The sequence below is a fragment of the Loxodonta africana genome, chromosome 12 (assembly GCF_030014295.1).
Source record: "Loxodonta africana isolate mLoxAfr1 chromosome 12, mLoxAfr1.hap2, whole genome shotgun sequence".
In the NCBI taxonomy this organism is placed as follows: Eukaryota; Metazoa; Chordata; class Mammalia; order Proboscidea; family Elephantidae; genus Loxodonta; species Loxodonta africana.
This window is the reverse complement of record NC_087353.1, coordinates 91,278,381-91,400,276: the sequence shown is the minus strand read 5'-3', so window position 1 is coordinate 91,400,276 and position 121,896 is coordinate 91,278,381. Positions and strand designations below refer to the sequence as shown.

The 121,896-nt window shown below is 50.4% G+C and overlaps 3 protein-coding genes across 14 annotated transcripts; 1 reads left to right on the top strand and 2 right to left on the bottom strand.

Annotated features, from left to right (window-relative positions):
- Positions 1–2,277: 2,277 nt before the first annotated feature.
- ADAP1 (ArfGAP with dual PH domains 1) lies at positions 2,278–49,028 on the top strand. Its single transcript, XM_003416628.4, has 11 exons — positions 2,278–2,400; positions 20,752–20,882; positions 24,959–25,050; positions 30,572–30,654; positions 44,029–44,141; positions 44,597–44,743; positions 45,950–46,033; positions 46,510–46,572; positions 47,009–47,080; positions 47,251–47,479; positions 47,792–49,028. Exons 1-11 carry the CDS (start codon positions 2,319–2,321, stop codon positions 47,818–47,820), a joined length of 1,125 nt encoding a protein of 374 aa, XP_003416676.1. The 5' UTR covers positions 2,278–2,318; the 3' UTR covers positions 47,821–49,028.
- Positions 49,029–50,468: 1,440 nt separating this feature from the next.
- Positions 50,469–68,971, bottom strand: GET4 (guided entry of tail-anchored proteins factor 4). 7 transcript variants are annotated; one of them, XR_002787363.2, is made up of 10 exons: positions 64,572–68,648; positions 64,078–64,156; positions 63,603–63,684; positions 62,772–62,921; positions 58,611–58,749; positions 54,621–54,761; positions 54,446–54,521; positions 54,165–54,237; positions 53,739–53,951; positions 50,469–51,493 (listed from the first exon to the last, which is right to left on the bottom strand). XR_002787363.2 is itself a non-coding variant. In XM_064295941.1 (9 exons), exons 1-9 carry the CDS (start codon positions 68,954–68,956, stop codon positions 51,405–51,407), a joined length of 978 nt encoding a protein of 325 aa, XP_064152011.1. In that variant the 5' UTR covers positions 68,957–68,971; the 3' UTR covers positions 50,469–51,404. The 7 variants fall into 7 exon arrangements, 6 of the variants coding, with proteins under 6 accessions (XP_064152011.1, XP_023411663.1, XP_023411662.1 ...); XM_064295941.1 differs by lacking the exons at positions 53,739–53,951; positions 64,572–68,648 and adding an exon at positions 68,808–68,971; XM_023555895.2 differs by lacking the exon at positions 53,739–53,951 and having other exon boundaries at positions 63,603–63,681; positions 64,572–68,647.
- A 3,039-nt stretch (positions 68,972–72,010) lies between these two features.
- SUN1 (Sad1 and UNC84 domain containing 1) lies at positions 72,011–118,803 on the bottom strand. Of its 6 annotated transcripts, none has more exons than XM_023555893.2 (23): positions 118,785–118,803; positions 104,872–104,968; positions 99,864–100,052; positions 97,412–97,596; positions 96,279–96,305; positions 95,989–96,171; positions 92,565–92,762; positions 91,916–91,999; positions 91,510–91,623; positions 90,205–90,303; positions 89,592–89,685; positions 88,676–88,734; positions 88,412–88,557; positions 87,600–87,905; positions 86,226–86,312; positions 85,536–85,579; positions 84,350–84,485; positions 82,599–82,853; positions 81,803–81,887; positions 79,823–79,938; positions 76,112–76,279; positions 74,170–74,262; positions 72,011–73,752 (listed from the first exon to the last, which is right to left on the bottom strand). In XM_023555893.2, the coding sequence occupies exons 2-23, from the start codon at positions 104,946–104,948 to the stop codon at positions 73,639–73,641; spliced, it is 2,859 nt and encodes a 952-aa protein (XP_023411661.1). In that variant the 5' UTR covers positions 104,949–104,968; positions 118,785–118,803; the 3' UTR covers positions 72,011–73,638. The 6 variants fall into 6 exon arrangements, with proteins under 6 accessions (XP_023411661.1, XP_064152007.1, XP_064152005.1 ...); XM_064295937.1 differs by lacking the exon at positions 118,785–118,803 and adding an exon at positions 118,158–118,239; XM_064295935.1 differs by lacking the exons at positions 104,872–104,968; positions 118,785–118,803 and adding an exon at positions 118,158–118,242.
- Between the last annotated feature and the right edge of the window lie 3,093 nt (positions 118,804–121,896).

The following is a 121,896-nucleotide window of genomic DNA, read 5'->3' as shown; positions in this document are numbered from 1 at the left end:
TTCCCTGCTCTGGGGGCATCCTCCCCAGCCGCTCTCCACCTCCACCAGCAGCCTTGGGCTCCCCTCTCCCTTCCCCTCCACCTTCACCCCAGGGCCTGGCCATCTCTCACCAACACAGAACGCTCTGGGACCCCCCCCCAGAAACCCCGAGATCAGCTGTCCATCAGGGACTGACAACGAGGCTCCACATCCAGGCCCAGAGAGCGCTGCCATCCTCCCTGCCCCCACACCTCCAGTCAAGCCCTGCAGAGTAGATGCTGTGACGCTGTCTTCCCGGAGGAGGGGTTGCAGACAGAACTGTTTCCCTCCCTACCTTTTGACAGCCTGGTTAGACACTGGAAACTGAGTCTGTTGAAGAGAAGCCACGTAGCTATCGCGCTAGGGAGCTGTACCCATCCAAAGAGAGCGTCGAGGCAGCCCTTCCTGGACCAGAAACGTCCCTGAGAGGTCACTCCATTTTTTGTATGCTTCGCAGCTCTAGTCTGTGAAGTGCCAGCTTGTCCATAAACGAAGGGAAACTGGGATGAACCCCCAAATTATTGCCTTGAGATAATCTTTAAACCTGAAACCAAAAATATCCCCTGAAGTCTTCTTTAAACCAAACAATAGTTGAGCTGAACGAGTGAGTAAAAGATGTCTGCCTTGAGCATTGTGCTCGTTTAAAGAACTGTCTGTATGGAATGAAATTAACAATAGCAAGACAGGTTAGACAGGGAGCTTGGGGAGCAACGGGTTTATGTTAATGAGGAGAAACAACTCAGAAAAGGACGATGAGAATGGTCGCACGACTCAGGATGGAATCAACGTCACTGAATTGCACGTGTAGAAACGAATTGGTGTCTGTTCTGCTGCGTATATTCTCAACGACAGCAAAAGTTAGATTATTTTAAGAAAGAAAGAGAGAAAGAAAACTGATGAGAGAGCTGTCTTTTGTGTTCTTCTCAGGATGTGTTGGGAATGGGTGCTCTGGGCTCTGCGGGGTGGGATGGGGGGGACAGAATACCTGGAGATAAGTGCTTCTAGACATGGCGGGAGAGTTCCCGAGCACTGCGGGCTGAAGCCCCAGCAAGGGATTGGAAGGCCCCAGGAGGTCTTCACGGAAGAGGTGGGAAAGGGAGCCCTTGAGAGCCTTAGTCCTGGGGGGCCACCACTCTGCCTTCGTGGAGATGCTGCCCTGCTAGGCTGGGGGTGGGTGGCATCTGGAAGAGGCCAACCACCCGCTGTGTGTAGACCCCAGTGCTGAGGGGCCGCTCAAGGGGAAAAGACCCCCATGCTCAAGCAGCTCACATCCCAGAGTCTGGTCAGTGTGGTCTGGGTGGGCCAGGCTTGTCTTCACCCTGGCCTGGTTCTGGAGATGCTTGAGTCATTGGAACTGGGGGACTTCCTGCACCAGCTTTCAGGCCAGGTCGGGCTGGGTGGGGACAGGGGCTCAGGGACCAGCAGGACTTGCTGGCATGGTGGGCTGTGAGTAGATGGCCAAGTAGAGGCCCCCACCCATGCCCACTCTGGCCTGAGTCTGGGCCATCTTGCTGTGAGTCCCTCTCCCCACACCCCAGCCCTGTGGGAACCAGCAGGGACCTCCTGAATTGCTGCACTCTTAAGAAGAAAGTGAAAGAGTTTGCTGAAGGTGTTGCGGCCCCCAAAGGAGGGAACACTCAACTCTGGAGAGAGGTGACATCAGGTGGAAAACCCCTTGTCGCCCCCCGTGTGTATTGGCTCCTCCTCCCCCCACCTGCTGCATCCCGCACTCTGGAGGGGTTTATCCAGCACTGTGGCCAACGTGGTGGGACCACCCAGCACCCAGTCCCGTCCTGAAGGTGGGTGGAAGTGGGGTACAGGCTGAGGGTAGAGGGCTCAGCAGCCCCCCTGGACACCAGGGTTTGTCACCAGCCATCTGCCTCCTCCCAGGGCCAGAAGCCTGTCGCCCAGTCCCTGTTCCTGGCAGAGGGGCGAGGACCACCCCTGCGCCAGTTGTTTCGCCCCTCAGCCCCCTACGCGGTCAGGTGGCGTCGGGCGGGGCAGGTGGGATGCTGCGCGCACAGGGCGGGGCGGGCGAACGAAGGGCCAGGTCCGCGCGGGAGGAGGCGCCCGTCCGCGCGCGCCGCTGGGGGCCGCCCGCGCCGCGCCCGTGCGCCCGGGCCCCGCGCCCGCACACGCTGGCGGCGGCGACACTAGCGGCGGCGGGGCCGTCCGGCACGGCAGGAATGCGGAACCGGCGCCGGGGCTGACTGCGAGGATGGCGGCGGCGCGGCGGCGGCCGGCGGCCTGCGCGGGGCCCTAGTCCCGGCGCGACCCCGCGGCCCCTCCCCGCGGCGGCCATGGCCAAGGAGCGGCGGCGGCCGGTGCTGGAGCTGCTGCAGCGGCCCGGGAACGAGCGCTGTGCCGACTGCGGCGCGCCGGGTAGGCGCGGGCCGTGGGCGCGGGTGGATGGGCGAGGGTCCTGGATGCGCGCGGGTCTCGGGTGGGCGCGGGCCCGGGTGGGTGCAGGTGGGCGCGGGCTCGTGGTGCAGTGTGGGCGCGGGATGGGTGGGTGGATGCCGCCCAGACGGATGCGGGCGCGAATAGGTGCCACCCTGGGTGGGTGAAGGGCCCTGCTCAGTCCTTGTTCGGACGTGCACCTGCGGGGACCGGCCCAAACCCGGCCTGGTGGCAGGCGCCTCCCCGTAGCACCCGGCCCATGTCTCCTCCCGCCCCTCCCCCGGCCCCGTGTCCCGCTGTCCCCGCGGGCGGCTGCCGCGTTGCGAAAGCTCAGGCTCCGCACAGAAAGAGGAAATCGCGGAGCCCGGCTGCAGGGAGAAAAGGAGCAAGCCGCCGAGGGTTGCTGCCGTGGGGGTGGGGGCTCCACCTGGCTCCTTGGCCACCTGGAGGTGACGTCATGCGGCCCTGCCAGGAACCACCCTCTTGCAGTAAAGCCGAGCAGGAGCCGCGGGTGGAAACCCCTGCCGTTTGGGCGTGGACCCCGAGGGAAAGGGCTCCCACTTCCCACTCTCCTGGGTTCTCTGAGTAGAGCTGCTCAAGGGCAGGTGGCCAGGACAGGTGGGGCTGCCAGTGACAGGCAGTCCACGGCCTTGTTCTCCCAGCTGGGCATCTTCTGGACACTGTCCCTGGTCCAGCCAGGGTGCTCTCCTCTTCCTCTGGCTGCCTGCCTTGCAGTGGGGAGTTGGAGAAAAGGTTGGGCCCTGGGACTGGTACCCACCTTGTTCTTGGCAGCTCTGACTGCCGGCCTTGGTTTGGGGGGCAGGAACAAAGCCCCCCTGCTCATACCACCCCGAGTAAAACACCTTGTCCCTGGCATACCAGGAGTTGGGGGGCTCCTAGCCTAAGCCCCTCCTAGCAAACCCAATACCCTATGGGGTGGCCAAGATCCCCTGGGGAGGGCAGGCGGACCCAGCCTTTGCCCCCTGAGACACAGGCTTGAGACACAGAGATCCTGAAGATAGGCCCCAGGCCCAGGCCCCAGCCTTCCCTCCTCCCTACCCTCAAGCATCCACTGGGCTAAGTGGGGCCTCAGACCTGGGGTGCTGGGAGTCTGCTGGCAGTACAGCCAGGAGAGGCCACACCAGCAGCTGGAGTGCCCAGAAAAGCAGCGGGCAAGGTGAGGTGGCCCCTCCAGAAAGGCAGGGAGGGCCCATCCAGGTGTAGTGGGGTAGGTGTTATTCTGGGTTCCCCATCCTGGGCTCCCCACCTACCGCTCCCAGACCTGTATTTCTACTTGTTCAGGACCCTGGCAATACATACCCAGGAGAGGTCCTGCAAGATGGAGCTGTCGGCACTGGGGCTGGGAAGAGCAGTGGCCCTGTTCCCTCCCAGGGTGGCTTCTCCTTGCCTAGGCCCCCTGCTGGGTGGTATCTCTGCTTCTCTGGGTGCAGAGGGGCCTCTGTCCTTGCCCTGGCAAGAGGAAAGAGGAAGGGGGCTTCCTGGGCATGTTAGCAGTCACTTGATTCAGCTCCATGCTGGCCCTCTGCCAAAGGGCAGCTGCCCAGAGCAGCCATACCCAGGGCGCTGTGACTTTCCTGATGCCTAGGACTCCCTGGTCTTGGGCCAAGCCTTGAGTTTTTCAAAACTGGTCCATGACGTCAGCATCTTGCTTCATCTGCTCAGCAGCCCTGCAGAACAGGCAAGCTCCAGGGGATGGCTCCCATTTTATGGCCAGGGAAACGGAGGCCTTGAAAAATTGAGCTGCCTCAGGGGACACAGTGCCTCAGAGTAGATCCCCCATCTGGTGCCACCCACCCCACCCTCTCCTCCTTGAGCTGCCTTGCCTCTACATCGCTCCCAGGTGGTGGCCTGGTGGGTTCTCCCTCTAACAGAACTGAGGCAGGTCTCTACCAAGGGGTGTGGCTGGTAGCCAGGTGAGCCAGGCCAAAGAGCAGGGGTGAGAGGGGCAGAGAGGACCTGCCACCGCCTCCCCCACTGGGACCCCTGTGGCGTGCCCATGGTTCCATCCACTCTCCCAGTGCAGGCAGTGGGCCGCATTTGGAGCATCCAGCCCCTGCAGTACCCAGGCCAGGAGGACCTGCTGTACCTGCCCATACTTTGGTCAGGTGTGGAGGGCAGTGCTGCCTAGTTGGAGCTCAGGGCTGGGAGGAGCTGAAGGCCTTTCGCTCCACCACTCCCTTAGTATCCCTCAGCCCTGACCACCCCCTTCCATCCTGAAGGAGGCTTCATGGCAGATGGGCACCCCGTCTGCTGTTTTGGGGGGATACCTCCCTCCGCTGAGTGGACCCCCGAGGCAGCTGGCCAGCCTGGGTGCAGGCTGGCTTGACCCTGCACACAGGGTACTGTGACCTGGGCGTAGACTCTGGACTCAGCTTGGGCAGGGTACCATTGCCCCAGTTGCCACACCCAGCCTCCAGAGGCTGCTGCTAGTGATAGACTCAGCTCTTGCTCTGCACCAAGCACCACTGGTCCATTTATCCCCTCAGCCTGGGAGGTGGCTGCACTCTCCCCATTTCAAATGAAATGAAAGAACCAAAATGGGGGTCAAAGAAGTGGGCAGGGGAGGGTCTGGTACAGCTGGTGCTGCATAGGCCCTAAGGCCTCCTCGTCCCCCTACCCTGGCTCCACCTTGACCAGGCCCAGGGAGGTGGCTGGGGGAGACACAATTAGTCCAGGCCCTCAGGGACAGTTTGGAGGCCCAGAGGTGGACAGTATTGAGCTGAAAATCAGACTCCAGAGTTGGAGGCAGGCCTGGGCTTCTAACCCTGACCTGTGGGTATCCCTGCTACTCTGCGGAGGTGGTGTGCCAGGAGGTGTTTGCAAAGGTGCCTGGTGGGAGGCAGAGGCCTGTGAACTCCGGCACAGGTCCTGGGATAGGATGTGCCACCCTCCAGTCTCATGCGTGTGTGCTGCATTCCTTATCGTGTGTAGTCACTGGGGTTCAGGGGAGGACTGGCCAGACAAGGTATTTGCTCATGGAGTTTGCATCTGGTGAAGAGAGACAGATGATGAACAAGTGACTGCACACAGAGTCAAGACTATGACAAAGTGATTGTGTGTAGTGTGAATAAGCAGTGCTAGGACCATGGGTGTTGATGGCTGCGATGTTGGTCAGAGAAGATGATATTTGAGCTGAGACCTGGAGGAAGAACATTTCAGGCTGTTGGAATAGCTAGCTAGTCCAAGGGTCCTGGATCTGAGCCTGGCCAGTGTGAGAAACAGGAAGAAGGTGAATTGAATGCAGTGGGAGGTTCCTGAATGACAGGAGAGGAGTGTGGGATCGTATCGTGGGGAGTCTTCTAGGTGTAATGATGAGTCTTTAGAGACTTTGGAGGGGAATGGCCTGGTTTATGGTTTTGAGAAAGCTTTCAGGCTCCAGGGGTGCAGAATGGAACAGGGACAGGTGGGTGAGGGGAGGTGTGGGCACTGAGCCTGAGCCATTCTTGACTGTGAGAAATGGAACCAGCAAAGGAGACAGAAGGAACAGCCAGTGAGGTCAGAGGAGACCCCAAAGAGAGTAGAGTCTTGGACACCAAATGAAGAAAGTATTTTAGGGAAAAAGGGGTGGATTCCTGGATGCTGAGAGGTGGGTGAGAGAGGAAAGCAGACTGTTCATTGACTCCGGCAGCATAGAGGTCACTGGTGGAGTGGAGGCAATGACAGCCAGCCTGAACAGGGTGAAGAGGGACGGTGGGAAGCAGAGCCAGCTCCTGGACACACCTCTTGGAAGTCTTGGCATCAAAAGGAGCAGAGAAATGGGTAGAACTGGAGGGACTGAACTCACCAAGGAGGTTTATGTCTGATTGTAGCCGAGAGAACCCTATGGACACAATGGTCCTATCCAGAACCGATCATGGGATGGTGCAGAACGGGGCAGTGTTTGATTCCGTTGTGCGTTGGGTTGCCATGACTTGGGAGCTGACTCAACAGCACAAAGAACCATGACATAGTATGTTGGAAGGCAGTGATGCTGAAAAAGAGAGGAAAGCGCAGCAGGGAAAGAGAGCCTGGATTTTTGGGGGGAATCCATGTGCCCCGCATGGTTACACCTGTACCCCACCTCATGTGATGGCCTTATTGTGAAGTGTGGTGGGCTCTGGCCCAAGGTTCCTGCCTCCATTGCACTGAGCTGGACTCTTCCCTGCCCCTGTGGGTATAGCTCTTCCGTTGGGATCAGGAGGTGTAGAAACCCTGGTGGTGTAGTGGTTAAGTGCTATGGGTGTTAACCAAGAGGTCGGCAGTTCAAATCCTCCAGGCGTTCCTTGGAAACTCTATGGGGCAGTTCTGCTCTCTCCTATAGGGTCGCTATGAGTTGGAGCCAGGGAGCCTGTCTTGGCTCCACCATTGCCTCCAGGATCTCAGCCTTGTCGTCCCTGCTGCATCAGCAGGTGGGGGCGAAGGTTTCTGCCAGCAGCAGATGTCTTCCTCAGGCAGGATCCATGGTGCCCTCCCCCACCTGTCCCTTGCTGTGGGGGACACGCCTCTAACCTGGCTCAGCCCCAGGCTGTGGTTTACCTGCTAAGGGGCCTCTCCCAGAAATGGTGGGGCTGAGTCACCTGGGGGCAGACAAGGCAGAGGGGTGGGGAGCCTTGGGCAAGGCCTTCCCTCAGTGCTGGCAGCCCTTTACCATGAGGCCTGGGTCAAGAGTCCCTTCTCTCCCCACCCCCTCCCACCCTACCTCCTACCACCAACACCCAGCAGCCCTGGCCCTGGGGCTCAGACTGGCTTTGGGGTCTACCTGGGAGGCTGCTCCAGGCCCTTTGGACCAGGGTCTTGGGTGTCTGGGTGTCCAGAGAGGAGACGGCACATCTGAAGGACAAGTCTGTGTGGTCCTGTGGCTCTCCGCCCCGTGGAGAGGGGCTGTGGCCTTAAGAAGTCCCAAGGCAGCCTCAGGGTGCTGGGATAGTTGGCCACACCTAGAGGTGGGGGCCAGCTCACCCGACCTGTTCCACCCTTCAGGCAGCCCTCTGTATACACACGGTGACTGCCCTGGGGCCCCCTCTTCTTTCTGATAGGTGGGGGTGGGTGGGCTGTGGGCATACCTGACCCTTGAGGCCCCTGCAGCCCGAGAGGACAGGGCCCAGTGCTCTGGCTGTCCAGGTGGCCAGCCTCGGCCACCTGGACAGCCAGAGCACTGGGCCCTGTCCCTGCACCGTTGGAGATGTCTCCATGATGCTCCCGGCCCTGCCGGCCTTCCTTCTTAGTGAAAGTGGGGGCTCCATCCCCTCACAGCCCCCCCCCACACCTGAGGAGCTCCTGAGGTCCTTGGCTGCACCTGTCAGCATTGCTACCAGGTGCCCCGGTGGCCTGGAAGGGGGGGCTGGAGCTGAGCAGTGAGGGGGAACCAAGTGAACCACTGACCAGGGTAGAGCGGGGGAAGAGGAGTAACACAGGAGCAGAAACTTAGGCTCCAGAAGCAGGCAGTCCATGCAAAGTGCTGTCCCCTGCTGTGACCAGGTGTGCTCACACCCCTCCTGCACCCTCAGTTCTGGCCTCTCACTGTCTGTTTTGGGGCCTCCATGGGAGGTTATGGAGGGATTCTGAAAAGGTAGCTCAGAGCCACACACCAGATTGCTCTCCACTTCCAGGCCTGAATCTTTTCTTATAATGGGACTCTCCATTGAAAAGCCTCCAAGCCCCAAGGGCTCAGGCCTAATGGTGGTGTTCCAGGCAGTGTTATCTCTGTACAGGGCCTCTAGGAGGGATGGGTGGTGGGGCCTGAGAGCAGGGGAACGGTCCTTCTCCTTCAGCCTTTAGGGGGTTTGCAGCCCCCTCCAGCTGCTCCAACGTGCCTTGCTCCCCAACCAGAGGGCCTTTGCCCTTGCCAGCCCACTGCCTAGCCAACACTCTCTCCCATCTCTTCCTTTGGGGCAGCTTCCTTGCTTCCTGCTGGGTCACTGCAGGCACCCAGGCCCACCCACCTCTCGTAGTGGCCTTGACTTTGGTGTGATGAAAAACTCTTTTGTGTGATTGGGGGTGAAGCCTGCCTCTTGCCCGGGCTGGGGCTCCCCCAGCAAGGCCTGTTTATTCATTATTGTGTCCTGGTGCCTGGCACCAAGGGAGCTGAGTCCATGTTTGAACAAGGGGAGGGTGCAGTGTAGGGGTTGGGCTTTTGGTCAGAAAACACCTCCCCTTTTAAAAGTCTTTCTGCCTCTTCCCCACCCAGCCCCAGGGATTGGTCTGGGGCTCTGGCCCAAGGCTCCTGCCTCCACTGTGGTGGGCTGGACTCTTCCTTGCCCCTGTGGGTGTAACTCTTCTGTTGGGATCAGGTGGGATGGTAGACATACATGCGTCTTCTTTAAAATCACCTTTATGGAGGTGTGGTTAAGTGCTATGGCTGTTAACCAAGAGGTCAGCAGTTCAAATCCACCAGGCGCTCCTTGGAAACTCTATGGGGGCAGTTCTACTCTGTCTTATAGGTTCACTGTGAGTTGGAATCAACTCGACAGCAGTGGGTTTGGTTTGGGTTTGGTTTATGGAGGTGTAACTTGTTGTTAGGTGCCCTCAAGTCAGTTCCAACTCTTAGTGACCCTATTACAACAGAACAAAGCAGTGCCCTGTCTTGTGCCATCCTCACAATCTTTGCTGTGCTTGAGCCCATTGTTGCAGCCACTGGGTCAATCCATCTCATTGAGGGTCTTCCTCTTTTTTTTCTGGTCCTCTACTAAGCATGATGTCCTTCTCCAGGGACTGGTTCCTCCTTACACCATGTTCAAAGTATGTGAGCCTAAGTCTCACCATCCTTGCTTCTAAGGAGCATTCTGGTTATACTTCTTTCAAGACAGATGTGTTCATTCTTCTGGCAGTCCATGGTGTATTCAGTATTTTTCACCAAGTGTGATTTACATCCCATAAAATGCACCCATTTGTAGTGTACGGTTGGAAGAAGTGACCATGATCTCAGTTAAATGTAGAACATTGCATCCCGAAGTCCTCGTTCCCTACAGTCCCCGTGTCCCTTTATAGCTGGTACTCCATCTTTTCCCTGATGACTAATGATGTTGAACATCTTTTCTGGGTTTATTGGTTGTCCGTATAGCCTCTTGGTGAGGTGTCTGTTCAAATCATTTGTCTGTTTTTTTATTGGGTTGTTTGTTTTCCTATTACTGAGTTATAAGTGTTCTTAGTGTACTGTAGATACAAGTCATTTATCAGATATATGATCTGCAAATATTTTCATTTAAAAAACCTGGTGCTGTCAAGTCAAAGCCAACTCATAGTGACCTTATAGGGCAGCAGAGAACTGCCCCACTGGCTCTCCAAGGCTGTAACCTTTACAGAAGCAGACTGCCACATCTTTCTTCCCAGGAGCGTCTGGTTGGTTCAAACCACAGACCGTTTGCTTAGCAGCTGAGTGCTTAACCACTGTGCCACCAGGGTCGCTTTGATTCAGAAGGGACTTGACAGCAATGGGTTTAAGTGTCTTTTGAAGAAGAGACTCAAAAAATTTGTATGGAGCCTAATTTATTAATTTTTTAAAATGGATTCTGCCCCTGGTATTGTATGTAAAAAATCTTTGCCTAATCCAAGGTCATAAAGATTTTTGTCCTATGTTTTCTTTTGGAAGTTTTATGGTTTTAGGTTTTACAATACAGTTTGAGTGAATTTTTGTACATGGCCAGGGGTGTGGATCAAAGTTTATGGTTTGCAGACGGATCTCCAGTTGTTCCAGCACCATTTGTTGAAAAGACTCTTCCTTCTTCACTTTGCACCTTTGTCTATACTCAGTGTTCACATATGTATTGGTCCATTTCTGGACTCTATACTCTGTTCCATTGACCTGTTTCTCTATTTTATGCCTATACCACATTGTCTTGAACACTGTAACTTTTCAGTAAGTTCTGAAAGTAGATACTGTTAGTTCTCCACCTTTGTTCTTATTTTTCAAAGTTGTTTTGGCTACTCTAGGACCTTTGCATTTCCATGTGAATTTTGGAATCAATTTGTTCATTTCTACAAAAAAATCCTGCTGGAATTCAGATTGGGATTGCATTGACTTTACAGATTAATTTGAAGAGAATTGGCATCGTAACAATATTGAGTCTCCTGACCCATGGAAAGGGTGTATCTGTTCATATGTGTAGATATCCTTTATCTCAGCAGTATTTTATAGTTTTCAGTGTACTGTCTTGCATATCTGCCGTCAGATCTATCCCAAAATATTTCATATTTTTTATGGTATTGTAAATGGTATTTTTAAATTTCAATTGTTTTTTGTGACTACATAGAAATACATTTGATTTTTGTATATTTATCTTGTATCTTACCACCTTACTAAACTCACATATTAGTTTTGGTAGCTTTTTGGTAAAGTTCATCAGATTTTCTACATAGATCATCATGTTGTCTGCAAATAAAAACAGTTTTACCTTTCCTTTCCAATCTGGATGCTTTTTATTTCTTTTTCTTTCCCTGTCTAGAACCTCCAGTTCAATCTTGAACAGAAGTGGGTAGAGCGGACATCCTTGTCTTGCTCCTTATCTTAGAGAGAAAACTCTATTCAGTCTTTCTCCAGTAAGTGTGATGTCAGCTGCAGGTATTTTATAGATGCCCTTTCTTGAGTTGAGGCGGTTTCCTTCTAGTTCTAGTTTTCTGAGAGTTTTTATCAGGATGTTGCATTTTGTAAATGCTTCTTCTCCATCTATTGAGATAATCATGTGTGTGTGTGTGTGTGTGTATAGTAAGGAGCCCTGGTAATAAAGTGGTTAAGAGCTCAACTGCTAACCAAAAGGTTGGCAGTTCAAATCCACCAGCCACTCCTTGGAAACCCTATGGGGTAGTTCCACTCTGTAAGGAAATACTGGTGCTGTAGTGGTTAAGAGCCATTGCTGCTGATCAAGAGGTTGGCCATTTGAATCCACCAGGCACTCCTTGGAAACCGTATGTGGCAGTTCTACCCTGTCCTATAGGGTGGCTATGGGTTGGAATCAATTTGACGGCAATGGGTTTTGGTTTTTGGTTATACGTGTGTGTGTGTGTGTAAATATGGTAAATTACATTGATTGATCTTCAAATGTCAAACCAACCTTGCATTCCTGATATAAACCCCTCTTGGTTATGTTTTTTTTTTTTTTTTATGTATTATTAGGTATATAAATATATTCAAGGACATATATTTTCATTTCTCTTGGGCAAACATCTACAGGTAGAATTGCTAGGTCATAGGGGTGATAATATGTTTAACTGTATAAGAAACTGGAGCCCTGGTGGATCAACGGTAAACAACTCGGCTGGTAACCAAAAGGTTGGCAGTACAAATCCACCAGCCACTCCTTAGAAACCCTATGGGGGCAGTTTTACTCTCTCCTATAACGTTGCTATGAGTTGGAATTGGCTCGATGCCAATGGGTTTGTTTTTTTGGTTTTATATAAGAAACTATCTTCCAAAGTGGGTTGAGCCAATTTATACTCCTACTGTCAATAAATGAGAGTTCCAGTTGCTACACATCCTTGTCAACACTTGGTATTATCAGTCTTTTTATTTTACCCATTCCAGTCAATGTGTAATAATGTCTCAGCGCACAAGCTTTTTGGAAAAGGTGCAAACTTCCTGTTCTTCAAATGACAAATTTGTGTTGGCCCTGCACCCAACATACTTGATTTAATTGGCTCTTGTTTTCTTATTCTTATTTGAAAGGTCTTGGTTCCTCCATTTCTTAAGTGTGAACTGCCTTGAGACGTTTTAGAAGTAGGCTGTTCAAATCGTATGTGTTTTTAAGTATGTACACATGTATGTATATACTTACACAGACAACAGGTAGGCGTGGCAGGCTTGGGTTGGACAGCCCAAAACTTAACCAGTGAGTCTTGTGTCAGCTGCAAAACATCAGGCAAGTTTGTAGCCTCTCCTTGACCTTCAGTATCTTGTTTGTCAAAGAAAGATAATATTAGTAATGGCCACTCGCCACCAGCTCTTAGAGCATACCTTTCTTGGTCTCGCCTTTCTATGTCACGCTTATTTTTTCTCTAAAGCAGGAGTTGTCAAACTTTTTCTTAAAGGGCGAGATAGTAAATATTTTAGCATTTGTGGGCCTAGGGTCTCTTTTGCAACTGCTCATCTCTGCTGTTGTACCTCAAAAGCAGCCATAGACCTTACATAAATGAGTGGGCGTGGCTGTGTTTTGATAAAACTTTATTTACAAAAACAGGTAGCCGGCCCACAGCTATAGATTGCCAATCCCTGCTAACCTCCTCCCTCAAAAAAAAAAAAAACAAAAAAAAACACACCTATAGCCGTGGAGTTGATTCTGACTCATGATGACCCCTTGTGTTACAAGATTTCCTTGACTGTAATCTCTATGGAAGCAGATTGTCAGGCCCTTCTCTGTGGAGCCTCTGGGTGGGTTTGAACTGCCAACCGTTTGGTTAGTGACCAGGTGCAAACCGTTTGTGCCACCCAGGGACACATTAAGCACCCTGTAAACATCTCTTCTGGGCCTCATCCCAGGGCCTCTGTGTGAGCGGTGCAGAGTGGTAGGTGCAGCCCCGTCGCTAGGCAGGAACTTTCTGTACCCGCTGTTTAGCAATCATCAGAGTTCCCAATGTGCAGACTCAGGCTGTGAGAAGTGAAGTGTGGGTCAGCAGGCCATGCTGTCTGAGCAGAACCCACAGGTCACTGCCCTGGGGGCTGCCCTGCCCGCTAGTGGTTTTCACAGGTGGGCTTGCTTAATCCACACGTCCACCTGGCAGGTGAAGTGTCATTGTCCCATGCTACAGATGAGAAAGCTGAGGTCTAGGCAGGGGTTGCCAGTTACCCAAGACCACGTGCCTGCTGGGTGCTCAGTGTGCAACTGTGGGTGGAGCGTCTGTGGGCGTCTCGTGCAGAGGTTCTGGGGAAGATGGAGCCTCGTGGATGAAGCAGGTCTCCTTCCTAACACACTGAGTTACCATTCTCACTATCTCTGCCCATGTTGTTTCACCACTGTTAGCTTGGGCTCTCTGCCCTTTAAAGCTCTTGTCTGTAGTTTAGAGTTACTGTTGCCATTTCAATCACATATGGGTAGTTCTTCAATAGGATGCAGTGCTCAAGACAGGCTGTCTTTATTTGTTGAGCTAAATTGTTGTTTAGTTTGAAGATGACTTCATGGAGTAGTTTTGGCTCAAGGTTCAAAAGTTGTTTTGGGGCAGTAGATTCAGGGGTCTCTCCAGTCTCAATTTGTCCAGGAAGTGTGCTTTCCAATAAGATTTTGAAGTTCTGTTCCTCAATTTTTCTCCTTTTGATCAAGATCCATCTATTGGGTCCCTGATCAAATGTTCAGTAAGGGCAGCCGGGCACCATCCATTTCTTCTGATGAGAGTGTTTAATTATATAAACTGTTTGCCATTCCCTGGAATTCCATTCTCCCCTGAGAAAGCCACTCTGGACTGTATCCCCAAACCTACCATAGGAGTCCCTCGGCACATACTTTTCAAAGTTATTGAATGAGAGAACGACTTTGGCCTCTCCAGGGAAATAGGAACTCTGGACATGCATGGCTGGTGATTCATTCATTCAAAAACTCTGCTGAGGAACCATTCCTGTAGCCAACTCTTCAGACATGGGTTGGACTGGACAATGGGTTGGAGAGGGATGCTGGTGAGGAGTGAGCTTCTTGGATCAGGTGGACACTTGAGACTACGTTGGCATCTTCTGCCTGGAGGGGAGATGAGAGGGTGGAGGGGGTTAGAAGCTGGCGAAAAGGACACGAAAAGAGAGAGTGGAGGAAGAGAGCAGGCTGTCTTATTAGGGGGAGAGTAATTGGGAGTGTGTAGCAAGGTGTATATGGGTTTTTGTGTGAGAGACTGACTTGATTTGTAAACTTTCACTTAAAGCACAATCAAAATTATTAAACAAAACAAAACTCTGCTGAGCACCTGCTTCATGCTGGGCCCTAATGGTGCTGGAAACACAGACTTGATGAGTCAGGATGAGCTGACCGCCTTAACAAGCAGCCCCCACGTCTCAGAGGCCAAGCAGGTGATTCCTTAATGACAGCACAGTCCTGTGAGGTGGTGGTGGTGGTGGCACCTGGCCAGAGCTCTCCTGGGCATCTCTCCTCCAGGGAGTGTCTCAGGGGCCCGTGAACCCCACAGTGGACCCTCCCATCCAGCCAGGTGAGGGGAGGATGTCCTGGGCCAGGCCTGGAGGGACGGACAGATGTCCTGTCTGCCCACATCATGTTGGTCAGAATTCAGTCACGTGTCCACACGTAACTGCAGGGAAGGGTGGCAACGTCTCTGAGCTGTGACCTGGGGAGAAGAGGACACAGGTACCCATGACCCCAGCAGTCTCTGCCTCCAGACCTGTGGTCAGGTGACTGTGGACATTAGAGTGTCTAAACTTTTGAAAGTGAAAGGGGCGGGGGGAGCTGTTAATTATTATCCCAGGACAGGCAGTGTGAACAGGGACTGCCTCAGGCAAACTGAGACATGTGGTTGCGGCAAGATCTAGCGAGCGCTTTCTGTGTGCTGGGAGCTGTTTATGCACCTGGACCCAGTGTCCTCAGTGCAATGTACCCATTTTACAGGTGAGAAAACTGAGGCACATGGGGATTCACCTCAGAACATGCAACTGGGAGGGATGAGAAAGGCTGGATGGAGCCCAGCCCATCTGGCTCCCAGGTGGAAGCCCGGGGAGGCATCCTCACGCAGGTGAGCTGGACAGGGACGAGGCATCTGGGCTGAAGGCATGGTAGGCACAGGCTGCTGCTTCTTCTTTTTTTTTTGCAGTTTTAATCTTTTTTATTTATTTATTTTATTTTGTTGTTGTTGAGAATATACACAGCAGAACGTGCACTAGTTCAACACTTTTGCATATACAATTCAGTGACATTAATTGCATTCTTTGAGTTGTGCCACTATTCTCACCCTCCTTCACTGAATTGTTCCTCTCCCATTAACATAAACTTACTGCCCCCTAAGCTTTCCATTTAACCTTATGAGTTGCTGTTGTCGATTTAATCCCATATAGATCTTAAAAAAGCGCAATACTCAAGGCAGACATTCTTTACTAGCTAAGCTAAACTCGTGTGATTTAAAGAAGACTTCAGGGAATGCTTTTGGTTTAAGGTTTAAAGATTATCTCAGGGCAATAATTTCAGGAGTTCATCCAGCCTCCATGGCTCCAGAAAGTCTGGATTCTGTAGAATTTGAAAGTCTGTTCTGCATTTCCCCCCTTTTGATCTGGACTCTTCTATAGAACCTTTAAAGCTCCAGGTTCCTCTTTTCTTCTGAACGTGAGCAAGGTGAGAGGGCACAGCTTCTCATTTCTGGCTTTCGGAGGAAAGAAAAAACCTTCCCCCATGTGATTTTGTGATTTTCCATTTGAAAACCTGTTGCCCATGGCCCACTCTGTCTGCACTGAGTGCTGGGTGGTCCACCCCAGGCCTCTGCCCCACTGGGAAGGGCTCCTCCGCTCACTGTCCCTGCTCTGCAGCCCCATTGCTGCAAATGCTGACTGGCTGTTCACTGCGTCAGGGTGCCAGCCCTGGGGATGGGAGCGAGTGGCAGCCTGATGCAGTGAGCAGACTGCCATTGGGTGAGCCTGTCTCTGCATGTCTTGGGTGTCTGGGGCCCCCCTTGCTCACCATGGGTGAGCACCCCACACTGTCCCCAGCTGTTGGCTGGTTGGCTGCGTTTGTGACCGGGTGGCTGCCCTCTCTTTTCCTTTGGGGCAACATTTTCCCAAGTGGGGAGTGGACAGGTGAGGCTCCAGGGTCTGGCATGAGCCTGGGCACCCTTGGAGTCCTGTAGCCTGCGAGTGGGGTTGTGGGACAGTAGCTGGTGTGGGATGGAAGCCAACATAAGGGGTGTGTCCTAGAGGGACATGGGGCAGGAGGACCTAGTGAGGCGGGATCATTGGGGTCAGGGCTTCTGTGGGACTCTGGAGGGTCCACTTTCAGTTTGAGGAATGACATACTCTGAGGATATAGGGCAGATGCCTCTGCACATCCAGCTTACCTGGTGAGGGAGGCCCCCAAGAGTCTGGCAGTGTCCCCACACACTGGAGAAAACCTCCTCACACAGGGCCTTCTGGGCCACTGTGTGAGGGCTGGCCTGCTGCTGTCCGACCTCGGTATTTCCATCTGTAAAATGGGAGAGTCACTTCCCAGCCCTCTGTCCTCCCTGGCTATGGAGCAGAGAGCCACATCACCCTCTCCCCCGGAGACTCAGAGCTGAGAGACAGCTCCAGCTAAGCCGTTCACAGCCTCCCAATCCCACGTGCCTAGGCCCCACCCCTGCAAATCCCTTGCCTCCAAAAAGCCTCCCCAGATCAGCGCTCCAGAGTGGGGGTGGCTTGGTCCTTTGAATTCTGTGATCCGTCAAAAAAGAGAGTTCAGGGCAGCGGCAGGTGAGGAAGCAGCTTGGCTGCCTGGGTCTGACCCCAAGAGGATAAACGTCTGCCTCTGCCTGGCTTTGGGCTGTGGGGATGGGGTCACAGCCGACTTGGCCCCTGACCCCTCAGGGTTACACCTAGGGGTCAAGATAGACAGTACATAGGCAGACAGGCACACCCATAAAAACGTCAAGGTGTGGAGCTGGGGATGAGATGGGTGGAGTCCCTCTAGGTAGATGGTCAGGGCGGACCTCCAAGAGGTGACACTTGAGTCGAAGACCCAGGAGTGGGGAGGAAGGGGCCCCAGGGCAAAGGGCTGGGAGGCAGGTGCTGACGCTGGGGGAGAGGAGACACGGTCAGTGGGGTCTGGGGGAGCAGCCAGGAAGGCCTCTCCAGGGCCTGGGACCATGAGAAGGGGGTGAGTGGTTCCTGAGATGTGGTGGGCAGCCCCTGGGATCCAAACAAGGTTGATGCGATTTGTGTCTTACACAATCACCCAGAGGTGGAGACAGCCCAGTATCCATCACAGTGATGGACAAACACAACGTGGCCCATCCACACAGTGGACTATTACACAGCCATAGAGAATGACGTCCTGCTCCATGCCACGACACGATGAACCGTGACAAGATGCTGAGTAAAATAAGTCACAGGTGAAATACTGTATGATCTCACATCTGTGAGATGTCTCCAACAGGCAAATGCATACAGACCAAAGTAGATTAGAGGTTACCAGGGGCTGGCGGAGGGGAGCTGTTGGTGAAGAGGTGCAGAGTTTCTGTTTGCGGTGATGAAAAAGTGCTGGGAATGGATAGTGGTGGTGGTTGCACCCCATGGTGAATGTAATTGGTGTCACCGAGCTGTACACTTGGGGATGTCGGAATGGCAGGCTTTTTCTTATTCATATTTTACTACAATAAAATTAAAAGATAAGAAGAAGAACAGTACTGCTCTGGTTTTGGGGGGCTGGTGAGTGGATTGGTAGCCAGAGCAGAAAGGCCAGAAGGCAGGAGTCCAACCACCTGTGGCTGAGAGATAAGAGGGGACATTGGACGGGGTCTCGGCTGTGCTGGGAGTGGCAGTTGACCCACCTCCCTCTGTTTACGGCTCTTCTGAGCTGAGGGCGCCACCAGAGCTGTGGCACCCAAAAACGGGGGTTTTTGGCTGCTCCTCACCTCGCTGCCCTGGCTGGGTAGTGCTGATGCCAGCTGCTTCCTCTGGGTTTCGGGAGGAGCCCAAAGGCTGGGTGTGAAGCCTCAAACAGTGACACGGAGTTGTGGTGGCCTCACTGCCAATCCCGAGCTCCTGGGGCCGGGGGCTGCTCCGAGCTGGGATCCCCAAGAGTGTGCCAGGCTGCTCCTCTCTCCCCTGCTCCAGTCCCCCCCCCTTTCCTGGCTCCCCCACCCCAGGAGGCCAGGCTGTTCCCATCCTGCACTGCCACCAGTAAATAGGCCACAAAGACACCCCCACCCTTGCCCATCTGGCAAGTTCAAATTGCAGCGCAAGCCAGCCATTAACTGTGCAGGAGGGACTGGATGCCCGGGCTCAGCCAGCAGCCGACGGCCCCGCTAAGCTTCATCATGTATTGCCGACAGGCGGCGATGTTTCTGCAGCGAGGCACCTGGCTGGGCAGGGCCCGGGGGCCTGAGTGAACATCTCTCTTTAGCCAGCAGTGCCCTGAGAAGTGTGCTTTTGGGTGAGTGGCCTCAGCTTCTCCCTCAGTGGAATGGGTAGCGGTGCCTTCCTCTGGCGTTGCACCCACGCCTGCCCACATCTCTGCTGTCACAGGTTTCTCTGGCATCGAGCACCTTGTTTCCACCCAGCAGCGCGGAGGTGAATAGGGCAACTGGGGCCTGGCGAGTTGGAGCCTGGACATGGGGCTCCTCCTGGGAGGACACTTAGGTCAGGGCCAGGTACAGTTCCCTCTCCTGAGCCCCGTGAAGTCTGACCACCAGGCCCTGTGCTTGGCAGGTTCTTAGCCTGCACTTGTCATCAGGGGAGCCTACCACCCCCCTACCCCCCCACCACATACCGTGTAGAACTGTGCATTATGAGGGTTTGCGGCCCAGCCTCCCAGCCTGGGGGGCTCCCACATGGGGGTCCGGCTTGAGGATCCCAGCCTGCCTGGCCCCAGGGTGGGCTCTCTAGAGGCTCCTGAAGGGACGTGCAAAGCCACGTCCTGGGTAGGGGGTGACCTGAGCTGGCACACGGCCATCGCCAGAGGAAAGTGTCCCTAGACGGGGCAGGAGACCCCAAATGGGGCAGGCACCCCAAGCTTTTGGACTCCTTGCTGGCACTCTCTCCCCTCCCCCCAGACCCCCCTCCTCCAAATGGCCAATGACCACAGGGTGGGTCAGCACTGTGCTCTCAGGCCAGATGGAGGGGTGTCTTTGCTGGCTTGTGCTCTGGGGTGGGAGTGGTGCCTGAGGGAGGTGGTCCTCAGGGGGCCTTCATCCACCAGAGCCACTGAGCATCTTGATTTAAGCCCACCTGACCCAGGAGGAAATCCCTGCTGGCACAATCAGTTTGCACTCGGCTACTAGCTGCAAGATTGGCTGTTCAAACCCACCCAGTGGCACCACGGCAGAAAGGCCTGGCGATCTGCTCCCGTAATGATTACTGTCAAGAAAACCCCATGGAGCACAGTTCTACTCTTTAACACATGGCATTGCCATGAATGTGTTGGAATTGACTCGTTTTGGTTTTGGTTGGATCCAGGAGCTATATTTCAGCACTGGCTCCTGCCTTTCCAGAAAGTACCATCTGCAGGACCCCTTCCCTCAGTCCTGGCTTCTCCTTGGTTATGACGATGGGAGACTCAAAACGGGAAGAAGAGCCATCAGAACTGCATAAGGAGCACCCACACGCCCGCCCCCAACTCAACAAGCTTCCCAGTCTGTGGTGTTTTTACTCTGCCTCATTTCACAGGAGAACTTTCACGCACAGAGAGGCAGACTCAGTCGCCCACCGTTCCGATTCAGCCGTTGCTGACATCTTGCAGTTTTGCTCTGTCTGTATGTGAACGTGTGTCTGTTGAGGAGTCCTTAGTGGTACAAATGGTGAATGTGCCCGGCTGCCAACCAAAGGTTGGAGGTTCGAGTCCAGCCAGAGGCCTCAGAAAAAGGCTTGGCGATCTGTTGTTGTTGTTAGGTGCCGTCGAGTCAGTTCCGACTCGTAGCGACCCTATGCACAACAGAACGAAACACAGCCCGGTCCTGAGCCATCCTTACAGTCGTTGTTACGCTTGAGCTCATTGTTGTAGCCACTGTGTCAATCCACCTCATTGAGGGTCTTCCTCTTTTTCTGCTGACCCTGTACTCTGCCAAGCATGATGTCCTTCTCCAGGGACTGACCCCTCCTGGCAACATGTCCAAAGTATGTAAGACGCAGTCTTGCCATCCTTGCTTCTAAGGCAATCTACTTCCAAAAAATCAGCCATTGAAAACCCTATAGAGCGCAGCTTGCTCTGACACACACGGGGTTGCTATGCGTTGGCATCAACTGGATGGCAATGGTTTTTGTTTTTTACGATTAGAATTGAAATACGCATCTGGGATCTCAGAAAGGTGTTTTTTACAAAGAAAAGCAATTTCTTGTCTGTCTCTCATTTCAAGTGGAGAATAATTGTTTGGTGGCCTTCCTGGGTGTGAACTGGCCCACGGGTCAGCTCTGGCGGGAAGGTTCCCAGAGGGCAGGGCTCTGGGGTGTGCCCCCCTCCAGGTCTCAGCTTCCTGTGTGGACTCACACCAGCTGTGGCATCATCTTACACAAGTGCCCTCAGCGTCCTGGGGACCTAGGATGATGAGGGTGGGACCCTGGCTTATTTCCCAGGGATCTTCTCCCCCAGCCTCCCCTTGCACGGACAGGGACATGGAGTCCGAGAGAGGTGCCTGTAGAATAGGGTCTTCCGGCCGGGGTCCCAGGTCCCCTACCCGCTGCTCCGTCCACCCCTCAGGGTCTCTCGGTTGCCTACCTGACCCCCAGCCTTTGCCTTCCAGACCCTGACTGGGCCTCTCATACCCTCGGAGTGTTCATCTGCCTGAGCTGCTCCGGAATCCACCGGAACATCCCCCAGGTCAGCAAGGTGAAGTCGGTCCGCCTGGATGCCTGGGATGAGGCTCAAGTGGAGGTAGGAGCCTGGCAAGGGGGAACCTGCAGGGGCTCGGGGCAGGGACAGGGGGACGGGGCAGGGGCCAGGGGGACGGGCAACTCGCAGGTGCATCAGGGTGGGAGTGGAGGGGTGGGGAGATGCACAGAGGCAGGGTGACGGGCAGAACCACTGAGGAAACCGCACGCTGTGGGGCCTTGGCCCCGTCCCCGTCTCTCTAGGGACATGGACATCGTCCCAGAGCCTCTCAGCCCTGGGAGCCCAGAGAGCCTGGGTGTGACTTCGGAGGGGCCTGTGCTGCTGGAAGGGCCTACTGGTGTAGCCTAAAGGTCAAAGAGGATGTGACTTTGTGATTTTTGAGAGATGTTACCAAACTTTCTGCCGTAACTACTTACGTGCACCCCAGCGTCATTAGGAGAGGGCTTCCCACATCCCTGCCCACACTCGTAGGAGCCAGCATTTTCCCTTTGCTGTGGGATAGGGGAAAATTGTGTCCCCCAGACAGTCTTAATTGAGAATTTTCCTATCTTGAGCAGCATCGAGCATCTTGTGATATGTTTCAGATTCGTTGTGGCTTTTTTTTTTTTTTCTGTGAACTGTCTGTCCGTACCCTTCCCCAGCTTTCTACTGCATTGTTAGTTCTTTTGATCTACTACAGGTTCTTTGTATCTTAGGGAAGTTAACCCTTTGAGATATTAGTAGAAAACTTTTTTTTTCCCCTAGGCGATTTGTCTCTTAACTTGGCTCATAGTATGGTTTTTGCCATGGAAATTGTTTTCCTTTTATCTAGTCAAATTTATCACTCTTTTCTTGTGTGGTTTTTGGGGTTTATGGCTATCCTAAGATTAGTAGTATCTTTTTTTAAATAATGGCTTTATTGAGCTACAATTCACATACCACGTAATCCATCCTTTTAAAGTGTACAGTTCAGTGGGTTTTACTATGTTTGAAGAATGATGCAACCCCCACCACTATCAAATTTCAGAACCTTTTCATCACCCCCCAAAAGAAACTCTATTTTAATATCTGCTAGAAAGAGTCTTCCTCCTCAATTTTCAGAATTCTCTAGGATATTTTTTGCTTGTTAATTTTTCAAATGAACTTCAGAATCATAGTCTAAAAAATTCTGTTGTTATTTTGGGGGATTGCGTTAAACTTACAGAGCAACAGAGGGAGACGGCAGTTTTTACATCGTCCTATCCAAGATCGTGTTCGGTGTTTCTTTTGTGTGCCTCAGGGGAGTGTAAAAATTTTTCTTTGTAGAGATTTTGAACACTTTTTATTCAATTTTCTTTTCTGTGTTTTCTCATTGCAATTGGTCTCGTGAATAGGGTCTTTCCTTCTATCGTACCTTCTAACTGATTGATGGTTGACACGGGGAAGCCGTTGTTTTTTTTTTTTAATTCTGGTAAATAAGTATGTAAGGAAACATTTGCCATTCCAACCATCTTCCCGTGTACAGTTCAGCGACATGAGTAGTATTCATCATATTGTGAACCCATTACCACCCCCCGTTTCCAAGGAAAAGCCAATTGCTTTGTGAATTTTGTGCCAGCCTCTTGCTGAATTGTCATTGTTTGTCATTTTTCCCAACTGATCCTCTTGCGTCCTCTATGTTTATGACCCTCTGGTCCTCAAAGCTCCATGGCTTTAGGGGGAAGGGAGACCAGGAGGCAGCTCCATGGGAAGGGACATCTGGGGAGAAGGCCTCATGTCAGCTCCCTGCTGCAAACTGAGCAGTGGCTGCCCCGTGCTTGTTACTGTTGTTGTCGTTAGCTGCCTGTGAGTGGACTCCGACTCACAGAGACCTTATGTACAACAGAACAAAACACTGCCCAGTCCTGTGTCATCCTCACAGTCACCAGCATGTTCGAGTCCCTCGTTGTGGCTGTCATGCCAATCCATCTCACCAACGGTCTCCCTCGCCCTCGATGGCCCTCTGGTTTATCAAATGTGATGTCCTCCTCCGGTGATTGAGCCTTCCTGTTTGTCCAAAGCAAGTGGGTTGGACAGTATTCTGTTGTGATTCCTAGAGTTTTCACTGATTTTCGGAAATCGATTGCCAGGTCTTGACTGTGGTGGCTTGTGTGTTCCTGTGATGCTAGAAGCTATGCCACCAGTATTTCAAATACCAGCAGGGTCACCCACGTTGGACGGGTTTCAGCGGAGCTTCCAAACCAAGATGGGCTGGGAAGAAGGCCTGGCCTGTGTGTTTAGTAAATCCAGCCTCCTTCCCTAGCCCTGAGGCATGTGACCTGGCCCCCCTGGCCTCTCCGGCCTCCCTCTTCCCTAGCTACCAATGCTGGCCACCGGCGCCTTCTCCTGCAGGCCAAGCACTCACCAGCCCTGGGGCCTTTGCACATGCTGTTTCCCAGGCCATGAACCCCCCTTTGCGAGACTGTCTCTTGGCCTCTCTCAGACTTCACATGAGTGCTGCCTCCCCTGAGATACTCTCCTGGTCACTTTTATAAACTGGCCTCATGCCTCTGCTGGACCCCCTCACAGCCCCTGTGTCATCAGTATTTAGTGTTTGTTACGGTTTGGAACTCTGCTCTTTATCTTTGTAGTCTGTGTGCTGTCAATAAAAAGCAAATTCAGACTTAGTAAAACCAACCACCAAACCTGTTGCCGTTGGGTCGATTCTGACACATAGTGACCCTGCAGGATGAGAACTGTCCCATAGGGTTTCCAAGAAGCATCTGGTGGATTTCAACTGCTGACCTCTTGGTTAGCAGCCATAGCTCTTAACTACTGTGCCACCAGACTAAGGAACCGTTTATTCAAAAGGGTTAGTGGAAGGTGGGGGCTATTGCAATGGGGGAGGGGTTATTGCAGTGGGAGAGGGGGCTAGTGCAATGGGGGAGGGATCTATTGCAATAGAGGGAGGGGCTACTGCAGTAGGGAGGTCGCTATTACAATAGGGAGAACTCTGACCGTAAGCTCAGCAAGTGTCTCGAGAGTTAGACAAAAAGGGTTTTTTTTTAGACAGGAGAGTGAACGAGCTAGAAAGGACTGAGTGTGGGAAGGGAAGTGGGCTGAGCTGTCTGTGAGACAGGATAGTAAGTCAGAAATTCTGCCCTGAGGGCAGCCTGTTCAGGGGAGCCCTTAAGGAGGGGCTGGGTGCTAGCTCAGGCTGGGGGGCCCTGTTCAGGGGCCTGGGGGAAGGAGAAACCCTGACTCAAGTGGTTAACCAGTATCCTGTTCTGATCGGCCAGTGGGACAAGCAGCTCAGCTGGTCATGTATGAGTCCCGGGTTGGGGATTGGACCGTCTGGTCTGCCTCATCCCAGGTAAACCAGGGGCATCAAGAATCTTGTCTGAGTCATGTGCGGACGGGGCATCTCTGCAGCATGCTGTTTCCTGGGACAACCAGGGGGGTGGCAGTTCTTAGCCTTGGCTGTTTTCAGGGCTCACAGGGCTCGGGTAAAACTCAACACCGTAGCTGCCTCACAGCAGTATCAGCTCCGTCTGGGGCCAGCAGGTTCTGCCTCTCTCCCTCCCTGCATCTGTCTATAGGGCCCTAATAGCGTCTGTACACAGTAGCTGCTTGCTAGTATCTGTTGATAGTGAATCAGCAAGGCCTTGAATGAGGTGGGAGTCCCTGGGTGGTGCAAACAGTTAACACCCTTGGCTGTTAGCCAGAATGTTGGTGGTCCAAGTCCACCCAAAGGTGCCGCAGAAGAATGCCGCAGTGATCTATTTCCAAAAAATCAGCTGTTGAAAATTCTATGGAGCACGGTTCTACTCTGATGCACAGCGGATCACCAAGAGCTGGGGTCAACTGGACGGCAACTTTTTGTTGTTGTTAATGAAGTAGAGCTGGGGTGTCGGGCTGAAGGCACAGGCCCTATAGCTAAAACCTTGGGTGATTCGTGGGACCAAAACTGACTGGACATGGAGGCCCTACCCCACCCTACTCTCCCTGCGCCTGAGGGATGCGGGGCAAAGGGTGGGCCCCGTCCCTCCCCGCGCACTCTGGGACAGAAGGGGGTTGGATTTCAAATATAGCAGTGGCCAACTCCTTGGCTGTGGCCCAGGGGGTCAACCTGTACCCCCACAGCCGGAGCAGGAGTCGGGCTGACCTCCTCTCTCTTGCAGTTCATGGCCTCCCATGGGAACGATGCTGCCAGAGCCACCTACGAGGCCAGGGTGCCCTCCTTCTACTACCGGCCCTCCTTCTCCGACTGCCAGTGAGTGACACTCCTACCCCTACTATCACTGCAAGGGGGAGGGTCTTGGGGAGAGACTGTGGGGGTTGGGGCGGGGGTTCAGGAGGAGGGGATCCCAGGGAAGGGCTGTGCCAGCTGGGCCCCAGGGAGCTATTGGGAAGGGCAGCCTCACTGCGCCCCAGGCCCCTGGAGACTAAAGTGGGCATGGGAGGGGGAAAGTGGAGTCTCCTGCTTTCCTCTCACTGGGTTTGGCCCTTGGGGCGGGGCATGGTGGGCCAGAGAGAGGGCCAGGGAAAATGTTTGCTATTGAGGCTCTTGTGGGTGTCAGGGCCCCGTGGGTGTCGGAGGCCCCGTGGGTGTTAGGGGGTCCTTGTGGCTACTCCCCTTGCAGTCTGGGGGGAGGGCACATCTGGCTCAGCAGCAAGGGAGTGGGTGTGGAGGTCTGGGGACCCCTCTCTGTGTACCATCCCTCTACCCACCGGGTGTTACAGAGAGCAAGACAGAGTAGGAAAGAGAGAGAGAATGAAGGCTGACCTGGGTCCCGCTAAGTGTAACACCAGTGACCTTGGTGACCTCCCTGAGCCTCAGTTGCTCCATCTGCCTGGTGGAAAGAATGAGGTAATGGTAACAGCTCACGGGCCTGGCACACCTGTGCTTACCTGACAGTGCTGCTGGGGCTGGCCTGGGACCGGACTCCCAGCTCTGTTTGAGCATCCCCTTCCTCATACCCATGCTGAGTCGTCCATCCCCACACACGCCCCTTCCACCTCCACCCAGCACAGATGCAGTGCCCAGGAGATTCTGTGAGGACTCCCCTCCTCCTGGGGCTGTGAGGGCCGAGCCCCTTCCTCCTGGGACCCTCTTTGCTGACCTCCCTGGGGGTTGGGGGCATCTCAAGGGTGGGGCGGGGTGGACCTTCCACATGTCTCTCCTCCCAGCCCAGCACAGGGCAGACCCCCTCAGAGGCTGTGGGAGAAAGGGGTGGTGGGGGAGGGGAGCACGTGACCACCAGACTCTGGGGCATCGGGCCCTACTGCCAGAGTCAGAGTCAGATGGTGTGGGTGCTGTTCTTGTGGTCAACTATTGTCCAGCCCACCCTCGAGGCCTCTCCCCAATCTTCCCAATCTTCGAGGCCTGTGGTCAGGCCAGCCCCCACCCCAAAACCTGCCCTTCTCCCCACCTGGGTACCACGCAGCCTCTGGTTTGCTGGGCATTTCCCCTCTATTGTCTCCTGTTTCAAACTTAATTGCCCGTGAGACTTAGGTATGAAGGGCTCGGGAGTCTTGTGTTTTGTAATTGGAGTTAAATGGACAGACATGAAAATGGCTTTCCTTGTTCATCCTCCAGGCAGCTCCCCGGACTCCCTGAGGCTGGGCAGTCCCACTCCCCCAGCGAGGCTGCTGTGGGGGCTGCCGGGACTTAGGGGCTCAGGAGCTGCCTGGCTTTGCACTGGATCTGGCCTCAGGAATAGTGGGTGGGGACTCCGGTCCCCGGAAGTGTTTGCAGGGCTTTCTGACACCCAGGGCTCCTGTTTGGGGCCCGAGCCCCCAAGGCTATGAGCTCCACAAGGCGGGAAGGGAGTCTACATGTTCTCACTAGCTCTAAAAGGGCCTGGCTCTCAGAGGGTGTTTCATGGTGGGAGGGAGTGGGGAGGAAAGAACAAAGGAAGAGTGGATGGATGAATGGATGGAAAGAAAGATGGGTGGGTAGGTGGGTAGGTGGGTGGGTGGATGGAAAGATGGATAGATGGGTAGGTGGATGGATGAATGGGTGGGTGGAAGGAAGGATGGATGGATGAATGGATAGAAGGATAGATGGTTGGGTGGATGAATGGAAGGATGGATGGGTGGATGGATAGGGGATGGATGGAAAGAAGGGAGGGAAAAAGAAAAGGAAGGGGGGAGAGAGGATGTCTTGGCTAAGATCCAGCAAGCTACTCTTGGGCCTTTGGGGTTGGTGCAGGGAGAGGGGCTGGGAGGTATGTCCAGATAATAAGTGATCCACCTCCTCGTTGCTTGTTCAATAGCGCTGATAACACCCCCCCCACCCCCCTACCGGGTGCTGAGTGCTTTACAGGAAAACTGATTAGAGCCTGGGTGACCTCACAGATGGGGAGACTGAGGCCTGGTGGGTGAGCTCACTGGCCATCCCTGCCTGTCACTGTGGGTCAGGGTCTGGACCAGCCACTGAGCTGTCTGCACTCACCCCACCCCTCCTTAGCAGGGATGCGTGGGAGGGGGCGCCTCTGGTGGAAGGGCAGGTTTCACATCCTGAGATGGGAGGTGCAGCCAGAGCCACCCCTTCTCCCTGGGCTGCTGGGGCCCCAGGCCGTCTCGGGATGAGTCAGCAGCGGTGGCGTGCGTGGCACTATTTTTGAGACATGATTTTATCACCCTGACGAAAGGCTGCCTGCGCCTGCACTTCCCGCCTGGCTGAGCTCGGCTGTGCATCCTCCATCCCCGTCCACCTTGCAGGGGCAACTCTGAGGGGAGCTGGATGCCAGGCACTGACCCCACCCTCCTGAACCCTTGTCTGTAGGTGTGGGGGCCACATGGCCCAAAACCTGTGGCCCCCACCCCATCGCAGGGGCTCGGCTCTGCATCGGGCAGTGGCTGTGGGGACGCGGGAGGGTGCGGCGTCCAGGGGCAGAATAGGGTCCTGGGAGAAGCCACCAGTCTTGCTGGGCCACTGGGGAGACCCTCTGTAGGCAATTCACTGGGCAGCCGTGAGACCCAGGGGAGCGGCAGGGTGTGAACACATGGTGTGCACTGCAGAGGGCTGGGAATGGTGGGAGGAATTCTGTGATTCTCTGTGCAAACTGTAGAGTGCTGTGCAGTGATGGCAGGTGAGGTGTGAATCCCTGTGTAAATTGTAGAGAGCTGTGACATGACCGGAGAAGATATGTGAATTTCTGTGTAAACTGTAGTGTGCTGTATACAATTGTAGGAGGTGGCATGTAAACTGTAGAGGGCTGTGGAATGATAGGGGTGGGGTGTTAAACTGTAGGGTACTGTAGAATGGTAGGAGGCAGGGTGGGAATGCACTTTGTAAACTGTAAAGTACAGTGGGCTGCGGAGGTGGGGGTGGGGGTGTACTGTATAAACTGTGGGGTGCTGTGAGCTGTGGCCACCCACCCCCGGATGCCCCTGAAGCCTGTGGCCTCTAGCCAGCCTGGGCGGGCAGACCCAGACTTGCGAGTCCGGTTAGAATGCACGCAGAGCTGAGCCCTGTGCCATGTTCTGGGGGCAGCTTTGGACCACTGAGAGATGGGCTGATCCTGGGGACCTCCAAATTCAAATATCACTGCCCCTCCTGGCTGTGCGGCCCAAGGTGGCTACTTCTGCTTTTTATTCAACAGGCATCTGTGGGCCAGCTGCCCATCAGGGTGAGCGCTGCAGGCACCTCCGCAGATAAGCACCCAGCCTCAGTTTCCCCTGGGGCACTCATGTCTCCCTGCCCCTGAACCCATGCCTGGTAGGCAGTCACCCCAAGCACCTCCCAGACCCATAAGTTCAGTGCTGGGTGTGTGAGGGCCATTGTGATCCTAGGGGTCTGGCACCAGAGGCTCTGGGGGGCGCTGGGGATCGCTGGGGCCTGGCTCTCCCAAGCTCCCGTGGGGAGTGGGTGGGCACAGGATCTGGTAGGGTTACACCCTGGCTCCTTCCTAGGGCTCTGAGAACATTTCCTCACCTTCAGTGGGGGTCCTCGTGCTGCCACCCACCCGCACATACACAAGGCAACAGGAGGGCCAAGGGGCTGGCCTGTGCCAGTGCCCCCAGTGACCTCTGGGGGCCTAATCAGCTCTCCATGGCCATTCCAGCTGGGACCCTGCAATGGCCAACAGGATTGATCCCAGGAAGTACCACCCAGGGGGTGGGTACGCAGCTGCTCACCCACCCCCCCTGCAGCCACTCCCAGAGCTTCCTTCTCCTGCCGCTTCTGGAAACCTCTGTGCTAGGCTCCAGGAGGCCTTGTGTGTGGGGCCCTAAGTGGGGGGCTTAGACGAGGCCACATGAGGGCCGTCTGCTGACGCAGTTCCCTGGCCCCCCTTTCATGTCCACCATCTCACTGACTGCCAGGGACCCTGCCTGCCACACTCACATGGGCCCCCATGGCTCCAAGAGCAGGCGTACTGTACCCTTGTGGCACAGATAAGAAACTGGGCAGGAGGGGATGACTCCCCACAATCATGCCTTCAAGCCGCTGAGCTGGGCCTTCAGGGTCCCCCGAGGCTGAGGCCACGGTAGGAGGGGCAGGCTGAAAACCCCCCGGGCGTGAGCCCCAGCTCTGCAGGTGATCCGCGGGCCGCAAAGCCAGAGTCTTCCTGTTTGTTCTCTTCCGTGTAATTGGCGGGAAGCGGAAAAACCCCAAAGCCTGGGGGACTGGGGTGAGGGGCGCTCTTGGAAAGGCCCAGCCCTGGCTTGTGCTTTGGCCAGCTGGGCAGTGTAGTGCGCAATCTTGGTGGATGGTATCAGCCTGCGTTTATGTGGCTAAAACCAAAGAAGGAGCCACAAGGGCCTGTGCGGGGAGAGGGAGGTCCTGGGCCCTGGAGCTCAGGATGCTTCAGACTGCCCCCAGGCCTCTGGCTCCTTGCGGGGAGGAGATTCTCCTTCTGGGGGCACCTTCAGGGGGGCTTCTCCTGGGGCATGGTCATTTCTGAGTCTCCTAGGGCTGCCGTAAGGAAATACCACAGAGTGGTCAGCTTATAAAAACAGAAATTTACTGTCTCAGAGCCTGGAAACTGGAAGTCCAAATCAAGATGTTGGCAGGGCCACGCCCCCTCCAGAGGCTCATGGGGAGGCCCCTTCCTTGTCTCTCCCAGCTTCTGTAGCCCTGGGAGTTCCTTGGGTTGTAATGCGATAATGGGTTTAATAACCCAAGAAGTATGTATTAAAAGGAAGTATCCAGTGGACTATTGCCCAGCTGTAAAGAGAACTAGGGTTCTGATCCATGCATGGGTGAGCCTTGGGAACATTATCCTGGGTGAAGGACACCAGACACAAAAGGACAGATATTGTATGGGTTCACCTGTATGAAATGCCTACAGTAGAAAAATGCATAGAGACAGAAAGTAGATCAGTGGTTGCGAGGGGCTGACCGTGGGCTTGAGGTTTCTTTTTGGGGTGATGAAAACGTTCTGAAATTAGATTATGGTGATAGGTTCACAAATTCGTGAATATACTAAAACGGTCACTGGATTATATACTTTAAAAGGGTAGATTTTATGGTATGTGAATTATGTCTCAATAAAAAACAAACAAAAAATGAGGAATTAAAAGGTAGAGCTATCTGATGAGCAAAACATTTTAAAAACTCAAAGGCGACTCGATTCCAGGATCTCAGCATTAAATGCCAAGCCTCAGTCTCGGCAGTTCTTTCGGGGTCTCCTGCCCAGAGGGGTCATACCCCAAGCCAGCTGAGGGCGCCAGGAGCCCTGCCCTGCAGATTCCTGTTCTGGAATCTTCCACCAGGTGATAGATTTCTGGGTGGGTTAGTGGCACTGCCCTTGCAGCCGCAGACTCAGTCTCCCCTCTCTCTGCAGACTCCTTCGAGAGCAGTGGATCCGAGCCAAGTACGAAAGGAAGGAGTTTGTCCACCCTGAGAAGCAGGAGCCCTACTCAGCAGGTAGGGTGGGCCTGGGCTGGGGCACTGCCTGGGGGTGCCAGACCGTGGGCTGCAGGACTCAGACCACTAGGGCTGGGTCCTTCTCTCTCCTCTTCCTCTTTCTGTCTCTCTCTGTCTTTGTCCTTCTCTTCTGTCTCTCTCTGTATTTCGGCCTGTCTCCCTGTCTCTCCTCTGCCTCTCTCTGTCTCTGTCCCTTTATCTTTGTCTGTCTCTTTCTCTGTCTCTCTTGTGAGAGCTGGCCCCCTCCCAGTTGCCCTCAGACATATCTCCCTAGACCTTGGCCAGCTCAGTCTTGCTGTCACCCTGTGGGAAGGTGGGCCTAGCCCAGCCCAGGCCAGGCCTCCCCAGCAGGGCAGCCCCTCTCTTTGTATCCTGCGGCTCACTTGAAATTCCCTCTGCATCTGGTTGCTTCCAGATGTTTCTTGCAGTACCCCAGGAGGGCTGCTGGACTCCTTCCTGTACGGGTGGGCGTGCTGGCAAGGTGATGTTGGGGCCTGGCAGTCTGGGTGGGTTGGATGAGATTCTGAGGAAGGTGGGTCCCCAGGGGGCCAGGGGTGTCCTCCAATGCACAGCAGCCGCCCCCACTGGTCTCCACAGGGACATGTGTCTCTGAGCTCCTGCAGTTCCTCACCAACCCCCTCCACCCAAGAGGCTGGGTGTGTGCAGTGGGGAGGCCAGGCCTCTACTGTGTCGTCAAGCTCAAGCTTCACAGATGTGCTTTGCTCAATCACTTTGTCCTTGTTCAACAGATGGGGAAACTGAGGCAGGTGGCATGACTGGGCTCTGAGTGCTGTTGGCACAGTTAGCACAGGGCCGGGCCAGTGCGACTGGCAGAGAAGCAGGGGGCTGCCTATTGGAGGAGGAAGGCAAGCCCAACCTCCCTGGTGGGCCTTTGGGCACATGGGCCGCCGAGCTGGACCTTTAGCCAGTCTTGTGACCTCTGACCCTGAGCCTTCGTATACACCCTTCTGTAAAAGAAAGGCAACCCTCAAAACGTTGAACATAGAATTGCCCTGTGACCCAGCAATCCCACACCTGGATATGTACCCAAAAGACTTGAAAACAGGAATGCAAACAGATACATGTACACCAGTGTTCATTGCAGCACCATTCACGGTAGCCAGCCAATCCCACACCTGGATATGTACCCAAAAGACTTGAAAACAGGAATGCAAACAGATACATGTACACCAGTGTTCATTGCAGCACCCACACGGTAGCCAGTGTGGGCCATCTACACAATGGAATATTACTCAGCCATGAAGAGACGTGAAGTTGTGATCCATGCTATACAACACGGATGAACCCTGAAAATACGATGCTGGGTGAAATAAGCCAGACACAACAGGACAGACATTGTAGGATCTCACTTACCTGAAACACCTAGAATAGGCAAATCCTGAGAGACAGAAAAATGGATTAAGTGGTTACTGGGGCGGCCGGCGGGGTGGGGATGACTGGTTGATGGGTATGGGGTTTCCTTTTGGGGTAGTGAGAATGCCATGGAACTAGACGGAGGCGGTGGTAGCACAACATTGTGAATGTATGTTATGTGAATTTCACCTCAATTTTAAAAAGAGGGGAGGGAGGAGGAGGAGACAGATGGCTCCAGCACTGGCTGGAGAAGGAGGTGGGCAGTGCCACCTCTAATGCCAGCCTCCAGCTGAGGCCCCCCAGAGGCAGCGGCTCGGGCTCCTTGCCCTGAGATCACTCAAGCCCCTTCTTGGGGCTCCTCTGTTGGAGCTCATCCTCCGCATCCCTCCCCGGGGCTCCTCCCTGGGGAGCTTCGTCGACACCGTCGACACCAGGAAGGGCTGATGCCGGTTCTGAGCACAGAGAAGATTAGCTGGTGCAGTCCGACGCCGGCAGCTTCATCGATCTGAGTAATCCCTTTATCCCCGCTTGGGGCGGGCTTAGCAGGAAGTAATTGGTTCCCACGTGCGTGGGCTGGAGGCCTAACTGTGTGCCGTCCAGCAGTTAGGCTGGGGAGGGGGCTCTGGTGCAGCTGGGAGTTGTTCAGGCCCTGCCCATAGCCAGGGCAAGCCGAGGCTCCTGGCTCTCCTCTGCTCCCGAGGCCTGCCCTCCATTCCAAATGTGACCTGTAGGCAGCCTTTGATTCAATTTCCACCCACCCAGCCAGTCATTTCTTCCTCTCCTAGGGATCTCCAATGAGAGAAAGAGAATGGGAGGGTGTGTGTGTGAACACAATGATAGATAGATAGATAGATAAGATAGATAGTTGATAGGTGCTGATAGGGATAGATGATAGATGCTGGTCGATAGAGATGGGTGGGTGGGTGGGTGGGTGGATGGATGGATGGGTGGGTGGGAGGATGGATGGAGGGATGGAGGGATGGAGGGATGGAGAGATGCTAATAGATATAGATGAATAGCCAGATGGCTAGAACAAGAAAAGGTGAGTACACGAGCATCCGTCTGTACCCTTCCGTGCTCCATTCCTACTGAACCCTGGCCTGCTTGCTGTAGAGCCCCTGGAAGACTCACCCTAGAGCTCCTTTGTCTCTCCAGACTTAAACATCTCAGGGATAGATAATAAGATCACGTGTGAACTGATTTTGTAGGCAGGTGGAGGTTAGGCCAGAACAGGCACATCACCAAATCTTGTGTCTATTCTCGTATCAGGACTCTCTGGCTGTAAGTGACAGGAAATCCAGCCCAGTCAGGCTTAAGCAAAACAGGGAATCGACCGGCTCACATAATTGGATGAACTTCAGGCCCAGGTTGATCTAGGGTGCGAGCAGGGCGTCAGGACTTGGATTCAGTGACTACAGCTTTTGATTCTGGTTCTCTGGGTTAGCACTCACTCTCCTGGTGACAGTTTCACTCCCACAGGTCCAGATTTTATACCGCCCTCGTTCACGTTCTTTGAGAAGCGGGCAGGTGTGCCTCTCACACAAGCCTCAGGTCTCTCTGGCTCTGGTTAGTTTGGGTTGGCACCTAAGCATATGACCAGGGGAATGCATCACCCTGGGTCACAGGTCTGTCTCTAGAATGGGGAGGGGTCTGGGTTCCAGAAGTGGGGGGTGCATATGGGTGGCAGAGTCAGCAGATCTTGGCCATTATGGGTGTTTGGAGAATGAACAGAGGAGTGTCTGCAGGTGTGTTTGGGTGTCATCTCCAGGTACTGAGGTCAGCTGAGGGGCCAGGTGTCTCCCTTAGCATCATGCCAACAAGAGCTCAGGTAGCAGCCATGGTGGGCCAGGACACCTCACTGCCTGTGTCTCCCCGTTCACACCTATGGTTCCCCTGTCAGAGCTCCACCCTGTGAGCATGCATGATTCCCTGCTGTCCTCTCAGGAAGTGAAGTTGAGATGGAGCTGAAGACACTTGCTGTCCCTGGACTGTCTGGTCGCAGACAGAGGGCAGGCCCCAGGCTGAGGAAATTTTCCGGCACAGCATCCTAGGGCAGAGCCCTGGGCCTTTGCAGACTGATCATTGAAATCCACACCCAGGTGGACGATCAGACTCAGCCAGACCTGTGGAAGAGCAAAGATTTTGTGTTCAGACCAGCTGGCACACTGTCCCCCTGTGTACAGCAAGTCCCTTCTCTGCCTGCACCCCCATTTTCTCATCTGTACAAGGCGGGCGTGCAGTCAGAATGGGCAGGGAGTGTGCCAGGTGCCGGCCTCTGACCCAATGTTATCTGATCTGGCAGCACTCCTGCCCCACTAAACCAAAACAAACAAACAAAAAAACAAACCAGTTGCCATCTGTCAACTCCCAGGGTTCGAAGTCACCAGCGAAAGACCACACAGTGCTCTATCAGGGCATGGGAAACACTACTTACACAGAGAAGAGACAGAGCGAGGTCAGCCTCACCATTGGGCACTGGCCTTCCACGGCCAGCAGGCTTGTCTCGCATATGCCAGGTGCAGGGAGGATGTCCTACGTTCGACTGTCTTGTGCCGTAGTATAGGAGACCCCATTCCTTCCGCGCCAGGCACAGATGGAGAAGTGGGGCTGGCCAGGTGCTGCATGGTCCTTGTACATGTGCAAGAGTCAGAGAAAGTTACTGTGTGTTCAGAATAAGGGGAAGGCTTCTCTGATAAGGAGAAGACACTGGGAGGGAGGGAGAAACCCAATTCCCAGCCTCCTTATCAGAGAATGTTCTGGACCCAAGGCCTTTACTTAGGCGGCCCGGATGGGAGGCATAGAGGCAGACCATTCCCCCCAAACCATCAAGTCACCTTTGACTCATGGCGGCCCCATCTGTGCGAAAGTAGAACTGTACTCCACAGGGTTTTCAATGGCAGATTTTTTGGAAGTAGATTGCCAAGCCCATCTTCCGAGGGACCTCTGGGTGGCCTCGAACCTCCAACCTTTCAGCTAGCAGCCGAGCACAAACCATTTGTGCCGCCAGGGACCTCCTGCCCTGCTAACTGTCTGCCAAATTAGCTTCCCTTGCTCAGAGTCAGCGGCCACCGAGTTGCCGGGTGATTAGGGTCAGTTAAGGGCATCACCAGGAGGCAGAGGTGCCTGCCACATAGGCCTTACCATTATCATAAACACTAGAGACTGCTTACCTGAGGTGGGGGCCTCCGCTGAGTGCCATCGAGATTAGAAGGGAAAACACTCAGCATTAGATGTGGTGAGGTAGGGCCGGAAGGCAGTGGGTTAGTGGACCTGGGCGCGTCCACATTGTGCGGCCATATAGGTAGGCCTGCGCCCCAGTGCTCCCCTGGGGCCTGGCATGATACTTGGGGCCCCCAGACCCCAGAGCTGGTTAGAGGACAAGGCAGGGAGAAGGCATCCTGCCCTCATGGCTGCCTGCATGTCCTCCAGCAGGTCCCTGCCTCTCTAAGCTGGGTCCCCCCCACTAGGAGGTCTTTGGCATTGAAAATGGGATTCACTTAGGGCTTCTTCCCAAAAGTGAAGTAACTCTCAGGTTGGTTCAGGGAGCCTTCTGGCCCTTTCCGCCCATTTCACCCACCTCTACCTCCCAGGGTGGCACAAATGACCCTAGCGACCCCGGTTCTTCTCCCCAGCAGACCCCTCCAGCGCATCCTAGCTCTGAAATGCTTGTGGCCTTGGGGCCCTGGGTTCCCCTCCAGGAGGGATCCTGGTCTTGTCCCTGCCACTGCTGAGAAGCCCTGAGGGAATTAAGTGCAGGCCCTGCCCGAGACCCCATAAAACATTTATATCCCGTCCCCATTTCTCTAATGTGGTCACATGCGGGTCACATCAGGGTTAAAATGCCACTTCCTCCTTGGGCCTGAATATTCATGATGATGGCCCTTCAAGCTGCCCCGAGTTACCCCCTTCTCTGCAAGCTCTGATACTTGGGGCAACAGAGCCCTGGGGGTACCCGGGACCCCTGGGGGTCATAGGCCTACCCTCTGCCTCCAACTGCCCACCCCAAGGGGGGATGTGCCTGCCCTATGGTCACCTGGTTTTATAATCACCAGTCAGCATGGGGCCCACCAGCCTGAGAACCTCGACAACCGGAAGGGCCCTGCTGGGAGGACCCTCAGGGTCCAGCGAGCTGTGTCCCCCACCCGCCTCACCTACTGAGGTGGAAACCTCACCCCCGCATCCCCAGCACTGGGGAAGGCCTGGATTCCAACCTCATGGGGCAGGCAGGGCCCCCTTGACTTCAGATGTAGAGGGGTTGGCGGGTGGGCCTGGGGGTCCCGCCAGGGTGATAGGGCTCAGTCATGCCTTCTGCTCCTTGTAGAGCAGGTGGGATATAGGACCCACAGGACCCGCTTGTCAGCACCCCAGGAGTGGGGGCAAAGCTGCAGAGTACAGAGGCATGTGGATGGGGGGGTCCAACTCTGTGAGGGGGAGCAGCCTCGCGGACCCCCGGCCCCCACTTCCTCCCAGTGTCGGGGCAGTGGACATGATGTTCTGGCTGGGCTGGGGGCCCTATCTGCCCTGCAGTGGGTTGGCTCCCCAGCCCCTTTGAAGAGGCACAAGGGATCCCCTGCACTTCCTGCCTCCTCCTGGGCTTGCCACAAGAGCACTTTCTCACGGCAAGGATAGCCTGATAATACCTCCCACCCCACCCCGTGGCAAAATGCAGAAGTCCGCCACTGAGCAAGGACCCAGGGAAAGGGGAAATGTAGGATTGGGAAAGGCTCCCTAAAACCGAGGGGTGGTTTGGGCGAGGCAGAGCCTACTGCACATACGAGCTGCCCCGCAATGTCTCAGAACTGGGGGCTGCTCAGAGGGGCTGCTGGGCCCAAGGGGACATGGTGCTGGCGGCTCCAATGAGGTCCGTACAGTGCCCTCAGGGCTGTTGAAAATAGGTGGGTCACAGCACTGGAGAAGCTCTAGGGTTTTTATGGGGTGGGGGGTGGGGGTTGGGATGCCCTACCCTTATCGCCTGCTGGGGCTTCAGACCCTGGAGTTGAACACAGGCTCCTGGGCACTGGATTGCAGAAACCGATGCCCAATGACCTGCCCGGGTGACCTGGTGAGCCAGGGGCAGGGCCTGGCCAAGAGCCCTTCCCAGAAGGAAGAGCTTTGACCAAAGAACAGGGTTTGTCTGAAGCAGGTCCTGATGGCCAGAGCCTCTGGTACAGCGAGCGACAAGGTAACTGATGTTGTGACTGGATTTTAACTTCTTGTTGTTGTGTGCCGTCAAGTCAATTCTGACTCACAGCGACCCCCTGTGATAGAGTGGAACTGCCCCCTAGGGTTTTCTAGGCTATGATCTTCACGGAAGCAGATCGCCAGGTCTTCCTCCCTGGGAGCTGCTGGTGGGTTCAAACTGCAACCTTTCAGTTTGCCAAGGATAACGTAAACATCCATGCATCTATACCTATTAAATAAAGCATTGGATAAACAGGTATGTGTGGAGGGGGGGCACAGCTTTTCCTTACAGAAACATTCCAATCATAAATGCAGAAGGAATGAGCGGTAGAAATCACCCCGTAATAACTGTTGCAGGCAACGTCAGTCAGCAGTGTTGAGGTTAGTGGGCAACAGTTTGAGGAGAAAGAGGATGTGCGCGGTCTCAAGTTACTGTCCTCAAGAGACTTGTTAACTACAAAGGAAAGAGAGCAACTTTCCAGGGGGAAAGCCAACAGACCCTGCCATCCAGGTCAGCCTCACTCATGTGAGCCATCAGAGATGCTGAGATAGGACCCATTGAGAAGAGACATCTCTTGTGTGGTTTTCCTGCGCCAAACACATGGCCCGCTTCCATCATGAGAAAGCATCGGACAAACCAAGTGGAGGGGCATGAAACAAAACAGCTCGTTGGCACGCTTCTAAAGTGCCAAGATAGTGCAACACAAGGAAAAGATGGAGAAACTGAAAGACAGCGGGAGACTAAGAAGTAACAGCTGAGCAAAGTATGGGCCCTGGGTCAGCCCTGGAGCTGAGAAAAGACTCTAGGAGGAACACTGATGACTAAGTTACTGTGGTTTATACCACCCAAGTTATCTCCTGGCTTGATGATTATCCTGTGGTAACCAAGATGATAACGTCAGGGGAAGCTGGGTGAGGGGTATACGGGAACTCTGTACTAGTTTTATAGATCTTAAAAAACAAAAATGAAAACCCAGTTGCCTTTGAGTTGACTCCAACTCATGTTGACACCATGTATGTCAGATAGAGCTATGCTCCATGAGGTTTTCAGTGATTGATTTTTCAGAAGCACATTGCCAGGTCTTTCTTCCGAGGCACTTCTGGGTGGACTCCAACCTCTAACCTTTTGATTAGCAGCCAATCGCGTTCACCATTTGTGCCATATAAGGGCTCTTTATACATCTTTGTGGTGGTGGTGGTTGTTCGGTGCCGTCAAGCTGGTTCTGACTCATAGCGGCCCTGTGTACAACAGAACAAAACACTGCCAGGTCCTGCACCATGCTCACAATCGTTGTTATGTTTGAGCCCATTGTTGCAGCCACTGTGTCGATCCATCTTGTGGAGGGCCTTCCTCTTTTTCGCTGATAATGTATCTTTATTGAGATATGATTCACACACTATACAATTCCCTCAAAGAGCACAAATGATAGATTTTAGTATATTCAGAGTGGTGAACTATCAACCAATTTTAGAACATTCCCTTTGCCCCACACAGAAACCCTGTGGCCATGAGCAGTACACCTCCCTCCCCCATCCTCTGTCTCTATGCATCCGCCTATTCTAGATCTTTCCTGTAAGTGCGATCATATGATATGTGTCCTTTGTGTCTGACTTCTTTCACTCAACATCATACCTTCAAGGTTCACCCCTTCGGTGGCGTATATCAGAACTTCATTGCTCTTAATGGCTGAATAATCCTCTTTGCTATTTCTGCAACTTTTCTTTAAGTCTAAGTTTTCAAATAAAAGGTACAAATAAACAACAGCTGGGCTTGGAAAGAGGGTAGGGAGGTGTGGGCCGTGGGGTCTCTGGTCACCTGGTCCCAGTGGCAGGTGCGTCCCTGTTCCCTGTTCAACCCTTTGTGTTCCTGTCTGATCCCTCCCATTGGCTGGAGCCTCCAGGCTGGACCCTGCACAGTGCCAGAGCCAGAGGGGGCATCTGGGTCCCTGGCTGCCCAACCAACCCAAGTCTGGTGGGGCTCCAAAGGAAGGAGGACGTGGTACGGGACAGATGGGGACATGCCCAGGCATGGGCCCCTGAGCTGGGTTGGGGAGGGATCTTTGGGGGGGCAACTGCTGGGCACTCCGGAGCCCCACACTTCCCTGGGGAATGGAGTCTGGTGGCCGTGCCTGCCTGCCTCACAGAGCGGCCCCAAGGGGGCCAGATCCCTGCCCCCGGCCGCTGGAGGGCCCCCTTCCCTGTTGGGCAGAGGGGGAGACTGTCTGCCATGCCCCCGCTCTCTGCTCTGGGCCAGGGGCCTGTCTCTGGAGCTCTGTGCCTGTTGGGGAGGAGGGCAGAAGACCAGTGGGCCTCTGGCCTGGGCAGTGGCACCAGTGACACTGTGGTCGGGGCCATGACGGGTTCCCAGCTGAGTTGGGAAGGCCCGGTAGGTGCCAGCCTAAGGCTCTGAAGCTCTGGCCCCAGGTGGGTCCCGAGGCCCAGCCTCCCCGAGGATCGTGCTTGCTATGCTCACCCTTCCTGCGACTGCCGGCCTGTGGTGGGCCGTCTTCGTGCCTGCCTGGCCAGGCCTCAGCCCACCTGCCTACCTGCCCACAGGCTCCCCATGACCCCTCACTGGGGCTTGGCTCCCTCCCAGACCGCCCCCTACACCTCCCCCCTCGCCTGAGCCTCAAGGCGGCCTTTCACAGGCCGGACAATGCCCCCTGTTGTCCAGGGCCCGAAGGCCACCGCGCGTCACCGACAGACACTGCAGGCTTGGACCCCTGCCTTCTCCCACGGGGGGCTCACCCCATCGCCTGTTCCTCTCGGGGTTGGAAACAGGCCCTCCCCCCCTTGGATGCCCCATTGTGCAGGGCAGGGCCTGTCCCAGAGCTGCACCCCTTTGTTTTAATGCTGCAGCCCCAGCGGGGCCCCAAGAGGGCAGGTGGGGTCAGGGCTGGTGTGGAGGGCAGAGGGAGCGTGGAGCCCTGTGCCTCGGGCTCCTCATCCCTCCTGGGTGAGTTCTTGGGAGCCGGGCTGCCGGGCCGTCCTATACATGTTTAGGCGCAGCTCTGTGAGAAGTGGCCACTGATTTCAGAGTGCCGACCCTTCGCACCCCAGTCCCGGTGTGTGGGGGTCAGTAGGCTCTGGATCCTTCCGGCACTTGGGATGTCAGTTCTTGTTGTATGTTGTATGATGGGTGTGCAGTGGCATCTCACAGTGACTGATGATGCTGAGAATTTTTTCCTACGCTTGTCCAGGTTGGAGGTTTAAAATGGGGGCTTCTGGGAAGAGGCAGCTGAGTAGGACTTGAGATGTAGACTAGCTCTTCAGGTGGAGGTACAGGCCCGGGCATGAGGTAGGGTCTGACACACAACAGGACCTGGCACACAGTAGGTCTGGCACACAGAAGGTGCAAGCACAAAGTAGAGCCAGGCACACAGTAGGGTCTGACACACAGTAGAACCTGGCATGAAGTAGGGTTCAATACGCAGTAGGACCTGGCACAAAGTAGGGTCTCACACACAGGGGGGCCCAGCTCACAGTAGGAATCGGCGCATAGTAGGTGTTGAATAGATGCTGAGTGAGCCATTCAGCCTCTGCCCCTGAACTCACTGGCCCTACAGAGAAAATGGCCCTTCTGGCCAAAGCAGCTTCTAGGCTGGTGCCTCTGGGCCCCCCACAGTCCTGGAACCACTGACAGCCGGAGCCAGGACGGAGGCTGCACCATGGGTGACCCTGTCCAGCCCCATCCAAGAATGCTGCTACTGTGCCAGGCGTCCGGCGGCGGCTTGCTGTCGGGAAGAGCCCTGGCTCGGAGCCGGGTGGCCTGGGGCAGGCGTCCTCCCCTTGCCCGAAGCCTCAGAGACTCTCTGTGCTCAGGAGATAAAGCCAGGCTTGTGCTCGCCAGAGGTCAGCAAGAAGCATTCTTGTAGTAACTGACCACTGTGAAGTTTCGTGCTTTTTACACCCCAGTGGCAGCTTCATCCCTCTGGGGGCCCGGATGTTCCCAGTCGTGGGGCTACTAAGCCTGTGCCCAGAGAGCCCCCACCCCTACAGCCTGGGTATCCCCGTCTTCTGCAAGGGCGCTTCACCCCTCACTGAGGTGCTGCTGCCATCTGCTGGGCAGTAAGGGCATGCCTGGCAGGGGCGGCGAGGGTGCCAGGTGAGACGTGCACACCTCTTGGCTCCAGGGTGGGGTCGCTTGGCCAGGCTGGCCTGTGAGGAGCCACACAGACGGGGTTCAGCGTGCCCCAGCCCTTGTGAACAGATGACCTTGGATGACCTCTCTGAGCCTCGGTTGGGAGATTTTCTGGTGTTAAGTGAGACTGTGTGTGAAGTGCTTGGCCTGGCCTCCAGGGGACAGCTGAGACACAAAGAGCAAGTTTCGACTCCCAGCTTTGCCCTGGGCCGGAGGCTCGGTCAGTCAGTCAACAGGCTCCTGGGCTGGCCCTGTTTGGTCAAGGGACAGCGTGGTGACCTGCGCCGTGCAGCAGAGGCCAAGGGGCAGCCAGTTCTTCCAAGGCTCTGAGAGATGAAGAAGCCAGAGTTGTAGGGGAGGGGCAGGCGCTGTCCCTGCCTCATCCCGGCGCCAGCCTGCTGCATTTTTATGGCCATGTGTCTCTGGAGAGTGGAGAAAATAGCCCCTTGTCCCTGTGGGCTCAGTGGCCAGGGTGGAGCGGCATGCCCAGCAGAGCCGCCAGGGCTGCCGAGTTAGGGCATGCTGCTGACACCACCACATAGCCAGCGCTTTCCCACCTTGCAGTGTAGATTGCAGGACTCCCTTAGCTGACCTCTCACTCATGGGCCCCCAGACCAGGGCCCACCCTCAGCTGACCCCTAACTCACAGGTCCCCAGCCTAGGTGGTCACTGAGCGCCACCCCCCTCCCCTCTCCGTGCCGTCCATAATCCATACACACACAGAAAGCTGGCTCTGGGCTCTGTGAGGGAGGCAGTGGGTGGTTTCACCAAAGCTCTACAGACACTTCCTGTCGGGCCAGCATTCCATTCCCGGGTGTGGACCGAGGGCAGGAGGTCACGGTCAAGGTGAAGACATCCCACAGCAGAATCATCCCGGATGTCCCCCACAGGAAGCAGCCAGATAGGGAATGGATAAACCGTGGTACATCCAGGCAAAGGAACACCACTCAGCGAAAAGGAGCCTACCACCAACCACCACCACGCGTCTATCAGTGTGTCACTCTGTGGTGGCTTGGGTGCTGCTGTGATGCTGGAAGCTATGCTGCTGATATTTCAAACACTAGCAGGGTCACTCATGGTGGACAGGCTTCCGTTGAGCTTCCAGACTAAGACTAAGAAGACAACAGGCCTGGCAATCTACTTCTGAAAATTAGCCACTGAGAACCCTATGGTTCACAACAGAACACTGTCTGAGATAGCACTGGAAGATGAGCCCCCTGTGTTGGATGGCACTCAAAATACACAGTGGCCACAACAATGGACTCACGTATACCAATGATCATGAAGATGGTGCAGGACCGGGCAATGTTTAGTTCTGTTGTACGTGGGGTTGCCGTGAGTCGGAGCCGGCTTGACGGCCACTAAGAGCAACTACTGTCACACGCAGCAACATGGATGAACCTCAAATATTGAGTTGAGCTGGGCAGCTGGATCCACAAGAGTCCATACTGTATGAGCCTGCCTTTCTGTCCTTCTAGAACAGGCAGAGTGAGTGTGTAGTGATGGAAGTCAGGACAGCGCCGACGGGGAGGCAAGAGGGAACTCTGGCACGGCCAAGTGTTCATCAGAGCGGTGGTGTTAGCTGTCTTTTGTGGCTGCCATAACAGCTCACCAAACTCAGTGGCTTCAAACAACACACATTTATTCTCCCACAACTCTGGAGGCCAGTCATCCAAAATGAGTCTCGAGGGGCTAAAATCAAGGTGTGGGCAGGACTGATTTCCTCAGAGGCTTCAGTGGGGAATCCACTTGTTACCTCTTAGGCTTCTAAAGGCTGCCGGCGTTCCTTGGCCCATGGCTGCATCACTCCAGTCTCTGCCTCCGTGGTCATAGGACTTCCCTTTGTCTGTGGTCACATCTCCCTTATCAGGACCCTGTGGTTGCATTTAGGGCCCACCGGACAATCTAGGACAGTCTCCCATCCCAAGACCCTTAACCACATCTGCAGAGTCCTTTTGGCCTTATAAGATAGCGCTTAGAGTATAGGCACTAGGGTGTGGATATCTCGGGGGTTGTTAGTCTGCTGGCCACGGGTGGTTACATAGGTGCATAAACAAAAAACCAAACCCCTTGCCGTGGAGTCGATTTTGACTCATGGCGACCCCATGCAACAGAGAACTGTGCTCCGTAGGGTTTTCTTGGCAGTAATCTTTAGGGAAGCGGATAACCAGACCTTTTTCCACAATATCCCTGGGTGGGTTTGAACTGCCAACCCTTGTGTTAGCAGTTGAGCATGTATCCTTTGCTCCACCCAGGGACCTATGTAAGTGTTCACGTGTAGTCATTCACTGGCTGTATGTGAAGGTGAGTGTGATTTGTTATACCTCAAAAACACAAAACCAAACACCAAAAAAAAAAAAAACCCCAAGCAAAACCAGAAGCAGTAGATAGAAACAGCAGCCGCAGACGGCCTGGATGGGGGTGGGAGGGACCTGGGACCTAGGCTTCATGGGACCCTGTTGTACCCGTTGCTGCTGGCCTGAGCTCCTGCACACCGCACCCCTGCCTGGCCAAGGCGAGCAGGACTGGAAGCCAGCTTGGCTGCCTCCTGGCCATTCCTGACCTGCCCACCCCTGTGGGTCTGTGGGGCCCAGACAAGGACAGGCTGGCTGGAGACCCCCTGCGCTTTGTGGCCCCTCTCTGACATGACCATCAACCCCGTCTGCTTCCCTCCCCAGGGTACCGAGAAGGGTTCCTCTGGAAGCGAGGCCGAGACAATGGGCAGTTCTTAAGCCGGAAGTTTGTGCTGACGGAACGCGAAGGGGCTCTGAAGTACTTCAACAAGAATGATGTGAGTGGGGGTGACGGAGGGGGCATCCAGGCTGCCCACCTAGGGCCAGGGAGACTGAACACAGGCTCTGGACAACCGGCATCTTGTCCTCAGCTTCCCTCATGTGATCCCAGGAGCCATGCTGCCCCCATGAATGAGAATATCCCATCCCTTAAAGGGACAGGGGAGCAGGGGAAGGAGTGCAGAGGAAAGAGGCGGGGCCCAGACTTAGGTTGTGTCTGCTTGAAGGGTCTGAGAAGGGGGGTCTCCCCAGTGCTGAGCACCCACGTGATGTCACTTTGGTCTTCATTATGCCTGAGGGGGAGATCTTGTGAGGCCCAGAGAGGCCAAGCAGCTTGCCCAGAGTCACACAGCTCAGCAGGGGAGCTGTCAGCACCCATGCTTGGGTGGCTACCCCAGGGCAATCCTGTTGCTCTGAGCTTGGGGACCAGCTCTCGCCCTGGCCTTATCCCCAGGCCAAGGAGCCCAAAGCCATCATGAAGATTGAGCACCTCAATGCCACCTTCCAGCCGGTCAAGATTGGCCACCCCCACGGCCTGCAGGTCACCTACCTGAAGGACAACAGCACTCGAAACATCTTTGTCTACCACGAGGATGGGAAGGTGGGACAAGGCTGGGCAGGGCCGCCAGGAGGCGGGGAGGGGCTAGACTGCTTCCCAGGCTTTCTCCCCAGAGGGACAGATATGCTTCCAAGAGGTCCTGGGGCCACCGGAACAAAGAACCACACAGGAGTGTGTTCTTGATCATACTCTTCTGGCTTTCTTCGAGGCCAGAAGTCCAAAATCAAGATGTCCACAGGGCCACGTTCCCTCCAAAGGCTCTAGGGGAGGACCCTTCTTTGCCTCTTCCCACTTCTGGTGGTTCCTGGCATTCTTTGGCTTCATGATGCATCAACCCCATCTCTGTCTCTGTTGTCACATGGCTGTCTTCCTTCTGTGTCTCCTCTTTCATAAAACACCACCCTACTCCAGTCTGAGCTCATGTTAACCTGATAATATCTTCAAAGACTCTGTTTCATAACAATGTCACGTTCACAGGTACCAAGGTTAGAACTTAACATGTCTTTTTGGGGGGCACAATTCAGCCCATAGCAGCTCAATACAGAATTCTAGGTTGGAACTCATTTTCCCTCATAAAACTGGAGGCATTGCACGGCTACCTGCGTGCTCCCAGCGCTGTTACTGAGAAGCCCAAAGCTTCTCTGACTTTGCTTTTCTATGCAACTTGCCATTATTTAGTTGATTTCCTCCATCTGGAAGTTTGTTCCCGGGGTTTCAGCATCTTCTGATGATGTCCCTTTCTGGGCACACGGTAGGGGTGGGGCCTTCTGGTTTGTCTTAGTCCTCTAGTGCTGCTATAACAGGAATGCCACAAATGGATGGTTTTAACAAACAGAGATTTATTCTCTCACAATCTGGGAGGCTAGAAGTCTGAATTAAGGGTACCAGCTCCAGGGGAAGGCTTTCTCTCTCTGTGGGCTCTGGGAGAAGGTCCTTATCATCAATCTTCCCCTGGTCTAGGTCCCCTCGGTCCCCCCTCCCAGTCTTCACCCAGGCTGCCCTCCCTGCCCAGTGGAAGCCTTCCTGGCCTTCAAGGCCGGCCCATGGGTGCCTCCTCCAGGAAGCCCGCTGTCCTGCCCAGTGGCCATCTCTGCCCGAGCCTCCAGGGCCTGGCCCTGCGCAACTAAGACGCGCTGGTGAGGGATTGCTGGGAACTGCGTCAGCCGGGGCTGGGGTTCCCACCGGGGCTGGGGAAGGGTGAGGGAGAGGTTTCCGAGGTCCTGTGTGCAGACCCCCTTCGTCCCTCAGGAGATCGTGGACTGGTTCAACGCACTGAGGGCTGCCCGCTTCCACTACCTGCAGGTGGCCTTCCCAGGGGCCAGCGATGCTGACGTGAGTGCCTGGGGAGGGACATCGCCACCCAGGACCTGAGTGCGGGCTTGGGGGTGGGGAGGTAGTGGGGTAGGGAGTAATTGACAAAGACTTGAGTGCCTGGGGGGGGAGTGTCAAAGATGTGAGTGACTGGGGGGGGGGGACAGTGACGCCAACAAGAGCACCTGGGGGGAGATAGTGACCCCCTACATGAATGCCTGGGCTGGGGGTTGGGAATAGGGCTTGGGAAGGACTGGAGGAGCTTCCCCAGGGTGGCTCTAAAGTAAGCCTGGCTCTCCTACTCAGTTCTGGTAAGTTTTAGCTAAGGGCCCTGGAAAGAAGGGACAGACAGACTGATGCTGTGCCATGCCTGGGCAGAGGGTGTGTGGGGGTGGGGGTGCAGTCTGGGGATGGGCCCTCCACCAGGGGCAGGGGTGAGCCAGGACCCAGGGACTCCTGACTGCCCTGACCTTGTACCCCCTCCCCTGCTGCCCCAGCTGGTGCCCAAGCTGTCCCGAAACTACTTGAAGGAGGGCTACATGGAGAAGACAGGGCCCAAGGTGGGTGCCTGACAGCCCTGGGCCCCCCAAGCCCTTGCTCTGAGGTTGATCCGCTCCCTGTCTTGTCCTTGTCACCTCGGGCTGGGCTGTGAAGGGTGGGGGCAGATGCCGGGGGCATCTGGGACAAACACTCCAGGGGAGATGCGGTGGGGACCTGCGTCAGAGGCCCGGTGGCAGGGAGGGCTTCCCTGGGGAGGTGAGGGCTGGGGTCGGGATGAGCTGGGAGCAGGCGAGTGTCCCAGGCTAAGGAATGCTTGTGTAAGGGAGAGAGTGCAGGGGGAGCAGACTCCAGCAGGACCCCCAGGAGGTGGGAATGAGTGAATGAGCAGGCGACCAAATGAGTGAATGAATGGTCGGGTGGCCCGCCCTCCTGGTGGGCACTGTGGAGGACAGACAGCCCCGGCCAGCCAGCCAGTCACCAACCTCTGTCCTGCAGCAAACGGAAGGGTTCCGGAAGCGCTGGTTTACCATGGATGACCGCAGACTCATGTACTTCAAGGACCCCCTGGTGAGTCAGGGTGCCAGGTAGGACCCTCGTGGAGTGCCCTCCCCAGCTCAGGAACAAGCTGGACACAACCACTTGGTGGCCAGTCTGGGGTGGAGCAGGACTCCCAGGCTCTGCGGGTGGGGGCTGCCCCAGGGCTACGGCCAGCCCCCCTCAGCCCTGTCCCACCCCAGGATGCCTTTGCCCGCGGTGAGGTCTTCATCGGCAGCAAGGAGGGCGGCTACTCGGTGCTGGAGGGGCTCCCGCCATCCACCCAGGGCCACCACTGGGCCCATGGTGTCACCATTGTCACCCCCGATCGAAAGTTCTTGTTCGCCTGTGAGACAGAGGCCGACCGCCGGGAGTGGGTGGCTGCCTTCAGGAGTGTTGTGGACCGGCCCATGCTGCCCCAGGAGTATGCAGGTGAGGGCAGCAGATGGGCTCAGGTCCAGGACATCTAGGGAACTGGGGCTCCCACCTTCGTGGAGCCCCCTTGGGGTCTGAATGGAGCCTTCTGGAGTCTGGATGGAGTCCTCTGGGGTCTGGATGGAGCCTTCAGGATATGAATGGAAGTCTTCGGTGTCTGAATGGGGTCCCTTGGTGTCTGAATGGGGTCCCTCGGTGTCTGGATGGAGTCCCCCAGAGTCTGGATGGGGTCCCAGGACAGGCCGTGGGGGCTGGGGCCAAGCGTGTGCCCCTGCTGGCCTGACAAGCCCCTCACCTGCCCTGTTTCAGTGGAGGCCCACTTCAAGCATAAACCTTAGAGGACAGCAGGAGCAAGGACACTGGAGTCGCTGTGCCATGGACTTGGACACGGCTGGACCGGGCAGTCTGCACTGGGGGATTCCCAGGGGCCCGGTGGTCTGGCCTGGCCCTGCTGTAGGGGGAGCAGCTCCAGAGTGGCCAGGTGGGCCTGGGACCCCTGCCTCTTGGCCTGAACCTTGGCCCTAGAACTCATTCTCTGAGGCCTCAATGTGGGCCCCTTGGCTCTGGTCTCACCCTGCCCAGCCATGCTGCTACGGCCGGACCCTCCCCGCCCCACCCCGTCCAGATGTGCCCCCAGCCTGCTGTCCTTCTCCTGAGGCCCGCCTGCTCCCCGCCCCCCAGCCCCTCACTCACTCCCTACCCACCCGGCAGTCCTGTAGAGGGAGTGTGCAGAGTTTCCTGGCTCCTGGGCAGGGCACTGCCAGGCCTGTGAGGCCGCTTGCTGGGGACAGTGGGCAGGCCTGGCCGCACGTGGGAACTCAAGCTGCTCACGCGCCTGCACTCCTCACCTGGTCCACCCCATGCCACCGCCAGCTGTCCCCCAGTCCCTCTGGCCCTTCTGTAACAAGTATTTATTGGGCAACCGTGTGGTCAGTCACTGTGGGGAGAGGGGGACAAATCAGACAGTCCTTGTCCCCAGGAGTTGGCACAGCTGGGGCAGTGTTGCAGGGCAGTTGGGGAAGCCCCACTGACAAGCCCCTGCAATGGCCCTGGAGACCTGACTGGGTTGGGGGGCATGCAGAGGGACTCGAGTGTCTGCCCAGGCCTGGTTGCCGGAGGCCTGCACGGCCGCCCCCATGGTGCTCCCGCTGACCGCTGACCCTGGCTCGGGCTGTGACCCTGCTGATCTGAACCCTGGGGGATGCGGCCTCTGCCCTGGGCCCCCAGCTTGCTGCTGGCCGGCCAGTAGCTGCAGCACCCCTGTATTTATTTCTCACCCTGACCCTTCCTGTGAGTGTCCAGGCGTCCAGGTGGGGCCCCAGAGCCCACCCTGTCTGGACCACATGCAGAGTGGATTGGTCTCCTCAGCGGGGGCATGTGGCCCACTGGTGACCTCGTGGGCCCCTGTGCCCCTCCCAGCCCTGCCTGGCCAAGACGTAGCCCTGGCCCACTGCCCACGGTGCCTGGCAGCCGAGGGGACGGGTTGGGGCTCCCGGCTGGGGTTTGTGGTCACCGTGTCACACCGGAATAAAGTTGTGGCTCCGGAGTAGTCTTGTGTGTGTGTGTGTGTGTTTGCAGGGGGGTCCTGGGACTGGGAGGGGCCCGGCTAAGCTGCCGGCTGGGCACGGGACCAAGGACAGTGGGTCAGCTGTATTGGGGTGTGGTTGGTCAGGAAGAGGGTCTTGCTGCAGTGCTCACCCCCACCCCACTTGGGCCTGGCGAGGTCTACCTCTTGTGGATGTGTAGCTGAGGCCACCCAGAGGCCTTGAGGGTCCTAGACCCCCCTCCCACCACCTGAAGCTCAACTTGGTGCCCAAGACTTGGGAGGTAGTGAGGAGGGTGGGGTGCCTGGGCAGCAGGGCCTGTGTCCTCCCAGACCCTGGAGTTCTGGGCTGGGAGCCACGTGCTGAGCTCCTCAAAAGAGGAAAACGAGACCCGGGGGCCTCCTTACCGCCTCACAGCTCTCTGCCTGGGGTCCCCAAGATGGCCAGGGTGGGGGTGACACTGCAGGATTCGCTCATCAGCAGTGGGGTCACCGCGGCCATCCCCCGAGTCCCAGGACCACTAGTGGGCACCTCAGGGCTGGAGCATTTCACCTAGCCCCCACCACCCCAACCCGCTCATTTCAGGGAGCAGAGGCCCTACCCCTCACCCAAGGAGGCTGCTGGTTCACCCTTGCCTGGTTGAGGGCACAGAGCCCAGGTCTGCACCAAGCCCAGCAAGCAGCCTCACCCCCCTCAAGCCCTACTGTCACTTTTCATACAGGAAACTGAGCCCCCAAGGCGAGAAGCCTTGTCCTGGGTCAGAAACGAGAGCCCGGGGGTCCTCGAGGGGGCCCTCCCACCACGTTTATCCTCCTCAGCCGTCCTCCTGCAGCCTGCGGTGCTGCACACTGCACGTGAGCATACATGCACGCTAGGGCCTGCATGTGTGTGTGTGCATGGGTGTGTGTACAGCACTATTTAAAAAGAAACCGGGGCAGCCAATCACAGGGAAGAATTTCTTCAATAAGGTCAGGTCACAGACACAGGGCCAGGAGCTCCAGTTCTTTAATGCACTTGGCTCCTGGCCGCAGGCAGGAGCTGGTCCGGCCACGAGGGGGCGCTATTACTGAGCCCAGGCTCATCCCCCACCACTGACCAACCAGCTCCAGCTGCCCTACCCAATGGATTTGATTCTTCCAAATCTAAATAAAATCACACACATAGATACACATTTATTTTAACATCACAGCTGGGCGTTAGCCCCTTGCTGCCATGTCTCCACACAGGTCAAGCCCAGGGAAGGGCCCAGTGCCACAGCACAAGCTCTGCGCATGGGGGACTTTGCTCAGACCACCCATGAAGCCCAGGAGGCTTGGGAGTTTCCCCCCGGGTGGGCATGAATCGGAGCTGGAGAACCCCACCCCCCAGAAGAGAGGTCACGGTGTTGCCCCAAGATGCAGCCACCCCACCAACCCCATGAGCGAATTCAGAAAGCAGCAGAGCCCAGTATAAAGTATTTATTTAAACTCAACAATTAACACAAAACCTTCTTTTAAATTCCATTTTTACAGTAAATAAGATTGTATATCTCCCCCTTCCCATGCATGATCACTGCGTATTAATCTACAACTTTTTTAACTGTGAAAAAATAAAGTGTCTCCCCTTTTGTGATTATACTGGTGACGTCTGGTACAGCTCAGTGACAAGGGCGGATTTGCTAACTCCTGGACTGGTTATTTGGTTAAAACCTAAGATGTCAGGTCAAAGGAATCAATCACCCAATAAAAATAAATATTGCATCACGAGAGATGTAGAGTTCTGCAGGATCCCTTTGAAGAAATGGCCTTTTCTGAGCAGTGACTCCATCAGTACAGTGACTGCAGGAGGACAGGGACACAGTGCCTGGCAGTGGCGTGGTGGCCATGGGGGATGAGGGCCCACGGCTCACGGTCGTGACAGGACATGCTACACCATGATCGTATGACGGCCCGACTGCTTCAAAACAACACAAGGTAAGAAAACGGCTCTCCTGGCAAGATGGGGGGCCGCCTCCTTGTGTGCCGTGCCACACTCGGCCCAGGGGTGGGGGAACCAGGTGAGCCATGCAGCCCCGAGTCACCATAAGGACAGGTCCCATGCCATCCCGCGCCCCCCCGCAGGAAGCTGAAACAAAGGACGGGGCAGTGCTGTTGCAGGAAGGCCGGTGCTTTATTATGGAGCAATCTGAGGGGCGGAGACACCACAGGCCACATGACTCGCCCCAAGTCCCATCAGCACAGCGATGGGTAGCCAGGCCGCCTGGCCATCTCACAAACAGGAGACCAAATCCTGGACACAGCCAGCCAGCCTCAGGATGAGGAGCCCTCGCGTAATCCGTGTTGCAGGACTCGCATTCTGAAGCTGCCCAGGCATCACCGTCTCCGTCGAATCTGGGCACGTCAGTCGAGCTCGATGGGACTGCTGTCCTCCTGACTCTCCTCGCCCTCCTCCTGCTCTGAGGAGCCCATGAGGCTGCTCAGAAGGTTCCCTGGAAGGAAACACAGGGGCAGCTGGAGACGGGTGGCTCTTCATGTTCAGCCCCCACCCATTCCTGAGAAACCACCTCTCTGCAGATAAGCACGGCAGGCAGCACACGCTCTGGGAGGCGCCATGGCAAGACGGTGCCCAAACTGTAACAACGCACTTACCCTGTGACCCACGAATCCCATGGCTAAGGTGTTTCTTAAAGGAAGGAGAAACAAAAAATAGGGAGGAAAAAAAAGAACCTGGGCACTGTCCAATAGATGACCAAATGCAGTGAACCTACAGAGCATAAAATAATGCTGTGAAAACTTCACTTCCAAGCACAAGAAACACTACAGTCATGCTACACTTTTGATGACTGTACGTAAATAAATGAACAAAAGATGCTCCCAAGGCTCCGTGAACCCATGAGCCGCTGTCATCACGGAACATGGGTGTTGCCACTGCCTGTTTCCTTTTCACTTTCCTAGTTTTTAGCCAGTGAGAATCTATTGTGTAAATACAAAATCATGGTTTAGGAGGGTCCCCAAACCAGACCATAAGGGAAACAAAAGAACAAATGGAAAGACTTTTCTTGGATACAAAGACATGGTCATAAAAAGGTAAATTCTCCCTCTGTTGGTCTTAACTTCAACTCAGTTCTGACAAACATACTGACAGCATTTCTGGGGCAACTGAAGAGCCGAGCCTAAAGTTCTGGTGGATAAGTGAATTGAAATGTCAGTGTAATTTTACAACGGCACAAGGAGACAGGATCATAAGTCCTGGGAGGGGCCACATGTACGAGGCATTCAGTGTAGGATCAGGTGGTACCTTCACACAGTGGGGAAGGTGGACACCTGCATAGGTGGTGGTGGTGTGACTGGAGAGAGATCGGGGGAAAGGTAAGTCGGTCCCTACCTCACATCTTCCACTGAAAATAAATTCCAGATAGGTAAAATTAACAGGTAAAAAAATACAACTTATATGAGAAAACAACTTAATTGCTAGTGAACTATCTCACAGACACTCCTGTACGGATGGAATGGGACACAAATATGGTTATGCAGTGCAGCACTGACTGCATTCAAGGAATGGTACGTGAATAAGGCTACTGCTGTAGCAATGACTGCACTCAGAATGATGCATGAATAAGGTTATGCAGTGCAGCACTGGCTGCACTCAGAAAATAGTACACAAATAAGGCTATCATTGCAGCACTGGCCACACACAGGGAACAGTACACGAGTAAGGGTATCACTGCGGCACCAACTGCACTCAGAGAACAGTACATGAATAAGGCTATCACTGCAGCGCTGACTGCACCCAGAGAACAGTACACGAGTAAGGGTATCACTGCCACATTGACTACACATAGGGAACAGTACACGAGTAAGGCTATCACTGCAGTGCTGACTGCACCCAGAGAACAGTACACGAGTAAGGGTATCACTGCAGAGCTGACTGCACTCAGAGAACGGTACATGAATAAGCCTGTCACTGCCACACTGACTACACATAGGGAACAGTACACGAGTAAGGCTATCACTGCAGCACTGACTAAACTCAGAGAACAGTACATGAATAAGCCTGTCACTGCCACACTGACTACACAGAGGGAACAGTACACGAATAAGGCTGTCATTGCAGCACTGACTGCACTCAGGGAATGGTGCATGAATAAGGCTATCACTGCAGCGCTGACTGCACTCAGGGAATGGTGCATGAATAAGGCTATCATTGCAGCGCTGACTGCACTCAGGGAATGGTGCATGAATAAGGCTATCACTGCAGCGCTGACTGCGCTCTAGGAACAGTACGCACATTAGGTTACGTGTTGCAGCACTGGCTGCACTCAGCCTCAACGGGCAGCAACAAAGTAAGCCGTGGTGTGTCCTCACAATGGCTACTGTGAGGCTGAGCCCGCAGGCAAGCCACATTCTGAGTCATGGGAAATGGCCCGAAAATCTGTTAAGTTAAAAAATACAAGGTGCATAACACTGTGTACAAGAGGTATTGTTTGTACAGAACAAAGAGAAACAGTGTATCTGCTGGTATATGCAAATCTCTCTGGAAGGAAGCAGAAGAAACATCAACACTGTTTGCCCCAAGAGGAGCACTGTGGAGCAGGGAGACAGGGTCAGAAGGTGAATTTTTTCCAAATTTTGAATTCTGTAAATAATTTACCTACTGAAAAAATAAAATTAAAATAATTAAGAAAATAAAAATTAAAAAAAAGTTTTTAAATAAAGGACTATACTAGTTCCTACCCTCATGGAAGGGGGAAAGTTCATCATCAGGAAGTGGCTCACGTGGCAGAGCCCTGCTCCTGGGAAGGCTCTCCCGAGGGCCGCCCGTTGTGGCAGTCCTGGGTGGGCAGGGAGGCAGGACGGACGCTGGGAGGTGGCTTGGCCTTGAATGGTAGGTTCAGAATCTGACCTTGATTCTGTGGCCTCTAACTGGGGCTATGACAAGAGAAGGACCTAGAGGCAGACCAGACAGGAGACCATGAGGAGACCGCTGCCAGTCAGTGAGGCCATGGTAGTACCATGGGACGGAGCCAGTGGACCGACACCATGGAGCCCCCCAAGCCAGGTCTGGAACACAAGCCACTGCCTGGTTCCCTTCCTCCCCTGTACAGCCCCGGGCAAGTGAACCAAAGTTTAGGCACCCGGGCACTCTTTTCCTGGGCTTACCTAGCAAGCCTCCGTAGGAAGATGTCTGCTTGGGCGGCACGCCAAAGAAGAGCTGTCCTATTCTGTCGAGGTACTGAAAGAGCATAGGCGTTGAGTCACTGGGAAGCAGATCGGTGCTGGGCCAGCTGAGCACAGACCCTGCAGTGTGGCCTGCCTGTGGCCCTCCTTCCCACTTCCCCTACGTCTCGAGGGTCCCACAGATTGGAAGGTTTCCTTCCATCTCTCTCTGACCTCTTGCCCCACAGTCTAAAGATTGGATCCAACCCCACCAAGCCACTCACCTCATTGTACATTGGGTCTCTCCTGAGGGACGGCTGATACTGCTCACACAATACTGTAAATACAGTCAGTTTGCCTCTAAAACAAAAGAAAATGGTGAAGCAAAAATTTGTTTCTAAATAAAAACAAAAGAAAACAAGACAAGAAAAGCACACACCTCGCATGAATGAAGCTTACCCGTCTACAGCCAGGAGCAGAAACCAGATGAAGTTAAGCAGGGGCTGCACAAACGGAGGCCCGTTCTCAATTGACGGATGTTTCTGTGTGTATGTTGTGAACACCACTGATGCACTGCTTTTATTTTTTAAACACAGAAATCTGGAAATAAGAGTTGCCTAGTAAGTTTAGTGGAAACTCTGAAGAGATGGGCTGTCCACCCACATCCACGTGGGCATTGCACACACCCAGCCATACGGGGCAGATAGCCTTAGCTCTCTGCAGCCACCACTGTGTAGGGAAAGGGCCACCAGCCACTCCCAGGTTTCCTGCCTTGGGCTGGGGATTTGTGTGCCAGGCAGCCCCACAATAGAACCGCAGGTCCAACCCATGGAGTGCTCACCAGACACCAGGTCCCTCACTGAACAAAAGCTCTGTGAATTACATTCACGAAGGTCACACAGTGGGTTCAAGGTCAACAATGCTACAAATTGGTGGGGCGAAAACTTGAGCCCATTTCCCCTGATTCACGGAGCTCCACTTCTACTCTCTCCAAACACCTGTTTACCTATTTACTCTGTTAGGCATCTGCCACCTGAGAAGAGAAAGCCCAGAGGCTGAGGGCCAAAGGAAGGTAGCTTAGAGGCTCCAGTGCTATGCTGGGCTGGGGCAGGCTCTGGTTCCTGCTCCACTGAGCACCTTTCCCAGCTGGACTTTACCAAGATGCTACCCACCCCCAGGCAATGCTTTTTTTTTTTCTTCAATTTTTATTGTGCTTTAAGTAAATGTTTACAAACCAAGTCAGTCTCTCATACAAAAACTTATATACACTTTGCTATATACTCCTAGCTGCTCTTCCTCTAACGAGACAGCACACTCCTTCCCTCCACTCTCTATTTTCGTGACCATTCGGCCAGCTCTGATCCCCTGTCCTCTCCTCTCCTCTCCTCTCTAGACAGGGGCTGCCCACATAGTCTCACGTGTCTACTTGATCCAAGAAGCTCACTCTTCACCGGTATCATCTTCTATCCCACAGCCCAGTCCAATCCCTGTCTGAAGAGTTGGCTTTGGGAATGGTTCCTGTCTTGGCCTAACAGAAGGTCTGAGGACCATGACCTCTGGGGTCCTTCCAGTCTCGGTCAGACCATTAATTCTGGTCTTTTTACAAGAATTTGAGGTCTGCATCCCACTGCTCTCCTGTTCCCTCAGGGGCTCTCTGTTGTGTTCCCTGTCAGGGCAGTCATCAGTTGTAGCCGGGCACCATCTAGTTCTTCTGGTCTCAGGCTGACGTAGTCTCTGGTTTATGTGGCCTTTTCCATCTCCTGGGCTCATAATTACCTTGTGTCTTTGGTGTTCTTCATTCTCCTTTGCTCCAGGTGGGTTGAGACCCATTGATGCATCTCAGATGGCCACTTGCTAGCATTTAAGACCCCAGACACCACTCTCCCAAATGGGATGCAGAATGTTTTCTTAACATATTTTATTATGCCAATTGACTTAGATGTCACCTGAAACCATGGTCCCCAAACCCCCGCCCCTGCTATGCTGGCCTTCGAAGCACTCAGTTTATTCAGGAAACTTCTTTGCTCTTGGTTTAGTCCAGTTGTGCTGACCTCTCCTGTACTGTGCATTGTCTCTCCCTTCACCTAAAATAGTTCTTATCTACTATCTAATTAGTGAAAAACCCCTCTCCCTTCCTCCCTCCCTGCTCTCGTAACCATGAAAGAATATTTTCTTGTCCGCTTAAACTATTTTTTGAGTTCCTATAATAGTGGCCTCATATAATATTTGTCCTTTTGCAACTGAAAAATTTCACTCAGCATAGTGCCTTCCAGATTCCTCCATGTTACGAATGTTTTATGGATTCACTATTGTTCTTTATTGATGTGTAGTATTCCATTGTGTGAATATACCATAATTTATTTATCCATTCATCCGTTAATGGGCACCTTGGTTGCTTCCATCTTTTTGCTATTGTAAACAATGCCGCAATGAACATGGGTGTGCATGTATCTGTTCGTGTAAAGGCTATTATTTCTCTAGGATATATTCCAAAGAGTGGGATTGCTAGATGATATGGTACTTCTATTTCTAGCTTTTTAAGGAAACACCAAATCAACTTCCAAAGTGGTTGTACCATTTTACATTCCCACCAACAGTGTATAATTGTTCCAGTCTCTCCAACATTTATTATTTTGTGTTTTTTGGATTAATGCCAGCCTTGTTGGAGTGAGATGGCATCTCACTGTCATTTTGATTTGTATTTCTCTAATGGCTAATGATCATGAGCATTTCCTCATATCTGTTATCGGCACTACCTGAATGTCTTTTTTAGTGAAGTCGGGCAATGTTTTAGGGTATAAGGAGGAACAAGGAAGAAAGGAATTGAGCGATTTTATAAACACTTGAACCACATACCATGAAAGCAGGGCCCGTGAGTGTGGGATATTAAACAATAGTTTTTCCTTTTTAGAGTCACAGAAGTCAGTAATAACCCGTCACGTGGTAGTGCGGCAGCACGGGATGGGGGCAGCAGAATACAGCAAGCACCCTGGCCGAGTCCTGCCCCAGATTCCACGAAAATGTATGATTCCAACACCAGCCAACCAAATCAAGGCTTTCATGGGAAGAAGTAAACTGGACCACATGTGAGCATTTCCATTAGAAAAGGCGCAAAGGCTAAAGTTTGGAAAACCAGAGCTCAGGAGGCCTTCAGGCAGGCTGCCCCTCCCCCATCAGAGGGGCTCCTGCCCTGGGACCCAATGCCCCAGCTCATTCAACAGCCCCACACAGTGAAGTGCTAACAGGAGTTGGGGTGATGTCTACAGATGTCCACTGTGATGGTTAGGATTGTGTGTCAACTTGGCTGAGCCTTGATTCTCTGTGGTTTGGCAGTTATGATGTAGTTTTGCAGCTGTATGATGCTATGATCACTTCCATGATGAGATTTGATAAAATGTGATCACCTCCATGATGGAATCTGCTGTTAGCCAATCAGTTGAAAAGGAGTTCCTTGGGTGTGTGGCCTGCATCAAACACAAGTGGATATTTTGGCAGGGATCATGGGCTTTTGCTCGCTCTAGATCCTGTAGCTGGCTCCTGTTTGTCTGACCTCCGGTTCCTAGGACTTGAGCTAGCAGCTCACCTGCAGTCTTGCCAGCTGATCTTGGATCTGTCAATCTTTGCAGCCTGTGAGCAAGAGCCCTGCTCTCTGACCTGTTGATCTTGGGTTCACCAGTCCCTGTGGCTATGTAAATCAGGAGAAGCCTCTATCCTGACCTATGGACTTAGGACGTTTCAGTCTCTACAACTGCGTGAGTCATTTCCTCGATATAAATCTCTCTGCATATACACTTACACGCTTTACTGATTTTGCCTCTCTAGAGAACCCAGCCTAAGACATTCACGAAAAACTCCTTCAACTTTGGTCTAGGTTTCAAGATTCTTAAGACATAAAGTGTTAGAAAAAAAAGAGGAGGAGGAGTCCTGACTTGACAGTGCGGAGGCTGTGGGCCTGGGGACAGGAAGAGGCTGGTGTAGGTGACACGCAGAGCACAGCCTGTTCATGTGTTAAGATGCTACGAGCACAAAACCACCTGGAGAGACAGGTACACCGGCTGCCCTCAACGGCAAACTCACTCTAGTCCAAGATGCCACTTAGGATTTAATAAGCCCTCGCTTCCTACAAACACACACTGCCCTGACATTAAAACCAAACAAACTGAAAGTGCTAATGGGGGAAAGTAGGCTAGAAATTGGTGGTAAGAAAAGAAAGCAAGCTGACCTAAGATACAGAAATTTGAGCGCACACTCCCCTGCTCAGCGCAGTGTCATAATGCCCTGCGCTCATGGCAATAGTCATACAGAGTGCTGCTGCAACCCCAGGGCCAGTGACCACCCAGGTAAGCTTGGAAATCCCTCCCAGAGCATCTTAACTGGGCGGTTAGAGGTGCCAGAGAAGCCAAGGAGCCAACTCTCAGAGATTTAGCAGAGCAAATGCAGAATACCTACTGGAGCACGGCCTGGGCCACAAACATGTCCACCTCGCTGCGGAAGCCCCGCGACGTTGAGTACTCCACTAGCATGTTGGCACATCCCTCTCCGTCGGCAGAATGCAGGAAGTGGTACCGAGATTCACAATAGTTTTGTTCTGTGGAGAGAAAGAAAAACTCATGCATATGTACACACGAAGACAACGGTCCACAGAACACTGTAAACGAAGACCCGTCTCTCCCAATTGCCCTCTCGCATCGACTCTTCGCACCATCCCTCCATCCTCCTCGTGGCCAACAGTGGGACATGTGGAGACTGTGCTTCCCCTCGAACACACACAGAGGTCCACACGTCTCATCAATCTGCAAGGTTCAAAGCAGCTCAAAAGAGGGAAGGTCACTGTCTTAGTCATCTGGGACTGCTGTAACAGAAATGTGACAAGCCGGTGGTTTTAATAAACAGAAATTTACTTTCTCACAGTTTAGGAGGCTAGATGTCTGAATTCAGGGCTCTGGCTCTAGGGGGAAGGCTTTCTCTGTCAGCTCTGGGGTAAGGTCCTTGTCTCTTCAGCTTGTTTCTTGGTTCCTTGGAGATCTTCAAGTGGCTTGGCATCAACTTTCCCCCATCTCTGCTTCTCTTGTTTAATTCCTTTCTATATCTCAAAAGAGGCTGATTTAAGACCCCTATTTAACACAACAAAGACACAGCTCATTCCCAAACAGGATTAAAACCACAGGCATAGAAGTTGGGATTTACAACACATACTTTGGGGGGACATGGGTTGTTTTTTTTTTTTTTTAATTCAATCCATCACAGTTACTCAGCTACTAAATGCCTTGTTTGTCCCAGCTGTGGGAGGCCACTAGGTCTTCCCAGATTAACATGCAGGCTGAGCCTTAAGAGCCTGCTCGTCTCTGACTCTGCTGACTTACAGGAACAGCCAATTTAAATGGATCAGTCAAGCACAAACCCTGACACCTGAGCATCGCACACAGTTTAAAGCCAGGACCAGCATGCCTTCCTCCTACAGGGGTCTGCCCCGCCACACCCCACACTGTACTCTGTGTCCCTGCCCCCACTGCTGTTCTTTCTTCCTCACATCTGCCATCAGCTCCTCTCCATGATGAGGAAGGTCCCCCGGCTCTCTTGCTGAGGTCCTGAAGCCTGGGATGGTGCCCAGCACACAGCTGGCGCTTGGTGGAGAGACACTCATGAGGGAATGAGACACACTTCCAGAAGCTAGGTCAGTTCCTAGGAGAGGACTGACAGCGTACCCTGAAGTCACCAACAAGCACTGCCTGAGGTGTGGGCCCTCGGCATGTCTGGCGGTGATGGTGACACCTGTTGGCAGCACAATGGACTTCTACCTCGGCTGAGTCTCTTGGCCTCAGAGTCTCATTGGCACCACCTGGAGGCTCGCTAGGGCTGGAGAATCCGCTGTGCAGACCCATTGAAACCAACTCTGCATCCTAACTAGGCCTCCCGGAGGGAAGCCATTTACAAAGAACATTTTACTTGTATTTTGTGCCTGAACCAGAACATTAAAAAGCCTCTCATAAACTGTAGTATCAAGCATGCCAGCTTTATGCTCTCTTAACAACAGACAGGGCTCTAAGTACACGCACTCTGCCTCCCCTGACAAGGGCCAGGCTAGGCTCACACTCACCTTCACTGCCTGGAGCCCTCTGCGGGCCTCACGCAGGCTGGGCAGAAGAGTGCCACCTACTGGCCCAACAGGCTTGTGCAAGCGTCCCCACCTATGGCTGAGAGGTGCCCTGCACTTATTGCCCCATCTTCAGGATGAATGGGTCAGGGGTCAGGGCACAACAGGGGCGGGGGTCACAAGCCCTGAGCTTCTCCAGGAGGGGGGCTTTGAAACAGAGGAAATCAGCCAGATCACTCTAAAGAGAGTTTCCCTAACTTTGTAGCCTTTTAATTCTACTTAGAATTACTCACTTTCATGCACGTCCACCTGGCCTGAGGCAGAGAGAAGTGTGCCAGGACTCCAGTGAGTCCCACATGGTCAGACCATCATGGCAGTGGCACCCCAGATCAAGGACAGAACACAACACACAGTAAACGAAAGACAGCCCTCCTGAGGCCTATCCATCCCACTTCCTGGCTACTGGGCTCACCCCCTAGGGTGCGGGCTAGCCCCTCATCCCGATGAAGTCTGGTTGGCTGCTGCCCCTGGGGTCCCCGTTGCAGCGGCTCTGTTGCTGGGGTCCTGGGGCACCTGGGCTCCCCATCACAGTGGCTCTCTTGCCGGCTGCAGCTGCTGCGCGTCTCTCTCATGAATGGGGAGTCCTGGGCAGCCAGGAGCCTGGTGCGTGAGATGGATGGCAAAGAGAAGGGCAGGAGAGTGGACTCGGGGATGATGACTGGCAGAGGACGCAGCTGCTCCTAGAAGGAGCTCGCCTTCAGGTCCTGTGTGCAACGTTACAGTGCTCTCATTCCCAGGGGAACTTCTGAACGCTCGAAGCTTCACACTGATGAGGCTCAGCCCCTGCTGCACCCCACTGGACACCTCCTGGACCCCTTCACTTGATCCCCACCGCTGAGGGTCCCCACCAGGTTTCCTGGGTGACTGAGAAGAGACGCTCATGTCAGTGCTTCAGGCATCGTCCACATACGTTCCCCAGAACATTCTTGGGGAGGCAGCTTTTCAAAAGCTCATTGGACACTAACAATCCTTCCACGCACCCAATATTTACTGAGTGACCCTTCCTGGAGCTAAAAAGCAGGAGCCAAGGATGCCAATCACACTGAGCAGAATGCCCCGAGCACGCTCTCGAGGACGAAGTAATCACCACAAATCTTTGATTGGAGAGCAAGGTGAGCACTAAGAAGGGACAGGGCATGGGGCCATCGAAGTGCTGGTGTGGGCGGGGACGGGGAACCAGGAAGGAGGAGCTGCACGTGCAAAGGCCTGTGCTGTGAGGGAGCATGACACCTCTGTGAGGCTGTGACGACTTCATGGAGTGAGAAGGCACCAAGGCAGGGGTAGATGAGAGACGGAGCCAGCACGGGGACACCCGTCTTCACATCCACTGTGGGGCTTCTCCTTGAGGCAATGGTGACTGAATTAAGAGGCAGTGTGAGACTCAGATCAGCCAGACAGAGCCTGGCTACACCGTGTCACAGGGACTCCCTGCTCATGTGTGTAGGGGACTGCTTCACTGATCAGAAGAGACATGCTCCCACTTTGAATTGTGGCGCCTGGGGTCCTAAACGCCAACAAGCGGCCATCTAAGATACATCAATTGGTCTCAACCCACCTGGAGCAAAGGCAAAGGAAGAACACCAAGGCCACACGACAACTAAGAACCCAAGAGACAAAAAGGGCCACATGAACCAGAGACCTACATTATCCTGAGACCAGAAGAACTAGTTGGTGCCCGGCCACAATCGATGTCTGCCCTGCTAGGGAGCACAACAGACAACTCCTGAGGGAGCAGGAGGCCAATGGGATACAGACCCCAAATTCTCATAAAAAGACCATACCTAATGATATGAATGCGACTAGAGGAATCCCAGAGACAATGCTCCCCAGAACTTCTGATGGCACAGGACAGGAACCATCCCCGAAGACAACTCATCAGGCATGAAAAGGACTGGTCAGCGAAGGGGAGAGAGATACTGATGAAGAGTGAGCCAATTAAATTAGGTGGACACTGGAGAGAGTGTTGGCAACTCTTGACTGGAGGGGGGATGGGAAGATAGAGAGGGAAGATGGCAAAATTGGCACGAAACGAGAGACTGAAAGGGCTGACTCAATAGGGGGAGAGCAAGTGGGAGAAGGGAGTAAGATGTATGTAAACCTACATGTGACAGACTGATTGGAATGGTAAATGTTCACTTGAAGCTTAATAAAAATTAATTAAAAAAAAAAAAGGCTAATATAAAATGTAAAATAATAAAATAAAAAAAAAAGAAGAGACAATGCGATCGAGAGCCACAGGGTACACACGGCAGCCCAGGGCACATACAGGATGTGACTCACTGGATTGCCCCACCCAGCCACCAAGAACAGCGCTCCATGGTCTGTGTGTCCCCTACAGCCCTCTGTGGAGGAGCCCGGAGCACCAGCTCTGCCCTTGGGACCCCGGCTCCCTGGCCGGGAGATGTCAGCCTACCCCACGGCTTGCCCACACCCTGGCACCCAGGCGGCATGCCTACCTTTCCACAGGGTGAGGGCCAGCAGCTGGTGCAGCCTGGGGTGGCCTAGCTTCCCGGACCCGCCTCCAGACCACTTCAGGGCTCGGGACACAAATGCCACTCGCTCCGGGGAGTTGGGATCCATCAAACTGAACAGCTTGGCCAGGTTTCCTGAAACAACAGACAGAGCCTCACCTGAGGAACACACTCTGTATGTGCATCTAAAGAGCATGAGTTAAAACAGCAAGGCCCGCAGAAAGCTGAGAAGCACTGAGGTGTTGCTGGCGTGCACTCCTTATGTACCCCTCAGTGCTGGTACTGCAAGGGGCGACCTCCCCACAGCAGCCCTAGCAGCTGCATGCTCCCTGACCAACCCCGTTCCCACCTCACTGCCCAGCTGCACCAGGAGCTGGGCAGAAGGGTGGAGTGGTGGTGGGAGCCGGCACCCTGAAGGAACACAGCCCAGAGTGGGGTCAGGAAGTGACGCATCTGGCTGAACCCAAGAGCACAGCCTTCCCCACCTCCTGCTCAGCCTGCCTATGAGCCTTTAAGGAGCGGGGACTCCTCCTGTGTCCTCCTAGCTGTGTGCTCCCTGGTCAGGCTGGCCGACAAGCCATGTCCCTGTGACAGCACACCACACCTCTCGACTTTGGGAGCGTCCATCAGAGCAGCAGGGAGGCCACTCCTATGCTGCCCCTGTGACCACACTATGTTCCACCTAAGACCAAACACCTGGGGAAAGGGCGGTCCGTGCAGAGCTAGGCCAGTGACGGGCATGGTCAGTGAGGTTAGGCAGGTTGATCCCCAGTGAAGAGGCACTGTACCCTCCAGAGCCAGAGCGTCAGAACTCACCCAGCAGCTCGTCAGCCACGTCCACCTCCGCCTTCTCCAGAGACTCCAGGACCAGCATGGACAGGTCTGCGGCGCTGTTCTGCTACAGAACATACCAACAAGCAAGAATCAGTCAGAAACAGAACTCTGATGCATTTCCAGAAAAGACGAGACAGACTGATGCACCCCGACTTTTGAAAGGAGCTCGTGCAGAAGCCGAAGCCACGAGCCACCCTGAACCTAGACGTGCTGGGCCCTGAGAACTGAGAGCCCAGCGAGGGGCAAGGGAAACGACTGGCTGTTGATGCCAAAATGCACATGTACCCCTGCACAGCACGAGGCCACCCGAGGGAGCAGGAAGCAGGCCCCATGAGCAGACATCTCTGCACCCAGGGCTGCAAGGACTGAGAGCGGTCCACCAGGCCCCCCATTACTCCCACTTCAATCCTCCGCCCTGAGCGGACAGGTACAAACAGGGAAAAGCAGCCCTGCTTACCTGACCATGGCTGAAGAACAGCAGTGCCCCTGAGTACATCAGCTCGCGGGCTTCTGTGTGTTTACCCTGTGACATGTACCTGGGGCAGAGAGAGGCCGGTCAGCAGAGCTGACCGCACACACCGTCCTAGGCACATGATCTAGAGGCTAAATGCTACGGCGAAGGTTCTCAATAAATCTAAGAGCCTTATAAAAACAAGCATTCCTACGTACATATAGGACACACAGGTGAATGCAGGTGCACGTCTATACCTTTTGTCAAGAACGGAATCAAAGCTACTCCTGAGCTCCGTGAGCTCCATGGAAGAAAAAGTCCCTGTCCTGGCCATCTTGCTGGGCAGGGGCTCCCTGAGGGATAGGGTCTGTCCTGCTGCCTCCGACTCCATGGCAGGGCCCCAGGCCCTGCCCCCTGACCATGAGGAAGGTGCAGAGTGCCTGTGACAACAGTCACAGTCCCTGCTGCCATGAGCTGGACCCTCAGGGAGATCACCAGACCTGGTACTGCTGGGCACCTGGCCAGTCTGCGGGCTTGGCCAGTGCTTCACGGGCAGGGAGTGAGCCTGGCTATGCCACACAGGAAGGACCAGAGAGCAGCTCCTGCCTCCAGCAGAAGGGACGGGGGAAGCAGCATAACTTTGCTCCTTGAGCGGTGGATCTGTCGGCAGGAGATGTCTGCATGAAGGTCTGGAAGGCTCACCATCATGTGAGGAGAGCCGGGAAGGCACATTTATAGGGCAGGTACCGCGGGTGCACCAGTGTCCCCCCGGGGAGCAAGAACCACTGTGAGTACAGCCCCGCTGAGTCCTCATGCCTCCCCAGCCCCCCTCCCCTTCCCACGGTGGGGCAGACCGGGCAAGCACAAGCACTGCCTCTGACCTGGGCCTTGTTCCCTCTGAGCTCCCGCCAAACAAACTGCGGGACGCTGGGAGCTGGTTTCTCAAGCTGCACAGGGATGGTGCCCAAAGAGGCCACAAGCCTGGCAGGGAACTGCAGACACAGAACACGATGACAAGGACAGATGACGGCAAGGACAGATGTGTGCATGCTCAGGAGTAAGGACGGCCAAGCCGTCTGAGCAGCTCAGAGCCTGGGCCGGGAGGAGAACTTCCCGACACCTACAAAGCCAGCTCTGGGGCCTCCCGGAGTGTGACATTACGTGGAGTCCACATGCTTTATTTCACTGGCTACTTGCTCACCTTAATGATTACCAGAAAACACACCAATCAATCTCGTCTGCACCTTCCAGCCAAAACTCCGTTGGACGAGGGCGAATTTTAAAAAGCCAAATGAGGAAAACACCCAATACACAAAAGTACAGGTGACATAATAGCCCAGCAGGCTATGAGGGGACTTGGCATGATGGTGTTTGGGAAGACAGGGCAAGTGCAGGCAAGGACATGAATGGTTGGCTCTTCCATTAACCTCAAAACGATGCACACAACCAGACAACCAAACGGAACCCCCAGCCACATCCTGGGGACACGAACTACCCCAACAGGGGCCACACGGGGCTGTGTGCAGGGGTGGGGGCCAGGAAGTAAACATCTACACACCAAGACAGACAACCACCTCACTGGCCTGCAGAAGCCACTCTTGAAACTGGTCACTCAGGTCGTTCTCACAAACACACGCACACACACGTACACACACATGCACACATATGCTCCCAGAACTCTGGATGTGGGCCCACGCCTTCACCAGTTTGACACAACAGGACAGTTGCCCTAATTCCCGTCATGGGTCACTTTAAAGCACGGGGCACATATGTGCAGTGGTTACCTTACTCTTCAAGGATCTCAGGGAGAAACCGTACAGGTTACCCCCCAAAGACTCGATGACCTGGGTGCTCGGAAGCATACAATGCCGTGCTGTGTCTGCGTGGATGGAGAGAATTGTAGGTACTTATCCCAAGGGATCACCACACAGCCCCCTCCTGCCGCGCCCGTTCATGACCAGAGTGCACGTCCCGGCCCCAGACACACGCGGCGAGAGAGCTCCATTGTCACAACCTCAGCTGAGTAGCCTGCCACTTAAAAACTAAATTAATAACAAAACGCCCACAACAACAGTCATTAAAGCATTGGTTCAAAACAAGGAGCACGTGCCTATTTTCTGGAAGTTCCAGTTCTGCTGATCAGTCAGTCACGGGGCAGGCATTTACATGCCAACCCCTGAGAGCAGCGGCAGCAAGTCAAATCTTGAGAACTACACAAGCTTGCGTCCTACAGATCGACGATCGCTATTCTGTCTATTCCATCCCCGTCTGTCAGTGTGTTTTACATGATGGCCTGTATGTGGCTGTGATGCTGGAATCTATATGCCTCCGGTATTTCAAATACCAGCAGTGTCACCCATGGTGGACAGGTTTCAGCGGAGATTCCAGACCAAGACGACGAGGCAGAAAGGCCTGCCGATCTACTTCTGAAAATAAGCCAATGAAAACTCTATGGATCACAACAGAACGCTGTCCGACTTGCTTGCTTTAGACACGTCATCAGGTGGACATCATGTCTGGTGCGGTAGAGGGCCAGCAAGGATGAGCGAGACCCTTGGTGAGATGAGCTGGCACAGAGGCTGCAACGACGGGCTTGAACATGCTGGTGATCAGCAGGGTGATGCAGGGCTGGGCTATGTTTCATTCTGTTGTATGTAAGGTCACCCACCAGGGGTCGGAGATGACTCGATGGTGGCAAACGACAACATTCTGCCTATTAGAAGGCTCATTCGTAGATAGTTTCAGGCCTACTTACACATGTGGCTTATTTCTTGGAGAACAATCAGATTTACAGAACATCACAAACCATGCTATGTGCAAAGTGTCAATATTAAACTCAACTAGAATTAAAAATGTGTGTTACCTATAAACACCAAGCATAAGGGCTTGTTTCTACCAAATGTAAAACTGAATACTTTTCAACTAAAAGGAAGAGGGAAAGCAAATAAATGTCTTTTCAAACTAACTAAACAGCTATTTTTCAAAAAAGGAAGGCATTCTGTAACTAGGCTGTTCGTATGTACAGCATGCCAAGGGCCAACGAACATGAACTCTGGAAACAAGTGACCCGTCAGATCACTACGGCTCAGAGCAGTGACTAATGTTTTATTGTAAGACTACAGCCGGGGAACCTAATGACACTTAAACCCATGGTTTCTAATCCAAGCTGCACTGAGGGAATCTATAAAAATAACATTAAAAATCTTATAAATAAACATGCTAGGGCCTCACCCCAGACCAGTCAAATCAGCCAGGATTGAGGACAGCTGATTTAAACATGCATGTCTCTTTTCATAGCACAAATAAAGGTTTTAAGTAAGGATGTGAGACCCCATTTGGGGACTGGTAATTCCAGACACTTCATCTAGATTCCGGATCCTCCCTGCTGTGTTAATCCAGTCACTCACCAACCTGTATGATCACCTACCTGTATGTCTTGGCAAACAGGATCCAGACAAAGAGCCACTACAGACCGTGCTTAACCCAAATACAAATCGGTAAACTACAACCGAGGCAGGAAGTACGTCCAAAATTCTCCAAATATTGACTCCAACTGCCGCTTCAAGGAAACTTTTAAATCTGAGCCTAGATTGTGTGAGGCCAGACACAGCTGCCTTTCAACATTATACCAAAACACTCAGTGATCTGGGGCAGTTCAGAAATACATTAAAAAAAAGACTGCACGGAACATGTTCAATCCGATTAAAGCATCTCTGAACTCCCCCAAGTTCTAGTTGACAATCAAATCCGTAAAGGGTAACAGTTGTGTCAGTTGTTGTAGAGTTCATTCAGCCTCATGGTTACCCCACATGTGCGGGGCAGAACTCTCTCCATAGGGTTTTCAAGGCTCTGACCTTTTAGAAGGAGATCACCAGGCCTTTCTTCCGAGGCATCTCTGGGTGGGTTCAAACTGTCGTCCCTTCGGTTAGTAGTCGAGAACAATCTGTGCCACCCAGGGATTCCAAAGGACAAGAGTGTGGGTAGAATTTACAGTCATGTTTTAAGACAAATAAGAACGAACTGAAACGACAGCAGCAGCTGGATCGAGGCAGAAATGTTAGAATACAGCGCGCCCCGATACAAATACAACGGGAGCCACACGGCGCCTGAACGTTTCCAGCAGCCACCCCGACACGCACATGCGTCACTCAGTCCGGTGTTCCCGGAGCCCCGAGTCAACAGGTAGCCGGAGTCCGAGCGTCACCAGGAGGCGCCCCCGCCCCGTCGCTTCCAGGTTCCACACGTGGTGGCGGTCCCCACCTGGGCCGCGCAAGTGTAACAAGACCCTCGGGTTTTCTAAAACAACCGATTCAGCGGCAGACACCGCGGACGGCGTGCCAGGCGAGGAGGGGGACACACGGGTTTGGGCCCCACGGGAGGACCGTCTGCGGGCGGAGGACACAGGCCGGCGGCCGCACCAGGCCGGGCCAGGGTCAGGGAGGAGGAGACGGGAGAGCGGAAACAGAAGGAGGACCAGGTAGAGAAGGCGAAGGTGGAAAAGGACGCGGAAGGGCAGCAGGGCGCGGGGAGCGCCGAGCCGTAGACCCTCGGCCGGCGACCCGGGCCACTCACCCAGCTCCGGGCCCCAGGACGGGCAGCGGCGCGGGCCAATGGAAGCGCGGGGGTCGCGGGGCGCGGCCAATGGGAGCGCGGGGGCCCCGGGCGCGGCCAATGGGGTCGCGCGGGGCGGGCCCGCGGGCGAGCGGCCGAGGCGGAAAGCCCGGCGGGCCCGGTACCTGAAGAAGAGGGTCCGGTACATCTGGTGGGCCTCGTAGTAGTCGCCCTTCTCGACGCTGGCGCGCAGCTTGCCCTCCACACGCTGAACGCCGCCGCGGTTGCGGGCGCCGTTTCGGGCGCCCTCCTGCTCGGCCATCGCCGCCGCCATAGGGCCGGCGCTCCGAGCAGGCGCTGAGCTGAGGCGGCGCGACCGCGGGCCTTCCCGGCTTCCGTCCGCGCGACGCCGCTACGGTGGCCGGCGGGGAGCGCGGGACCACGTGACCGCGCGGCCCATGTGACCGAGCGGTCTCTCTGCTCGGCAGGCCGCCGGCCGGCGCGGCCAGACGAAGGGCGGGTGTGGGGCGCTCACGCCACAATCGAGGCCCCGGGCGGGTCGGAATCCCCGCTTCCCCGCGGCCAGCCCTCGGCCTCTGGGGCCCCCTGCACACTGGAGGTCGGGGCGCTGGCTCCGGTCTCCCCGAGCTGGCTCTTCCCCCTTTACTGCTCGGACAGAGGCCGTTTGAAAGGCACGTCGTTGGGCGGCTGCGCTTCGCCTCTCCCCAGCGTGCTCTTTGGGACGGCCGCCCGCCTCCTCACCAGCTTTGGAGTGATGACAAAACAAGATCCATACCTGGCCATTGTTTGGGGACAGACAACACCCAGTGTATACACCTGTTTCTCAAAGTGACTGTGCTGTACACCTTCTAGTTAGCTCATCCCTCCCTAGTCCTGAATAGTCACAGTATTTAGCTCTAATGACCCTGGAAAACGGAAATAGTGTCATAAATCACCTGTTAAACAGTTTAACAGATCCAAATAGGAACAGAAATAAGGCTCGGCTTTAGCGGTAGAAGTTTAAAAGGAGTTTGGTTTGAAGGCCTGTTGGGTCTCCAGAGTCTAGCCCCTTTTCAGTTCTGAAGAGGGGCAGGAGAGCCAGACAGTGCAGGGTGGGTGACTCTTTCCAACTATAGTCTGTTCCAGCACCTCCGAAGGCTGCTTTGGGTTTCTCAGGTTCACAGAAAGGAACAAGTCCAAGTCCACAGGGCAAATGTAAAACGTCACACCATTGGCTGAGTGCCAGTTTTCCAATAGCAACACCACATAGAACAGAACATACTATTCCTTATAGTTGAGAAAAGGCAAACCACAGGGAAAAAGCCCATCTAGACGTGTCCCTAAGTCCTCCGTTGTGTGCCTGTCTTCAACATCTCTTCCTGTATTGAATATGGCTTTGAAGGCAGAGACTGTCTTAAATTTCAGCATCTGAGGTGCTTAGAAACTGTAGAAGAAATCACTGTGTATGTCTGGGATCAGCAACCCACAGGCCAAATCTAGCCTACCACCTGTTTTTATAAAGTTTTACTGGAACACAGCTACATCCGTTAGTTCACGTGTTGTCGAAGTGCTTTTGCAGTACAATGTCAGACTAGTGACAGAAACTGCATGGCCCACAAAGTAAAAAATATTTGTTATCTGGCCCTTTATAGAAAAAGTCTGCCAGCCTGTGGTGCTGCTATTCTGGTTTCTAAAGTCAAGGTCTGGTAAGTAAACATTTTAAATTTTGTCAGGTGTCCTTTTTGCCATTCTGGTGTAGTCTCATCTTGATCATTTTCCCCTTTCAAAGGTCAGTATTCACAGATAAAGGGTGGATTTATGTAATATGCAATATATTTTTAAGACTCTTAAAAACTGGTAGGAAAAAGATCATTAACCCAACAGAACAGGAAAATAATAAGCAGTGCACACAAAAGGAAGTAAAGGGCTTTTGAAACTTATGCTCAACCTCATTCGTAATGAGATAAACCCAAACTAAATTGCACTAAGAAACCTCTTTTCACCTACCAGATTCACAAAGTCTGGTCACAAGAATTCAGGGAGCAGTCATTTTCATACATCACTGGTCACACTAGGCATAGCCTCCACTGGGCACAGCTGGCCAGCACCCATCAGTTACAGATGCACACTCTGCCAGGAAAACTCAGCCAGAAGGCACTCAGCCCTCTTGCTCCGTGACCTGCAGTTGTCCACAGGAACTTAACTTACAGATAATACACGTGTGGAGGGTAAAGCATGTACTTAGGCTGATTACACCATTGTTTGTCAAAGGAAAAAATGGAAACCAATATCCACAAATTGGGGACTGGCTAAAATGAGGTGCTAGAGCTACACATGCAATGGAAAACCAGGAAGCTGTTCTAAAGGAAGAGGAGAAAGTTCTTCAATATGAGATCTCCTAGATGATTATTGGAGAAAAGCAAGGTGCACAAAGGGGAGAAAGTATACATTTTTGCTTAATATGCATACATGTTTCCAAAGGGAAAAACATGGCAGCAGTGGCCACTGCTGAAAATTAATAAATTGTGCAGAGGTGGGGGCTCTCCTAAGTTTTGAACCAAATCGATGCGGCAGATGCTGCATGCACACAGTCTTCCCGGCCCCAAGTTGGTACTGAAACCACGTGACCTCTCTCCAGGAGCCCTGTTGTGTCTACGTCTGCTCTTTAAACCTGCCGGGCCATCTGCGCTGGCCTGGGACACTCTCCTGGATCTCCCCAGGTCTCACTCCAGGTTCTGCTCAGATGATACCTCCCAACAAAGGCCTTTCCTGATCCCCTGTCTGCAGTGTACCAACCCTGAACAGCTACTGCTCACTTGCCTCCCTTTCTGGCACGTCTCTGCCTCTCCTCGCCCATCATCCCCAGTGTCAGCTGCAGAAGGGGGCTTTGTCCTTGCCCACCATTTGTTCTCAGCACAGTGCCTTGCACACGGTGGGCATCAATAAACATGGATGGATTGTTAGAGGCACTAGATCATGTAGTAAGATCTGTTCTTTGATTACTTTGTAAGAAGCATCACAACATGGTGAGACTTGGCCCTTGGAGGAATCTTAAGGGAAGGCTTGAAAGTGGGAAGGTGCTGGCACCTGCCATTAGGAACAAACAGCATGATGACAGAAATGCCCCCATTTTCTCCTCTTTCCCTGTTTCCTACCTATCGGGCAGCATCTCACCTATAATGCAGTCACCTCTCCAGGAGGGCACACCTGGCAGGAAAAGGTGCTGAACACAAAGCCCGCAGGCTCTGGAAGGTGTCGCCAGCTAGATTGACACCGCAATCAATGACAGAAAGAGCTGACAAGTTGCCCCCTTACCCCCATGGGCAGAAACAAACAAGTTGAGAAAAGAAATAGACTGTTTATTATTCATTTGAAATATCACATGCACTTTTAAAAATTAAAACTCTTTATTTAAACATCTTAATAGCATCTTATCAGTTTGGTGGCAGCGAAAGAAACACTACCAAAGACAAATATTTTGAAAAGCATTTACAAAAATACATTGCACAAAGTCCTATCTTTAAAAATAAATTAATATTCAAAATAGTTTCACCCCAACCCCCAAATTTAGTTTTATATAGGAAATTTTGTTTTATAGATTTAACCTGTAATATATGAAACATCTGTACACATTCTGTCCAACTTAACTGCATAGGCATGAATTCTAATTCTGAGAAGAGTGAAAAAAATGCTATTTTATGTGATTCTTACATATTTGAGGACTGTTGTGCAATATACATAAAACTGTTCAGAAAACCAGTCAGCACCATCATTTTCGCTTTTTCTGAAAAGACAACATCTACAGTACATCAAAACTGTCTTAACCCAATAAAACTTAAATAACTTTAAAGGTAAAACATCTGAAAAACTTTTAAGTGCCTTGCAGATATCTCATTTATAAAGTCTGTTGAGTAAAGTAGTCTAAATGGTAAATATGAATCATGACCAAAATGGGTTTCAAAAGAACCAGGTAAGAGTGGCCAGCAGCCACAGTGAGAGGCAGATCCCAATGAGAGCCAGTAGAAAATGCTGCTGTAAGAAAAAGGACAGTTATAAACTGAACGGTTTCATGCATTTGCCACAGTGGGCAATACTCTTTTGAAAACCATCAATGGAGTAAAAACTCAGCCTTAAAAACTGTAGAGCACGTTAGTGTTCCCTTTGTAGCAAATTTCAAAACAAACCTGGAAAATATCCAAACGATAAGACTCTTTGTTCCTATCTGTACTTGGAAGTAAAGCTCCACGGTATCCCCAACAGGACCCGAGACCTCGCTTACGCTGTTTGTGTCCATCTAGACCACCCCCTTCACACCAGACTCACCTCACGCTACGGTGAAGATGGAGCTCCCCATGTTCTGGACAGATACTAGTACACCAAGTCCTCACTCTGAAAATCCATCTCAGAAGTAAGCACAAACTAAGCAGAAAAACATTTTAGTCATCCCCCGCCTGGTGGTATAAAAGAACTACAGGTGCTGAATAGTGGAAAAGCCCCACCCGAAGGAAAGGTGCTTAGAGCTCTGAAATTTGGTGACAGTTTTTCCCTGAAAGAAATGTGTGTTGGATTTAACAGATGGAACACAGCTGGCCTCCGAAGTCCTTCAGAAGGTCTAGTGAAAGGCTAAATAACAAAGCTCTGAAAACACTTCAAACCTTGTAACCTCATTTGCTTTGTTCCTGATGTCAAGAAAATACAAATATAAAGAGCTTTACATTCAAAAACAAATCCCCAGAATAAACTAAGTGTCTCTGATACCATACAGTCGGATGAATGTCCACAGAGGCAGCTGTCGCCAGGGGCTCTGTGGACAAAGCATCTCACACACAGGCATCGCAGACACAAAGTGGATGCGACAGCGAGCTGGGCACTAGACCACGACCGGCCTTGTGGGAGGTCTGGAAACGTTTATTTGGGGTGGCTGTGTCCTGTGACCATACATGCCCTCGGCCTCGAGGGCTCCAGTGTTCCAGACAGTCCTGTATCTACAAACGTACAGGAATGTGAGCAGGGCCTCTACTTGATGGGATCTCCGTGAACCCTGAACCGATAGAGACATGTGTATTCCAGATGGCCCCAGTTAGAGAAGATCCGAAGTTCCACAATTTGGAAAGCTTTTTCAGGTCTTTTCTGAAATCAAGGCAGGGGGGAAAAGAAAATCACACTCATTTCATATTAATAACCCAAGCCCAGTTACTTCCTTGACTATGATAGCGCGTAGGAAAGAGTCAAGTTAGAGATTCAATTCTTCAGTATGAACCAGGTCCTCTGTGACAGCACAGGAAGGGAAACAGCCCTATGAGAGCTCATTATCAGCTACAGACTCACTTAATTTCAGCACACAAGACACATTTATATGTGCAGCAAAGTTATATACTAAAACAGCTCTTCAAGAAAAAAAAGCTAGAAAGCTCAGGTTAATTTCTTTTCAAAGGCTGATCCTTACGCTACTTCTGACAAGCTTACTGATGTTGGCTGGGCCCTGCTGACACGAGAGAGACTGGAGGCCCAGGAACCACGGATAAGGATGCACCACTGGGGCCTTACCAGTGTATGGAACATCTGGAGTGACTCCCCGTCTTGATCATATGTAAATTGTCCCAGAAGCTGCCCTTCTTCTTGATATTCACTTTCCAATCCCTGAAATCAAGACCATATACCATGAAATAATGGGAAAATAACAGAGTTAATCAGGACTGTTTCCCTTCAACATTAGTTAAAAAGAGGTTACTGAGCTACTGACGCAGTCATAATTCCTTCTTTGCCAAGACTGCTTCATGCTAAGCATTCTATTACGTGCTTTATATCTGTTATCCATTTAATCCTCACAACAACCCCATGAGGTATTATTACCCCCATTTTGCAGATACAGCAAACAGGCTGGAAGAGGTTAAGCTAATGAGCAGCAGAGAAGAGACTGTCTGACTCCACAGACCAGCTGTTAACACTAGAATGTGCACAGCTCCTCTCCATGCTCCAAATAAAACTGGGGCTGACACACTGCAGACATGAGACCATCGGCCGGGCCTGAGGCACACGCACACCTGAACCTGGGGCCGATGTACCGTGAACATGAGACCATCAGCCGGGCCCGAGGGACACGCACACCTGAACCTGGGGCCGATGTACCGTGAACATGAGACCATCGGCCAGGCCTGAGGGACACGCACACCTGAACCTGGGACCAATGTACCATAAACATGAGACCATCGGCCGGGCCTGAGGGACACGCACACCTGAACAGGTCCCTGAATGAAAGGACTACACACATACACACAAAGTCATATCATTAAAAACACTAGTAGTGAACAGGTGAATACTTGAATGTCTGTTTCATAACGAGCATAGACTCTAAGTATAAAAAAAATGCCACGGAAGAAAACACAGTGAGGAGTAGGCATCGCTAAATGCAGAACTAGCAATGACACTTGGAGACGTGTCTAACAAGGTGACACATGACTAACATTCATATGTTAAAATGCTCCAACAAGGAACCTACTAGATCCTAAAGATAAATGCACAAGGATAGAATCTACAGAAAAGGAAACACACATGCGTGATGCATAAAAATGCAGTCTAAGATACCATCTTTTACCTATCATGTTGGCAGAGACTGAAAAGAGGGGGCTCAGTCTTAAAAAGGGTGAGAATAAGAAAAAAAAAAAATTATGAGATAAATACCGCTTCTCACGCACTGCTGGGAGAAAGTCTCGTTACATACGGTGCAGTGAGTCACAGGTTAAAACATGCCCACATCCCTGGCACAGGAATTCCACTTCTGAGTATCTCGTCTACGGAACTATCTGAAGATTCAGAGAGATCATACTCACCCGGAAAAAAAGATGTGTTCCACAATGGGAGAAGTGGTAAGGGAAATAAGCGCTTAGCTATGCAATGGTCTTCTGTATGTGTATAGAGAGTTTAATTTCCCTGGAAAGATGCTTACGGTAAAAAAATTTTTTTTTTAAAGCAGGAAACAAAATTACATGAACAGTATTGTCTTATCTGTACCTTCTAATGGAGAGAAAAAAAAAGAGAGACCAGAAAAATACACAATATTTATGGGTGTTCTTTTTCCAATTTCTTTTTTTCTTTTCTCTAAGTTCTATAAATCAAAAAACAAAATTTACTTTTTCTTTTGTCATTCAGTTGCTTCAACATCACCCAGTTGTCCAAACACTATTTATAGCTGAACAAACAAGAGTGATAAAGAAGTAAAATTCTCAGTCAGGCAGGTTTAACTGGATCCGTTTAGCCAGACCTACAAATTGTACATGGATTAATACACTACTTGTAAGTTACCCTCTCTGGGAAAAGGACTAAGATGCCTCCCTCAACATTTCATCACCTTAATCGGCGGAGAACAATTTCTCTGTGAAAAGTGCCCGGCAGATGTACCTGAGTCATTCACCTTTACTGTTCACCTTTGTAAAATTCCCAGAAAGGGATAAAAGAAATGTCCCTTAGTCACCTGGCCAAACATACTCACATATACTGCGAAGTCCTTGGGTGCGCTGCTGATGTTGCCTGTTGGCGAGAGCGTCTTTGGTATGTGCTCCAGAGTGAAGGTGGTCGGGTAGATGGCCATCGACAGCCTCACCACCAGGTACCCCTGGGAACCCTTAAACGCCCAGCAGTTACCGGGATAGATGTCAGGCTGGGGAAAAGCAAAGTACTCAAGTCTTAAGAGGTTGAACAGGCTCTTAACTGCTTCAAAGAAAAAAAAAAAAAAAAAAAACAGAAGCAATAAAAGACTGATAATACCGAACAATTAAAAAAAAAAAAATGTTAGCATGGCAAAAATCATCGTAAGCAAAAAAATCAAAAGACATACTGGGGAAAGGCATTTGCAACTTATATGCCAAAGGGTTACTATCTCCAATATGTAAGTAAGTTTTTATAACTGTGAAAGTAGCCAAAACCTTATAGGAAAACGGGCAAAAGATATAAACATGTTTCAGAGAAAAACGAATATAAACATATGGAAAGATGCCCAACATACATAATACTGAGAAAAATACAAATGAAAATGACAGCGTGACCACTTCTCACCCCGTCAGACTGACAACGGTCCCAAAGTCTGACAACATCTGCTGCTGTCAACCACGGGAAGGGGAGGGTGGGACAGAAGCCAGGCCTCTCTCTGAATGGGTCTGTGTATTTGGAACTGGGTAAGTATTTTATATAATTAAGAAAGATTTCTAAGAAAAAAAGGCAATTCCTAAGAATAGAGAATGGAAACAAATGACTTAATAAATACCAAGCTGGTGGCAACATCACAGAGGAGTATCGAGTGGCTTTAAATACAGCATCGGACCATGTAACCTGAGCAACTGGAATTAGTGTTAGTGTCATTTGTTTAAAAAATATAGAGAGAAAAGAAGTTATTGCATGTTAATGTCATTAAGAATCAAAATTTTCAACATATAAGAGATGCAAATATAAAATCAAAGAAATAAAAACCCTGTCATCTTTCATTTGAATTTGAAGTGTCAGTGTGGACTCATGATTTGTTTTCCTCTTTCCAAATACACAGACACACACACACACTCCCTCCTGTCTACTGAAAAGGCTTTTTAGCAGTGAACCCTCTAGTGAAGAGACTAATTTCTAAACATCATTCCTGATACTAAAAGGAACCAGGGCTCCTCGGAGAAGTGATTTATTCAGCTTCGGGAAAGGACACGCACATGATCCTAGTGGGATACCTGTGCCATTCTGCGGTTGTGTCAGAGGACAGCGGCCCATGTGAAAGGGACCCCACTGGCCAGAGATGGGACGATTCAAGCAAAAAAAGAATGTTGGCAAATGAGTTAAAACATGTAACGTATATAAAACTCTGTTAGTTCGCGATACTAAGAAGCAAAAACAAAGACCCTCCACTGGTCCTTCTACAATGGCACAGTTGAGCAGTTGAGACAGAAACCATATGGCCCCCAAAGCCTTTGGAGGCACTTCCTGTCTAGCCTCTCACAGAACCACCACCTTTTCACCACTGGCAGTTTGGGGCTGTTCCAACATCTGTGGACATGGCCCTGGTGCACGTGGGATGCACTTCTGCTGGATTTGCCCACAGTTTGACTGCTGGGTCACAGGGCATGTACAACGTGGGGTATTTACTAAACAGTTTCCAAAGGGGGTGCAACAATTCATCTTTCACTAAGACTGTGAGATTCCAGGTGACCCCATCCTTGCCAGCAGTGATGGTAAGTCACTGTGGTTTTAATTTGTAGTCCTCCAATAGCTAATGAGGTTGAGTGCCACTTTATTTGCTTGTTGGCTGTCTGGCTATCCACCTGTTGTGAAGTGGCTGTTCAAGTATCTGCCCATTTTTCCAGTAAGTCGACTCTCTTTTTCTTACTGATTTGTAGGAATTCTTTGTTGGATATCTTTATTGTGAATCTCATGTCTTCTGATGAACAGATGTTCACAGGTCCTCTTATTAGACTGAGTAACTTCTCTTCCAGACCTCTGGCCAGACAATCAAGTGATAAGGTACCGAATATCAGCTTTACTGATACTCACTCATGCAACAGTCACTTGATCTATGAACTTTTTTTTCTTTTTGCTTTTTTTTTTATTGTACTTCAGATGAAGGTTTACTGAACTAGCTTCTCATTACACATTTAGTACACATATTGTTTTATGACATCGGTTAACAACCCCATGACATGTCAACACTCTCCCTTTCTTGACCTTGGGTTCCTTATTACCAGCTTTCCTGCCCCCTCCTGCCTTCTAGTCCTTGCCCCTGGGCTGGTGTGCTCCTTTAGTCTCATTTTGTTTTATGGGCCTGTCTAATCTTTGGCTGAAAGGTGAACCTCGGGTGACTTCATTACTGAGCTAAAAGGGTGTCTGGGGGCCATACTCTTGGGGTTTCTCCAGTCTCTGTCAGGCCAGTAAGTCTTTTTTTTTTTTTTTTTGTGAGTTAGACTTTCGTTCCACAGTTTTCTCCAGCTCTATCTGGGACCCTCTATTGTGATCCCTGTCAGAGCAGTCAGTGGTGGTAGCCAGGTACCATCTAGTTGTACTGAACTCAGTCTGGTGGAGGCCACGGTAGTTGTGGTCCATTAGTCCTTTGGACTAATCTTTCCCTTGTGTCTTTGGTTTTCTTCATTCTCCCTTGCTCCAGAAGGGGTGAGGCCAGTGGAGTACCATAGATGGCTGCTCACAAGCTTTTAAGACCCCAGATGCTACTCACCAAAGTAGAATGTAGAATATTTTCTTTATAAACTATGCTATGCCAATTGAGCTGGATGTTCCCCGAGACCATGGTCCCCACAGCCCTCAGCCCAGTAATTTGGTCCCTCAGGGAGTCTGGATGTGCCTATGGAGCTTCCATAACCTTGCTTTATTTATACAAGCTATGCTGGCTTCCCCAGTGCTATGCACTGTCTTACCCTTTACCCATCTGTGAATTCTTTAAGATGGGACTTGTTAAGTGAAAGGCAGCTATCATGTGGCTGTTTCACATTATATTAGGCAGCATTTGCTACTGAGGTAAAATAAATGTATCTGACAAGTTAAACTCTTCACCCCCTTCACCCACTCTATCTCCTACACGTGTATGACCAACAATATAAAGCCATGTGAGCAACAGTCACACCCAAAGGAATCGTTACAAGGCACTAGAGAGAACAGAAGCTAACAGCCCCTCCATCCTCTGGGAATCCCACAGGGCATGTGAAAGGAAAGGAGGAGGGGAGCCCCTCATTATGCTACTCATGCCTGTCCCCACCTGTCCTGTCTGTAGCAGGAAGAGAAGGCATGTGACACTCCCACCCGGACCACCTTCAGTTGTACACAACCCAAATCCCTCTGTACCAAGTTCACACATCAGCAGAGTTTATGGTCCCAGGAATCAGTCACCCTTTGAGGCGGAGGGTCACAGCTGGCAAAGGCCAACCGAGATATGGAGAGTGCTGGCCATGCCCCGTCCCCCGGTCTGGGGCTGCGTTCCCCTCTCCGAGCATTCACGGGGAACCTCTCACAGGTATGTCCCCTCTGTGAGGGTTCACGGAGCCACACAGAGGGTCTGCACACTGCCTTGTGTGTTACCCCTTAGTGAGAAGCTAAAGAAAGCGTCGACACCCTGGTCACAGCTGGTACCTTGGTTCCATCTGGGGCCTAAACAGCCATGCGGCAGAAGTATGAGGAACGTCGAAAAGCAGCAATTGAAACCCAGAGGCCACGTACTCACCTGAATCACCACGCGAGGAGACTGAGAGAAGTACCACAGCGGGATCCCGAACAGGCTGATCAGCGCCGTCTTGGTCTCATACGTTTCAGAGCAGCGAGTACTCAAGATGCTGCCGCCTTAAAGCAAAGTTTCGATTTGTTTCACTATCTGTTCTACCATTTTGAAAGCAATATTAATCACTCATCTTAGAGCTTTATCTTGGGGTTTTAAAAATTCTCAAGTTCTTAACTTGTACAAAGAACCTTTTAATTGAAGGCCAACCCTATTCTAACAAATTTTGCGTTTTCAAACCGAAATGTTGATAGTTTGCAATTGCTTTAGGATACACAATTTGTACCAACTGAAACGGAAAAACTCTTAAAATTAGTGGCCTTTCTCCCCGTCCCTTACAAGAACATTGATGATTCTTCATGGCTACAGGGATAGCTGCTTTGATGAGCTTGTGTTCAGTGAGAACCCAGCCAGGTGGCAGCATTACCCGCCAGGGAGGTTCAGAGGGCCTACTTAACAGGCCAAACCACTACCAAGAAAACAGAAAAGGTAAGGGGGGGAACTGGGGTGACTGCTAACAGGTACGGGGGTTCTTTCTGGGGTAGTCGTACAACACTGTGAATGTATTAAATGCTACTGAATTATGCATTTAAAATGGTAAAGTTTATATCTCAATAATAATATAATAAACATTTTTAAAGGTTCCATTTGTCCCTCAATAGGAAATGGGGCAGACAAGATACTGGAGCCACAGCAGGCCCAAGAGATCGAACCTGGCTGCTGCAGTTAAGATGGGGAGCAGTTCCTGCATGGACCTCACGGCCAGCCCTACACTGACCATGCCACCGATTTCCTACGCTACTGGGGAAAGCTGAGTTAATGGTGGTGGGTTTCATAATCTCTGCTGCTTCTGTAGGACTTCCAGGCCCTTTCATATACTAACGATATTAAAGGGTCTTCTTCTCTCCCAAGGGAACATACTGGACCACCAGCCCTCAACTGCACCTCCTAAATCTAAAATTTCTGAAAACCAAGACTTTCTGTAATACATACAGTGAAAAAACCTGACCTGAACTGACCTGAGGTCCTTCAGTCTTTATCTCATGCAGTGTGAACAGGTGTGCGCTTCATCACAGAAAAGGGGGTGCTGCCCCAGACCTCACTGAGGTGTTATGTCATAAATAGTACATGTACCATAGCACTTCCTAAACCACAGTTCTGACCCTTGAATACACCTGGACAAGGGGTTGTGCATGTGCGGTGTACTGCATTCCCTCAACTGGGCTGGTCAGAACTCTCTCTTTCAATTCCTGGAGAAACCAAGGTAGCGCTGCCCTGCTCCCCATTCTGTTCATGTAGCGGCTCTGTGGCAGAGGTGGCACTCATTGCTACCTGGGACTCAGTTGTGGCCTGTCTCTGTCTCTCCCATGGGAACGTAAGCTCCTGGAGGCAGGGCTTGGTCTGGCTCGCCAACATGCCCTGTACCTACCAAGCATGCACCCACAGGCACATAAACTGAAAACGCACGCACACAGCCCCCAGGAGCACCTACACAGCCCATCTCAGAGTGTTCGTGCTCTGTGGGGCAGGCTGAGAACCGCTGCCCTGGTGCTGACCTCGTCACTGGACTTCTGTGTTAAAGCAAATAAACCTTACGACACACACGTCAGAAATAATCCGTCCCCCAGTGTTTGTGGTGGTAATTCCTGACACAGCTAGAAGAGCCCAAGAGGTGCTGAAATTCCCCAAACTGGGCTTTGGAGCAGCTCATAACTGTGCAGCTCACGCCTGCCACCAGCCCTTCTGGGGGACCTGACAGTGCCCAAAAAAGCAACTGATGAGGAAGAAAAGCCATGAGGGACTCATCCAGAATAACATTCTTTTCTCAGACTTTTTAAAAGTAGTAGTAAGTTCCTTACTTCTCAGGTTTACAACTCTGCTAACAAATGACTGTTTTATTTTTAGTGATAAATATGTCCATTCACTTACCGCCAGACTCCAGAGCAAAGTCTACCATGCCGGTTTTATCCTGGGAATACAGCTTCAAAGCGTTGTTCACAATAATGCGTGCTTGCTGGAAGTGGAAGATCAGAATGGAGGAGGAGACAGGTAGGTTTAATGACATGCAAATTCAAGCCAAATAATTAAGTAAAAAATGATTCTGACTCATAGTGACCCTACAGGTCAGAATAGAATTGCCCTATAGGATTTCTCAGGCTGTACTCTTTATGGAAGCAGGCTGCCACATCTTTCTCCCATGGAGTGGCTGGTGGGTTCAAATCACCAACCTCTCGGTTAGCAGCGGAGCATTTAACCACTGTGCCACCAGTACAATTAACTGTACTTTGGGGCTTGAGAGGCACAGGGGCACTGTTCCAGAAATCCCAAACCTCCATCAGCACCCCTGACCATGAGGGCCACCAAACCGAATCAGAAGCAGAGTCCCCAAGCCAGAGAAATCCACCGTGAGTCTTAACACATGACCATTAACAAGGGTCAGGGTGAGGGGCTGTCACAGGGTACTAGATACTGAGAAATTTTTACACAATTCAGAATTGCCACCACACAGGGAGTGGAGGCAGTGAGACAAGAGTCCCAAAGCAGACTCCTCCCAAGAAAAAGTTCAACAGCAGTAGCAGCTATCATTTCCTAGGCAACTGCCTTATTCTGTGGCAGGCACCGTGTTAAGCATCTTTCAGATTATTTGACTTGAGCCTGACCACAACCCTCTGATCATCAATCCCATTGCTGCAGGGATTCTAAGCACCTCTTGGGCCCTACTCACCGCCTCCGTGATCCCGGGAACCCCTGCCTCGTGCATGGCGGACACCACTGCTGCGGAAGTGGGGGCCTGCTTTGTCACAGAAATGTGGTGGGTGATGTTCTTCAGGACCTGCAGCTCCAAATCTCGCAGTAAGATCTGCAGATCACCCTTGCTTACAAACTGAGAGGAAAACTTCTGCAGCAGCCATTCAAGAGAACTGTCTTGCTGGTCTTCGGAAAACATGAGTCTGATCGTCTCTCTGACTTGGGTGTCCACCTGATAAAATCATTAGTCAGCATGACAGAAACTGAGTTCTAGTTCAATCATTTCAGCTCTTCACTTGCTCCACCTCAGATACCTCAGAACTATCACACAGCGTCTCAAATTCCACAGGTAAATGTGACACCATTTTTCCTTCATGTTAAACTTTAAGAACACCTCCAAAAATGCATGGTTTCAAGAGAACAGGAATAGAAATAAATGAAATGCGGGCCTAGGAACTAAAGACAAAAGGAGGTATGTCCACTTGTTCAGCTGAAGTGATTCCGCTCAGCAAACATTTACTCAGCTCCACCAGGGGTGAGAACTGGGAAGAATAAAACAGTCCCTTGTCTTCAACATGTTTGGTCTGGTAAAGGAAACTGCTGTATAAACAAACTTGAAATGTAACTTTATATATGTTAAGTACACCCATGTGTGTTAATGTATGTACACACACACACACACACAGAGTCACATATATAAATTTCTCTCTTGCCTGATAAGGGATGGAGTATGGGAAGGGGCACGAGAAAGGGCGCAGTGCTCTACAGTAACACGTGCATCCAGCGCTGACTCGCTGTCTTAAACAGCGCCACAGCACCCACAGCAGGAGCTACCCCCAATGTGCCACCCCGCCCGACACTTAACTGAGTCCTTCCCTTTTGTCCTGATGCTTCTATATCTGCAGACAGAGCCCCAGAAGTATGACCGCTGGTCTCAAACCACAGGTACATTTTTAGTTGATTAAAATCGCAAGGTTTTGTTCCAAAACGGGTGGAGCCATTCACATCCTGCCAGCCTCGAGAACACCACTTCCCCACCTCACTGGGGTACTGACTGCTGCCCCTCTGAGGGCCGAGACGTGGGCACTCTAACTCACAGATGCTGCTGGTGAGACCGGGCTCCCTGCTCATAGGCTGGGCCCGTGCTTCTGGCGTTCGTCCTCCTGCCAATCTCAGGAGCTCTGTGCACGTTACAGAGAAAAGTTTACCACGTGTACTGCAAATACTTTTCCCCAGTCTACTGTGTGACTGACTTATGCTGACTTTTGCTGTTCATTTTTTTTCCTCTCCATTTCTATGCAGCTACAAATATCTGTATTTTCTCTTCTGCGTAAGGACAGATGAGCTTGAAGGAATACCCATGATATGACATGAGTAAAAAAAAAAAAAAGAACAAGCTGCAGAGTGCAATATAATTCCATTTTGATGAAAAAATGCACAAAAACACCCACCCCCAACCCCAAATAAATGTTAGTACATGTTTATGTGCCACGGGGAAGTATGGGAAGACAGACACCTAAGTGTTAACATGTTATGTTACTGGAATGGGAGGCATGTGAGGGGAACCAAGTTTATTATTCTGAGATTAAAAAAAAAAAAAAAAAAAAATCAAATATAATAAATGTTTTTTTTAAATAAAGTGGAAGTTAACTCAATAAACATAAATCAACAGCTCAAGTTCTCTTTCACTCTGTTACAAAAACAAAATGTAAATACTGAGGAAGTTACCTTTTCATGTATTGTATCTACTTTCTCGCAGCTCGTCTTCAGGTTTCGCCAGTCTGCCAATTCCGACTTCAGGTGCTCCAGTTGCAGTTCCAGCTGCCTGACAGTGGACAGGAGGTGCTGCTCCTCAGCAGTCCCGCTGGAAGGTGACAGATAGGTCAGTCGGGGTGCCGCCAGGTCCCCGGGACTGAACCAGCACATTCCATAAAGACGGCAGAAAGGCAGAACCCCTCCCCAGGTAAGTCTACCTTGTGAAGATCGCGATTTGTCCAAACTTCGTGTGGAAATATAATACCAGTTTCAAATCGAAACCTCAAGGGGAGTCTTCTCCACATCAGTTTAGATATGCACACACAGATACACACACCGCACAGGTAGGGTGTCTACCAAAACACTACCCAGAGTGGCTATCTTTTAGTGGTTGGTGAAAGAATGCCCTGAAAACTTTAATATTTAAACTGTATCTGTTGTTTGGTGCTGTCGAGGCAATTCTGACTCACAGCGACCCCCTGTGGCAGAGTACAACTGCCCCACAGGGCTGTGATCTTTATGGACACAGACGGTCAGGTCTTTCTCCTATGGACCCACTGAGTGGGTTCAAACTGCTGAGTGCTTAACCACTGCACCACCAGGGCTTCTCAATTAATATTTAGAAGCTGTATCTATCTCCTTGAAAACATAAATAAGACTTCAGAAATGAGCCCAAATTTATCCACAATCATAAAGATGGGTCTCAACTACCCATGAGGTGGAAGGGACGTTGCCCTGGACATACACGGCCTTAGGGCTAGCTTTAGCAGTTCTATTTTCCAGAGGAACTGTGTACCAGACATTGCAGTAGTGTGTCTATATCTGTTTATAGGCAGGCATGGTGGCCCCCACGGACCTGACTGGGGTGGGAAGGCCCTCCTGGTCATAGCAGGGGCACCATCGTGTGTGGTCATGAGAGGTTTTCTGCTGCACAGAGAGATGGGTGGTGACAAGCTTCTCAGGCTGCCCTCCTCCCCTCTGTGGCTCCACAGGGGCCTCCCAGACAGATAGGCAGCGAGCTGGGACCCAGTTACCCAGGGGACACTGGGGATGAAGGAGGTGTTGGCGCCCTCTTTAATTATAATTATCACTGTGGCGCCAAGCAACCAGAGGGAAGAGAACAGAAGACAAAGACTGAGCATATCTGACGTAATCCTACCTAGTTGTTCTCAACTTGGTCTGCTCTAACTCCTTCTGGATAACCTAAAAAGTGTGAGAAACAATCTGTTTAAACACACAAGTGATAGGTTAACTTTTCACAAATCATACCCTTGATGAAATCATCAACTACACATATTTATCTGGGGCTTGTTTTCTTAATTCACAGTCCAGACCTGCCTGTGGTCCCTGTTGGTCCCCCCGAGGCCACTGCTTAGACAACAACAGGGGGACAGATGTCACATCCCTGGATGCCGGGGTCAGCTGGCTGTCTTCTGGAATACGCACCTGGTTGTGTCTGCACCTGACCCCAGCTCAGGAGGGGGCACCGACCTACCATACCCCACCGCGGAAAAGCGTGCGAGCAATCTAAACCCAGGGAGGGGGGCTGAGAGAAAGGGGAGACAGTGGGCACCGACTGGTCTCACCCCACCCTGAAGCAACGGGCACCAACTGTGGCCAACTGAGCAAGATAAACTTATTAAACATTAAAAGCAATAAAATGGAACCGCCAAGAAAAAAAGGGTCAGAAATTAACTTTTGTCGGTTTCATAAGGGACAACAGCAAATACGCAAAAGGAAGCGCTTTAAAGAGACAGCTAAGGAACCTTAAAACGCTGATTGTAGCTGATTTTATTTAAAAAGTCATTACTTTGTTGGGAGCTACATGGGAAAGGTCAAGAATGAGTACCTCGGATTTATCTGCCAGTTTTCCAATCATGTCTTCCAAGTTTGAGAGACGTAATTCGTGTTCTTGGTGGAAAGTCATGAAGTCAGTCTCCAAGAGAAAAGCAAATGGACACAGGGTTTAAGAAGTTAAACAAACAAAAACCTTGCAGGTGTAGTCAAGTTCTTTCTACAGAATATCAAAAAAGTAGACTATTTGGTCGCAAGCTGACATCACACCCTTGAAGGGGTAATCTGCTAGTAACATCCTTATTTTCACCTTTAACTCTGGAGGTTTCAAATCTGTGCTAGGTCATCAACAGTTTTTCTAGTTACAGAACGTTATTCATAAAGACGTCCTGTCATTACTATAACATACTCTCTGTAGAAAGCAAATCAACTGCCATCCCTTCAGCAAATACTCACTACGTACCCGCTATATTTCATGGTAAAATAACTGTGGATACAGATACACCGCCCACTTATCTCCCCCGCAATCATTTCACACTCATACATAACATGTGACATAAAAACATTTACTAGGAGTAAGCCAACTGGAATATATTTCCAGAACACTTGAAAATATCATTCAAAATTGGATTTTCATCAGATGATGACAGTAACTTATTTAGTAACCACTCAGGCAGTGACTATTCCTCCAGTTACACACGGGCAAGCAGCTTTTCCGGCTGGGTGAGGAAGTATCAATGAAAGCACCAAACTAGAAGAGAACAATTTTTTGCAACATAAGCAGCTAACTGTTCAAAAATAGTGACAATTTGTTAAACATATTTCAACACTCTCTTTAGCACTTTTTAGAAGATAAAACTATAGTAAGATTATCAGACACACTCCTGGGAAGGTCAAGAAAAATCACTGCCAATTCTACTCTAAAAGGGTGACTGCATAGCAGAGAACAGCAACGGCAAGGAAAGGTCTGGTGCACCCCTAAATAAGGAAAATCCAGGCCACAGAGGAGAAATCCAGAGCCAAGACTGTGTGGAGTTTTCTTTGTTAACGTGTACCGTATCTCACTCTAAAATATAACCAAAACAGTTTCTAAAGATTCACATAAAAAAATAAGATTAAAAATACGGTACGCCAGAGCAAAGGGATGAAGGCAGCTGGAAAGGTGAGCCCAGGGGCCCTAAATTAAGGGAAGGTGCGCCCCAAGGCAGGGCAGGTGGTCCCGAAGGGTGAGAGCAGCTCGAAACAGAACACTGCAGAGCACATAGCCGCTGGTCTGCTGTGTGACAAGGCTGCTGGCTTTCTCCACCCTGCCCCGTGGCCTGTCCCTTCCTGTGCTGTGAGGCCAGTATGTGCACGGCACACAGTTTACCAGGTGTCAAGCGCCCTGTGGCAACAGAAAGAAAAAATGAGAAACTCTTCTCAGTGTTACCTCAGCGCCCTGGACACCCTCTGAGGGGGCCTCCTTCGCTTGCTGCGCCACCAGCTGGTGCAGCAGCATTAGCATCCCCTCCCGGTCGCCGTCCGCCTGGTCTGCACGCGTCTGCAGGCTCCGGAGCAGTGAGACAACCCCGTCTCGGTCGCTGTCTGCCTGGTCCGCGTGCACCTGCAGCTTCTGGAGCAGCAGCGTCAGCTCTCTGAGCTTCTCCTCATGCAGCTGACACCTCCTGGACAACGCAGTCACCTGCTGCTCGACCTCACTCAGCCGGTGCCAGTGGAAAGCCTCCTTGCCGTCACCCTAAAATGGTCAGAAGGGGTCCCAGAGGCAGCGCTCAGGAGAAAGGACAAGTGAGCGCGAGCACAAGATGAGTCAGAAACACACGTGCTGTGTCTACTAGCCACCACGGCGTGGTACCCACGGCGCGGTACCCACGGCGCCACATGCAGACCCCTTGAGGGGAGCAAGAATACGCAGATCACTACTGAGCACCCTCACGTGGGAAGGCTGCAGACAGTTTCATTTTCTCCTTTATAGGTTCTACATTTTCCAAGGTAATTGATGCTATTCTGTTTTTTTAATTAAAATTAGCTGAATAATGAGATTACTTGTAGCATGCACTGTCTGAACCATTTCAGAACATGTACGGAGCTGTATGACTTGCTGATTTGACCTTTAAAAGTATTCCCTAGAACGGGGCACCCTCCTGAACCGCCCTGCTCACAAGGACCATGCGCATCTACCACGAAGAGTAAGTATCTGCAGGGCCCTTTAATATCATAGAAGATAGCCTCCCACCCAGTTACCTCCAGTGGCAGGTGCAGGTGGGAAGCATCAGGTGTGAGTATGCTCTTGGGGTCATCTGCCCTCTGTGCTTTGTACACGTTTGTCCAGTTTAACACAGGCAGGAATGAGAGAAAATCGCCCTGGCCCCAGAAAGCAAGACCTGCACCTTGGAGCAGAGGAAAAACTGCGTAAACAGGTACACACACTATCAAAAATATATTTAAACGCTCAATTTTTTTCACTAATCTATTCATGCACACGCATCTAAGCCAAACCTCACTTACCTAGTAAAAGTAACAGTGGGATGAGCAAGACTAAAAACTTGCAAATATTTCGAAGGCACCTAGGAAGAGAAATGAAAACACTGAACTTTGGAAAAGTAAAAGGCAGGGTTTGCCACTGTTTTCTCTCTCTAGATGATTTTATCAAAATATCCCCTGCCCCATTTCAAAATGGAAATCCACAGTATCAGAAACGCAGCTATAGTTTTATCTACAGGATTTGTAGATAACCTATAGGTGACCTCCTAAAAAATGATGTCTCCCAGGTTAACAGTCAAACATGCTAACTGTCGAAAAGCACCAGGCCAGGGCTGCAGGAAAGCCACGAAGGTGACTGGAACTACCCTCCCCCGGATCATCTCTGGCTCACTGGGGTCACCTGGTGCCCTGGAAGCTGCACTGGAGCAGGGGTCAAAGGACCCAGGTGCAGTCCTGACCCCGCCCCTTCCTGGCTGTGTGACCTTATACCCTGGGTTTCTGGACACTTTTGGCTTTCTTCAAGGGTGATACCTGCCTTTCCTAGCTCATAGGGCTGGTTTGGAAAATTAAATAAGAATATGAAAGACCAAAATCAAAACCAAACCCATGGCCGTCAAGTCAATTTTGACTCATAGTGACCCTATATGACAGAGTAGAACTGCCACATAGGGTTTCCAAGGAGCAGCTGGTGGATTCAAACTGCTGACCTTTTGGTTAGCAGCCAAGCTCTTAACCACTGCACCACCAGGGCTCCTCAATATGAAAGAATTTTGTAAAATATAAAGCAATATGTAAATGTCAGGTACTGTTCTCAAACCTCAACAGCACTATATAAATACAAGATAGATAATTATAAAACAATGAACCAACTGACTTCCTACAATCAGCACAAAACCGGCTCTCCAAAAGCACAAAGCTGACATGGCATCAGGGTCCTTACCTTGTAAGAAGGAACACGTTCAGCCAAGACATCAAAGTAACGAACTGGTACCATCCAAACCCCAGCCACCAGAACACTCCAGAGGCTGCCTTCCCTAGAAGAGAAAACACCAACCAGTCCAAGGAAGCGCTCTAGGAAGACGAGCTTTTAAAGGGACCATTTTTGTGAAGGCCAAGCTAGAAGCTCAAAGAGACGTACTAGCAGATGGCGTGAAAGTGTATCAGGATGCAGTGAGGACACTCTCCAGACAGGTGCTGGTCAGCTCAGCCAGGGCAGGAAATTCCCTAACACAGGACCAAAAGCCACACACAACGCCGAGAAATGCATGAGATGAGATGTGGAAGTGGATACCCGCATCCAGGCTTGATAGGTGACAATCAAGCAGCTAGACTTACCAAAAACCGAACACACCAAGAAACAAAGAGCTCTCAAGCAACAAACACATTGTCTGTTAGCATTTCTAAGCGGTAAGGAATGAAATGGGTTACATCAAGAGGCGAAGCATGGGGGCCTAGAAATGAAGGTTTTATTTGGTTAGGTAAATCATTTATTATGGGCACTGGGCACCCCAAGCCTGGGAGAGGATGTGAACACGGAAAGCCGAAATAACCACCTGGAGCAGTAATGGCCAGCCAGAGCGCCGACCACACCGCTGAGGACACGAGCCACCCCACAGCAGCGGTCCTGCGCAGCACCTGCACCAGCGCGTGACCTGTGGCAGACGAGAGGTGTATGAGGGGCACTCAGACACACGCACCAGCACAGACCAGCACGCCTGGCACACAGCAGAACCACACACTCCCACTGTCACCCATTCCACCAAAGCTCTCTCCTAAGTCGAGTCTCTTCTGAAGAAAAAAATCAAACTATTTTAAGCCTGAGAAACATACTCCTTGAAATGAACATGTGGAAAACCCTGCCATAGGTCTAACAGGTTTCATTTACTCTGCCTGCAGATACTCAAAATGTAAAATGCAGATACCCCTTATAAAATCCAAGGGGGTGTACTTGGAAGCTACCCTACAAACGTTTGCAGCCGGTGCTAAGAGAATTTATACGGGAAAGATAAGGCAATGTTTTAAAGCAAACGAAAACTCCAGAGACACCGGAAGTTAGCAGGCTCTAGGTGAGACAATGATTACTCAAAGACCAAATTGAAAGATATTCTAAAAACTAATATTTTCCAGGGAGATAGTACTTTAAAATGACAAATGGTTATACCACTGGATGCCATCAGAGCCACACAATACATAATCTTTTATCGAATATCACATGCTACATAAGGCTGAAAAGCACTTATGAAGTCAGTTTTGTTTCATTTTTTTAAGAGTAATTGCTGGGAGCTGTATTATACTAACTCAACATTTGCGTGTTGACCTCTCAAACTACTTAAAAAAAAAATCCAATACGGCTGACATGCAAAGAAATATGGCTTAAGAGAATTAAAAAAAAAATCGTTTTATGTTTATTAAACAGTTAAGAAACAACATTTGAAGCTCAGCTTTAAAAAAGACACCTTTTAACAAGAGATTTACTGGTATAATCTGGAAACCATCTCATTTTTTTCTGTAAGCCCCCACGTTGTAAACTTCCAGGGTACAGATGCTAATCACTGAAGCAATGACTATTCTCCAGGGCGAGCAGCTTTTTGCAAAACAGCACTCCAACACAGGAAGGTAATTAGTTACTAATTAGCAACCTCAAATAAGTTGTTTCTCATACATTTAATTTGTACTAAATAAATTTACAAAGACTTTTTAAGAGCTAACTTCTTAAATTAAGGCTAATATTGCCCATGTCAGTTTTAATGAGCAGGGCTTTCAAACACCTGAATTCCAAATAGAAACTAGAGCAAGCAGCAATATGCATTTGGGAAGTCACATGATAAACGCAAAACAGTAAAGGTGTGAGAGACAACCTGCATAAGAAACGACGTGCCACACGGCCCCTGTGACCCTTTGTGACTGTGAAAGCTGCATGCGGAGGGAGGCATGTGTTTCAAGATGCTCCTTCTTCCCCTTACAGTCTTCACCTGTTGGTTGCGGTAACAAGCAGTTAATTTGACAACAATCTGAACTGTGCACCATAGCATCCTGAAAAATTAGGGAACCCAATTACGCAGACAAGTCACAGCAGATGCAACACGGAGGTTCCTTGCTCCCATTACTGAGGGTTGAAGCGACGGCTCTGCCAGTCCATCCTAACTCATGGGGCCACTGCATGCATGTGGATAAAACATTTTGTCTCATCAGGGGCCTAGATACAACCTGCGAGGAGCCAAGTCCCAGACTAAGGACGTCACTGTGCTGTGAGGCCGTACTTACACAGTGGCTCCCCATTCACACCAAGGCGCGTGTCCTCTCTGAGCAGCTCGTTCACCTCCGTCCTCCCACCACACCCGGAGTGAGCTGCAACACAGCGACAGAAATTAGAGAGCTCATTGGGACTGGGCACAAATGCTGCTTAAGGGCGGAGGAAGCAGCGTGATGGAGAACCGCTTGGCTGACCACTTGCAGGGTCTCAGATTCTCAAGGCTCCCACAGTGCAGGTGAATGCAAGTGAGCCAAGATGATGACAGGGCTTTGGTCCCGAGAGATAAGCAAGCCCCACCTGCTGAGTAAGGTGCCTAGATAATACCAGATGACCAAAGACAGGCCTCCTTCAAAAGCTCTGAAACAGCAGGACCCTAAACAGCACTCAAGTAAAAGGTTTTTGCTTTAAAAAGGTAACACAGAATAAAAGTTGAGTACATTAACTTAAAAAAATATGACTTAAAGATGTTTAAGCATTGACCATCTTTCAGAAAACAGAACGGCACAGACAGTCAGCCATGAGAGAGACGAGCCGAGAGTCAGCCACGAGAGGCCACGGGAGGAGAGGCACGGAGGGGCGCACGTGAGAGGAAGCAGAGGGTTTTCTCCACCTTGAAAGCACTATTTGGTGGAGAAAGGAGGGAAAAAATGGTTTAAATACCTTCAGATTCATGGCTTTTTGACTTATAGCTTTTTGATTCCCAATCTTTTGATTCATAACTTTTCAATTTGTAATTCTCTGATTCGTAACTGAGCTTCATTAAAACCACTTGGAAAAGTTGAATTAAGAACGATGAGAAAGATGACGAGGTGCATTTGGCCAGCCACAAGATCCTATTCACGTAGAAAGATGCACCGCCTATTAAAAGACCATGAATACATGTTACTTTTTCCTGTAAGGCCGATGATGTTGACTCCCTCTGAAAGTCAGAGAGCCAAGTCGTTAACTTCAGGCAAAATGGAAGCAGCTTTCTGAATGGACTCAGGCGACAATGACGAGTGTGAAGCCGTAACAACCAAGGACACTCTGCTTGAAGTGACACTGGGCAGAAGAACTCACCCTCGTAAATGTCCTGACAGATTTAACACAAACTAGGTGGCACAGTCTTCAACACCGAGTGTCAACATGGGCAATCCTCTATAAACTACTAAATTTCAGATAATTTTGCCCTGATATCACCCATGCATATACTATGGTATTTACAATTTGCCAAACAGCCACTTCCTACATGACCTCTGACCCAGCACTGATTCCTGGCCTGGTGAGGGCTCCAGGGAAAGCACTGCAGCACCTTAGGAGCGGGCGCTGTGGCGCACCTGCGGTGGGGAGCGGAGCCAGCCCAGGCGTTCACGTAAGGGTGGTTAAGTTACAGGTGACACACAGTGATGCCTAGCCAGCCTCTGCTCTTTTTTGGTAGCGCTGCAGCTTCAGAAGTTCCATCGTGATCCCTGATACTGTTTCCCGCTCCCCTAAATGTGTGGTGTGGTATTAGACAAGCCACTGTCGGTAGAGATTTCTATTCTTGAAGAGCGGCGTAGGAAGAAGAGAGGAGGAGCAATGTGACACCACATGAGGAAAACGAGCCACCGACGCTCACGGCCCCATGAGCGCTTCCAGGAGGCAGCTCCTCTGTGGATTTTCCCAGCTCAGCAAAGCCAAACCTTATTAAGTTAGAACATATGGGATGAGGCCAGCCTGAACTGGTGAAATGTGGGTTGGAGTGATTTTAAAGAGGTTTTAGAGCTCTATTCTCAAATATTCTAAGTAGGCTATTTGTGAATTCAGACCCTATACTCAAAAACAACAACAAAAAACTGGGATTATCAGCCCCAGAGCATCAGTGCCAACTTTATTTTACACTTTAATTATCTATAGTATAGGAACCCTGGTGGTGCAGTGGTTAAAGCACTCGGCAGCTTACCAAAAGGGCGGCAATTTGAACCTACCAGCCACTCCACAGGAGAAAGATGTAGCAGTCTGCTTCCATAAAGGTTTACAGCCTTGGAAAGCCTATGGGGCAGTTTTGAAAGGTTGGCAGTTTGAATCCACCAGGCGCTCCTTGGAGACTCTATGGGGCAGCTCTACTCTCTCCTATCAGGTTGCTATGAGTCAGAATCGACTTGACGGCATTGGGTTTTGGTTTATAGGGTCACTATGAGTCAGAATGGCTTAACGGCAGTGGGTTTGGTGTTCACATGTAGTATAAACTTCATAGACAGGCTGCCAAAAATAGCACGAATTTTTTATTAAAAGGTTCACTGCAGCAATATTCACAATTGCCAAAACTAGGACACAACCTAAATGTCCATCAGCGGATGAACGGGTGAGCAAGATGTGGTCTATCCATACAATGGAGTATTACTCAGCCATGAAGAGAAATGAAGTTCTGATGCAGGCCATGGCATGCATGAATCCTGAAGACATCAAGTTGAATGAAAGAAGCCAGACACAAAGAGACAAATACTGTATGATCCCACTTACATGAAATATCTAGAATAGACAAATGCATAGAGACAGAAGTAGATTACAGGTTACCAGGGGATAGGGGAGAAGGAATGGAAAGTTACTGCTTAAGGGACACTGAGATTCTGTTTGGGGTGATGGAAAAGTTTTGTAAACAAATAGTGGTAACTATAACATTGTGAATATTGCTGAAGGGAGGTATCGCTTCCTGCCGTAGGTGCTCAACAACATGGACTAGGCAGCCATGACTGGGCTTGGGGTCCTCACGCCAGTGGTGGCATCACGCCAGGAAAGGAAACCTGGAGAGGGTCCTGTGGCTGTGCCCCCTACCCCGGGCCCAGCAGAGGCCATGCACGCTGCCCCGGGCCCAGCAGAGGCCATGCCCCCTGCCCCGGGCCCAACCCCTGCAGTGAAGATCCTGTCTCCTCTCCTGAGAGGCAGCCCAACCCTGCAATGAAGGCCTTGTCTGGTCTCCCGAGAGATAGCCCAACCCTGTGGTGAAGGCCCTGTAGCCTCTCCCGAGGCAGCCCAGCCCCTGCAGAGACCACAGGCAGCACTGCTGTCCTGTGTTCACCCTCCTAGGACTCTGTGCTCAAAGAGATGGAGCCTGAACTCTGGAGCCAGACTTGGATTCAGCCAGATGGTAGTTACACCTGTGGGGACTCTGCCATGACTGCCATCATCACAAACACAACACCAGTGCTGTCCACCCCCCACCCAGGACCTGTACTCAGAGGCCACTTCTCACCCCTACCAGCACTCTCTTGCTTACTCCCCCGAATCTGCAGGTACCATAGACATTGACTACCACTGTGACACTGGCTCCGAGGCCTCTGCGGTGGAACCGAAAGGAGCAGCTCGAGGCCCTCCCTAAGGAGAGCTGAACTCACACTGTTTGCAGAGACAAGGGGCATCAGGAAGGCCCACAGCTCTGCAAGCCTCCTTCCCACAGAAGGCACCTGCTGCTCACCCCGAGTTGAAATGAGAACAAAAGCGTTCACCACATATGATGTAAGCCCAAATAAAATGAGTAGGAACAAAGCTAACTTCTGGTGAATTTCTTCAATTTTTAAAAGACAACTTGAGTTCAAGTTTGTTATGGATTGAATTGCATCCCCAAAATTGTGTTGTAAATCCTCCCCCTATACCTGTGGGTGTGATCCCATTTGGGAATAGGAATTTCTTCGTCATGTTAAGAAGGCCATGTCAGCGTAGGGTGTGTCCTAAGCCAATCACTTTTGAGACATGAAAAGAGATTAGGCACAGAAGAAAGGACAAACAGGGAAGACAGATGCCGCATGAAGATCACCAAGGAAGTGAGGACCAGAAGCTGAAGAAGACCAAGATCTTCCCCCAGAGCAGGCAGAGAGAACCTTCCCCTAAAGCTGGCACCCTGAATTCAGACTTCTAGTCTCCTAAACTGTTAGAAAACAAATTTCAGTTTGTTAAACCCACCGGCTTGTGGTATTTCTGTTATAGCTGCACTAAGAAACTAAGACAGTCTATGACAAAAACAGTTTATAGGCACTGAGGCCTATAAAACCAAGTTTACAAAAAGAAAAGGAAAAGGAAATATTTGGACGTTAAACCCTTTTCAAACTTTTAAAAGAGGGAGACTTACGCTTCTGACTCCTGTCCCGAGAATAGACTCTCGAGGTGGGCCCACGGGCGGTGGGGTGCGCAGTGAGGACATCCTTGCGCTCTGAGAGCAGGCTACAGTTGCTGCACGTGTAGCCGTTGACAGTGGCGGTGTCTGCCACTGTGGCAAGGTCACCATTTCCCTGAAGAGCAGCTTTACTTCCACCTAAGGGTTCCAAAAAAATAGACAGAATCTATTTATCACAGCCTGCAGATACCTCACGAAAACGCACATTTTGAAGAGTGTGGGGAAGAAAGAGGACAAATGATTACCTTTAAGGTCGCTGTCATCGTCGAGACCTAAAAAACACATGCACATTTTGCTGTTCAGCTCAGTGTATCAAAATGAAACAAAAGCCACCAAAAAAGAAAAAAAAAACAAAGGTTACATGTGTTAATAAGCCAGCATTATGGCACTGGCCGAGACCCATCTCCTAAAATGCCTAGAATTAAGGGGAATTTCTCCAGATACATGCAGACACTTACCTTTTGATTCAAGGTGAATACACATCTTTGAGGAAAATACACATATTTACCTACACCCATGCACACCCACGCACATACCTACACATGAACACACACCCCCACACATGTACACGTGCACGCACACACAATTTGACCTAATCAGGAAGAGTAAAGAGATAAAAGCCTGTTTTCTCACGACTCCCATACAGCAAGGCAGAGACCTCACAATTACAGCATTTACTTCTGGTGCCTGGTAACTACTCTTGTTAACTGGGGGAAACAGTGTGAAAACGAATACTAACGCTTCCCCAAATTAGCACACACAAACTTTTGTGAATCATCTGATCTTCTCAGAAGGGCTGATCAGACACAAACCAGCCACAAAGGCGCAGCTCTGTGCCCCAACCATGTTTCTCGTCCCCTCTGCACAGCCTCCATGATGTCACAGTCTCAGCAGCCAGGAAGCAGGTCCCGCCACTGGTGTGGAAAGTCAAGGTGGTCACCTCACACACTGGCCCAGTGTCATCGCTTCCTAGTGTCGACGCTGCTACACTGTGACACTTTCTAGTGACCCAACACACCTGTCTGCCTCATTGCCTAAAGCTTTCTAGAACTGGAAATCGAACTGATGAATTTTCACACTGACTTTTGTTTAAATGCACTTAGAAAAATAATATCAGATTATTACCTGGTTACTCATCTTTCATATCAAAACAAAATCCAAATAAAGAAATGTACCCAAACTCTTGGATGACTGCACATTAGCATAACCAAAGGAAGTGGCAGGCTTAAGTCCCTGTACCGTTGGAGGCCAGGCCTTGGGCCACAGAAGGAACAACCTGGACGTCATTGCCCTTTTCCCCAGAGTAATCTGAGAAACAGCCCAGCTGGAGACAGAGTGAGTGACATGACAGAGTGAAGACATGGCCACACCCACTTACCCCAGAAGTGGTCCACCTTGGTCTGCTCCCGGATCAGAGACTCATCTAGCACGGGGGGCCGGAGGGCCATGTTGCCCTGCAGGCTGTGACAGCTACTCTGGCTGACAGCTGAAGACGTCGCTTTTCTTGACATGTGATTTATATTAAAAGCTGGTTTGCTTGTACTTCTGTGCTGTTTTACTGTTCTAAAAAGAACGGAACAAGAAACAAATGCATGACCTTTTCTAGTCCATAAACACAAAATAATTAGATTTTCCTAGACACAAAATCTAGGGCTGAGAATAAACAGCATTTTTAAGAGAAAGCATTTTCTTACGTCTTTCCTGTTGTAATGAAACATCTGTTAATCTAAAGGGAATCTGAGGCTGGGATCCAGGAACTCTCCTCAAACTGTACAAAATAGTGCTCAGATTACTTTGGGTCCCATGACCCAAGAGCAGTTAAAAACTGATCTAAAAATGTTTTGAAAATATGATTTGTAAGTTTAACCCCTCCTTTCCCCAAGTAATTGCACACACATACGCATCCAGACCATTTTTCGGTCACGAGTGAGGACGGAGCTGCATTAAGTACAGTGAGGACAGGCTGTAATCCACAGTAAGTCCTGCATTCATATTTAGCGCAAATTATAAAAATAAAGCCCCTAAACACAGTATTCTACAAACATTCGACATGAAGTCAGGCAGTGGGGTGCAAAGGCAAGGAAGGTAAGGTCCTCACTCTTCCAGAAAGTCAGTCGTGGGTGGAGGCAGAGGCGCTGACATAACACAATGTGAAAAAACCCCATGTGAGCACAGGGAAGTGATAGATTTGGCCAGAGCATCACCGGGGACGGGAATCGAGGTTTTGGTATTACCTCATTACCACAGGGCGGTTCTGACACAGCGCAGTACGCTCGAACCAACGGAATCCTCAGCTGCCGCCACAAACCTACTGAATCAGACTCTCCAAGGGGAAGGTCCAAGAACCTCACTTTTAACAACAGACTTCCTGGGTGAAGGTGGTCCTGGCTGGGGGGCACCAGATACAGATTCCAGGGCCACGGCTTCTTTCATGGCAATGATTTCATCGTTTTTCTTCATCGCTACTGAACCCCACCCTCGAGAGAACAACTACAGCTCAGATTTGAGATTTGCCATTCCTAAGCGAACACCAGAAAGTGAAGCTGCTGCTTTCACTCCTGGTGTCTAAACAGCAGAAGGACCCTGCTGCGCTGTCGCTCCTTTCTAGGTACAGAGATCAAACAAACACGAGAATCACAAAGTATGAAAAAGTCTAAATTTTATGTCTGTATCTGTTAGCCAGTCATTGTGGTGGTGGTTAGCTGCCATCACGTCGGCTCCAACTCACCAAGACCTCGCGTGTAAGGGAACCCAGCGTTCCGCGGTCCTGCACATCCTCCTGACCATTGGTACTACGTCTGAATCCACTGCTGTGGCTACTGTGTCAACCCACCTCATTGATGGCTTCCTCATTTTCGCTGACCCCCTACTTTACCAAACATGATGTCACTTTCTAGCGACTGGTCTCTCCTGATGACGTGTCCAGAGTTAAGTGAGCTGAAGTCTTGCCATCTTTGCTTCTAAGGAGCGTTCTGTTTGTATTTCTTCTAAGACTGATTTGTTTGTTCTTCTGGCAGTTCACGGTCTATTCGATATTCTTTGCTAATACCACAGTTCAAACGTATCATTTCTTCTCCTGTCTTCCTTTCTCATTGTCCAGCTTTTGCACACATATGAGGCAACTGGAAAGACCATGGCTTGTGTCAGGCGCACCTTAGTCATTTAAAGACATCTTTGCTTTTGAACACTTTAAAGAGGTCTTTTGCAGCAGAAGTGCCTGGCGCAGTAAGTTGTTTGATTTTTTGGCTGCTGCATCCATGGGTGTTGTTGATCCAAGTACAATGAAATCCTTGACAATTTCAATATTTTCTCCGTTTATCATGATGCTGCTTATTGAGAGGATTTTCATTTTCTTTTGTTCAGGTGTAATCCACATTTAATAAATAGATTTAAAGCGTTAGTAGTGCAGAGACCACCTAAGATACCATGTGATGATTTTGGTTAAGAGTCCTTCCCCTCAAACAACATCTGGTAGGACAGCTGAAGTTTGGCCCCCGCTACGAAGAAGAATAAGGCTTTCTAAACTGTGAATACTGGTTTGTCCAGTGTTGTACCCATGTTACAGGGTGCCAGCTATCTCTCCACAGTTTTAAAAAAGAACTTGAACAAAAAAGAACTTGAAAATCTTAACTTGCGGAACATCAACACCAGACAACCCACACACACTCCAGAGTTAGTTTCAGCCCTTACATATAGTGAAGCTACGACTTCATAAACACATACATAGGCACGCACATAGCCTTACGTGAGAGAGAGAGCACGGTTTTACAAACCAATAGAGGTTTAACCCTGTGGGAAACCCCAGGAAGACAGAGCAGAGATGGGCTCACCTGGACGCCCTGTCCTTCACGGAGGCAGTGTTCCTGGCATAGGCATGGCCCTCAGTGTCCGGACCATCCCCTGCGGTGAACGCTGGGGTAGCCAGGCGCAGACTACGGCGGGACATTCTTGGAGAGTCAAAGACGGGATCCAGTCTGTGTTCAGTCTCAAAATCCAGAGCTTCTGAAGAGTAACTTGAACTAGGAGAAAAGGAAGCTTGTCAGGGAGACAATGCTACAGCACCAGCTCTGAAACAAACTGAACAAGTAATGAACAGAACATGTCATCTGGGGAAAATTTTATTATTATTATTATTATTGTGGGACAATTTTACTACCAAGCAAAAGTAAGCTACCATGTGTATCTCCTTAGGAAAACTTTTCCTTTTTAATTTTTATTGTGCTTTAAGTGAAAGTTTACAAATCAGTCTCTTATACAAAAATTTATATACACCTTGCTATATACTCCTAGCTGCTCTCCCCCTAATGAGACAGCATACTCGTTCTCTCCACCCTGTATTTCCATGTCCATTCAGCCAGCTTCTGTCCCCCTCTGCTTTCTCATCTCCCTTCCGGACAGGAGCTGCCCACATAGTCTTGCTTATGAGAACTTTTGCACTATATTTTACATTATAAAAATATTTTCAGAATTATATTCTTTATAAAGTTATTAGATCTAAGATACTAGGAAAAATGTTCAATCAAACCAACAGTAAACTGATACAAATTACTTCAAGTTGTCATTGGAGCTCCTAACTTTAACTTAGAGCTGGGAGTGGTTAGAAGATATGTCGTACTGGCCCACAAGAAAACTTTGGTAAGAACACTACACAAGACAAAATTTACACATTTTACAAAAAATATGGCTGGTTTTCCTCCAGCAGAGTATTTTATACAACTATGATTTTAAGAGTTATGTTATTTGAAATCAGAATTTCTCATGTAGTTATGGACCAATGTAAGCACTTCTGTAAGTTCTTCTTTGAGTATCTTTGACTTCACCCTTCCCCATCACCACACTTAAGCCTCTGAACTTCAGGACTGGGTTCAAAGGGCGGCCATTTATGAACAACCTACACATTGAGAGAACCCTGAACTCCACGCCTGCCCCACTCCGTCCACACCCCAACCAGGCCTGAATGGGGAACCCTCTGTCAGTCTAGATGCACATTCAAGTATAGGAAAGCAGCCAGGACTCTGTCCCCAACCCCAGGACTCAGGGACATTAAAACAGGGCTGCCGAGTCTCGATGCGGTCCTAGCTCTCCAACCTCAAACCTGGAATGCCTTTCACCATCAGAATGGTGCTCCAAGTACTTGCTAGTTCAGTAAGAGCCCTCCCTGGGAAGAGAGCCATATTCAAGACTGTTTACTGCAGCACTGTTTATAGCGGCAGAAGACTGGGAAGTACCCACCAATAGGAGAATGGTTAAACAGGCTAGGCTAGATCCATACCCTATCGTGCTGTGAGGCCATTAAAAACATAAAAGAGCTATTATATAAACTGGCATGGAAAGACCTCCAAGACATTCTGCTACATGAAAAAAAAAAAAGCCTTCTAGTATCACCCTATTTATGTTAAACTAAAAAATAAAATCCCATATTCTTATACCTACATATGTAAAAGTATACAAAAAATCTGGAAGGTTCTCTGTGAATTGTTAACAAGGGAGGCCTCTGGAACTGAAAGAAGGTGGGGTGACGGGGACTTTCAACTTTAGCTGGACAGTACTGGACTTTTCTATCATGGTAACGTACTAGTGTTTAAAGCAGGGGGAGCGGATGAGAGGATGAAAAGAGGAAGAGACTTGGGACTCTGAGTCCAAGGCTGGAATATCTAGTCCCAGTTACTCCAGAGGTTGTGCACGGCTTAGGGCAGTCACTCTACCCAGGTCTTAGCCGCTTATCTGGTGGAGTGGACAACTTCCAAGGTTTCTTCCAACCGCACACACAGGATTTCCGTAGTCCCACAGCTTAAGGCAGGAGCCTGGGCTGGGAATGCAACTGTCATCTCGGCATGGTTCCCACTGATAAATGCACCGAGTCCCAGGAGGAAGAGTCCCATCTGCTGGGCCTGTCAAGGAGGACCCTGTGGGCACTGTGCCAGGAAGTGACACGCCCATCCATCAGGTTGTGGTATCAAAGCACTTCATCTATAAGATGTTAAGGGAAGGACAGTCCAATCCAGGATTAGAGAGAATTTAGTAACATAATGATGTAGACGAAGACCCTAAAGATATATTAGAGCTCTAACCCTTAGGGGCATGTGATTTTACTTTATTTCTTGTTTGTTACACATTTTTTTTTAATTTGTTCTTTTAAAAAAAAATTGAAAAAAATCGACTGTAATTGAACATCAGAAACGTAGATACAAGGCAGCAATAAATTATGGGAAGTTGTCTGCCAGACAAAAATCACCCAAAAGAAACCTCCTGTTTTTCAGTCTCCCGGGGCCATCAGAGAACTAACTGCCTCGGCCTCTCCATACTGAGTCTGCAGCTGAGCCACACCTCCCTCTGCCCCTTCCCCTCAGGCTGCCACACTGCAGGAGGAGTCCTAAAGCCAGCCCTCCCGCTCTGGATGGCATCTCCCACTTCCCACTCTGGATGGCATCTCCCACTTCCCAGAGACTCAACTCTGACAGCTGCCTCTTCTCTCTCCTACATGCTCCCTGCTATCAGCACCTAGAGAAGCTTGTACCTCTCTTCATGATAAAAAAAAAAAAAAAAAAATCAATAAATGTACAGCTTCATTCAAAGCCATGCCCTTTCCCCTTCCCTTATCAGCCAAACCTGTCTAAGCTCACTGTCTCCACCCTCACCTCACACCCACTCCAGTCCCACTTCTGTCCCATTGCTGTTTTTGCTCCCGCTAGCGGAGCCATGGGTGTCCACGGGGTAACAGTGACGAAGCTCCAGTGCCAAGCTTGCTCGATGCCCCCCAGCAGCCTTTGACCCTGCGATCATCCCCCTCTTCCCCAATCACTCTTATCAGCTTCTATGCAGATGCTGGTATGCACTGACCCAATGCCACTTCTCCACCTTTCCTTCCTGTGGGACACTTCACCTCTCACCAGAGGCTGAAAGACTGATTGATACTACTCTTCCGAATCTAGGGCTCGGGAAGCAACGTCTCCTGGGGTCTCATGGGGCCTTAGGGGAAGCCTGCTGAAGAGCTCCTGGGAATGGCTCTCCTCCCGGATTAGAGAGATGAAGGCTGCGACCATCAACAGCTGTACCTAGGAGGCAACAGGCAGATCGAGACTTTACAATAAATGGGTCCAGCTGACGACGAGGGCCAACCTCAATGCTACCAAAGGAGACAGGCAGCCAGACGTCAGGCACCTCCCTCATGTAACAGAGCAGGGAGGACCATCCGTTATATATTCACGCCGATCAATCAAAATAACCTGAGACTGATCAAACTTCTAAATAACTACCAGTTTTCAGAAACACATCAAGATTTAAGAGACAAATTACCAAAATGTAATGTGAGGAGGAGGCTGTTTGAGTGGATTCAAAATAATTGATTCTAAAAAAAGAGAAAAAAATGAAGATACGGGAAATTGGAACATTGATTAAACTCTGCTTTATTAAGGAGTCATCGTAAACTACCTTTTTGTTAAAGGTGTGACACCGGTATATTGGTTAGTTATTATTTTTAATATCATTAACTTTTAGAGATAGATTCCCAAGTACTGACTGATGAAACAATACATTTCAGGTTTGCTCCAAAATAATGGGTGTGGGGGCGCCACGCATTATAACTGTTGAGGTCTAGTGGTTTCCCCGCTGCCTTTAAAGGCCCAAACTCCCAGTAGAACTTACAAAGCCACACCTCCTCAGTCCTGTCTCCTCTTGTGACACCTCTCCAGCCCTCTGCCCCCAGACCTACCCTCATCTCCCTGAAGAAGGGCTGTGGCTGTCACCAATTTCACAGAGCTCCTTCCCAGTGAAGACTTCAGACATGCATTTCCTAAACTGTATTCAAAATAGGCTATAGAGGCTATCAAGAAGTTACCAAGAATAATGGCTTCTATGCTCATAATACACAACAGAACAGCTTTTATTGAGATGGCCCACTCACTGTACACTAAGCCACAACCATACTATAAACAAAAACAGAGTGTGTTCCTACAGGAAGTCTGGCATTATCTAGAATTAAGAATGAAAACACAATCATCAAATGTTAGATTCGACTTGAATATACTTTCCGGTTTTCTTAAGGTTGAACTATACTTTTGCCTTGTAGAAGACAGGCCATCGGAGAACATACACAGCTCCCCTCAGGTGCCTTAAACAGCCTGCTGGGCGTAAGACGTTTCCAACTGCTAACCAAATCCTAACTGACCTAGCGATAAGATTGTCCTTTGGCACTAACCCATGATTTTATAATACTTAAGTTTCATTTCAATCATCCTTCCTATTTAGTAAGCAAACGCCAAGCTTCAGTATATCAGAATATGAATAAAAACACAACCTAGTACCTGATACTAGCCGTGCTCTGGAAAGCTTGGGCTTCATCAAAATCTCATCTTATCATGACTCTTTCTCAAAAGGCAAATCGTTGCCTAGGTTACCTGTTAACTTTAAGATGCAGAGCCTTTGATATAAATCACAAAACACTAACCACAACCACAGAGATTTGTTCTTGAGATCACTGCCACTTTGGGTGGGGTCTAAAACAGCAATTCATGTGCAATGACTCATCACTGAGTTACCAGGCTATGCTGGTTCAGAGATGTATGGTTTTCAAAATAATTCACGATGCCCAAGTCAGCTTAGTAGTCTAGTTTGGTGAAGCCACGGTGCGGTGCACAGTTCACAGCTCTCTTCACTGTGAGAACATGAGGCTGAGCTATGCAAGCTGTCCACCCACCAGTCCTGCAGGCAGGTGCACACACTCACCTGAGTACATTCATGTAGCCAGTGCTCTCTGGCACACACACACTCACAGACGCTCACCTGAGCGCATTTGTGTAGGCAGTGCTCTTTGGTGCACACATGCTCACACACACTCACCTGAGTGCATATGTGTAGCCAGTGTTCTCTGGCACACACTGAGGAGGGGTGTATATGTGGAGCCGAGAAAAATCCATGTTCACGATCTCAGATCATACTGCAGAAGGTGGAGAGAAAAGGAAGGCAGGGTTTTTAAAAGGGTTAGAAAATATGCAGAGAAGTCAATCTGTGTTACTTGCATAAGACGGCCTAAATGTCACCACCAAAACAACCTTCACAAAACAAAGCCAGTATCGGTAGTTTTGTTCTGATTTTTTTAAAGAAGACTAGCTTTCTCATAGTTATGAGTCCACAAAACATGTCTGTTACAGCCCTCAAAATAATACATCCACAGAAAAGCAACAAGGGGAAATCTAAATTGACCTATTTGTTATTCTGAAAATCCGGGCACTTTCAAAAACAAGTACTGAAAGTAACTCAGAACCCCTTCTCAAAATTTATTCTTAAATTCCTGAAGGGGTTAAAATGTTCTCCTTCCAAAATATGGTCTATCCATACCATGGAATATTACTCAACATAGAGAAAGGAAGTTCTGCTCCACACTATGACATGGACAAAGCCTGAAAACATGATGCTGAGTGAAAGAAGTCAGACACAAAAGGGCAAATACCGTATGATCCTACTTACATGAAATATCTAGAATAGGCAAAGGATAGAGACCAAAGTTTACTAGCGGTTACCAGGGACAAGAGGGTGGGGGACAGAGGGAGTCACTGTCGAGGAAGCAGTGAGTTTAACTTCTGTTTACGGTGCTAGGAAATTTGGCAAGGATTATTGGTGATGGCTGCACAACATGACTGACGTAATGGATATCATTAAATTGTACATGGGGAAATTGTTGACATCGCAAATGTAGTGTTATATATATTTTTACAACAATTAAAAAAAAAGAATATTCTTAATGAGATGTAAAAATAACAACGTCCTCCTTCTTCTGAAATCACTTTTTTGTGTTACTGGCTATAAAGCAGAGCAGCTTCTCACTCTGTCGTAAGCACTGTAATACCTTCCCAGACAGCAGAAGCTTTTTCACAGGCACCTCAGAGTCAGAAAACAAACAAGAAGATGAACGGTATGCTTAAAATGTCATTTATGCTTTTCCTTTTCCCCAGAAGAAAACACTCATTTTTTTTTTTTTTTAATGAAAAAATGTTGAGCATATTGTTTCTCTGGTTGTCATGGAGAGTTCTTTGGAGTGACTCAAACTTTCCTCTGGCTAAAAATACCCACACACACACACCCAAATTAAAAAAAAAAAAACTCTCTCACTAGTAACATGAATCACATAAGCTGCTGTGAAAAAAATCCAAGGAAGATGAAACTAAAAATAAAGGGCATCCCGGATAAAATATTTCTGTACCAATGACTGAGTTCTATAGGCTAAACCTAAAGCACTTCGATTCACACGTCTCTGAAAGAAAGAGCCCCAATTATTCTTTCAAAAGTTAAGTATTCATAGAAATAAAGACCGTTGTTCCTGTATGGGGATTTTACTGTGCTACGAAATTCCACAGACAACACAAAACTCTCAAATTTTTAAAAACATTTCAAAAGTTCTCTGGCCTCTTCAGAGACGCCATGCCCCGCAAGCCTACCCAGGACACACATTCAACAAGTACAATTCATCCTTACTTGGCACGCTATGAATATATACTGGAACCTCCTTTTGCAAATAAAATTAACTTTGATTATTATTTCATTCATGTACATGTTTAAAGTCTGCTTATCAGCCTAGACCCCTTCTGTCTACTTTGAGCAACACTTCACTGAGATTCAGTGACACAAACTGAAGGACAGAGCTCTAGCAGAGAAGAGCATGAGTGCTCTGGGCTCACCTTGTGTGCTCCCCCCTTTCACCTGCACATCCCCACCTCCTGACAGGGCCCTCCCTGGCTCAACTGTCCACGCGGCCCTCGAAGACAGCGTCAGTGGTTTCTGAGGATGCTGGACTGGTGGTGATGTTCACATCTCGTTACTACTCCCATGCTTGAGGGTTGACATCCAACTCATTGTTTTTATCCCCTATAATTTACTCACTGACAAAACCACACTTCCTAACTTCGTTTCTGCACTGAATTTTTTATTGCACTGGCATTATTCACCATTATTAAGCCTTCTGTTTAAATACCTATAGTCTCATCGGTATTCAATACATGCGTAGTGACCCGATCACTTCTTGCATGGACTCATATGCCCCTGAAGTTTATAGACATGAATGCTGTAAAGAAACAAAGGCTAGAAGCCTATAAACCCAGAAGAATCAGGATCCTCTCAGACTCAAGGAAGGTCTAATTTGTGCCCCAAATCTGAACAATATTAAGACAGTAGGTGAGAAATAGGTGAAACGTTTCAGAGGCCTCAGAGAACCTTGGCATTAATCTGTGACCCAGCACTTCGCAAATAAATGTGCTCCTACGAGCTTCACTGCCTCCTGCTATCATGTATCACGTGGGGCAAACCACCCCTGTTTTACTGGGGCCAGTAAAAAAAAAAAAACCCTGTGCAGGTGCAAACTCTGCTTTCAGACTTAGGAATTACGCACACGTGTGAACATCTAAGATAAAACTTCCTGGCAGGGCTTTCAAATTAGATGTTAAGCTTCTTAAGCTACTCCGGGTCCCTCCTTTTATATCACATGTGCCATGTTTACACTACATGATAAAGACAAGAACATACAGCTCCCTTTTTGTTCCTGAATGCTTTGCTTAAAAATGGATTTCCTTCCTACCCTCTCAGAGGATCTCAACCTTTAGTATTTAGAATGTCTCTGCTAATCCACTAATAATCCAGAAAAATGACCTGAAAAATATCAAAAATTACCAGTCACACAGGGTTAAAAATGGAGCTTTAAACACATGGCACAAAGCAAAGGAACAAAACTATAGTGTTCCGAAGTAAAATTAGCACACACTCTTTTCTTAGCCATGCTTGCAGTCCTACAGAAAACCTGAAGGCAGACAAGCCTTCTGCAAGGCCATGCAGCACTCCGTTTCAGCTCTATAAACTACAACTATCATCGCCTAGTAGGTCATTATTTTCTACTAAAACAAATGGAGTTTGCTCCAAAGCACTGTAAGTGTTATAAAGATTATAACATGATGTTAAAAACCAAATGTTCTATTAACTGATGCAGTCACGGACCAAGTGAATTGAGACAAAAGTGAGCCTGACCCAAAACAGGCTAAGGCGGCACTGAGATCTGAAATAATCTGAACTTGCCACAGGCAGACCTCCTCCTGCCTCCAATTAAAGTGGTGCTCAGCCCTGCAGATGCTTATCTCAGGGGTCTAATGCTCAGAGCCTGCATCTCATCCACAAATTCTCCAGGGAGAACACAGATTAGTCTCTCTGCTTCGAGTCCAGGTGACCGTCAGCAGGTGACACCTCTCATGACAAGCCCGGCGAGCCAGGACTTGGAGCGGCGCTGCCATCAGTGCCCCACCTGCGGAGCCTGAGAGCCACACACCTCCAACAAGGGACCTTCTAAGGTGACAGAACAAGGTTCCGGTCCACACTGCAGCCCCAAAATGGCTCCCGGCCTCCACAAAGACAGGCCCAGGAATCCGATCTGCCAGGCGGCACCGTCACAGCGGCTCTGGGGCCGGATTGGACGGGCAGGCTCAACCCCGGCCAGTTAACCTGTTAGCTCCCTAACAAGCTCTCCAAGGAGCCACGGTGCTGGCACTGCTGCTGATAGCCAACAGTAAGTTCACTCACCATTTAACACTTGCCCTGTACGTAAGAACTGCCTCTTTTAAAATTAAATAAATGAAGTCCGCTTTAAAAATTAGTACTAAATCCTAACATAATTTCTTTGATTAGATCTTAAGCCCATTAAAGCTAAATAACACAGAGACTAATAAATGTATTATTTTGCCTATGGAAAAAAAACATACTGGGTTAGAAATGTTTTCCAAAGAGCATACCCAATGTAATAACTTCTACAACATAATAAACACGAATTTGCTTCCACCTTGAATTTCATTTTGAGAAAGCAAAACAATGTTGGTTTATGAAAGAACAATGATTTATACTAAGGGACTGAGAATCTGCAAAAATGAACCGATCATTTAAAACAGCATATCAGAAACAAAGCTATAACCTAAAAATACTGGGAAAAGGCTTTATAGAATGCCACATGTCACACACACACACACACACACACACACACACTGTAAAACCATATATGCACACACACAGACCTGAAGCCACACTTAAAAACCTCCTAGGAAAACATCACACTGAACTTCAAGGTAAATTCTGGGGAATGGAAGACTACTTTTCACTTAACCCTTTATGTACTGTTTGAAAAAAAAAATTTTAAAGAGCAGATATTTGTTTTATACTTTAAAAAAACTAACCCATGAAATATTATTTTCAAAATAAAGGACTACCAGTCTCCGTTTGTATGGCAGTTTGACCCTGCCACCTCTTCAAATACCAGGGGCAGGACACCGAGCTTGGAGGCACAGTACCTGTCCACCATAAGCTGGGAGTAACGGTAGCACCTAGACCTCAGTAGTACCATTACTGCCTGGCACCAGGTAAAACACTAAAGGAAAGCAGCTGTTGTTAGCACCAGTAGCTCTGTGTTATAAGACTGTTCCCAGCCAAGACAATGCAGTGATGCAAGGTTTGGTCGCTTTTTTTGGAAATGACAAAATGACAGGAAGAAGGGTAGGCTAGATGAGCTTGTTTACATCAAGAAAACAGCTCCACATTTGTTATGGCTGTGTGTCAACCTGGGCGGTCCATGATTCTCAGTGGTTTGGCAGTTACGATGCAGTTGGGCAGTTAGGTAATGATGTAATAATCACTTCCTTGATGACATCTGATATAATGTAATCACCTCCATGATGAGATCTATAAGCAGCTCACCAGTTGTAAGGGAGTTTCACTGGGGGTGTGACCTGCACCCAATATAGGTGGACTTTCTGACAAAGCTCACTGGCTTTTGCTCTGCTTCGGGTCCTGCATCCGGCTTGTCACCATCTGGCCTCCGGTTCTTGGGACTTGAGCCAGCAGCCTGCCATGTGACCTACCGATCTTGGGTTCGTCAGCCCCTGCGGCTACGTACGTCAGGAGAAGCCTCTGGCCTGACTTGGGACTTTCCAGCCTCTACGAGTTTGTGAGCCATTTACTTCATACAAATCTCTACATATAATATGTACTCACACACACACAGCCCCAGACAGTGCTTTAAGTAAAACAACGGCTTCTATGTGAAAATAAGAGAAGCCCGGGAGGCACAGTGGTTAAAGTGCTCGGCTGCTAACTGAAAGGTTGGCAGTTCAAATCTACCAGCCACTCAGCAGGAAAGGGATGTGGCAATCTGCTTCCGTAAGGATTTACAGCCTTGGAAACCCTACGGAGGTAGTTCTACTCTGTCCTTACAGGGTCCCTACGAGTCAGAATCTACTCGATGACAACAGGCTGGGTTATGTGAAGATAAGTTATCACAGGGCTACACCTCCCAATGATAAGTCCTCTAGGACTTTTTAAGAAACCCTACTTCTCTGGCTGTGATATTTATCACACTGTTGCAGCCAATGCCCAATGTCAAATTATATTTTTCGTACATGTTAGTATAAAGGATCTTTCTTATTGGAATACAGAAAGCATAAATTATGTTGGGTTACTGTATTTTGTTCAAATCTGGAGTGTGCTAAATTTACTTATAACCAGTGTGATGAGGAGTGCCAACAAGGATGTTTCTAGTCCACAGCACACGGCCTTCAGTAAACAAGCTGGCCGGTAGTTAGTGACAGCTAGTAATGGTCAGTGGGGCGACCACCACGTGCAACAATGCTCCTTCCCAACCCAGGACATGCGGGGCTTTCACTCTTTGACAGTCTGATAGGCACAGATCTGACTGACTTCCTTTGTGTTCCTTTAGTTTATCAATGGCTTAAAATACCTCTTCATGTTTCTCAGACATCTGTATTTCTTATTCTATTGGGGGGTTGTCTTTTTCTTATTGTTTTGCAGGAAACCATAGAAGGACACTGCCCTCTTACATATTATACTGCTGGGTCCCTCCCCTAGTCTAGCTCATGGCCACTCTCTCAAACCTTCCCGAGTGCTGTGTCCTGCTCCGGAAGGCCTGCCCTAGTCCAAGAATATATGCATCGTTTGTATGTATTCCACCACTCTTACTGTTGTAATTTTTACATTTCAAGCCACTTGTGATTTATCTAATCCATCTGTAATTTAGATTTGTATATAGTGAGTCGTTATTGTTCTTGGGTGCCGTCGAGTTGCTTCTGACTCATAGCAACCCTATAAGACAGAGAACGGCCCCATAGGGTTTTCTTGGTTATAAATCTTTATCGACTGGAAGCACCAACATTTAGGTTAGCAGCCGAGCGCTTAATCACTGTGCCACCAGGACTCCTTTTATATAGTGAATAGGTACCAGATTTTATTTCCTGTTGAGTATCTCCACCTCACCACCAACAAGTAACTGAAACTCAACAGGTCCAGATCAGACTGAGTTCAGTCCCAGAGACCTACCCCTCCCAACACCATCTCCTGTCACTTATCCATCACAAAGCCATTCCGCCACCCCTTCCACCTGTCAGCCTGGCCCACTACCTCTTGCTTGGCTTCCTGCACGTGCCCCTGACTACTTGCCCTATCTCCAGTCTTGCCCCCCTCACACCAATCTCTTTAGAAAATGACCAGACTACCTCACTCTCTTTAAAGCCCTCCTGTGACTCCCACCACCTTATGGGCATGACCCAGGCTCTGGAACACATTGGTCCCTTCTCCTCCTCCCTCCTAAACTCCTCCCCCCAACCCACACCTTCACACTCCAGAACACAGAGCTATAGGTATCGTTCCTCCCCATCCCACTTACCTGTCATTCCTCTACCCTTTCCTTGCAATGAGTGTCCTCTTTGTCTGGGATGCACTCCTTACTTCTTTATCCCCTGGTCCGCTTGTACCCCAAGCTCTACCTGACTGACTTTTGCTTACCTTTCACACAGAGCTGAGATACCACCTCCAGGAAGCCCTCTCAGACCCTCCCTTTCCCCCAGCTAAGCTAGGGGCCAATTCTAGTGCCAATCTGGTAACACCACTTAACACAAATTATAATAACTGCTTACTAATAAGTCTTTCTCTCCAGCTAGACCTTGAGCTCTCAAAGAGGGAAGGGACTGCACCTTATTCATCTTTGGATCCAAAACCCACCTGCAGGACAAATAACACTTTGTATATTCCAATGAAAAGAGGAGGACCAATTCTATACACCTTGCTTGCTTTAGCATTAAACTAAAGACTCTTGAATTCCCCTGACCAATGTCTACTCCTTGCCTGAACACACCCTTGGAAAAACTATTCCAAAAGTGATATAAGAAATTATGAGAACCATTTAGGGCCATGCATCCATGGTCCCTCTTGGTTCTTTCTCCTAATGGATTTAAAGTACTTCTTGCATTCTCTTATCCAATGAGAGCAGTCGTGTCAACTCTGCTTCATTTCCTAATTGGGGACAGTAATTACAGAATTTGACTTGTCTGCAAATGTAAACAGTGTATACCATTTTCAGATCATTCTTTTAATGCTTTGTCCACCCAAATATAAGGCAGCAGGCAAAGGTGACTATTTTCAAGTTTGTAAAGTTTTACAACATAAAAAGCAAGTAAAGACCTGCTTTACATATTCTAGAATATACCTCACGCCTTCCAATAATGTTAAATAAAATTCAATATAAAGTAGGCAGAATGACTAAAAACAAAGCAAAGCAGCTCGACAAAGCACTGCTTTGTTTGCAAGTGCACACCCTCGGGAGTCCTCCTGCCCCGCCGGGAATCAGAGAGCCACTCCTGTTATTTTACACCACTGATGTCTCCTACCTGCAGCCTTATTCTGTACAAACGCCAGACAGCACTTGTTACAGAGATCTTACTCTCCTAAACTAAAACCCCCCAATATACTTATGCAATCTGTCTGCTAAGCAAATGATCTGAGAAGCTGGACTACATGAAGAATGTGGTATCAGGGTCGGATATTAACAACCTGTGATATGCGGATGACACAACCTTCCTTGCTGAACGTGAAAAGGACTTGAAGCACTTACTGATGAATAGCAAAGACTACAGCCTTCAAAAATCCTCACAACTGGACCAATAAGCAACACTATGATAAACAAAGAAAAAACTGACCCTGTCAAGGATTTCATTTTACTTGGATCCACAAAAAATGCCTGTGGAAGCAACAGTCAAGAAATAAAACGACATATTATACTGGGCAAATCTGCTGCAAAAGACCTCTTTAAAGTGTGAAAAAGCAAAGATATCACTTTGTGGACTAAGGTGCGCCTGACTCAAGCCATGGTATTTTCAACTGCCTCATATGCATGTGGAAGCGGGACGATGAATTAAAAAGACTGAAGAACTGAAGCATTTGAATTAAGGTGCTGGTGAAGAATATTGAAAATACCACAGACTGCCAGAAGAATGAACAAATCTGTCTTGGAAGTACAGCCAGAATGCTCCTTAGAAGCAAGGATGGTGAAACTTCGTTTCACTTAACTTTGGACATGTTATCAGGAGGGACCGGTCCCTGGAGAAGGACATCATGCTTGGTAAAGCAGAGGATCAGTGAAAAAAAAGAACGACCCTCAACAAGCTGGACTGACATGCTGCAACAATGGGCTCAAACACAGCCACAATTGTGAGGATGGTGCAGGACCAGGCAGCATTTCGGTCTGCTATACACAGGGGTCACTATGAGCCTGAACCAAATCGATGGCACCTAACAATATGACCATTCACACAGCCCCTGGGACACCACATGAAAAACAAAGCATCCAACCTAACAGCCATGCTTATTTACAGACATAATTAAAGCTGTAAAACCAACTAACGAATCGTACAAGGTATTTAATGAAGTAGAGTCAATTATCACATATAATTATAATAATAATTGTAAGCAGCAACATTATATTCTGTATTTTCCATCTGTCAACTGTGAGTTTACTTTGTCCTGATGAAAGTTGACAAATTCAATCGCAGATGTAGCAGGCCTCCTCTCTTCTATCTGAAAATCACTGGGGACAGCATCCAAAATAGCAATGAGTTCCAAATTTAGGAGGAAGGGGAAGGAGAAGAAAATGATTGTTTTCAATTCACTCAATCCTACTGCAGCCCTCCTGCGGGCGGCAACGACACAATTACCTACTGGAATACTCACAGCTGCTGCGGCTTCAGGACCACCGTAAACTCCATCGCACTCTTGCTCTCCAACCTTGATCTCCATTTCCCATTCCGCTCCGTGAACTCCGACGTGGGAAATCCTATTCTGGTGAGCTCAGGACCACCTGGCCTGACTGTCAGTGGGCCTTGTGAAGCTACTGCAGTCCCTACACCCTCGCCTCGCCTTGGAACGTTTAAGGACGTGCAAGAGCTGCAACCTAACGTTCGGTTCCATCCTGTTCCATCACTGCTTTATAGTTGTTTTGTTGGGAGCCACTGAGTCAATTCCGACTCACAGTGAAGTACCAACCTTCCAGTTAGCAGCTGAGCGCTTAACCATTGCACTACCAGGGCTCCTTACCACTGCTTCTACTACTAAAAAATGCTGCCCAGGATGTACTATAAGTAAATTCAAATTGATGTTATGCTCAGAGCTGATGAGGAGCTGACTACGAGACCGTTTAATCACCATACGTTCAGGACCAGGACACACTGATTACGAGCTGAACACACACGCCATTAAATATCAGCATTCATTTAAAACAGGTCACCCAGGAATTTCCGGTTAAAAAGGGTGCACTGAACACAAATGTTAACTTTCACAATCTTCCAGACACCCCTCTGAAAAACGGAGGATTTTTTAAAAAGGCATATATCCACGAGAACAAAAAGGGAGAGAAGACAATAGCAAGAAAACTTTGAAAGCTAGAAAGCAAATGGATGAAGGAACACTGGCTCGGCAGAAAAAGCTGAATTGTAAGTTTGCAGTGGAGAATGCTGGGAAGTAGGCCAGTTTTCACTACGGAACCTCCGAAGGCTCAAGAATCAGTGGCACCTAATTACTTCTGGAGGCGAAAAATCCAGGAGGAATCGACGACTACTGAAAGTCTGCTTAAGAAGCAATTAGCCAAAACCACAGGATCATCTCAATTGATGCACAGAAAGCATTGTCACCAATGGTTAAGTGCTTGACTACTAACCCAGAGGTTGGCGGTTGCAACCCACCCAGTGGCACCACAGAAGAAAGGTCTGGCAATCTGTTTCCATAAAGATTACAGCCAAGGAAACCCTACGGGGCAATTCTACTTTATAACACACGGGGTCACCATGAGTCAGAATTTACTGAAGGCAATTTTTTTTTTTAAATGATAAAAACTCTCAATAAACTAGGAATAGAGGCAAACTTTCTCAACGTGATAAAAAATAGTTATGAAAAACCCACAGCTAACATCATTACCAATGAACAATCTGAAACAGAAATTAAGAAAATGATTCCATTTATAATAGCATCAAGAAGAATAAAATACTTCGGAATAAATTTAACCAAGAAGGTACAAGGCTCACACATCAAAAACTACAAAATATTGCTGAAAGAAATTAATGAAGATCTAAATGAATGGAAAGACATCCCATGTTCATGGACTAGAAAACTTAATATTGTTAAGACGGCAATATTCCCCAAAGTGATCTACTGAGTCCATGCAATTCCTATCAAATCCCAGTGGTCTTTTCTGCAGATATGGAAAGCTGATCCTCAAATTCATGCGGAATTGCAAGGAGCCCTGAAAAGCCAAAACAATCTTGAAAAAGAATAAAGTTGGAGGGCTCAAACTTCCTGACAGTAATCAAAACACTGTGGTACTGGCATAAAGATACAGATATATAGGTCAATGAAACGGAACTGACAGTCCAGAAATAAACCCATACATCTATAACAAATTGATTTCTGACAAGGGTGCCAAGTCCATTCAAAGGGGGAAGGACAGTCTTTTCATCATCAAATGGTGCTGGGACAACTGAACCTCCAAACGCAAAAGGATGAAGTTGGGCCATGACCTCACACCATATACAAAATTTAAGTAAAAATGGATCAAAGACCTGAATTTAAGAACTAAAACTATAAAATACTTACAAGAAAACATAGGGGTATATCTTCAGGACTCTGGGTTTGGCAATGGTTTCTTAGATATGACACCAAAAGCACAAGCGATAAAAGAAAAAATAAAGTGGATTTCATCAAAAGTTAAAAATTTTGTGCATCAAAGGACACTGAAAAGAGCGAAGATACGACCCACAGAATGGAAGAAAATACCTGCAAATCATGTATCTGATAAGGGTCTAGTACCCAGAACATATGAAGAACTCTTACAACTCAACAACAAAAAGACAAACAACCCAATTAAAAAATGGGCAAAGGACTTGAATTGATATTTCTTCAAAGAAAGTTTAAAAGTGGCCAACAAGCACATGAAAAGGTGCTCAAAATCATTAGTCATTAAGGAAATGCAAATTAAAACCACAATGAGATACCACTTCACACCCAATAGGATGGTCTTAAAAAAAAGCGGGTAAGGGCTGAGTGAAACAGACACACAAAGACATATATTGCATGAACCCACTTACATGAAATATCCACAACAGACAAACGTATAGAGACCAAAGGTTATTAGTGGTTAATTGAGGCAGATGGGAAGGAGAGATGGGGTATTGTTTAAGCAATACAATTTTTGTTAAGGGTGATGAAAAAATTTGGAAACAGACAGTGGTGATTATCGCACAATATGGTGAGCGTACTTAATACCACTGAAATGTATATGTAAAAACGGTTGAAAAGTTTTCTTACATATATTTCACCGAAGTAAAAATTTTGAAAAATAATAGAACAAACCAAAAAGGGGGAAGGATATAACAAGTGTTGGGAAGGATATAGAGAAATTGGAACCCTCATACATTGCTGGTGGGAACATTAAATGGTACAGCCACTGTGGAAGGCAGTTTGGTGGGTCCTCAACAAGTTAAACACAGAATGACCACATGCCCCAGCAATTCTCTATGTATACACCCAAAAGAATTGAAAACAGGTATTCAAACAAAAAGCTGTACATGGATCTTCACAGTCACACTATTCACAATAACCAAAAGGTAGACACCATCCAAATGTCCATCAATGGACGAAGAGATCTGACATGCAAGGAGGGCAAATCTTACTTCCCATATGCACTGAGAAATGGGAATAAAGTACAGTAATAATATCCCTGAGTGCTTATTACATGCCAGACACTGTTCTAGGCACTTCACATCTACAACCCAGAGGCCAAGACCGCACACCCGTGAGGTAGGTAAAGAAGATGAATACTTGTTTCTTCCGCTTCAGCAGGCAACTTCAAAGTGCATTTCTGTCAAATTTACAGAAACACCAGTAAATCCAACTGAGGGACCTGAAATTTTACAGCTACCTGCATCGCTGGAATGGCAGCTGTTAAAGTGGGGGCTCCTGGGTCCCCTGTGGGGCCAGGATGCCCCTTCAACTCTAAGCCAAGGGCCCTCATCTGCCAGGAAGCAGAGTCCCTCCTTGGAGTCCTGGATAACTGACCATGACCATCTCAGCTATCATCCCAGCTGTGTGGGTTGGTCCGGGGGCTGCACCTGTAGACCCCGCTCAGGGCACTGCCCCTCCACCTGAAGGATGCCGCAGCTGCAGAACAGGTCAGTAACAGGTTCGCGTCCCGGCACCTAAAGAAGGCCGGCCGCGGGGCACCCCCGAGCCCAAGCTGCCCCCCGTCACGTGGGCACTACAAACCACCGCTGGGGACCCACCCTCCGAGAGATCTGCGCGCCCTGGAACTAGGTGCAAACACCCCGCGAAGACGTTCCGTGCGGGCCGCCAGCCCGCCGTCATGAGGGGCGCGTTCGGGACGGGGGCGTCGCGCGAGGCTGGGGCTCGGCCGGCATACCGCACTCGCCAGCAGGAGGGGTGCAGACGGGGTTAGGGAGGCCAGGGGGTCGAGGGTCAGCGGTCAGGGGCCTGAGGGGCCGCGGACCGCCGCCTGCCTGGAGGGTCTGCAGAGCCGAGCGCGCCTCCGCCCTGCGCGGAAGATTCGCGGGGTCCGGGGACACGAAGGGACTCGAGGCCTGTGCGCCCGGCCTCCCCTCGCAGCGGCCGTTGGCGCCCAGGCAGCCGGCGCCTTCCAGTCGCGGCTCCCCGGGCCCCGCGGCCGGCCTCTCCCCAACGCCCCGTCCCAGGCTGCGTGAGGAAGGCCCCGCCGGCTGCAACGCCGGGCCCGGCGACCCACGCTCGGAGCTCACCTGCCACTCGCCGCTGCTCCCGCTGCTGCCACTGCAGCTGCCGCCGCCGCCGCCGCCCGAACAGACAACACACCGCCCAGGCCAGGACCGCGGAGAAGACGTGACTGCGCTGGCCAATCGCGCGCCGCGCCTGAGGCCGAGGGCGGGAGCAATCCGCGTTTCCGACCACTCCCGAGAGCGCCACCTGAAGGCTCAGGCCAATGGCGAAGCGCCATACCTGCGAGCCCCGCCAATGGGGAGCTGGGACCCCGCCCACGCAGGGCGCGGGGGCGGGGCGAACCTCGCCCCCCCCAGTAGGCGGGGATCGGGCGCGGTTAGGCTGCAGGGGCGGGGTTAGGCCTGAGGGGGCGGAGTCGCCCGAGTCACCGAACCGGGCCGAATGGTCTAGGCCTGTACTTTTCCTTCCAGAATGTTCCCTCCTGAGGCCGCCAGCACCGCACCTGGGGGATGGCCTCCGCGGTGGCCTCCTCACCCCGACCCCCTCACATCGCCAGTCTAGTCAGTCACTGACGCATCACCCCGCTTCGACCCCGCCCGGCGCGCGCTCCTCGGGGGGAGCCCCATCTTTCGTCTGGGTCGCAGCGCTCTGCGCATGCCCTCCCCTCTGCCTGGCCCTCACCCCTATACCTGTTGGGTCTCCTCGGACCGCTCCGCAGCATGTGCCTGCTCCCCGTTCCCGTCCCTACTTGGCTCAGCACCATCGGAAATGGACGCCTTACGTTCGCCTCCACGAGGCCGGCGTTGGGGTTTGCTCGGTGCGGCGTCTCCAGGCCCGGCGCAGCCCGGCTGCATTTCCCCGCTGCTCCAAAGTCTGGCTACCCAGTTTAGGGTGAGCGAGCCTCCTGCCCCTGGGGTTCTAAACGCAAGCTCTTCACTCTTGTGGAATTGGGCTGCAGGATCCTCCACCCCAAGGAATGACATAGATAATAAATAACAGGCCACATTTGTGTAGGGTTTTGCAGTGATAAAGCCCTTTTCTTTTATTAACTCTTTGGAATTTCTTAACTATCTCGTGAGATAGGCAAAACAAAACAAACAAAAAAACCAAACCCGCTGCCGTCAAATCGATGCCGACTCACAGCGACTCTATAGGACATAGAACTGCCCCAAAGAGTTTCCAAGGAGCGCCTTTTGGATTCAAACTGCCGACCTTTTGGTTAGCAGCTATAACACTTAACCACAACACCACTAGGGTTTCCAGAGGAGGCTATTATTATCCTCATTTTACAAAGGAGGAAACTGAGGTTCAAATTGGTTAAAGGTCAGGCGAGAGTCAAAAGATTCAAAAATCAAGCCATTTCTTAATATTGAGTTCACTGTTCACACACCACAGTGATACATGGTTGCTTGTGTCATGAAGAACATATTTATATTTATTTATAATATTAACGTGTTAATGCAATTTTAGCTCAGTTGTCTATATGGGGTCTGTACTTGTCCTTTTTGTTCCTTTTCGTTTATAAAGCTCTGACAGCACAATGGCTGTATCCCAGCCTTAGTATAAATTTTACACATGTCTTTTCATAAGAGGGGATAGGTGTGTAACAGAAGAAGTGGCCAAGAAGGGAACAGGGGAGGTGGTTGTCTTTTTTTCAGTGGCTTGGGGGACCTGCAGAAATGGAGAACACGATTATTTCTAGACCTGCAATGTCCAGTTTGGTAGCTACTGGCCACATGTGGCTATTAAATGCTTGAAATGTGGCCAGTCCAAATTGAGATGTGATGCAAGTTTAAAATACATTCCGAATTCTGAAGACTTAGTATGGGGAAAAAAGGTAATATATCTCATTAATATTTTTAAATACTATTACATGTTAAATTATAATATTTTAGATAAAACCAAAAAACCCAGTGCCGTCGAGTCGATTCCCACTCATAGCGACCCTATAGGACAGAGTAGAACTGCCCCATAGAGTTTCCAAGGAAAGCCTGGTGGAGTCAAACTACCAATCCTTGGTTAGCAGCCGTAGTACTTAACCACTACGCCACCAGGGTTTCCAATATTTTAGATAGAATGGTTAAATAAAATATATTATTAAATTAATTTAATCTTTCCCTTTTTGAGTGTGGCTACTAGATAATTTTAAATTTCCCATGTGGCTCATACAGTTCTGTGGACAGAACTGTAGTAGATGTTAGTGGGAACTTCTGGATAAAGATTGTGCACTGAAGACAGGTCACAGAATCAATCTTCTTCCCCAAATAACTATGAAATGACAGAGAAGTCACAAAAAAAAAAAAAAAAAAAAAAACTCACCAGCAACAAGCAACGAAAAAGGATACAAAACCACATGCCACATGACCAAAGGAAGAAACAGAAGGTTCTTATGGGGCTTAGAGAGACTCCCCAGTAGAAGGCAAATAATAAAAGTTAACAAAAGCCTGAGGATCCTTAATGATAAACTCTGTCCCTGCCACTCTGGAGAGGAACAGCCGAGGGGTGAGTGGGGAGCACTGGGACAAGTCCTTCAGACTAGGAGTCCCAATTTTCTACCTTAGGACTGTGGTAGTGCCACAGAAAGGCCAGAGTCACCCAATATGCATCATCCCTCTCACTGTTGACTCAGTCTTAAATTGATTTAAGACTCCCACCTGCTCCCACCCCTAGCTGGAATTCCAGAAAAGACACTGTTTCTCTCTCCCCGTGAAAATGGGCCAAACTCCGAAGGGCTTACCATTTTGGTCTGTAAGCAGAAGGAAAGTAGAGTGGAGAGGCGAAAATACAACTGGCCAAAGCAAAACAGGGACTTAGAAGAATCAAAGGCAAAGGAGAAAATCATTAAGATACTGTGAGGGAGCAGGAAGCAAAGAGCAAGAAGCAAGTTGAGAGGAGTGATGAAGCTGCCCTCCACCCAGCACACTTCGTGGTGGGGAAGAAGCCCACAGACCCCCTTCTGTCTCTTCTGCTGGGCTGTGTGAACCAGGGAAAGGCAACCACCAGGGCTAACTTAGATGACAGAAGCATCTGGACTGGGGGGCAACTTAGATGGAGCTATTCCCTCATGGGACTCTCGTCCACCTTGATTGGCTTTCATCTCCTTTGTGTTGGCTTTAGCTGGATTAATCAGGTTCGTATTGACATCAACTGGTTTGAACTGGCTTGAACTGGTCTGTACTAGTCAAATTGGTTGTGCCAGTACCAGTAGCTGCTCTAGGCCCTTCAGTACAGCAATCAAACACTAATCCCTAGAAAGCATCTAGTCCAACGCCTCCAGGAGGTAGCCAAGGCCCCGACAATGAAAGTAACTTGCCTGGGACACAGTCAGGAAGTGCCAGAGAGGGCTGCAAAGCTCAGCCTCTTCTACCACACGCCTTGCTGGCTCCTTCCTCCTCAACTTTGCCTCAGAAACTCTCCTTCCCTCTCCCTCTCTATTGGCTCAGTCTTTTTTTATGTGTGGAAGCTACGCCATGAAGCCTTTCCTGTGCAGCCCGCTGACCTTTTGCTCCCCTTATTTCAACTCCAGATGCTTCTTGTCAGGACAACTCATCCATTCCTTCTTACTGGGCTGCACGGATTTAACACATATTTATTGAATGCCCACTATGTGTATCACACAATGGGATACATCACAGAGAAAAACAAGCAAATTCTCTGCTCACATAAACCCTGTGTTCTAGAGGGATGAGATATGTAGTAACAGATACATGGTTCGTGTGTGTCATGTACTTATACAAAGAAAATATGGTTGTGAGAATGTGACAGTGCTTTGGAGAAAAATCAGAGACAGGGTTAGGACAT

Excerpts from the sequence above, each read along its gene's own strand:
- SUN1 (XM_023555893.2), bottom strand. The coding sequence starts at position 104,948 with ATGGATTTTTCTCGGCTCCACATATACACCCCTCCTCAGTGTGTGCCA. Across the intron at positions 87,906-88,411 it reads ACCTGCACCTGCCACTGGAG|GGTGACGGCAAGGAGGCTTT; the intron begins GTAACTGGGTGG and ends TGACCATTTTAG. Across the intron at positions 81,888-82,598 it reads TTCCCGGGATCACGGAGGCG|CAAGCACGCATTATTGTGAA; the intron begins GTGAGTAGGGCC and ends TTCCACTTCCAG.
- GET4 (XM_023555894.2), bottom strand. The coding sequence starts at position 64,885 with ATGAGGACTCAGCGGGGCTGTACTCACAGTGGTTCTTGCTCCCCGGGG. Across the intron at positions 54,238-54,445 it reads GAGACCCAATGTACAATGAG|TACCTCGACAGAATAGGACA; the intron begins GTGAGTGGCTTG and ends ATGCTCTTTCAG. Across the intron at positions 51,494-54,164 it reads TTCCTACGGAGGCTTGCTAG|GGAACCTTCTGAGCAGCCTC; the intron begins GTAAGCCCAGGA and ends GTTTCCTTCCAG.
- ADAP1 (XM_003416628.4), top strand. The coding sequence starts at position 2,319 with ATGGCCAAGGAGCGGCGGCGGCCGGTGCTGGAGCTGCTGCAGCGGCCC. Across the intron at positions 20,883-24,958 it reads GGGATGAGGCTCAAGTGGAG|TTCATGGCCTCCCATGGGAA; the intron begins GTAGGAGCCTGG and ends TCTCTCTTGCAG. Across the intron at positions 44,142-44,596 it reads AGTACTTCAACAAGAATGAT|GCCAAGGAGCCCAAAGCCAT; the intron begins GTGAGTGGGGGT and ends CCTTATCCCCAG.